At 32.1% G+C, this 128,292-nt stretch overlaps 18 protein-coding genes, 1 non-coding gene and 1 pseudogene across 44 annotated transcripts; 8 read left to right on the forward strand and 12 right to left on the reverse strand.

The window, feature by feature from the left end:
• Window positions 1-6,042: 6,042 nt before the first annotated feature.
• Window positions 6,043-12,757, forward strand: LOC114381923. 2 transcript variants are annotated; one of them, XM_028341150.1, is made up of 7 exons: window positions 6,043-6,483; window positions 6,948-7,254; window positions 7,370-7,475; window positions 7,709-7,829; window positions 7,979-8,713; window positions 9,420-11,289; window positions 11,943-12,757. In XM_028341150.1, exons 2-7 carry the CDS (start codon window positions 7,059-7,061, stop codon window positions 12,374-12,376), a joined length of 3,462 nt encoding a protein of 1,153 aa, XP_028196951.1. In that variant the 5' UTR covers window positions 6,043-6,483; window positions 6,948-7,058; the 3' UTR covers window positions 12,377-12,757. The 2 variants fall into 2 exon arrangements, with proteins under 2 accessions (XP_028196951.1, XP_028196952.1); XM_028341151.1 differs by having other exon boundaries at window positions 6,985-7,254.
• A 1,314-nt stretch (window positions 12,758-14,071) lies between these two features.
• LOC114381105 (uncharacterized membrane protein YuiD-like) lies at window positions 14,072-17,129 on the forward strand. Its single transcript, XM_028340287.1, has 5 exons — window positions 14,072-14,451; window positions 14,680-14,836; window positions 15,401-15,451; window positions 15,690-15,782; window positions 16,725-17,129. The coding sequence occupies exons 1-5, from the start codon at window positions 14,339-14,341 to the stop codon at window positions 16,794-16,796; spliced, it is 486 nt and encodes a 161-aa protein (XP_028196088.1). The 5' UTR covers window positions 14,072-14,338; the 3' UTR covers window positions 16,797-17,129.
• A 3,644-nt stretch (window positions 17,130-20,773) lies between these two features.
• Window positions 20,774-26,395, reverse strand: LOC114382473 (4-methyl-5-nitrocatechol 5-monooxygenase). Of its 6 annotated transcripts, none has more exons than XM_028341922.1 (12): window positions 26,258-26,395; window positions 25,455-25,708; window positions 24,750-24,832; window positions 24,535-24,670; window positions 23,851-24,338; window positions 23,705-23,752; window positions 23,310-23,484; window positions 22,645-22,757; window positions 22,454-22,550; window positions 22,101-22,320; window positions 21,712-21,859; window positions 20,774-21,444 (listed from the first exon to the last, which is right to left on the reverse strand). In XM_028341922.1, exons 2-12 carry the CDS (start codon window positions 25,654-25,656, stop codon window positions 21,022-21,024), a joined length of 2,133 nt encoding a protein of 710 aa, XP_028197723.1. In that variant the 5' UTR covers window positions 25,657-25,708; window positions 26,258-26,395; the 3' UTR covers window positions 20,774-21,021. The 6 variants fall into 6 exon arrangements, with proteins under 6 accessions (XP_028197723.1, XP_028197726.1, XP_028197725.1 ...); XM_028341925.1 differs by having other exon boundaries at window positions 26,216-26,378; XM_028341924.1 differs by lacking the exon at window positions 26,258-26,395 and adding an exon at window positions 26,087-26,230.
• Window positions 26,396-28,654: 2,259 nt separating this feature from the next.
• On the forward strand, window positions 28,655-36,885 carry LOC114381471 (cyclin-dependent kinase G-2-like). 10 transcript variants are annotated; one of them, XR_003660055.1, is made up of 11 exons: window positions 28,660-30,735; window positions 31,138-31,273; window positions 31,395-31,483; window positions 31,665-31,776; window positions 31,870-31,976; window positions 32,068-32,239; window positions 32,312-32,376; window positions 32,624-32,695; window positions 33,429-33,505; window positions 36,394-36,481; window positions 36,607-36,885. XR_003660055.1 is itself a non-coding variant. In XM_028340738.1 (6 exons), the coding sequence occupies exons 1-6, from the start codon at window positions 29,051-29,053 to the stop codon at window positions 32,165-32,167; spliced, it is 2,229 nt and encodes a 742-aa protein (XP_028196539.1). In that variant the 5' UTR covers window positions 28,660-29,050; the 3' UTR covers window positions 32,168-32,571. The 10 variants fall into 10 exon arrangements, 1 of the variants encoding a protein (XP_028196539.1); XR_003660049.1 differs by having other exon boundaries at window positions 32,068-32,376; XR_003660050.1 differs by lacking the exon at window positions 36,394-36,481 and having other exon boundaries at window positions 32,068-32,376.
• Window positions 36,812-39,957, reverse strand: LOC114381473. Its single transcript, XM_028340740.1, has 6 exons — window positions 39,225-39,957; window positions 39,075-39,130; window positions 38,278-38,709; window positions 37,779-38,082; window positions 37,316-37,380; window positions 36,812-37,234 (listed from the first exon to the last, which is right to left on the reverse strand). The coding sequence occupies exons 1-6, from the start codon at window positions 39,508-39,510 to the stop codon at window positions 36,899-36,901; spliced, it is 1,479 nt and encodes a 492-aa protein (XP_028196541.1). The 5' UTR covers window positions 39,511-39,957; the 3' UTR covers window positions 36,812-36,898.
• Window positions 39,958-40,157: 200 nt separating this feature from the next.
• Window positions 40,158-47,543, reverse strand: LOC114381470 (urease-like). 5 transcript variants are annotated; one of them, XM_028340736.1, is made up of 19 exons: window positions 47,525-47,543; window positions 47,031-47,164; window positions 46,772-46,845; window positions 46,563-46,608; window positions 46,091-46,196; window positions 45,271-45,500; window positions 44,720-44,830; window positions 44,399-44,562; window positions 43,937-44,315; window positions 43,740-43,848; window positions 43,323-43,462; window positions 43,036-43,173; window positions 42,863-42,954; window positions 42,228-42,357; window positions 41,992-42,150; window positions 41,570-41,734; window positions 41,075-41,209; window positions 40,871-40,942; window positions 40,158-40,576 (listed from the first exon to the last, which is right to left on the reverse strand). In XM_028340736.1, the coding sequence occupies exons 2-19, from the start codon at window positions 47,154-47,156 to the stop codon at window positions 40,355-40,357; spliced, it is 2,598 nt and encodes an 865-aa protein (XP_028196537.1). In that variant the 5' UTR covers window positions 47,157-47,164; window positions 47,525-47,543; the 3' UTR covers window positions 40,158-40,354. The 5 variants fall into 5 exon arrangements, with proteins under 5 accessions (XP_028196537.1, XP_028196538.1, XP_028196534.1 ...); XM_028340737.1 differs by lacking the exon at window positions 47,525-47,543 and adding an exon at window positions 47,280-47,479 and having other exon boundaries at window positions 45,271-45,416; XM_028340733.1 differs by lacking the exon at window positions 47,525-47,543 and adding an exon at window positions 47,280-47,479.
• Window positions 47,544-49,917: 2,374 nt separating this feature from the next.
• On the reverse strand, window positions 49,918-51,962 carry LOC114381779 (annotated as a pseudogene).
• A 2,057-nt stretch (window positions 51,963-54,019) lies between these two features.
• On the reverse strand, window positions 54,020-56,135 carry LOC114381501 (OTU domain-containing protein At3g57810-like). Of its 3 annotated transcripts, none has more exons than XM_028340773.1 (5): window positions 55,866-56,095; window positions 55,420-55,541; window positions 55,105-55,145; window positions 54,618-54,716; window positions 54,020-54,359 (listed from the first exon to the last, which is right to left on the reverse strand). In XM_028340773.1, the coding sequence occupies exons 1-5, from the start codon at window positions 55,909-55,911 to the stop codon at window positions 54,206-54,208; spliced, it is 462 nt and encodes a 153-aa protein (XP_028196574.1). In that variant the 5' UTR covers window positions 55,912-56,095; the 3' UTR covers window positions 54,020-54,205. The 3 variants fall into 3 exon arrangements, with proteins under 3 accessions (XP_028196574.1, XP_028196575.1, XP_028196576.1); XM_028340774.1 differs by having other exon boundaries at window positions 55,887-56,090; XM_028340775.1 differs by having other exon boundaries at window positions 54,219-54,334; window positions 55,866-56,135.
• Window positions 56,136-57,818: 1,683 nt separating this feature from the next.
• LOC114382297 (U-box domain-containing protein 45-like) lies at window positions 57,819-63,183 on the reverse strand. Its single transcript, XM_028341612.1, has 6 exons — window positions 62,908-63,183; window positions 61,893-61,986; window positions 61,301-61,486; window positions 61,022-61,129; window positions 59,513-60,672; window positions 57,819-58,912 (listed from the first exon to the last, which is right to left on the reverse strand). The coding sequence occupies exons 2-6, from the start codon at window positions 61,941-61,943 to the stop codon at window positions 58,123-58,125; spliced, it is 2,295 nt and encodes a 764-aa protein (XP_028197413.1). The 5' UTR covers window positions 61,944-61,986; window positions 62,908-63,183; the 3' UTR covers window positions 57,819-58,122.
• Window positions 63,184-73,527: 10,344 nt separating this feature from the next.
• LOC114381182 (protein kish-like) lies at window positions 73,528-76,973 on the forward strand. Of its 2 annotated transcripts, none has more exons than XM_028340375.1 (6): window positions 73,528-73,691; window positions 74,065-74,123; window positions 74,214-74,320; window positions 74,974-75,008; window positions 75,855-75,942; window positions 76,076-76,365. In XM_028340375.1, exons 2-5 carry the CDS (start codon window positions 74,121-74,123, stop codon window positions 75,920-75,922), a joined length of 213 nt encoding a protein of 70 aa, XP_028196176.1. In that variant the 5' UTR covers window positions 73,528-73,691; window positions 74,065-74,120; the 3' UTR covers window positions 75,923-75,942; window positions 76,076-76,365. The 2 variants fall into 2 exon arrangements, with proteins under 2 accessions (XP_028196176.1, XP_028196175.1); XM_028340374.1 differs by lacking the exon at window positions 76,076-76,365 and adding an exon at window positions 76,668-76,973 and having other exon boundaries at window positions 73,529-73,691.
• Window positions 76,974-77,779: 806 nt separating this feature from the next.
• LOC114381314 (nuclear pore complex protein NUP54-like) lies at window positions 77,780-81,487 on the reverse strand. The gene is made up of 9 exons (XM_028340534.1): window positions 81,049-81,487; window positions 80,885-80,938; window positions 80,549-80,608; window positions 80,339-80,449; window positions 79,109-79,174; window positions 78,917-79,003; window positions 78,559-78,660; window positions 78,329-78,478; window positions 77,780-78,171 (listed from the first exon to the last, which is right to left on the reverse strand). The coding sequence occupies exons 1-9, from the start codon at window positions 81,364-81,366 to the stop codon at window positions 78,070-78,072; spliced, it is 1,050 nt and encodes a 349-aa protein (XP_028196335.1). The 5' UTR covers window positions 81,367-81,487; the 3' UTR covers window positions 77,780-78,069.
• A 2,653-nt stretch (window positions 81,488-84,140) lies between these two features.
• LOC114382382 (F-box/kelch-repeat protein At1g67480-like) lies at window positions 84,141-87,362 on the reverse strand. Its single transcript, XM_028341760.1, has 4 exons — window positions 87,095-87,362; window positions 86,197-86,399; window positions 85,246-86,102; window positions 84,141-85,082 (listed from the first exon to the last, which is right to left on the reverse strand). The coding sequence occupies exons 3-4, from the start codon at window positions 85,773-85,775 to the stop codon at window positions 84,455-84,457; spliced, it is 1,158 nt and encodes a 385-aa protein (XP_028197561.1). The 5' UTR covers window positions 85,776-86,102; window positions 86,197-86,399; window positions 87,095-87,362; the 3' UTR covers window positions 84,141-84,454.
• A 4,396-nt stretch (window positions 87,363-91,758) lies between these two features.
• Window positions 91,759-94,990, forward strand: LOC114382196 (small ribosomal subunit biogenesis GTPase RsgA 1, mitochondrial-like). Of its 2 annotated transcripts, none has more exons than XM_028341456.1 (5): window positions 91,759-92,688; window positions 93,140-93,355; window positions 93,453-93,647; window positions 93,740-93,928; window positions 94,580-94,990. In XM_028341456.1, the coding sequence occupies exons 1-5, from the start codon at window positions 92,044-92,046 to the stop codon at window positions 94,631-94,633; spliced, it is 1,299 nt and encodes a 432-aa protein (XP_028197257.1). In that variant the 5' UTR covers window positions 91,759-92,043; the 3' UTR covers window positions 94,634-94,990. The 2 variants fall into 2 exon arrangements, with proteins under 2 accessions (XP_028197257.1, XP_028197256.1); XM_028341455.1 differs by having other exon boundaries at window positions 91,796-92,688; window positions 93,740-93,933.
• Window positions 94,991-96,517: 1,527 nt separating this feature from the next.
• On the reverse strand, window positions 96,518-98,151 carry LOC114382197 (probable signal peptidase complex subunit 1). Of its 2 annotated transcripts, none has more exons than XM_028341457.1 (2): window positions 98,034-98,151; window positions 96,518-96,994 (listed from the first exon to the last, which is right to left on the reverse strand). In XM_028341457.1, the coding sequence occupies exon 2, from the start codon at window positions 96,992-96,994 to the stop codon at window positions 96,713-96,715; it is 282 nt and encodes a 93-aa protein (XP_028197258.1). In that variant the 5' UTR covers window positions 98,034-98,151; the 3' UTR covers window positions 96,518-96,712. The 2 variants fall into 2 exon arrangements, with proteins under 2 accessions (XP_028197258.1, XP_028197259.1); XM_028341458.1 differs by lacking the exon at window positions 98,034-98,151 and adding an exon at window positions 97,860-97,880.
• Window positions 98,152-99,463: 1,312 nt separating this feature from the next.
• On the reverse strand, window positions 99,464-101,353 carry LOC114380867 (60S ribosomal protein L17). Its single transcript, XM_028339957.1, has 7 exons — window positions 101,237-101,353; window positions 101,096-101,132; window positions 100,902-100,942; window positions 100,159-100,389; window positions 99,962-100,064; window positions 99,809-99,876; window positions 99,464-99,722 (listed from the first exon to the last, which is right to left on the reverse strand). The coding sequence occupies exons 1-7, from the start codon at window positions 101,237-101,239 to the stop codon at window positions 99,660-99,662; spliced, it is 546 nt and encodes a 181-aa protein (XP_028195758.1). The 5' UTR covers window positions 101,240-101,353; the 3' UTR covers window positions 99,464-99,659.
• Window positions 100,611-100,744, reverse strand: LOC114382846. The gene has a single exon (XR_003660307.1). It is a non-coding gene; the product is annotated as a small nucleolar RNA snoR74 (small nucleolar RNA).
• Window positions 101,354-103,620: 2,267 nt separating the features above from the next.
• Window positions 103,621-108,411, forward strand: LOC114381490 (ELMO domain-containing protein B-like). 2 transcript variants are annotated; one of them, XM_028340758.1, is made up of 9 exons: window positions 103,621-103,807; window positions 105,360-105,478; window positions 106,273-106,341; window positions 106,590-106,705; window positions 106,804-106,858; window positions 107,190-107,310; window positions 107,516-107,563; window positions 107,703-107,797; window positions 107,992-108,411. In XM_028340758.1, exons 1-9 carry the CDS (start codon window positions 103,741-103,743, stop codon window positions 108,088-108,090), a joined length of 789 nt encoding a protein of 262 aa, XP_028196559.1. In that variant the 5' UTR covers window positions 103,621-103,740; the 3' UTR covers window positions 108,091-108,411. The 2 variants fall into 2 exon arrangements, with proteins under 2 accessions (XP_028196559.1, XP_028196561.1); XM_028340760.1 differs by having other exon boundaries at window positions 103,651-103,807; window positions 105,300-105,478; window positions 107,992-108,398.
• A 3,226-nt stretch (window positions 108,412-111,637) lies between these two features.
• On the forward strand, window positions 111,638-115,818 carry LOC114380978 (65-kDa microtubule-associated protein 8-like). The gene is made up of 11 exons (XM_028340137.1): window positions 111,638-111,984; window positions 112,070-112,273; window positions 112,649-112,900; window positions 113,001-113,213; window positions 113,412-113,567; window positions 113,641-113,800; window positions 113,898-114,049; window positions 114,147-114,234; window positions 114,328-114,401; window positions 114,952-115,026; window positions 115,189-115,818. Exons 1-11 carry the CDS (start codon window positions 111,901-111,903, stop codon window positions 115,513-115,515), a joined length of 1,785 nt encoding a protein of 594 aa, XP_028195938.1. The 5' UTR covers window positions 111,638-111,900; the 3' UTR covers window positions 115,516-115,818.
• Window positions 115,819-115,971: 153 nt separating this feature from the next.
• On the reverse strand, window positions 115,972-116,703 carry LOC114380980 (dr1-associated corepressor-like). Its single transcript, XM_028340138.1, has one exon. The coding sequence runs from the start codon at window positions 116,680-116,682 to the stop codon at window positions 116,170-116,172; it is 513 nt and encodes a 170-aa protein (XP_028195939.1). The 5' UTR covers window positions 116,683-116,703; the 3' UTR covers window positions 115,972-116,169.
• A 554-nt stretch (window positions 116,704-117,257) lies between these two features.
• LOC114381142 (mitochondrial import receptor subunit TOM20-like) lies at window positions 117,258-120,568 on the forward strand. The gene is made up of 6 exons (XM_028340324.1): window positions 117,258-117,436; window positions 117,932-118,010; window positions 118,133-118,302; window positions 118,397-118,444; window positions 119,366-119,449; window positions 120,285-120,568. Exons 1-6 carry the CDS (start codon window positions 117,338-117,340, stop codon window positions 120,408-120,410), a joined length of 606 nt encoding a protein of 201 aa, XP_028196125.1. The 5' UTR covers window positions 117,258-117,337; the 3' UTR covers window positions 120,411-120,568.
• Window positions 120,569-128,292: the final 7,724 nt, after the last annotated feature.

Raw genomic sequence — 128,292 nt, forward strand, 5'->3', positions numbered from 1 at the left:
CCGTCCCATATGTCATCACACCAGTCAATAACTCAAGTTAAATTTTCCTCCAATGGGTTAGTTATTAGAGGTGTTTATTCTTATTTTATAATAAAAATTATTCATAAAAAAGTCTTTTCATTATTTCTTTCTCTCTCATTCTCTCAAATAATATTCTACAAGAAATTTTTTCTTCTGCAAGCAACGGAACCAGCTTTAATGGAAAAATAAATGTAAAATACGGTTGCTTATATATAAGAAACACATGCAAAACTCTCGTTAAAGATGTCTTAGGAGGTTAGGATTGTGTGATGCTAGGTTTTTTATTTATTTTACACTTTAAGGAAATTATTCAATAGATCAGAAGCTTCCTAGATGTTTAAATGCATTTTCTTTCTTCTTTTCTTTTTTATGAAAAAAGCTAAATGCATTACACAATTTACGAATAAATGAAGAATGCATGAGAGAGAGAACGGGATTTTGTTTATCCAAGTCAAATGGCGTCGTTTACTCAGTAAAGTGTCAACTTCGAGTCTTCAACAAAAAATAAAACTCTAACAATTGTCCGTTTATTATTTTTACACGAGAAACACATTGTTAAATAATGTATTTTTTTTTACTGATGTTACAAATGCCTATGAAGAGAGGGAATGACGACAAATTGACAAATACAATTTTTTTGGAAGATCTATGAATATGTGCAATCCAGCGATAAAAGTCAATTTTACATCTATTAGCATTCGTGCATAAGCTAGCGAGCATATGCTATGTCAACATCGATGAGCATTTATCTCTTAAAATTCTTCTGACGTCGTTTTTTTGGTACCAAATATTTTCCACATACAACCACGAAGGTGCATGTATTAATTAGGTCGAATTGGGTACTCTTTAGTTTTTCTAAATCTATAATTTTGGTTTTGTATTTTTATTTTTAATTGTAATATTTGACTGTTTTAATTTTATAAATTTATAATTTTAATCATTTTAATAAATTATTAACTAATAATTATGATTATTAAAAATATTAAACTAATTATAAATTAAAAAATAATTATTAATTATTAAAAATATTTAATAAAAGACTGTTAATTCTAATTAGATGTTATTATCTGTGGAGGAGTCACGTGTGATAGAAAAGATAGAATAGATGTTTACGAAGAAAAGACATAATATTGTAAAAAAATTGAATTAATAACTTTTTTATTCAATTTTTTTTAATAATAAATGATTTTGATTAATTTAATAACTCAATTAATTAGAATTATTTATTAATAATAAGGAGCAGAATTACTAATTTATAAAATTGGGGACCAAATATTATAATTAAAATATAAGACAACCAAAATTATGAATGTGAGAATTTAGGAATTAAAATTGTAATTTAACCTATTATTTAAAAGATTTAATATTATTGAACTTGAGCAGTTGGTCTTAGCGTCTTGGCCAGGAAACACCGCGCAAAATAGTATCACGAAGGTTGAAACATATACTTGGTTTGATGTTCGTTACATCTAAAACATAGTTATGCATCTCCAAAGTGAGCTTACATATTTGTATTAATGTTAAATTTGAGAGGTGGGAACAAAATAGAGTATAAAAAATTGAAATTCAAATTAAAGAAAGAATACAAATATAGAATAAAATAATTTTTTATTTTAAAAAGTATTTTTACCTTTTTTATATTTTTTATTCAATAAAGGAAAAGAAAACATATCAGACCTAAAAAAAATACCATTAATTCATTGTCTCACGAGTATTTAGTTTTGTCATTGTATCGAGTCTCTAGTGAGATTTTAATCCTAAAATTATTGTTAAGAGGAGGTAATTTTAAAGTAACTTTTTTAATAAGGTGATAATTTTACACTACAATTTATTAAAAACTTACTTTTTAAATGAAAGTTCATAAATTTTAATCACTTCATTTTATAAAAATATTTTTTTAACTAAAAGTAATAATTTTACAAAATTGAGATAATTTACAATTAAATGTGTAAATATTCACTAAAAACATGCTAAAATAGTTACCCACGACTCAGAATGATTTTCAAGCTACTGTTATAGCTAAAACAGAAAAGGTGTGAAGTCTAAATCATTAATGATTAATCAATGCATATGGCATTGTCTCATGATAAAAGAATATTTACAAATTGCATTTTGATGGGTTTTGTCCCCTCGATTTTAAACTTTATTTTTTGTCCACGCATACCCTAATCTGTACCCATTTATATATAGTTTAGGCTAAATGTACCCTTATTTGCACTCATTTTTATATTATTTTTTTCCAAGTAAAAGCATCAAATCTTTACTATTCTTCTGTAATACAAAATTGTTATCATACTTTTTAAATGATGAATTATTAACATAAATTGAAATGCTATAGGTATTAAATGTCATTTTATGTTATTTGATAAACTAATTTATCAGTTAATTTTATTAAATGTTTTCAATTAAGATTATATTCGTTAAGACATTTTAATCAATTTTTAATTTTTTTTATTAACTAAAAATTTCATTTAACTATTGGCAAACAAATTTCTTTTAATATTTTTTAAAATGCTACTTCAAATAAATTTTTTAAAAATGCTAAATTTTAGTTTTTTATATTTTTTCTTTTTTATCTTTATCATATTATCAAATTTTATGATTACCATTTTTAAATAAATTGTTATTTGATCACTTTTATGTCATTTTACAATTTTCAGTTCTTTCAACGGTTAGTTTTAATAAATATTTGTAATTTAATAAATTAGTTTTTTAATTTTCAACTTCCAACTTCAAATATAACCTATAAATTTTTAATTTTCCAACTTCTAATTTTCAACTTATAAACTATCAAATTAGTTTAATAACTAAAAGGGAATTAAATTAATTAACTCATAAATTTTCAACTTTTCAACCTAAAAGGGAATTAACTTAATTAACTTTGTAATAATTTGATGACTATAATGTGGTCAATGGGCTCAAAGACTTGAAAAAAAAAGAGTTAACTTGAATATTCATTTGTACTTAAGAAAAATTGATTATTCATTTGTCTTGCGAATGACCAAATTTAAAATTATTTTGGATAATGTGTTTAGAATTAGAACCAACCATAGTATCATATTGATGAGAGAGCACTTGAATCATTAGCATGTAGCCTTTTAAGTTTCCTACATCATACCAACCAATTAAAGTGACATAATTCGATAATCTTCGCCTTAGGGACCTAGAGTGCATGACTAGCTATATATATTGGTTAATGATAACTCTGTTGTTATTTTAACTTTATCCCACGTTGTCCCACAAAATTATATCCACTCCTTATTCCTTTCCTCTCCAAATTTGTTATTTGTTGGCTTTCTGGTTTAGCACCCATTTAGGCACTATATAAAAATATTAGGATTTTGTTAGAAAGAATCTTTAACTCAAATTAAACTAATTAAGACATATCACTTTGTTTCTTTAAAAAACTCACTAAAATGATGCCACTGACCGTGATAGTTCAATGTTTGTTTGGTGGAGTTTTTTGTTTAGATTGGCGAATAAAAAACATTTGGCTCATTTATTAATTATTGTATTACATGTTTGCTACTTGGATCACTTCTTTCCGTGGCTGAAGATGGTTTTAGTTAAAAGTGAAAATTACTATTTTTTTACAGCAAGTGAAATTACTATTATTAGTATATTTTCACTACAATTTTTAATACATTTTCGTATAAATTTTAATATTTTTTATTAATTCGTTAACGTTAACAACGCAATATTTTCCCTTCCTTTTCAGATTTTGGGGTTTTGAACGTGCCAAAATCTGTCAATGTAACATTTATTGAATTTGGTGTGAAATTCAATAATTTGTCCCAGAACTTCATCGCAATCAATTCCAAATCTTATTGCTTGTGTGCTGCCATTATACAATGGGAGGGTCCAAATCTTGTTTACAAGTTGGAACGCGCCGCAGGCATTAATGCAACGTTTGACAACCATCACATACCATCTATGATTTCTACCCAAAAAAAAAATATACCAGTCTATGAAAGTACTTTTTTTTAAAAAAAAAAATCCAATTTATTCTGGCAATAAAAAATGAAGAAAACGAAAAGACATCTACCTCGATAATCAGTGGCAATACTGTAAAATTTAATAAAAAAAAGTACTTTATAAAAACTAATCATGGAAGAAAAGGAAGAGATATACTCAATGATGGTTTTGAAAATTGCTTGATAATCCTATCCGGCCAACTTTACATGCACTTTATCCAATTCTTCACTTTCAGACACTACTCTTAACCATACTTGTAACAAAAAACTTGTTACCCATTGTCAGCTAAGAAATAATGAAAGATCACGTAGAGCACCAATAAGTGTATGAAGAATACCTTTCATCTACTGTACTTAATGTTAATAATCTATCTACAAACGGAAATGAGATTCTTTCTGCACGTCACTGTTGAGTATTCACGGCAGAGCACAAAGCAACAAACAAAAGATGAAGATATTTTCGAAACAAACAATTAATGCATTTCTTACTTTAATTTCATACAATTCAGTAAAATTACCTTTTGTTCGGTTAAATTTTTTAGTGTTCTAAATTGCAATTTTTTTTTAAATTTAGATACATTGTTTGGATACAAAAAATATAAGCTTTCAAGTTTCAACGAAGTATTATTTCCGCGTAACATACAGACATATAAGTGCCTAACTTTTAATTGGAAAAAGAGTATATAAGTGCAGTAGATATAGCGTTAAATATATTGCGGCATTTAATTTGTTTCACAGATTGTTTTTATATTCCTGAAAATATGAGATTAGAAAAATTTATTTCTATGTTTATTGTAAGATAATATAAAATAATTATTACTAGATATATCACATTTTAAAAAAAAAAAAAAATCCAAAATTAACATTCTCACATTATATTCTCATGATTAATATTTCTAAGAATAAACAAATAAACTGTGAAATAATTTACTTATCGACTTCCGAGTTTAGTTTGTTTTAGCTTCCATTTCATATAACACGGTTCAAAATAAAATATAGAAAACATTTTTTTTTGTCATAAATATTATATTTTCATTGGCTATTATTCTATTTTGAGTCAAGACATAGTATGATAAATTCAGTAATATTATATTGCTACATTATGTCTTCATATTATTATTATAGTCTCTATTTTTTGTTTTACGTGTCCTCTTTTATAGTTGTAATATTGTTTTATTGTTATTACAACTAAGTTAATGAATGTTGGCTAAATAAAACTGGACTGAGTTGATATTCGATCCTTAATGTTTTTGTTGTTGTTTACAATAATGTATCTGTTACAGTTGTCAAATAATGTTTGGAATCTGTTACATATAATTAACAACCACGAAATAAACCTTCACGTATGAATATTTTTGTCCTAAGTTTTGCCACGGAAGATAACATCAAACGATGATATAATATTGACAATCATTTAAAATTAGAGATTAAATTTATATGGTCAGCATAACAAATTTTATATTGTTAATTAATAAAAAATATTATGTATAATTTTTAAGATAATTATTTAAAACTATATCTCATAATGATCCCACCAGATATATTAGCGTTAATAAACGTTTTATCCTTCATAACACATGTGGTATCTCATCACTTTTGCCCCTCAATAAGATCCACATGACTCATCCTCACCACGTTAATTACGTGATCCCAAACTGTCTAACGAACCCTTCTGCCAAAATCAAGATACTTAAATAAACTTGATGGATGAACAACTCTTAATCTCTAACTAGACCATGGGAGTCCTTACAAGTGCCTACCACAAGAGTTTATCGCATGTCATCATCGTGATTGTGTATCATCAAATGTCAATTCATTTTGTAATATTTTGTTGGAATTATAATTATTATAAAAGTTAACAAAAATTCAATTTTTTTATTATAGTTTTTCACATGTATCCTTAATTAAGGATTAGTTCCTATTGTTAATAAACTTAACATATGATAATTTGTGATCAGAAAAAAGGGTAAAAATAATATATTTTTATTAAATTCTTAAAACTATCTGACTTAATATGGGAAGTATCTTGATATGTTAAAGAGATTAAAGAAAACTAAAAAGAAAGGGAAAAAGGGTAGAGAAAGAACTTGGATGCTTGCTGTTGAGGGAAGCAGCAAAATCCAAGGACAACAAAGGTTTTGGGTATTATTCTTTCCACTCTATAATTGTGAGTGTTGTTTAATAGGCAGAGGAAAAGAATTTGAGAAGAGAGGGAGAGAGAGTAATAGAACAGAATTTATTTGTTTTTATTTTTTATTTTTTATTTTTACTTGATTGCGTTTTTGTAACCGTTGGATCACTCTAGTTTTCGATCTGTACTTTGGTCATTCGGACATAGCCATGAATGCTATAGATCCGAGTGTCTGATACAACATTCGTCGCATTGTAATTGGCATTTAAGCTCTGTTTTTATCTTCGAACTTGGGATCTTAAGCGAACTCTTCCACATTCCGCACTCTCTTTGAAGCAATTTTGACTTGGGAATTTGGTAAGTCAAGCCCAACTGCTACTACTACTCCTACTTTTTTTCCAGTGCTCAATTTTACTACTATCTTGCTTTCAATTTCAATGGAGGCTTGGTGGGTCCCATACTTGAATTTCGGGTGTCAATTAGGTTCCCTTTTAACTCTCAACCCCACAATTGGGATCTGTAACTGGCAAATGTTTTAGGGTTTCGGGGTCAATTTGGTTTTGGATATTTGCTGCACATATGAATTGAATGATGCTGAGGAGGCACTGCATTTTTAATGGTACAGTTGTTGCCACGAGTCACTTTTTTTTAATATGCCGAATTTGCATTTCATTCGTATTGACTCAGTGTGATGGCAATGTGTATTGGGTATTTGGGGAAGCTATTCAACAAATTTAATGAACCAAGAGAAGATAGCAAATGGGTGATAGAAGCTTTTTTTTTTGGCTGAAATTGATTGTTGGTGCTTAAATTTGTTGTAGTGTTGAGCTTAATTATGGGTTGCTCGTTGGGGTGTAGAAGGTTTTCTGTTTTGGCTTGTGTGGAGGAGAGCTTGGGGTGACACTTGTCTGAGATTGCATTTGATAGTGGAGATGCCGCCTTCCCCGGCATTGAGATACTCTCCTGGTAGAGAGCCAAGAGCTGATGGTCACAAGCGGGGGCGCAGTCTTGAAAGTGGATTGCTTTTCCGGGAGAAGGACGATGATCTTGCTTTGTTCAATGAAATGCAAATCAGAGAGAAAGATAGCTTTTTGCTTCAGTCGTCGGATGACTTGGAAGACTCATTCAGTAATTTTCTTGACTTGCATACTATCAAGAGAATGTTTCCATTTTTGGTTGCTGCATTTGGGTAATATTCATGCATTTTTTTTATTTACCTTTTGTCTGGGCTATTATTATACAGCTACAAAGTTGAGACATATTTCTGATGTCAACCTTGGAATCTCCATTCCTGGTCGAGGGGAATCCAGTGAGTTGCTTAATGATGGTGACAAGAATGATTACGACTGGTAGGTCATATTTCATATGTTTCAATTTTGCTCTGTTAAATTGCATTATGTGTGTCGTGTTCAGATTATACAATTCTGATTCTAACTGTGCAATTATCTTTATTTCATGTTGATAATGCATTAATGTGGTTGGATAATAATTCATGTTTCTTGATCACAAAGCTTGAGACTTGATGTGCATCAATTCATTTCTACTCGTCACTGATGCCATGTCTGTATCATTCATTTTAAAGGTTATTAACACCCCCAGACACACCACTATTTCCTTCGTTAGATGATGAGCCACCGCTGAGCAGTTTTGGAAGCAGAGGAAGGCCTCAGAGTAAACCCATTTCCATATCGAGATCTTCTACGGTGAGCTTTTGAATACATTTATACAGTTATGTTTATCTGTAGTTATATTTTTAGGAAAAAAATTCCTCTGAATTTCTTTTTCTTTCATCTCAAATAATGTTGTGCTTATACTTATCATTCATCATATGTTGGATGCCCTCCTGTTTCAGATGGATAAAAGTTACCAAAGCCGTAGGGGCAGTGCAAGTCCAAATCGTTTAAGTCCATCCCCTCGATCAGGAACTAACACATTGCAATCAAGGGGAAGGCCTTCGTCATTGCCAAATTCCAGCCCAACCCCAAGTGTGAGGTATGCCACTCCATCCAGAAGACCATCTCCACCTCCAAGTAAGTCCATGGCACCTGCTTCTAAGTCAACCTATACTCCCCGGAGGATGAGCACTGGCTCCAGTGGTTCTGTAGTCTCATCTGGAGTTAGGGGAAGTTCCCCAGTCAAGACAAATCGTGGAAACTCTGCGTCACCGAAGATAAGGGCATGGCAAACTAATATTCCCGGCTTCTCTTCTGAAGCTCCTCCCAATCTCCGTACTTCATTGGCTGATCGACCAGCATCCTATGTGAGGGGTTCATCTCCGGCATCCAGAAATAGTAGGGAGTCTACCTCCAAATTCAGTAGGCAATCAATGTCTCCAACTGCTTCTAGGAGTAGTAGTCATGATCGAGACCAATTTAGCTCACGCAGCAAAGGTTCCATTGCATCCTCTGGTGATGATGATCTAGAGTCTCTGCAATCAATCACAGTGGGTAGCTTGGACAGATTGAGTTCAAGAAGGGGTGGGTCATTTTCAACCAACAGAACTCCTGCCATTTCCAAGAAACCAGCCAGGATTGCGTCCCCAAGTTCTGCTCCTAAAAGGTCATTCGATTCGGCTATCCGGCAAATGGTATTTTTTTATCTAATCACTTAAAACAATTTCTTTGGTTTGCTGCCAATTTTTTGGCAGGCAACCATGCAGTGTGTTTAATTTTCATGCAATTGGAGAATTAGTTTCTTTTAAGGTAGTTTCCTGTGCCTCTGCCAACTCTCTCTCTCTCTATCCTTCTATCCTATGTACAAAAACACAGTCTCCTTTTTGCACACACCCCTTCTGATGTGTACCAGGTTACAAAATGGAAAGTTAACCAATATAACCATCCTTTTGAGCTGCCAATCTTCAAAATACCTACATTTTTATTTGCACTTTTTATGCTCGATTTCTGGTGCATGTCCTTTGTAAATTTATTTTTAAATTACATTTGATTCATTAGACAAATACTCCAAGCTAATGGCTTCTTATTAAGTTATCTTCGACTTTGTTTGTGGACCTGCATATGATATAACATGCTTGCACTAACATGGTCACTATAACTGGGTTTTTATGTGTGCTGACATGACACTTTGAAACCTCTGCTGATCTTTGTAGCAAAGAAGTCAAAGTTAGGTGAACATGTTAACAAGGAAAACTTGGTTTTCTAATTTTTATTGGGTCTACACCCGTGCAAATTTTCCAATTCCCTATTGCCACACTTACTTCTTGAACATCTTTTTAATAATAGTCAGATTTAATCAAAATACTCACTTTTGTTTGTTACCATTAATATGCTATGCAGGATAGAAAAATTCCTCAGAACATGTTCAGACCACTTTTATCTAGTGTTCCAAGTACAACCTTTTATGCTGGAAAAGCAAATTCTGCACATCGTTCCCTTGTATCTAGGAATTCATCTGTTACAACAAGCAGCAATGCGAGCTCTGATCAAGGTACAACTTTTGCACTGGATACTGAAGGGAGTGACCATAATCAAGATGATATGGCAAACGAAGTTGATAAGATATTATATCCTGATATACATGAAGAAATGTTTGCCTTTGATAAGATTGATGCATTAAATGCAAACATTAAGCAAGAGATGAATAGGGAATCAGTAGATATCTTGCAAAGTGAAACCAGAAATCCCAAGACTGTTTTTGGTCCGATTGAATCTGAGGATTCTATTTCCCACATTCGTATTGACACTAGAGTTAATGAAAGTTCAGAAATTTCACATGCCAAAGGTGACATTTCTGAAACTGGTAGTTTTGAAAATACAGCACTCTGTTCTCATTGTGGTTGTTGTTATGAGGTCACTAATCAACCTGAGAAGAATATTGGGCTTTGTCCAGAATGTAAGATCACATTGTTGAGAGTCATCATCCCTGAGACAACTTTGGCAGTATCTGAAAACTCTTCATTGATTACAACAAACATGCCAAAAGAAGAAAAATCATTACCTGAAACAAATCAACTAATGGTTGCATCTGAATTGCCTCAAGAGACTAATATGGGTAACTTGAGGTTTCCCCATGGTGAACAAAATGCTGAGGAAAATCAAACTTCTTGCCGTGAACTAAACCAGGATCACTCACAAAACAGTCCTCTTCCAAATTCATTGACGGATGGAGGTAGGCAGACATCTGGCAACCAGCTTGAGATGAACCAATCAGGAGTTGATTACAAGAAGCCTGATATTGAATTTGGGGATCAGCATCACCGCAGTGATCGCCCTAATTTGAACATGGACCCCATGGAAGGCACTGGCATTTCTGTATTGCTGAAAAGGTCTAGCAGCAATAAAGGACCTGTAGTTCAGGGCAGGACTTTTACTGCCACGACCATATCTTACGATGATCTGTCTCTTGCAAGAGACAGTGTAAGCAGTTTTAGAAGCTCAACTAGACCTGGTAGTTATTCTGCCTCATCATCAATTGATCTCAGCTCAAGTAGGCAAACAGAGTTTCGTGTGCAAAGGCAGTTGAGTGGAAGGAAATTGGATGTGGACTGTGGATATGACTCAAGGATCAAGCCTCCAAGCACTGCTTCATCTTTCTCTGGAGCTTCAATCCATTCTCGCCAAGAGTTAGGTCTTGCAACTCGAGAGACTTCTGGCAGTACAGAATGTGGCTCTGTAGAGGAGGTTCCCCGAGTTTTGCAAGAAATGCAAGCTTCGGAAAATACAGTGGCGGACGTAATTGATGCTTCTTCAACTGATTTAGTTGTGGAGGAAGATAAATTTGAACATGATGATAGTAGTAGAGTAAATAATGCTTGCAACTCAGAACTTTTGAGTCAGGCTGATGACAATTTAGTCACTTCATTTCAAAATCATGAGGATTGTATTTCACCTGAAAATGTTGATGATAATCCAAATAATGCCAGGGATGTCTCAGACACAGAAACTTCAGCTAAGGCTCCGGAATTATCCAGTCATGACAAACAAGATGTGCAGAATTCCAATGTTAATGAACTGGATGCTTTGGTTACAACTAACTGCTCCACAATTACTGAATCAGAAATAGAAGGGGAAAACAATTGTGAGAATAATATTGGCATGGCGAATGATGATCTGTCAAAGAGCATCCTTGATGACTTTCGGGAACCTTCCAATGATTGTCATGCTGTTTCTGTTTCAGAGGTCAATGTCTCCGAGTCCCATCGCATTGGTATGATATTTACTGTATTGATATTCAAATGAAAGATATTACATTTGAGGCGAGAATAATAGCCTCTCACTCTTCAGTTAGAGATGCACTTGTTTATGCATACATGGTACACCATACATTTTGAGCAATCTTATGAGATGTATCAATTTGTAGAATAACAGTCTAATCTCAGAAATCTGTGTCTTGAATGGATAGTTAGAATATTTTGGAAAACTTTATTCATTTTATGCAATGTAAAATCAGTGATATATGTTTACATTTTGTATTATGATGTTCATTCATGTGTGTCCTCGGCATGTTACATGCAATAATATTAACCTAGTTTCTAACTTCTTTGTTAAGAGTAAGACTTTCTGTTGTCTTTCATCTTACTTTTTTTAAAGAAGTATGCAATTGTAATTTACGGTCATTTTAGTGAGGATTCCACAAGCAATGATGATAGCCGAACTTATATTTTTATCGTTGTGGGGAACCTTAACTTATATGTAGTTCATGGAGCAAAGAATGCCTCTTCAGTTTTCTATTGCTAAATATTCTTCTTCTCTTTTTACATTGTCTTTTGTGCTTGCAACATATTTTATCTGCTAAACTTTCTTTGGAAAAAATATTAGTACATGGCCATTTTGTAACAGTTCTTTAATGCTTTATGCCAGAGGGATCAACAGTTACAGTTGAGTGTCAAGGTGCAGGCAACACTAGAAGCCTGACACTTGAAGAGGCAACCGATACAATCCTTTTTTGCAGCTCCATTGTCCATGATCTTGCATATAAGGCTGCAACAATAGCAACGGAAAAGGAATGCTCCAACCCATTTGAAGGTTCTGAACCAACTGTGACCTTGTTGGGCAAAGCCAATTCTGATAGAAAGGATAGTCGCAACCGACCTACCAGCAAGCGCACGTTGAAATCCCAGAAGACCAAGACCAAGCAGAGGAGGGTGGAAACTGATGTCAAAATCCCTTCTGGCAAGACTGAGAATGATGAAAATATTGATGAGTCTTTCACGCACAATGTTGGGCTTCCTAACAAGGTAGATAGTATGAAGCCCCCTAAGCTTGAATCAAAGTGCAATTGCATCATCATGTGAGAGAGCAATGTTCAAGTTGTACCTACAATTCCTGGCAGCATTTCTGCACTTCCCTTTGGCCCTACATGGGAGCCAAGTCAAGTGCTTGCGCATTTATGGTTCTAGGTTGAAGTCTGTTTGGGATAATAACCACTGCCAATTGGTTTGTGTTGGTTCTAATATATTTTGTAACAAATGCCACGTTGTGTTTGACATGATTGTAAAGTTATTTTTTTTTGTTGGTAGGCCATAAGTTAAGAGGCATTTTGGAGGACTGTGATGTGCCCCCTCCACTTGCTGCATTCTTGTTTGTTATTTTCCATCTCAATTAAGTGATCCATCAAAGCAAGTGTGAAGTAGAAAAGCATTCATATTCATTACATTGTTGCTAGTTAATACCTATTCCTTTTGACTTGAGTGAGTGAACAAACATCCACGTGCAGGCAGGTCAGTAAACACTGAACAATCTGTCCACCATAAGTAGATTGAAGATCCACTTGTTTATTTGTTTTTTTTCTCTCGCACCTCTCACTCCGATAACATTGTAGCATTGCCCCTAGACAATTTATCAAATGACTTATTTTGAGAATGAATGCTTTAAAAATGAACAAAGGGGAGAAAGAGGGTGTATCTCTATAAACATACCGTGAAATTATTAAATATATTGGATCAAATTCTTGAAGTGATTTTACAAAAAAAAAAAAAACTGATTATTTTTATACTTTCTGTATAATAATTTTTTTTCTTAAATATGTTTTTCATACTTGTGATATATTCTTTTTCAATTTATTATCTAATTTTTTTTATTGTACCATGTGGCATTTTAAATTTTTGCTTTTGGTATCTATTTTAGTCTTGATCTATTAAATGATTAAGTGATGATATGATAGATTAAATGAGTGACACACTTATTTTTTAAAACTTGTATGAAAAACATATTTAAATTTATTTTTTAATACAATAGTTCTATTTTTCAAAACTTTTTTATCATGTGACAATGAGTATAACACAAAAAAAATCCATAAAATATGTGGGCATCAGTAATAAATGCTCTAAGGTACGAGTGAAAACATTATTAAATAAAAAATTAGTGAATGTTCAAAAATCACAATAAAAAACATCAAATATATTATCCCATAAACACTTTCAAATTTCAATTTCTTAACCTATGTTTTAAGTATATTTGTTAACATTTTTCATATAATAATTTTATAGATAAAAAATCAATGTTATTTATGAGTCGTGCTTAATAGCAATAGTGTCATAATTAATAAATATTAAAATAATTTTTTATTAATATTTAATTATTTAAAAGAGTAATTACTTTCTTTTAAATGAGAAGTTTCTACCTTTGTTTCCTCAAACATGGCATTTGTTTGTCATTTTTTCACATTATATAACTTGAAGGTGGCTACTAGGTACCATCTAACATAGGGAGTGAAAAGGAAAACTTTCTTTTCCTCGAAACTATTTCGTCAATTTTTTAGATGGGATTTCGTGGCTTATAAGTTTTCTTTGCTAAGAAAGAACTTTTAATTGAACGAATTTTCAAATTCCAAAATTTTGGTCAAAACAGAATATTTTGTTCAACAGTTGCGTTGCGGAAAAGTACTAGCTAGAAAAATAGTAATAGAAAAGAAAAAAAAAAAAAAAGGCTTAAGTGCATATCATAAGAGAAAACGAGGGCATATTCTAAACGTAATTGAACAAGGGAAGCATATTCAGTTGAGAGAAACCTAAGCTAAGGTAAAACCGTTAGTGTAACAACTATTTCATTTTTTCAGAACTCAGAACAAAACAAAACAAACCCCCTTCGTGTTCCTACTTGCATTTGTAACATAATAACATTTCCCAGCGTTCTTGTTCTCACTTTGGCAAAAAAGAAAAGAAAGAGGGAAAGACATTCGAGAATCAATTAACACAATCCAAATATAATTAATTAATTAATTAATTATAAGATAAATAACACAGAGAAAGGAGGAGATGAGTGAGGCTGCAGCTACGACGACTTCGTCTTCCATGATGCGCAATTACCCTCTCATTTCCGCCATCGTTGCTTTCGCCATCGCACAATTCATCAAGTTTTTCACCGCCTGGTTCGTTCGTTTCTCTTTCTATTGAATGCGATAGTTTAGAAAAATTATTGAAGTTTTTGGTTTTTTTGGTAATGATTTAAGTTTTTGGTTTGGTTAATGGTATGTGAATCAATTGTGAATTTTTGTGGAAGAATTGAATTATATGACAGTGAATTGTAATTATTTGGCTAATGACATTTGATATGTACAGTGTTTAATTGACGGTTAATTATTATTATTATTACGTAGGTTTAAGGAAAAAAGATGGGATCCCAAGCAACTTGTTGGATCTGGTGGAATGCCTTCATCCCATTCGGCTACTGTCACTGCTCTTGCCGCGGCAATCGGGTTCCATGAAGGCTTTGGAGGACCTCTTTTTGCTACTGCTTTGGTTCTAGCTTGTATTGTATGTCTTTTTTTTTTTTTTTTTTATGTAGATTGCATCAAGGGCTTGACATTTTTGTTGTGACAAAGTGTGATATTAGAACTAACTACTAATATTTGCTGATAAAAAAACAAAGTGTGATGTTATGTTGGAGATTCTATCTCTTTTCTATTTTTCATGTCTGCACTTGTAGGAATGGACATGGATGTGTTGTGTTGTTTGCATGACTGATGTTTGGATTGATAGAAAATATGATGGAATGAAATGAAATGAGTAATAGGTTCTGTTGTTTGGGTTGTTTAAAATAGAATGGAAATGGGACTGATGGAAAACATTTCAATCCATGCGTTTCAATAGTTACGAGTTGGATCCTGTTTTTGTTCCACCATAAAATATCCAAACAATAGAATGGTAGCTTTATTTCATTCCTTTTCACTCATCCATAGATATCCGAACATAGTTGCTGTTAAGAAAGGGTTTTATGTCCTAAAAACAACTAGGTTATACAATGTGAAACTAATTGTTAATGACTAGCTTATGGGTTATATGGTTGGGCGAGTTTCTGATATGGGACATTGCTGGCAGGTGATGTATGATGCTACTGGTGTAAGATTGCAAGCAGGACGCCAAGCAGAGGTTTGTTGCCTTGTTCTATTAGTTTTTTTTTTTTCCACCTGGAACACTGTTTGTCTTTTCTTTACTTGTGCTCATATTATGCCCTATGCAATTCTTTCATGCCAAACATGAGGCTTCAAATGCCACGGAAGCTTTTCTGTTTGCCTATGATTGCAACAAAAGGCATCTTTTTATTTTTTGTTTTGGTTGATTTCAATTTGTTTCTTTTTACTAAGTTTAAATGACTGGATTTTCCCAGCTTTTGAATCAAATTGTATACGAACTTCCTGCTGAACATCCTCTGGCTGAAAGCAGACCACTCCGGGAACTTCTTGGGCATACTCCTCCTCAGGTTCTCCATTTTGTATTTGATTGCTTCCTAGTATTACTTGATGCATCGTAGTCAGAGGAATTTAGAGTCAAATACTTATTTGCATGATTACACTTGATAGAATGACACTATTCTCTGGAAACCTATAAAAATATAAACACAAGGGATTTTGATGTATACTATGATGACTGTTTATACTAAAATATAATTAATGAACGCCATGCTATTTACTCAATGTATAACTGCTACTGCTCGAGAAAATTAGGACTGGTTGTCTTATTATTGTCTTTTATCAACATTTAAGTCTATGTTTTATCATGTTAAATTATGCTTTCTTTTAAATGTTAATGGCCGAGGTTTTCCTTGGGTTATATACACTGTTTCAGTACTATCAGGATTTTATCGTACTCAAAATATCTGATATGGTAGTACTAAGTGAATGGTGAATATCTCCAGAGTTAATAATGTGCCAAAATGATAGTTTCAAGTCATTAACAAGGTTATAGTAGCATTTTTGTTGCTACACATTTTGGACATGCGGAGATATAAGGTTGGTCTAGTGGTGAAGGGAGAAAGAAAGGGGGGAGAGGTCGCAGGTTCGAATCCCCTGTTAACAAAAACTAACTATACTAACAGCTAACATTTGTCAATAAAAAATAAACATTTTGGACATGCTCTGCTACACTTTTGGTTTGAATTATTTTCACTTCCTCTTATTTCTTTGTGTCTCACTTTCTCTTTATCTCTCTGAATATTAGATAGAACAATTTACAAAATCCTTAAAAGATGAGACAAGTAGGTTAAATTTGTTATATATTTTATAATTTCTTTTGGAAATAAAAAAGGAAGGTGTAGATGGTTTCCATAATCTGAAGGTGTAAATTGAGTTTGATCTTCATTGTATTTGGCACCTGTTTTACAATTGGTGGCTTTCTTTTTTAATATTCTCAGTACTCACTGCAGGTCGTTGCTGGTGGCATACTTGGACTTATAACTGCAGGTATTGGCTATCTAATAACCATGGCTAGTAGTTGAAATTGAGGATTCCTAGTTGGCATCCCCAGAGGAACCTTGTATAGAAATCAAAAACACCAGTCTCTGTTGGTGGCATACTTGTTCCCTAATTAGAGAAAGTCTGATATGTGCTCCTTCCTTCAGATCTCAGACCGCATTCACTTAACCTTATCATGTCAACTATGGCGATGAAAAATAGAATTGTATTTATTACACTTTGATGGAAAGAAAGTAGTAGTATTTATTTGACTTTCAGGATCATTTATTAGCCAGAGTACTTGCCTCTTCGCTTGTTTGGTTTTATTAATTTTGGAATGGATTTATTTATAGGCATTACTTGAAGTCATTTTCTTATCCTGGTTATATCACTTATATGCAACTCTAGTGATATCACAGATACTGCTTCTATTTTTCCCCCTCAATCAAAAGTAATTTTATTGGTTATGAATATTTCTTTCAACCACAACGCTAGTTATATCCAATTTGATTTATTAATGTTGTTTGTCTGTTAGAAATGATTTTCAGGACTGTCACCAGAATAGAGCGCAAGATTATTTATGATTTAATTTAACCATTGAAGTCTGTAACTCCATTGTGTTAACAATAAAAAAAGCGAATACTAATTGGTAAGTGAATAAGTTGAGTGAGTTAAAAATGATCAAAACTTGCTTTAGGAAAGATTGTTTAGCTCTGGTATTTAATCATCATCTGACAGACATGATACACTAGATGGAATTGAAATCAATTATTACATCAAAAACAAAATATTTTCTCTGAAAACAAAAAAAAAATTAATGATATTTTATTTGACACGCCCTAAGGAATACATTTATGCATAAAAAAATAAAGATATTAATTAATGATGTAATTAAGGTTGATTGACATGCGTTTTTAATATCAATTAGGCAATAATCAATACAGATCCCTTTAATAATGATATCAATATTTTCTCTGAATACAAAAAATATATTAGTATTTTACGTGATTTGTGTGAATTTTTGAGCGGGATTTATATGCAAAAAAGACGGAAAGATTTCTGTGTAGAACTTTTTCACTTTAATAAGAGATTTGACTACTTTCTACTTTATTCAATTTTTTTCTCAATTTTTGGTTCATCTTTTTCTATTAATGTGAAAAGCCTCGTACTACGCAATGTTGGTTAATGAAATGACTTCTCCCTAATTTAATTTGGAAATCAATCATCGGTGTGCGTTATAGATGGATAATTAATTTGATTACATAAGAGAACTAAATTTATGAGTAAAAACTAACAATATTAATTAGTAATGCAGTTAAGGGTTGATTTACATGCGTTTGCAATATCAATTTTGACAATAATCAATACCGACCGCTTTAATAATAATATCAATATTTTCTCTGAATACCAAAAAAATCAATATTTTACGTTAATTTTTGAGCGGGATTTGTATGCAAAATAGGCTGTAAGTTTTTTCCGCAAAACTTCTTCGCTTTAATAATAAGAGATTTTTACTTTTTTGCATTCATTTTTTTTCAATTTTTTCTATTAACATAAAAAGCCTCTGACTACGCAATATTGGTTAACGAAACGACTCCTCGCTAATTTAATTCAGAAATCATTCCGCGTGTGTTACAAATGATAGTTAATTTGATTATAAATGGAAAAAAAGTTATGCATAAAAGAATAATGATATTAATTAATGATGCAATTAAGGGCTGATTGACATGCATTTTTAATATGAATTAGACAATAATTAATACAGGCCACTTTAATAATAATACCAATGTTTTACGTGATTTACGTAAATTTTTTAGTGATATTTACATGAAAAAAGGCAGAAAAATTTCTCTGCAGAACTTCTTTGCTTTAATAATAAGAGATTTCTACTTTTTGCTTTCATTTTTTTTCAATTTTTAATATTAACGTGAAAAGTACTACGCAATATTGGTTAACGAAACAACTCCTGCCTAATCTAATCAGGAAAACATTTCATTGCTTTACAGACGGATAATTTTTTTTAAGGAAATTACAAATGGATAATTAATTTATGCATAAAAATAACAGTATTAATGAATGATGCAAGTAAGGGTCGATTGACATACGTTTTTAATATCAATTAGACAATAATCAATATTAATCGCTTTCATAATATCAATATTTTATGTGATTTACGTTAATTTTTAAGCGGGATTTACACGTAAAAAAGTAAAAAAATAATTATATGTAGAACTTTGCTTTAATAATAAGGGATGAGAGATTTCTACTTTTTGCATTCACATTTTTTTTTCAATTTTTAGTTCAATTTTTTTCTATTAACGTGAAAGTCTCAGACTACCTATGCAATGTTGGTTTACAAAATTTAATTCAGAAATCATTCCGCGTGTGTTACATATGGATAGTTAATTTGATGATAAAGGAAACAAAATTTATGCATAAAAAATAACGGTATTAAATAATAATGCAATTATTGACTGATTGACACGTGTTTTTAATATCAATTACACGCTAACTAATACATATGGCTTTAATAATAATATTAATGTTTTACGTGATTTACGTGAATTTTTAAGTGGGATTGTATGCAAAAAGTAAAAAAAAATCTTTGCATAACTTTTTCGCTTTAATAATAAGAGATAAAAGATTTATACTTTTTGCATTCTAATTTTTGTTACTTTATTAACTTCAGCATTTTTATAAATAATTTATTTAGTGCAATAAAACAAATTTATACAGGACAATAACTCAATTGTTATTTCATGGACCAAAATTTGCATTAGTCAAAATTAATAAGGGATGCATATAAATATGTGATAATTTTTTAAAAAAATTAGAACGTCTATTTAAACTGTTTCTACATTATTTGTTTATTACCACACAATTTATGCATTTGATAGAATTTTGATAGACGTCCCAAAAAATTGACTATTAATTTGACCTAAAAATGAAATGCTCATTTGTTAAATTGTAAATTGAAAAAGTTGTTGACTTTTCTTATACATAATACTTTAAATAGAGATAAATTGTTTTTTCTTTCAAATCCACCCGAGATTAACATCCATATCCACTTAAATAATTAAAATAATTTCAAACTAATACTCCTATATTTTAGTTTGAATTAACTAACATAATTATGAATATTTTTTTAATAAAAAGGTAAGATTATTTTATATTAAAGATAAGATAAAAATAACAAAGCAAATAATCATTGACACAAAGAATATCAAATAGTTAATTGTGCAATACATTTACACTGATAATGAATGTTGATTAAACTTATTTTTTAAAGAAACTAATAATTATAAAATTTAATATAAAACATTTTTTAAAATACACAATTTTTCGAAATAAAATTATATAATATTGTGTCAATATAAAATTATTTAAATTTATATTAATATTCATATATATATATATATATATATATATTGATATACATATTTAGTTATTTACTGACAAATATTCTTGTAAAATTAAAAAAATTAAAATGTCACAATAATATAATATTATAAATTATAATTATAAATTTAATACCCGTACAATGATTATTACACTAGTAATAATATTTAATCATCACGTGACATACATGATACACTAGATGGAATCGGAATCAATTACATCAAAAACAAAATATTGAACAATTTTCGGTCCAAATTCGGAATGGCACGGTAATTTGTAGTATCTTGCTTAGTCCTTGTAGCAAAAACCACTATGGTAGCATAGAAAAATCATGAGCAATGGTTCAACACCCAATAAAAATCCCATAAATACACCGTATCCTGTGCAAGAATATAATTTTTAAAGAGAGGAGGCATTTGAAAATTTGGTCTAAATAGTACAAAGAACCTTCAGAAAATTTTAAGATTGATTTGATAATTAAAAAAAAAATCATGGGTTCCATTTTATTTCACTAACAATTAAAACAACTATCATTTGTCAATAAAAAAAAATATTTAAATCAGGACAGCTCGGTGAGGCTACTACCATTGAAGGTCAAAGAAACTGAGCATGGCCAGATGTGTGCGTCTAACCCTCGGAAGCAGAGAGATTGTTTTAATTGTTGGAACCTGTGACCATAAAAAGTTGAACTACTTTTAAAAGAAAAGGAAAAGTATTCTTGAAAGAATCAATGCAAAATATTCTGTGTATTTGTATGACAGTGCACTCCCAGTATAGCAGAAAAAAACCCTCTGCATTTCTCCTCTAGGATCCCCATCATTGTCCTAAACTTGCACGCCAGGAAATATTCTTGAAAGAATCAATACAAAATCATCCGTGTATTTGTTTATTTGAACCGTGTACTCCCAGTATAGCAGAAAAAACCCTCTGCATTTCCACTCTAGGATCCCCAGCAAGTCCTGAACTTGTACGCCAGGCAATATGTTCATCGGGTCTAACTAAAATAGCCCCTCTGTTCGTCATGTTACACATATCCCACCAATTTGAAGTTGATGACCAAACTTCAACAACATCTAGGTAATTCTTCCAAGGTGATAATGCTGCTTTACTTCCTTTCTCAAGTCCTTCAACAGAATCAGTAGACCAAAAAATACAAACTTTGAGAAAAATTTCTTGTTCCTCAGCCACCTTGAATGCTTCACGAGCTAGATGATAAGATTCCTCCACAGGTGCTATGATGAGAATGAACTCAACTTTATCTCCCGACACAAGATCAAGTGTAGAAACAGTCTCCTACAAAACATTCCTTACACTTTAACAACATATGAAGAAACTTGATGTTTCAAATCAGTAAAAATCCACAAGCTAAACCTGAAGAACTATAAAATGAAACCAGCAGTTCCAAATTTCAAGGGAGGAAGAAAACAATTTTTATTTAACTTGCAAGGTAGTCATTTTTAAATTAAAATAAAAGTAAATAAGACCCACTAGAAGGAAGACAAAAAAACTCTTTAATCATTTAGTTTAACATGCATAATATATATAAACAGCATCACAAACCTCACTTAACGGGTTTACTCTCACAAATATATGAGGCAGTCTTGATCCTGGTTGTGCTGAAGGGGTGTAGTCCCTCCGACGCCCTGTTAGTACTTCTGGAGGACTTTCAACATCTTTACTCTCTGGCATAAGTGCTCCTTGTAGGTACCTAAGTTCAATAGCTGAGTTAGATAGGCACCCCCAAAGTGCTCGTGCATCATATTTTCTATCTATCAAAATGATAAACGAAATGGCATATGATTATAAATAATTCTATTCATAAATTTGGCCAAACTAATATATAAAAAAAAATTGTAACCGAAGAAACAGCTAAAGCTAAAGGAATATGAGGATGGTGATATATAGATCAACAATATAAAACGTGGGAAATGAATTATTCACAATGATACCTAAAACCAAGATCTTCAGCAGGGAACTGAAGTTGAAGGCTTTTTCCTTCTTCAAATATATGTCTTAGCTTAGCCAACCTTGAGGATCCAAGAGGGTTACTTTCATTTAGGACAAATTCTGAAACCTGTGCACGACCTATACCAAAAATTCCATCCAAAGCTACCTTCTGCAAACCAGATGGTAAGATGGAACCAATCCCATCAACAATAAATTGATGTACTGCAATTAAACGAGGCAAAGCAGTTAAGTTTTAGTTAATTAGCAATGAAAGGGTTGTACATCATTGTTTGTAATACCAGCTTGACAATGAAGAAAACAATAGAAAATCATTAAATATGCTAATTTTGTGCACCTATGTTTGCAACAGTTGGATCAAGACCAAGTGCAGCAGGAACAGACATGGCAGCTTTATAGTTTTCTAGACTTAATCTTGTATTGAATAAAGCAATCTGACAATAATAGACAGCAATAAATGTCAACCAGTTTATCTAACATCAATATAAATATACATTAAAAAAATGTAACAGGAGATAAAAGCACTACCGGTTTACGTTCAATTTCGTAGGTATTTAGCATTGAAGTTGGGGCAATACCCTTAATCACAGAAGCAATTTTCCAGGCAAGATTATGCGCGTCCTGAATGCCAGTATTCATTCCTGCCATATCGTATCAATATTTATGTCAAATTGCTTCATTTAAACTATATCAACAAAAATTAGTGAGTTTGAACCTAAAGCTGTCACTCTGAGGAGGATTGTACCTAATCATCACCCCCAGTGCGGACTTGTGTGTACCCAAAAATAGAACAGTACATCAGTCTTGACTCTAAGATCTAAAACCACATTTATGCTAGTGTACTTTTATTGTTTATAGAACAGGCCATTGTGTATAGAACTACTGTGCCATAGATTTTTGAAACAAACGATATAATAAAATACTCACATACTGACTTTAAACAAGTACTTATCATTTAGCTAATTCATCCAAAATACATGGATATGTCTAAGCTCCTAGTTGAAGCACCAATACGACACTGTAAACAATGGCCTCCATTTAACACTAGCATTCACTTGTGATGCTAGATATTTCCAGCATGTTCATTGTTCAACATCTTAATTAATTGCGAGATAAAAAGTAATATAATACATTATTTTTCACTTAAACCAGTAGACATCTACTATTTGCAAAATAAAGATAGAGCAGCTAACCAAATCCACCAGCAGGAGGAAATCGATGAGCAGCATCACCAGCAAGTAATATTCGGTTGCCACTACATATAAACCTCTCAGCAACTTCAGCATGCATAACCCATGGCTTTATATCAATTACATCTACATCTCCAAACTCCCGACCAACAAGTTTGCTGATTAATTTCTCACATGCCTACTACAAATCAAATATTACATAAAAGTATTATGCTCAATCACATCAACAGGAATGAATAATATCATGCATGTTAGATTACTTTATATGCATAGTACAATATATTGTTGCCCTCTTACAAACTCTAAATTTTAACATCCACAAAGATATTTTATCCATTATATCATGACAAATTTTACTTAAAAAAGGGTATAAACCATCTGTTATGAATGAATGATACCTTTGGATTGAAATCCTCAATTGTTTGCTGAGGTGGATAAAAGGGTATCTGCAATAATAATAATTTGAATATTATATTTGATTCACAATAAATCAGTTTAAAACAATATGTTGACATTTTTACATTTACTATGAAGTATATCATACCTGCAATACAAATTCCCCTTGCCTGAGATCATGAGCAACAAGGACCCCAATAGCTTCAGCATTGAAGATAAAAAAAAGCATACCAGGATTCTCCTTAAGCAAAAACTGTCCAAGGTCTTTGCTAAAGAAATGGACACTAACAAGTTTTTGCAAGTCCTTTTCACCTCTCATTTCTATTCCTACAAGCTTTCTTACAGTACTTCCTGCACCATCTGTACCAATAAGGATGTTACAGTGAATGTTCTGTTCTACACGCTTCCCTTTAATGATAGAAGATGCAGTTACTGTTACAAAGTCATTGCTGGCATCAATGGAAACACACTCATGGCCCATCATTATTTTTTTCTCACAAGACTGTTCATTTCCTTCCAAACTTTCAGGCGCACATATTTGGAAGCCTAGGTTTTCAAGTCGCTTGAGTAGTAACATAGTTAGCTTGTACTGCGAGAAGTGTGCAACAGAGACCGGGCTGACAAAATGCTCAAGATCTGATAACAAGTACAAGATATATGAATATTCTAAAACTCAATATTGTCCAAAACGAACAATATCATGCAGTCTATGTGTTGATATACTGCATATTTTGAAGGCTATGTATAAATATTGTCAAAACTACACTTGAAATAGAAATCTTCCTATTGCTATCAGACTGGAAATTGGCTCTCATGAACTACAGAATAGCACCTTGAGGTTGTATGTGATCAACCGATCCAAGAATTGAACCAGAGAGGGAAGTACAATATATAAATTTCCTCCATAAATCTACTGGTGGTTGAGACCTTTGGATCTCTTCAACAAGGCCATCAATTTTGCGGAATATCTAAAATGGCATCACTGATCAAAATAAATCACGATGCTTTTTTGGAAATAAGATAATTTATCAAAAGAATGTTTTTAACCTCCATGGATCGATTGTTGATGAAGTGTGCTTGTGGATGTTTTGAAAATGCCTTGTTTCTCTCCAAAACTGTGCAATTAATACCTATAATAGAGCAAAAGAATACATATATCGTGGGCAATACTCAACAGAAATAAAAGCGCAGGAGTAATTTGATGCTATAAGAAGAAAAAATTACAAAGTGGGGCACATCATTAAGCACATTTTTAATAAATCTATAAAAGTAATATGACCTGCACATCAAAAAGATTAAAAGAAACTCAAATAAGACATTATTTGTTCAAACAATTTCTTATGCCAAATATATAAACAACAACAACAACAACACCAACAAAGAGAAGAAGTTACTTTCCATAACCAAGTTATAAACTGAAAACATTATTCATATTACCAGTGTTGTAGCATTCTCAGATAAGCTACAACAAATTAACAAAGGAAACTCCACAGCTCATTTTAGAACTTTGCATTATCTTAAGACAGACAAAAGAAATTACTGTCATTCCAAACTGAAACCATGACTTTTCTTATCATATTTGTTGCACCAGACATGCATGACAAGGAAACTTCATAGCCAATGCTACTTGGAAATACATGAATATGAACAAAAATTCCAAACAAAAACTTCAATATCAGATCTACCACTATGGAATCCAAAACAAGCAGTTGGTATTAATTAATAGGAATTCTTTAACCTTTTAGAGTCTACCTAATTTTGTGAGAAGAATAGAAAGAACAAGACCCACAGGTCCTGCGCCAATGATCAGAACTGGATGCACCACATCATTACCATTAAGAACTCCATCCTTTGAGAAGCCTCTGCTTTGCATATGCTGAAGTGCATATGCTCTATTTCGAGTTTTGTCCTTGAAGGGGAAACTATACCTTCTTATAAACCTTAGAAACCCCATGACACTAAAATTTAAAAGCCAAGAACAAGAAGACTGGAGGCTAAAGAGTGATCTGTAAAAAAAGAGCAAACCAATCATGAACACGCAAAAGCCAAAAACTCCACAACCATCACAAGCTATCATAATTATATTCAGCACAATGATGATAAAGGAAACAATTCATGCCATTATTTAATTCATGCTATAACCCTCCCAGAGGGTGCTTGCAACAAGCAAAGGTCACGGAATTTAAAAAATAAAATAAAAATAAAACAGTTGAGCCCGAAATATGGCCACGGTTTCCAATAAAACATTCTCAACACAGTACTCAGATTTTCTATGAGTCAGACATTATATCAAACATGTTATGGGCAGCTATAGTGCCAACCAAGTAATATAACCAAGCGCACAACCAAATCCACGGTATGACTAAACACTCCCACTCTCGCACCACGTGTTTGCCTCTTCAATTTTCACTTGGGATGACGAGTGATTAGTGTCCTCTGAAATGTATCAGCAGTCGTTGATTATAAAAAAAAAACGTGGAGTGCAAGGGTGCAACGTGTTCCCGTGTTATAACCTTTGAGGATGGCACTGTGTGGCTGTTGTGACATTTACCAACCTGGAACTGATTTTAACTCCAGCACGCAACAGAGCTCAATACCATCATGGTTTTGTGCCCATTCCAAATCCAGCACGCACCGATCATCAGTTCATCCAACCTGCCATCAGCTTAATCTAAGCCGTTTTAAAAGTTTTATTTAAGAATATATAAATTTCTCTATTTTCAAAACATACATTAAATATATAAGAGTAAAATATGTTTTTATTCCATTTACTTTTTTGTTTAATTTTGTTTCTTGTCTATGAACTTTCGTATATTTTTTTTATGGTGCACTTTAATTCCTAAATTTTATTAAAAATAATTATCGGTTATATTTTATTTTATCTTTTATCTTTTGATCAAATTTAGAGTCACTTTTTCTTAATAAATCGAAGTGTTAATGTCAAAAAACTCACAACTTAGAGTTAAAAATAATGTAGAAATTGGAGAGTAAGTCTATCTATCTATGGACTAAAAACACAATTTATTTTATAAATTTCAACAATTAAATTACATAATAAAAGTTTTGGAGTAAAAATAAGATTCAAATGAAAATATATGAACTAAAAACATATTTCATTCCAAATAAATGTTTTATTTACTTTTACATGCAAGGCTTCCTATAGGATGTAATCCAAGCCTAATCACTAATCCAATTTTAGTGATTTCTTTTTAATTTTATGGCTAATGTCTAATAAGCTATCCTCTTAATAAAATATGCTATATTATGATTTTTTTATTGACAAAAAATATGATTATTTCATTTCATAAATGATAATTGAATGAACATGGAAGGAAATACAATTATAATCATAAGAGTCAACATGATATATTGATGTTCTTGTTAGCTTATGAGCCACAAGATTAAAATTACCTTGCCTCTTAACTTATTCTAAAGCTGTTAATAATTGAAAGATATTGCTTACAATTTGCTAGAATGAAATTGAAATTTGAGAAACTAGTCATACCCGAGTCAAAATGATTTTTTACAATTTGTTTCAAAAACCATGTTGCTAAGTCACATTTGGAGAACCCAATTGGGAGACTTTTCTAAAGAATAAAAACCTCCGCTATGGCTGGAAGAGGGATGCCATGGGAGAAGATGGTGAGGGTTGTTGTATGGTGCAGGCACCCTAGTTGTCCTAGAGACACTAATGTCAAATGAAAGTTATTTCTTGAAAATTGTTGCATCAAAGTTAAGTTGAAATAATTTCCTTTCAATTTTCTTAAATGCAATAATCTTTAAGGACCAATTTTCATTTGATATCATTATATGTCTATGTGACAAAAAGAGTGTCTTGATCACAGTCAAGATCGATCCAATGAGACTTCAAACAAATTTAAAGAGAAAATTTATATTTTAAAAGAGTTTGATTAAAGCTATTTCCTTTCAATCTCATCGAGACTCATTATAAAGTATTGCATGGCTAAGTTGATTGCAGTGGTTGGATGCGGTTCAATGTTTTCCCATATTTGTTGGTTACGACTCTTTCAAATACTCCATAACATGATAATCATTTTGTTGTTTTGTGCAGATTGCAAATGAGACTCTTGAAATCAAAGATCAATTCTTGAAAGTCTTATGCATATTACGTATGAGACTCTATAATGTGTTACATATTCACACCTTACCAAAATTCTTTAACTTTGTCACAAACAATGAAAGTGTAACATTCATTCTCCATGTGATTTAGAACAGTAACAACATTCACGAGGATAATGAACTCCCTTCTAAATAAGCCTTTATCTTATAGACAAATATTCTACTCTTCAAGAAAAAATGTTTTATTTTTTATGATTCATCGAACTTTCGTATCTTCATTCATGCTATATTATGATTTGATGTTGTACTATCATTATTTTTTTTTTAATTTATACTTTCAAAATTATAGTTAAGTCAAATAATTAATATATGAGTGATACAAAATTCACTTTCTTTTATAAGCAACTTCAATGAAGTGCATTTGCATTTGCATTTGCACAAATAATATTTTTAAATTTTTTGCATCATAATATAATTTATTTATTATAATTTTAAAAAGCAATTTTTTTTATAAATTTTAATTACATAAAATAAATTTATTTTTTAATGTATTCACTTATTATAAATTTTAATTACATAAAATAAATATATTTTTTAATGTACTCACTTGTTATAAATTTTAATTATATAAAATAAATATATTAAACCTTTAAATTACACATACTAAATATTAATTTAAATATCTTTTGTTAGTTATTAAAATTTATAGGAAATTACAAAATTTTATCACAACTCATACTTATAATTTTATTATTTTTAATTATTAATAAATACACAAAATGTTTGGATTACTCCTTCTTGGATCGATTATTCTGTCTCGGCGTCTCCTTTTGCCTATCACCGGTGACGGTGGGTCATATTGATCTTACATATATATATATATATATATATATATATATACATCGTTCCTTATTCATTCTCTGCTTCACCATCGACACTTCTCGCTCAGCCTCAACCATAACAAACAATTTCACGATTTCTCTTTCTCTCCCCTTCTTAAATTTCTAGGTTTCGATTCTCTTCCTGCATTTGCATCCCAACTTTAGATGTACAGTAGCGCAATAACAGAATCTCCGTTCATCATTTTCTGGCTTCCTTTTATAGCTTGAGCTGGAATTGCCATCCGATCTGACTTCGTTTCGCAGGGTTTGTTCTTGATTATTTGACAATTTTGTTCTTCGATTAAGAAATTTGGTAGAATTCGTTGTTTGTTTTGTTGCTATAGGGGATTAGGGCTTTTTGTAGAATTTAGGGTTACAAGTATATCTATGGCGGCTAGTAGACATGGAGGTTATCGTGACAACGAGTTTAGGGACCGTGAGTCCAATTTTGATGTTTCAAGGCGGGGTTTCAATAATAATTCTAAACAAGAGTATGATAAGATTACGAATGGTGGCCGCGATGTTGTGAGGGTTGGGAGCAAGGATGCAAGAGATAGGCTTAGTCTGAAACAAAAAGATATTAGGGACAGGGAAGCTCCAAATGGTAGTTACCGGTCATCTTCGAGTAAGAGCGACTCTGGCAGTAGTGGCGGGTGTAGTAGTGGGCTTGGTCCCAGAAGATGTGAGTTTTCTGTTAAGACTATGGATAGAGAGCCTGGTGAGCTTTCTAGTGAAAGTGGGTCTGATGATGATGGTATTGAATCAGGATCACAGGAAAAATACTGTGAGGTTGCAACAGGTGAAGGAAACCGTGCACGATCTCCACTAGAGAGGAAAAGAAAATTTTCTCCAATAGTATGGAATCAGGATGACAGCGAAGTCAATAATTTATCAAAACTTAGGGTTGTCACAGCAGTGACTACTCTGCCTCCACTTCCAATAGTCCGTCTGTCACCTAATGTTCCCGATAGAGGAGTTGAAACTCATCCTGTCAAAAACACAGAAGCTGAGATTCTTGAGTTACCAACTGTAACTAACCCTCCTTTGCTGTCTGAGTCTCCTGTAGGTTTGCATTCATTGTTGCCAGAGCAGAGATGGGGTAATGAGCAGGAAGCCAAGCAACCTGAAGGTGAAGATTTTATTCCAACTCATAATATATCATCTTCAAGATGGGCATCTGGTGATAACTCTCCTGGTGATGAAGGTGAAATCAATGATGACAAGGAAATCCTTAAGAGGAGGAAGCTATCTCCTGAGCTGGGTATGAGAGTAAGAAACAAGATGTTGAGACTAGAGGAATCTAACATAGAAGATTTTGTAGAAGCTAGAGCCAAATCATCTGAATCTGAAGAAAGAAGTAGCCGTGGGAGATCATCCAGTGGAGATTATCATCCTGGTAATTTGTCAGGGAAGGATGATTATATGGAGATTGATGGTCAAGGTAGCAGAAGTGAAACTAGTGGTTATCATTCGGATACAGATTTGGAAGATGATTGCAGAGAAACTTCTGAACCTCCGGTTCCACCACAAAGAGTTGTCAACATGCTTCAGGGTTGTAGAAGTGTTGATGAGTTTGAGAGACTGAACAAGATAGATGAAGGAACATATGGTGTTGTATTTAGGGCAAAAGATAAGAAGACTGGTGAAATTGTGGCATTGAAAAAGGTGAAGATGGAGAAGGAAAAAGAAGGTTTTCCATTGACTTCTCTCAGGGAAATAAACATTCTTCTTTCCTTTCACCACCCATCCATAGTTGATGTTAAAGAAGTTGTGGTAGGGAGTAACCTTGATAGTATTTTCATGGTTATGGAATACATGGAACATGATCTTAAAGGACTAATGGAGGGAATGAAGCAGCCCTTTAGCCAGAGTGAAGTAAAATGCTTAATGCTCCAGCTTTTAGAAGGTGTGAAGTATCTTCATGACAACTGGGTGCTTCATAGGGATTTGAAGACTTCTAACCTGCTTCTGAATAATAGGGGCGAGTTAAAAATTTGTGATTTTGGATTGGCTCGTCAGTATGGGAGCCCATTGAAACCATATACCCACCTTGTGGTTACTCTTTGGTACAGGTGAGTCATTTGGTTAGACATGCCATTTTTTTCTGTTTATTCATGTCACTGGTTAATTTGTATGATATTCCTCATTATACATCAATTTTGTTGTTGTGAATTTTAAAACTATGTTGTCATGCGGTCTTCCATTTCTGTAGAACCTAATCTTTATTTGAGAATATTCTGCAAGAATTTTTTTATGCAGTATAATTATCTTGTCTTTTGACAGTTAATATTTATATATTTTTGCATTCTTTTTCTAAACATTCACTCAGGAGGCTGTCATTTCATTGTGATGCTGCTTTTATTAGTGGCATTTGACTTTATTTTACTTTGTATTTTAGTTAGAATGTCTCAGACACCATTCCCTTGCAATGGAAGAGATCATTTAGTTAGTAATGGTTATCTATTTGTTTTCAGGGCTCCTGAACTTCTTCTGGGGACAAAACAATATTCAACAGCCATTGACATGTGGTCTCTGGGTTGTATAATGGCTGAGCTATTGTCCAAGGAACCTCTATTTAATGGGAAGACTGAATTTGAACAACTTGACAAGGTATGCATTAACGCCATTTTAGACTTGTAGTGGATAAGTTCTTGCTCTCACTTTGGTCTTTCATCATTTTGTGCCTCTTCAAGTGGCGTAGGTCTATTAACATTTATTAATTTACTTGCAGATTTTCAGAATTCTTGGCACACCAAATGAAACAATTTGGCCTGGGTTCTCAGAATTACCCCAAGTCAAGGTCAATTTTGTCAAGAATAAGTAAGTATTTATGATTTCCTTTATTTAAGAATTTTACTGTTTAGTTCCCCTGTTCTTATTTTTTATCACTGTTTTCCCAGGCTTCCAACTCTGGGTGGTTCTGGCTGGCTATCTGGCCTCTCTTGGTTACTTCTTCACAACTTTTTCTAGTTTATATTAATTACCAGAATGTTCCTTTCAGGTGTAATCTCCTGCGTAAAAAATTTCCTGCAACATCATTCACTGGATCACCAGTTCTTTCTGATTCTGGATTTGATTTGTTGAACAAGCTTCTAACTTATGACCCTGAAAAGGTAAACAATACATACCACTTGACTTAATTTAGTAAATAGTAATTTGTTTCAGTGTTTCATAAGAATATGATCAGTTATCATTAATATACACAGCGGATCACAGCTGAAGAAGCTCTAAACCATGAGTGGTTTCGTGAAGTTCCCCTTCCGAAGTCTAAAGAATTTATGCCTACATTCCCTGCTCAACATGCTCAAGACAGGTGACCAAATAAGATTTTGCCTATGGTAAATTTTTTTTTAATTTTACTTGTTCATTTGACTCATATATATGCTCTATAATTATGTAAATAGGCGAATGAGGAGAATATTAAAGAGTCCAGATCCATTAGCTGAGCAGCATTGGAAGGAGATGCAGCAGGGTGAATCAGGGACTGGTGGTATTTTTGGTTAAGAATGGTGCAATTTAATTTTTTGTTCACAATAATCATTCTAACATGCTCTGCTGAATGGTTGCACACTTGAGGTGAGAGTAAGCGCTGGATGGATGTTGCTAATTTTGATTGTTAGACAATCACTTTTGTGGTTTTTTTATCAGGCGCTTCTTGTTGGTTTGTGTCGAGATATGTATTCTTTACTTCCTTGGAGCCAGATCTATTTCAGGTTAACCTCTTTATGCTTTATCATTATATTGAAATGCACATGGGGCGCAGCTTGCGCATAAAGTCTGGCATATTTGCCTTCTGAAAATAGGAATAGTCAGTATCTGCTGAAAGTTGTATGTGTAACATTTGCATTTTGACTGTGTAATCAATTTAAACTGGTTTTGAGTATTAAAGCAACATGGATTTTCTCATAGCTACAAGTTCTTTTGATTTTTTAATGTTCATATTGTGTTTGCAAGAGACAGTTGTCACGTGAAGTGGAAGAGTGCATTCTGTCCATTTAGTTGAAGAAAATGACAGTAACTTTTAATTCCAAGGTAATGCATTCCTTTGATATCTTAGATATTAAGGAATGATGCTTATGTTTGTCAGTCTGAGAGATGATGTCTATAAGCCAGTGTCAGTCTGTAGCATGGTCTGATGTTTAACATGTATGTGCTTTCCACTTGGCCAAATTCTTGGTGTGTGAAGTACAGTTGACTATTGCTTCAAGGAACCTCTTTTTTTTGGATGCAAAATTAATTGTTTAACTGTAATTTATTTATTTGCAGTAATTAGTGTATGTTGAAGTTCTTACATTTAAATCTAACTGGAATTTAATGATTTTGGAAGAATGCCATGGATTCTTGTGGTTAAAAATTAGCACCATTCAAGAGGGTTAGTCCTTGAGTGCAGGTTTCTTTGTTCATAAGTTGACTTTTGGTTGGAGCTTTAAATTGTGACCAGTGAAGCATCAATACATATGGGAATGGGAATTTTTTTTTTCTTTATGCCTAATGTTCTGAAATTTTTTCAATCTTTCGTAGATTTTTGTAATTGAAACAATTTTTGCACCTTTATTTTGTTATTCCTTTCTCATGAAAAGAAATGCGCAATTTCAGCATGTTAATCTCTAAGTGTATTGTGGTACTGAAGAGTATTAACTAATACTGAAATGCAAATTAAATATAAAAAAAACTAAACTTATCATATCTATGCATCATGTAAGGGTTAAAGTTTTCACAAGTCCAAGAATTCTTTTATGACATTGATGTGCAAATGTCACTGCAGTATCAAAGCTAGCAGGTTGAGGATGTTACCTGTATACCTGGAATATATGGAACTTTGTTCCATCAGGCTCTCTAGAGGTACCATGCAAACCTTGGTTTGTTATAACCTATAATTATATTATATTATATTATACGTATTATACATTTCTGACGTTCTTTTTAGGATCATAAAGATTTTTTTTTCTGTGCATGTTCCTAGTAATCCCTTGTGTAGTTTATTCATATTTTCTAGAATAATATTGAAGGGATATTGATGGATTTGCAGTTTAGTGCTGGCTTAAATGTGTAGTTAAATTGATGTTCAATTGTATGATGATTGAGTGGTAACTCTTAGAAAAAGCATCTTCATTTAAAGGGATTATCCAGGATGTTGTTTATGAAGTTTTGCCTGAGCTAATTGGGAGAGAATTGATCTCAGTCTGGATTTTAAATGTAATAGTTTGGTAGCTTGGGCAATGTACATGTTGATTGATTATTAAACTGAGTAAATAATAAAAGATAAAAATATTAAAAAATATGATTTATATGTTAGTATTAGCATACAAAGTTTTTATTTTCAGTGATCAAATTAATCACACACTGGAAGTTATATTAATTATTTCACCTTTTAATAACTTTTTTATTGGATAATGTTATCTCAAATACAGTAAGATTAAAAGGTTTAATCATATAGATTATATTTATAAAAATTATATTAATCTAAAGTTGTTTGATATTTCAATTTTAATAAAATTTGATATAACCGGCCAAAATAATTATATAATTTTAATTTAACAGTAGAATTGGTGTAGTAGTTAATATAATTTATAATGGTGTAATTTGGTACCGCCTGTTTGATTATGTGTATATAATTGTTTTGCTGTTAAAAATATTTATCTTTACTATTTAAAACTAATATACTTAGCTATGTGAATGTGATTTATATATAATTGAGCTGTGTAAAATTTGACTTCATGTTTTAAACATAAATCTTAAAATTAGATTAGATTCCTCTAAAATGCAGCTTGCACTTTAGAGGATAAAATGTGGCCCATGTTATTTTCACCCTCCTTTTTTTGTAAGTTCACACAACATTTTTTTTGTTTTTGTTTTTACAAAAATACTATGTTTCGTATTATAGATGGACACTTCCGGTGTAAATGAACTACACGGAGTAAATAACTTTCCGTTATCTTTGTTTTTGAAATACTAGTTTTTTTTAGTATTAAAAATTAGTTATGATATAAATTATTACTATTTAATTAAGTTTAAATTAATTATGATGTAATTTATCTTTTTTCCGTTGTGGTCAAAAACCGGTTTCTTTCTGTAGGTTCAGTTTGCTTGTTTGTTTGTTTTTTTTTGAACCGGTCTTTGCACACTCAATTGCTTTCCGTTGTGTAGTTCATTGACACGGTGTGTCAATCTATATGCCTATAATGTATAGGCTTAATTATATTTTTTATCATCAATTTTTTGATTTTGATAAATTTTATCCCAACAAATTAATTTAGTGTATTTTATTCTTTAACTTTTCTCGTTTTATTTCTAACATAATTGTATTTTTTATTTTTTTTTGCAAATTTTACATTCAATTTTTTTATTTTTTGATAAATTTTATCACAATTTTTGTGTCAAATTAAAAAGTTGAAGATAAAATTTGTTGAAAATTAAAAAGTCAAGTAAAAAAATACAATTAAGCCTAATATATAATGGATTCAGAACATGATGCAACTCCGGTGGGATGTTAAGCTTGCTCCAGGGAGGTAAACAGTATCCGATAGCTTGCCTCTCATGGTCATGGGTGTCTTTAGGAGTGTTGTGGTTCCATACGACCTAATTTTACTAAACACCTCTCTTGGTATGATTTTGTGGGTGTAGTTACTCCACCCGGGACCAGATCGTAAGGCTTTTAGCCCCGTTACAGCTAATATACATATAATGGATTCCGTTGTGTTAATTTTGTGCGCGCAAATCATATTCTTTAGCTTACAAAAGATTTTTTGTGAGGTAGAGATTATCGAAATTCTTTTATTTATTGGGTTTTTGTCAACAAGCTTAAGAAAACTGAGTCAGTGCAACAACTTCGAAAAAAATCTGTTACTTTGTAGGTTTACAAACTTGTTGAAGAGTCAAATGCTGTGAATTTTTTTTATTAGATTGGATTAGTGCTATGCTGCCATAAGTAGGATTTCAGTCATAATTTTGCTATGGGTTTGTACATTGCTTGTAAACAAAAATGGTGGTGGATGGTTCAATTAACAAATTGGCATATCAGAGAGTATGGGCGTATCGCAATGCTACCAAATACTACTACGGCGTCATATTAACTTGATACTGGTTTGTCCTTTGCTTCGGTACCATACAATCACATTTTTCCGTGTGTAGATCCTCCACAGTAACACCATACAATTTTTACAGCAAAATCACCGCAAACAAGCCGCAAAATGAACTTATTCAGTGATTGATAAACAAAATCACGAGTTTTCATGCTAGTAAAATGTAAATCCATTTTTTTATGCTTAATCTTACTTATGATCCATTAAGTTTTAGTTTAGTTTCGTTTTGATAAAATAAATTTAAATTTTTTATTTTAATCCTTTATGTTTTCAAAAAATATATTATTTTGATTATTTTTTCAATTTTCCATTTAAAACATTAGTCTTTTGTTAACATTTAAATTTCAAATAATTAATTTGACATTTAAATTTTAAAATGTTTTACAAGTTTAAAACCATTATTATCTTTATTTTATTTTAAAAATTATAAAACACTCTAATCCATAACCTTTCTCGTTCCCCAGAACACCAACAGCCACCAATACACGTGGAATGTTGGGGGCATTCTTTTTAAGCTTTAATTTTATTTAAGTGTGCTACTACCCACCTTTTAATGGCTGAAATAATGAGGTAGCACCATAACTTTGAACTGCTACAGTTAAAAAATATCTGTCTGCGATCACTGCTAATAAATAATGTTAATTTTAGGGGTAGGAAAACATCAAATCCTGCACCTCTGAAGGTGGTGAGGTGATCATCGTAAAACTTTTAAATCCCCTGCTATGAAGTGAGGGCGGTTAGTATATTTATTCTGATATTTTATCTTAAAAATAAAATGAGATATTATTAGCTTTGGTTTATTGCAAGTTGCAACATTGATCTTTTTTATTCTTCATATCATAACTTTAATCTCAACCGCAGTTATGATTACGATGCCATAATGGAATTGGAATTGAAAATTTTGCTACAGCCTAAGGGACATGTAATTGGTGGTGTAATACATGGCACAAGTGCTGATGGTGGTGGCGCACCGTGTAGGTCCAGTGGTGCAGAATGAAGAGATTTGCAAATGGGTAATGAACCAAAATGTACAATCCTACAAGAGAAATCGCAACTTGAACCACAATGATGTAAACAAAATAAACGAGAATCTTTATAATTTGGACAGTGATGATGCAAGTCTTAAATATTGTTGTCACATCTACAGTGTGCTCTAGTGTAAGACTAGAGGCTGTTCTCTTGCATGATGGATCTTCATATACTTATTGTTCATGACTCGTGTCTTAAGAAACTGCCATGGCTTGTACCCAATTTGGTAGTAACTTGGTAACGAAGAAGAACTGTAGAATTTGTGGGCCCTTTCAATCAATTTATTGGGTAAAACTTCCTGTATTCCTACAGTTCCCATTGCATTATGGAAAGTCCATTTCGGAATGGATTTTCTATGATGTAATGGAAAGTGTAAGAAACAATAATGGAAATGCAGGAAGCAACAGCTCAATTTATCGTAGTAACCTGGAAGGCCCAAAGGCCCTTGATTGGTGTTGACCTGCAAATTTTATCAATAAAGTATTGTCTTACTAAGAACAAAAGTAACCAGAGTCAATTCAAAGAAAAATATTGTGCTCACTAGAGACCGATCAACTGTCCATCCAAATATACTGATTCCTCCAGCATTTGTCTGCAGATACATCACTGCACATTCAAAGGCTTGTATAAGCAGGGGATTCATGTTTATCTAAAACATGCTTATAGTCTACATTCAATAGTTTCAATTAGGATAAAAAGAAAAAGTTTAATCATTATGCATTGACATAAAATAGTCTTTGTTTGTCCCATAAAATTGGCAAGCTTATAATTTAGCAAGTAACATAAAAGTAGTTTTCAATCATGCCAAAAAAAACATTTATCATTGTAAATCTCTGCATGGTCAATGAATAAAAAAAGAGAATAAAATTAATGTATGAGCTGCAATAAAAAAATTAAATGAATCAATGCTTCTTCTAAGCATGTCTTTCCATCACTAATTAATAATCACAAGAGCTTGAGATGAAAATTTCAACAGCATGAAGACTGAAGGTTGTATTACGTACCAAAGGCTTGTCTCTTGTGATGTGAGGACATATAAGAAGCTAACTGGGTATTTGAAGGCACAACAATGTAATCTGATGAGTCTAGATCACTTTCTGAGTAATCCAAAAATATTGAGTTTAAATGTTTTGCAGCTTCCAAGCTCCCTGTACTAGCACAATATCTCAGTTTAGATGGATCAGAAGTGCATGTTACAAGCGCATGCCACCTGCTTGCAAGGGAAACAATGCCCTGTGCTCTAAGTGAAATCTTTGTTGCTGCATGCAGAACAATAATAATCCCAACCACCTTAACAAGTGTGAAAACCTGAAAGAATGAAGAACAAAGATACATAAGTTGATACTTTAAAAAAAGTAGAAAACAACAATGAAAAGCTCACCATGGACTGAAACATTTTGATTTTTGAATGCAAAACAACTCGACCAAAAGAAAAGTAATCAAGTCCTTCAATTTAAAAACATAAAGTCATAAACCGTATTGAACACAGAGAACTGAACTTACAGCAAAATCTCCACCACTTATGAAAGTCAGTGCTCCACCAAATCCAGAGACCGGTAATAGAGTCACAAATTGGCTAGCTGTGACCACCAAGAACTGTAGAAGAAGGTAAATTCTGAACCTATGGCTTATCTTGGACAGTTGGAATCGCAACCGAATGTGCTCCTCCATAAAAACCAAGGCATCATATTCCCTTTGCAAGAGTTTCCTATAATCATCAAAGTGAACGAGTTGCAAACTGCAGACCAAGTGAAATAGAACACAGGCTGATAAAGAGATTGCACTCACATAAGTCCATGATACTATCAGAGCCAACAAAACAGCAATGGAGGGCCAAAGGGACCCGTGTTCTACGAAGGCAAGGTGAGTGATTTCTCGGGCTGTCTTCAAAAGGAAACATGACAAAACCCACAGAATGATTAACCGTATAGATCCCTAAGAACAAAACAAGAATTTTAGCAGTCTTCCAATGATGCTGAATCCCCCAACAAAACTATAAATTAGAACCCTCAACAACCTTAAACAAGGTTACATTACCAAAATAAGCACATCTGTTCACACCACCAAAACCCAAATAATCCAGAAATTATTACATGGTCCAAGACCAACAACACGTGTATATGATTCCGACTAATTTCTATGCAACTCAATCAAATTTCTTAATGTATCATGTGGAGATTGCTTAGGACCATAATAGTCTCAGACCATGTAATAATTTTTCTGCATGATTGAAGTTTATCAAACTCAAATTTGAAAGCAAAAAACATCAAAATTTGATTCTAACTTATCACGGCCCTCACCGAAATCATGGTGAAAGCATGGCATGTGAGCAGCGTGATGGTCAACCAAGAGGAACCTGTTGAGGCCATATTTTTGAAGATTGTGAGAGAGGCAAATCAAGGACACGGCAGCTAGACAAGTCTGAAATGCAACAATGCCAATTTCAAAACCTTTTATCTGATTTTTGTCGGTGTCATACACCTGAAGAGCCAGGAGTGGCGCAACCACACCAACCACCGCAAACGTTGTCCAAGACACAGTGAAGCTCAACAATGAAGACTGGTTGAAGCTAAGTAGCGTGAGAAGCACTTCTAAACTTGCAAGGACATCATCAAGAGGTGTTTGTGTTTCATAATCGTTGTTGTTTTCTTGTGGTTGGTGTTGGTGGCTTTGGTTTGAGTTTGAATTTAGGAAGGGAGTGTGAGTAGGAAGAGGTTGCTCTGTTTGTATGGACATGATTTTCTTTATGAAATCTAAGGACGGACCCAAAAAACGGCATCCTGTGAAGATTTCCAATTTTCAAAGGAAAGTTGAACACCATCAAACTGTTTTGACTTTTGGCATGGAAGAAAGTGGAACACCATCAAACTGTTTTGACTTTTGGCATGGAAGAAAGTGGAACAGTGAAGCAAAGCATTTTACATTTGCCCGCAACCAGGCATGCCCTTTTACATTGAAGTTCGAGAAATTAAGGAATAAGGAACAATTTTCTTCGCAAGTGAGGAACTAATAAATAACATGTTTTGATTTTGAGTAAGTTGGATCATTTGCTAAATTCATGCCATTGGCCGGCCAACATATTGAAGTTCGAGAAATTAAGGAATAAGGAACAATTTTCTTCGCAAGTGAGGAACTAATAAATAACATGTTTTGATTTTGAGTAAGTTGGATCATTTGCTAAATTCATGCCATTGGCCGGCCAACATGTCGATAATAGAAGGTTTTGAGTTTGTAGGGACACACTAATTTGTTGTGAAGTCAGATACAAATTATAAAAAATATAAGTCCTTTTCGCCCGACACAAAATAAAACTAAAAATAGTAATCTGATCTTATCTGATATAACCTGACAAGTACACTTGCCCAGTGCAAATGGCTAATGGGTACTCACAAACCTTGAACATAAATTATTTATAAAATAGTAAAATATAGTCTAGTCGTAGGATGCAATCAGGCAACCAAATATGGGAGCAGGAAAGAAATTATTAATTTTGGCTATCCAAAAATGTGATGATAATGTGCATGCTTGCTTATTGTTTTTTGCCAATAATAAAATTGTCTATTGAACACATAGCTGGAGCTTAAAAGAGGAAGTAATTTCGGGAAAGAGGAACAGTCTTGGCTGCGGTGCAGGTGAGAACCTCTCCATCTGCTGTAACTGTGTATGTTTCTGGGTCCACAGTGATTTGTGGAAGAGTGTCATTCAGTTTCATGTCTCGTTTGGTGAGCTTCCTCACATTCTTCACAGCTTCCACCCTCTTGTTAAGTCCATATGAAGCTTTCACCCCTTCGTCCAAAGCTGCCTGCTTGTGACAGACCAACAATGTGATGTGAATATATGCAAATTTTGAAGAGAAACAAACATGAATAGTAGGAGAAATGATTAGATGGTTTGGGATCATCACATGTTTATGGTCCTGGTCAATCTCTACATGAAATGTAGCCAAGTTTTTCAATCTACAAGAAAGAATTAATAAAACTCGACTATGTGTCATGTTGAGGTTAGACAGGACCATAGTAATCTTGGACCATGTAATAATTTCTGCACAAGGGCTATTCAAGTGCGTGTCTGTGAAAGAGATGGATTGGAGCCATGCCTTGCTCACAAAAGCAATGGAGTGTGAACTACCAGCCTTGCCAAATGCTCCGAACATAGGCCTCATAATCACCTACAAGATTGAGTTTCCTAGTTTAGTTGAAGCATTTCTATTTAGATGGATAAAAGTTATTGAAAGTGTGATTTAAAAAAGTTTGGCACCAGTTGGCACTGGATCATATCCCAATGCATATGAAAACATTACCGGTTCAGGTGTTGGGATGCTTGCATTTGGGTCACCCATGTTAGCATATGCAACCTCACCACCTTTGATCACCATTTCTGGTTTTGCTCCAAAAAATGACGGCTTCCATAATACAAGATCAGCCAACTTACCCGCCTGCAAAACTAGGTCTAAATGAGGGGGTCAAGATGATACTAATATTAGAAGGATCAGCTGCCAATTTGATATGTAAATTGAGGTTAATGATTATGGGGAGGAAAAGAGGAGTGTAGTATTTAGATGCACAACAATACAGAATTATACAGGTGGCTCAATCTCAATTCCAGAAAGTTGAAGTTCACTGGTATTTGGATGACCTAGTGTATGCTTTTAAAGCTTTTTTCTCTGCATCTTTAATCATAGGTAACTGAGTACTGATGGCATTTTTTCACAAGAAATATGAACTCATGTATCTGTTTTTTGCCTTGGACAATTCATATTTAAATTGTTAAAACCCTAGACATTCAAACATTATACCTCAACTGAACCAACATATTGCGACAAACCATTCGCTATAGCTGGATTTATGGTATACTTTGCAACATAACGCTTGATCCGAAAGTTGTCATTGTCTTCACCAGGCTGCAGTGGTCCTCTTTGTGACTTCATCTTATCAGCAGTTTGCCAGGTTCTGCTTATCACCTAATGAAGAAATTATTCAACAATATAATCCCAAGGATTCTGAAAATAATCTCGATTTTCATGGATATACTACAAAAAAAAAAAATGAACGTGAAAAGACAACTATGAAAATTCTGTGTCACATCAACAATAGTAAGACACAAGTGTATTATTGTTGCACAGGCATTGGCACTTAGCACACTAATTCAATTTTTTCATAATAAATACGAGCACAATTAAGTCTAATACAGATGGGCTGGCTTGGGTTAAGGAAGGACCTCTCCAATTCGACCCATAGCCTGTGAATCAGATGATATAATGCTAATTGCCCCCTTGTCATGTAAAATATCTTCAGCAGCAATTGTTTCAGCTCTTATTCTTGATTCAGCAAAAGCTACATCTTCTGGAATATTCTTATTAAGATGATGGCAGACCATCTGTACATCATACGAGCGCAAATTAAGAGCCAAATAGCACAAGCTGTACACTATTACTTTTGTGATTTGTTGCATACCAACATGTCGAGATGCTCATCTATGGTATTATGTGTATAAGGACGTGTGGGATTTGTTGATGAGGGTAGGACATTCTTCTCACCACATACTTTTATGATATCTGGAGCATGGCCACCACCAGCTCCTTCACTGCCCAAGAAAATAATAAAGTTTAGTCAAGAATAAGCCAACTTAGACCGGAAAACAGATATTATAGTTCAAAGAAAGAATGGTAGAGCTTTCAGGGGAAGAGAAAGATCATAGTCTATTTGAATCGATATCTTTCAAATGCTTGCATAAATATAATAAGCCATGCCCTCCTTGAACCCCCCCATAGGGCCAGAAAGAAGAGCTGAGGATTAAAAAAGGACAGAGAACAATATGCAAAAGAATAAGACATGTATAGAGGTGAGCGAATTAATATGAGAAAACCATAGGTTTAACCTGTCACCTAATAAAGGATGGAAACCAATATTCTACCAGGTAATTTTAGATTAACTCCTTTTCTCTGATAAATGATAATACCTATATATAATGAATTTTACAAATAAAATTAAAATGGATATTTTTCCTAAACAACTGTTACAACAGTAGTTAACAAATAACAACCATGCTATGCCGGTGCTTTATAAAAAATTTCAAAGTTAAACAATACCTGTGGTAAGTATGAATAGTTCTTCCTTTAAATGCAGCAATTGTATGTTCAACAAATCCAGATTCGTTTAAGGTGTCAGTATGTATGTTAACCTGTTATAATACAAGTTCACAACAAAAATTAACAAAAGTAACAAAAAGGTAAATAAGTGGAAATATTGAAGAAAGTTGTGCCTGGATATCATATTGGTCTGCAACTGTCAAACAACTGTCTATTGCAGCCGGTGTAGTTCCCCAGTCCTCATGCAGCTTCAGTCCCATAGCTCCAGCCCTGATTATTTCATGCAGTTCATCAGGTTTGGCACTATTCCCCTGAAGCAATAAATGGAGGATTTAATTGACTTTAAACCTTCGTCGAGGTTTTCTAGAGGTTCGGCACTTAACACGAGGAAAACAAACTAGAAAAAAAACTACACAAAACAAGCATTATATGTGAACAAAACAAAAGAAAGAAAACAGACTTTTCCAGTGAAACCAAAGTTTAAAGGCATGTCATCTGTTGATTGTAGCATCAATTTCATCTGATTTGGTGCTGGTGTACAAGTTGTAGCACGTGTTCCATCAGCTGGTCCTGTTCCTCCTCCCACTAATGTTGTGATACCTATATACAATACAGAAAAGGACTGAATAAAATCCAATGAGTAGTTTGGATCAAGAAGGATGCTAGAGAAATAAGTAATGATAAATCTGGTTTTCAATGCATAAAATATAGCATAAGCACAAGTGCACAACCAAATTATCTCAAAGACTCAAACAACTCCCAAAAGTTCCATCAACATACCAGTCATGAATCCAGCACACTGGAGCATGCATTAAATATTTTAATATACATGTAATGCACACTCTTAGTAGAAATTGATTCAAGTTATGAAACTTACCACTTGTTACGGCATCATATACTAATTGAGGACATATAAAATGCACATGACAATCTATAGCCCCAGCTGTCACAATCAAGCCCTCTCCAGCAATAACTTCGGTATTAGCCTAGATATGGATGATGTATGTAAAGTTGTATCAGGATAATGAGGTAGGAATTCAACTCATTGCCTCTAATATCTAGAAGGGAACTTACCCCAATTATCATATTAGGAAATACATCATTCATAATGTCTGGATTTCCTGCTTTTCCTGTTGAGATGATCAGTCCATCTTTAATACCGATATCTGCTTTGATAATTCCAGTATAATCAATGATCACAGCATTTGTTATAACAGTATCCAAGGAGCCCTCAGGTGGATGGCCACTTGATTGACCCATTCCGTCTCTTATGACTTTCCCACCTCCAAAAACACATTCATCACCATAGACAGCAAAATCTTTTTCAATTTCAGCAAACAAGTCAGTATCACCAAGACGGATTTTGTCACCAGTTGTAGGGCCATACTTGTGAGCATATTCCTCTCGAGAAATTACTGTAGTTAATGAATAGTCTTCTCCAGTAACACCTTCCCTGAGAAATTCATATTTGTGGTGAGAAATCTTCTCAGACATGGAAAAGTTATATAACAATCACTTCAATAACAAATCTTAAACCTAGCATTTTCCTCTTCCACATGTCCAAATCCCCTTGTGACCACAGCTTTCATGGCTGCTCTGCAATTAGAATCATTAACTGGACCATCGGCAATGTTATTACCTCCTCTGATGACTTTGTTACCTCCAATGCTTACAAGCACAACGCTTTTACATTCCCCTGGCTATCAAGATTAAATATTTTTCAATTAATAATTTGCGATCTAATAAATGAATTAGTTCAACTACTGAACATGATTAGCCTGATCACATGATAGAGACAAAGAATAAAAAATAATTATAATGCAAAAACTCAATAACAACAACAAAGTAGAATTCCACCTCAAAGCGTGTGGCATTCCCAGCAGCTATATTGAGGCGCATGCCATATGCTTTCCTTCGATCAAAGGTTAAATAAGGATTTACTTCAATAAAATGATAGTGGCTGCCAACCTGAAAATTTTCAAAAGTATTAAAAATGATTGCTATAGTTAACTTATTTTTTTATGTTGGGAAAGGAAACAGCTAGTCGATTAGCTGGAATATTTGAAACACTAAATTTACAATATGTTAATATTTGACAAGATACACATACTCAAATTCAAATCTTCAGAGCAACCTTCAAAACCATATAAATCCTCCAATAATTGATCAGATAACAAATTCACACAAACCAGTAGCTATTGAGTACACTCATTGACATCACTTTGTTATTTCATGTGTGCACAGCTTATCATACTGAATTCAGAAATGATGGCACTTCATGTAAATAGAACATAATGTAAGCATTTTTATATCGAAAAATGAATTTATAATTTTAAAGAAAAACAAAAAATGATGCACAAATTTTATTTAAAATGCTAAGGTGCTTGGTGCAACAAACAGGCAAACACCTGAATTGGTCTGTCTCCCTTGTTGACAACTCTGAGAATTATTGCATTCCTTCTGGGGTTAAGAATCAGATTTTCACTTCTACATATGATTTCACCTGGAGTTCTATGATCTTCTTCGTTCTCTGTAAACTTGTCAAGTGAAGGTACTGTAGACCCAGTTTCCACCCATAAGAGAGAGATACTAATAATGTGAGTAGGGGCTTCAATTTGCAGTTTGTGTTTCTGCAAATCTACTTCAACAAAAAATTTAAAACTACACCGTAGAAGATTGAAAAATTTCACTCTCAACGTTATTTTACTACTGCTAGATATATTGGATATACATGAGCCAGAAAATTAATTTATCTCTATGTTATCCCAGAGTCCTACATGAAAAAAAAAAGAAAATATACACTAATAATGCTTTATTTTCAAGAAAGGATAAATACAAATGTAACATACATATAAAATGAAAGATATAGTTTGTATTTTGTAAGTCGTGTCTTAAAGTCAAACTAATGAGCAAAGACACAATAATTTTAGTATTCATGTAGATGGAAGCACTTAGTAGAGATGTATAATAAGGTCTTATTTGAGTAAACTTGTTTGTAAGCACTTTCAAGAGAAGAAAATAAGAAGGTAACTAAGCTTCCTCCATAAGTTACACTCTGACTTAAATAGAAACTCTCATCTAACTTCTCCAAAAGTTAAAAGTTGATGTGCATAAGTTGATTTAAAAACTTAATTTATTTTACCTTCTTATTTTCTTACCCTTCAAGTGCTTATGTGACAGAGTCTAAATCATCTACTTTCGACAACAAAGTAGAGGGTAGAGACATACCTGGAAGAAAAGAACCAAATAATGCTAGTTCAAGGTTTCCATTCTCGCAAGCAAATAGGTCATGAATGGTGACTAACTTAGTACCATCTCGAAAGGTGGCTTCAACCTACATACAATTTTCCTTAAAAAAATTATGTGACATGTGGCAAATTCTTTCTTTCTGAGGATGGAGAAGACAAGTGAGTTCTAGGATAATTTACAATAAAAAATGAGCTACATCCTTTTGAAGTTTTAAGAGCCATAATAAAGAGGTTAAAAGAGGCTACAAAAAATATTTTTTTGAAAATATATTAATTTCAATCATAGTCTCAAAAAGAAAGATTTATTTTTAAATTATTCTTGGCACAGAACATTGGAGACCTCCAGTAGTAACAAATTGACTGAGCTGACTTCATGCAATACGCACAAAGCCATTTGGGAGAGTGCTTTGTATAATATAATTATAACTACATTGCCATAATGATACATGTACCTGAACACTTTCAACAAGATGAGGAACAGCTGGAAGAACTTGTTTCCTGTTAAAATTTGAAGATAAATTTATATCTATTATAAACTAAAAAAAAACGGTTCGTTCCTCTTTTCTAGGGCAGAATCATATCAAATTAAAGAGAGAAAAAACAAATAATCAATTAAAGAGCATAGAGCAACAGAACCAGACAATGAAAATTGACACAATACCTTCCCAGAAGTTCTCTCCCAATGCACATTAGCTGTGCAACAGTCTTTTCACCATCACGAACAAATTCCAAAATCTATGCAACAGAATAAATAATAACATACATACAAATTAAATTAATTTCCACAAAGGATTAAAACTTGGGTTCTGTATGCAATTGCCATTGGACTACTTAACAGATAACCGATATTATAATAAGGAAAAGAAAGAAGAAGAAAAACAAAGTTTGGAAATTTATAACAGAAAGGAACAAAAACAAACCTGTGTTGCTATGAGAGCCACAGTTTCAACATAATTGAGCCTTAAACCACGAGCAAGGCGTTTCTGTGCAAGGTAGCCTGCATTATGCAGGTCTAGTTTCTCGATCTCCCTTGGACTCAGTTTCATTTTTCAGCCTAAGGAACAGAAGAAAAGAGCAAAAATTACCGATTTATGGATGCGTAAAATAACATCATAAACTTGAAGAAACATGTTGAAGGAGAAAAGCAGCACAAAATTTATGGTTGTTACAGCAGAGAATTCAGAAATTCAGATTGAAAGCCTAAGCTTAGGAATACGGCGCACTTGGAAGTTTAGACAATTGATTATCATATTCATAGTACAGTCAGTGTGATTAACAAAATTTTCTTTGTTTGTCAAGGAAGGAGAATAGTATAGTATTTGCCATGTTTTCTCCAAGTGCAACATGACCTCAACGCTAATAATTTAAGCAATAACTACATCATAAAAGACAAATTTTTGTGCTAAGAGACAACCTGGCAACTGTTTTTTTAGCGTATTGATGTATTAAAAATTGGAGCAGCGAGTAAACAACTGACTCGCGTAGCAGTAAACTAGCAGTATTTAATTGGTGGGTTATACACAAGGAGGGATCTGTTTGGTGGAGTCAGTCTAGGGACGTGTATACCTACAAATTATAATTATAAATTTTTCTATAAGGGTGTTCATGAATGAATTGATTGGTTTGTGTTTAGGGTAAAATCAAATCTAAATCAATCTAATTTAACTGGGTGGGTTTTAGTTTAGATTTAAAATGTTGATTTTCTCTATTTCAACGGAACTAATTCAATTAAGATCTAAGTTAATCTAAAAGTACTTACCAAAATCTATTTTTTTTATCTAACCAAAGATACAATAGATTTTTTTATTGGAGACTCAACTAATTATTTCCAACCTGGATAACAATGGATAGAGTCTGAATAAGATCTTATATTACTTGTCGTCTTTCTTTTTATCCGTTTCAAAAAATATACTCGATTTCATATATGTTGGTGATAATAATCTTAATTCTCATTCTTGTACTAACTAGATACTCCTATATCTGCACTTTACTAATATATAAGTTCAATAATAATAAATTAATTAAAACAATTATTGTAATTACATTAAAAACTCATTCTTAAATAATTTAAATATAACATTAAAAACATACATGCATAATATTAAAAACAAATAAACATAATTGGTTTGTCCAAACTCAAATCATAAATAAATCAAATTACAAAGATAATTATTTAATATAATAATTATTAAAGTTAATATTCTAATTACTTAATAAAAACTCTAATAAGTATTTTAGTATTTTTCATTATCTAATAATGTTAGAGATTAGAGACTTAGAGGATTAGTCATAAAAAATTAATTATTTTTCACGGTAAAATTTATATATATATATATATATATATATATATATATATATATATATTTTACTGTTTTGTAACATATATTAATTATATATATGATATGTGTGGGGTGGATTGGTATTATAATACTGGTGCCCACATCCATTTCCGCATAAATTTGTGGGAATATACATGTCTTGTATCCATCCCCAATATTACAAGTAATTTCCCTGTTTCACTTGAGTATATTTTTGCAGATCCCCATAGCTCCAAGTTCACTTTGTCATCTCTAATCTCCATCATATTGACCCATTTTAGGGTAAAGTAACAATTGTAACTCTTTGCTCAAATCAGATATTGAACCTCATATCTTGGTTAAGGAACCCACCTGTCAAATCACTTGTGTTAACAACTTAAAACCTAAAATTATTAACCTAAAGTTAAGAAATAATTGATCAAATTATTAGATTGGTTTGGATTGAAAAAAGATAGATATGATAACAGACCCAATTATAATTGGATTGGTTTGAAATTGAAGTGAAAAACTCAATTAACCTCATATTAATTTGATTTGTTTGAATAAATGAATTCATTGAATTGGATTAATTAAATGAACATCCTTAAGAAATTATTTTTAGTTATTTTATTGGATACATAATAATTTTGGTCTTTGAATACATAAATTGTGACCAATACCATTAAGTTGCATGACATGACCTAATTATTATATTTTTTACATATTCATGGACTAAATAAAAAAATTATTTTAAAAATTAAATCATCACTAATTTACACATTAAAGGATTAAAGGATCAAATTAAAATAATTATTTGTCCTTATTTTATTATTGGTGTGGACTTTTCATTTATCAATAACTAATATTGGTTAAAGAATTCATCCATCTTTCATAAGATCTCTCATTTTAATTTTTCTTCTTCTTAATTTACAAGGTTTGAACCTCATATCATATTTAAGAGATTTGAATCCAATTTCACTTGATACATTTTCTCTAAAATTTTGTTTATCATTTATCATTTCTTCTTAAAAAAATAAACATAAAGTTGATAAGATATAGATTAAATATAAAATATAAAAAAAATATTAATGTAAATAATTAATTTAATGTTTTGATGGATGTGATGTAAATACTAATAATATTTTTTTATTCATAAAAATTCAACTTAATCAAAGAGTTTATAATAAATTACTCCTCCGGCTATGCCCTTTTATTAAGATTATACGTAAAATATTACGCATGGTTCAAGAAATTAACAAAATTCAATTTTAAATAGCAGTCCACTTTTTTGCACAATGGCAATAGTTTGAATCACTTACACACGATTATAATATAGCACTAAACTATTGGCTTGTTTTTTTTTTTTTTTCTGAATAAGCTACTCGCTTGGTTATATATAATAGATAATAGATTTGGTTTCAATCACTCAGTTTTTTTTTATTGAGTTTAATTTTTATAAATTTAAAATTTTGAAAAAATTATTTATCATTCTTCATTAATAACATGACATACGTCTAGTCAAAACTAATACATCTAAAAAACTGAAATTGATTATTTACGTTAAAAACATACGTCTAGTCAAAACCAAGAGTGCATGTACTTCTACAACTACTTAACAACCTTCTCTATGTGTTTTTTCTAGCCATGGCTCCATCAAACTTTATCAGCTCTTCGACCAAAAATGGCTTCTCTAGTTACTAATCTAATCACCCTTACCCACAATTCAGCCATTTGAACCCCACCTTCACACACAAAATGTACCTGTTTATTTTTTGTAGTGACCACATGGAACATTCCTGGCTCATCAACATCAAACTTCCTCCTTCGATTCCATCGAAATTTCGCACTAGGTCCAACCTCAGCTTCTTTACAAATCACGTTTCTCTTACTAGATTTCCCCCAACGTAACATTCCAGCAGCTCCAACCATCTCTAGTAACTTACCATGAGGTGAACCTTTACCACACTTTGTATGTTTTTTAACACGACCACCACACAAGACTAGTCTTCGAGCTACCTCATCCAATATCACACGTTCTGCATCATTTCCTGCACCATTTTCTCTTGCAAGTAAAAGTGCTGTCTCATGTCTCTCATTCTGAATATCACATTTAGCACCATATGAGATCAAAAGCTCACACATTTCGCCGTGGCATCCTCTTGCTGCTAACATCAAAGGGGTATGTCCTTGACCATCAAAAGCATTGACATCATACCCTTCTTTTAGTAGTTTTTTGTGAGCAATGATCATGTCCCTACAGCAAGCTGCACGATGGAGAGGATTCACCTCAATTGAAACATTCCCTCCCTTTTTAAGTGCATATTCAAGCATCACCTTGTGGAACACTTCACCATTTTGGCTCACATCTATGAGGTTAAGTGCTGTCAAACCTTACTTGTTTTTAAGATTAGTCACATCGGCCTCAGCAAAAAGAAGCAACTTGAAAGCCTCCACATTGCCCCCTACAGCAGCTATCATAGCAGCTGAAAATCCATTTGCATTTTGCTCATCTAGATCAATGTTCTTACTTTCAATGAGTTTATTCAAACCCTCTATATCATTTGCACGAGTTACGAATAACAAAGCCGAAAATCTAGAGGCATTGCTTGATTTAACAACCTTCCCAGCTCTGATTACATCCGAAATTGCTTTCTGGAAGACTTTAGTCCACTGAACACAGTTTGCAATTGAAATTGCACAGTGACCAGATGAATTTACCATACCCAAATCAGCACCTGCTGATACTAGTACTCCAAGGCACTTCTCGTGTAGTACCTTGCACAGATCATCAATGCTGTATCTCCAGATTTTGTTTGGGAGTCCTAGTTACAACCACCATTGATCAGGCACTGAAGAATGTTACACGATCCAAGCCGTGCAGCCATGTGAATAGGGTGTTCATTGGTTTCTTCTGTAGTTTAATTTGCACTACCACTTCTGCATCAGCACCATTGTTTAGAAGTATAGTTACGGCCTTTTCATTGTGACAAATGATGGCATGGTGTAAGAGACTCCTTCCAATGTGCAGGATATTAGGTGAGAGATGACAGAGTAGCATGTGCAATAATTTTAATTCTTACAGGAAAAAAATTATGAATAACATGTTGTTAGCTGAGTAAAAATAGCTTAGATTAGAATTTTTAAAGAGAAAAAAAGTTATAAACTAACAATATAATTTTTTTTACATATAATTCATTATTCATTATGTAGAATAAATTTATTAATTTTTAAAATAACTTAAACCATGATTTATAATTAGAGATCATATAAAATTATTTTATATCATTATAGACATTAAACTTTTTTTAAAATAATGTCTTGAATTTAAATGTTGATAATCGAGACAAAAATTTTCATTAAAGATAGTTATTTAACAAAGATTAATCATTGATAATTAACCATTGTTTTGAAAAATATTATTTTAAAAAAATATTAATTATTTTCCTTTTCAAAAATCATCTTTAATACACACCCACACTTACGTGTGAGACTATTTGTTTTATAAGTCTCCTTCAGTCTTCCATATTCACTCTTATTTGAATATTTTATTTTCATTGGTCAACTTCACTTTCTTAACATGCATATTTGAAATATTTTTTTATATTTTTAATATCAATCGAATGATTTAAAAAATTATAATTGAATATTAAAAGTCAATTTCAAATATATACTCCTGACATAATTTCTTATCTTTAGTTTGAATTTGAATTTTTTTCAATAAAAAAATATCAATCATTTAAAACTATCATAGATCACAACATAAATTATTTTTATCTTCAAAAATATTTATTTAGAAATATTTATTTATTGTAAATTATAAATTTCAATTATGAAAAACAAATATTTATTTTTGTTAAATATACAAACTAAAATATTAAATATTTGTTAGTATCGTGCTTAAAGTTTAAATACTTCGCAATTGTATTCCTACTTTTTTTTGTGTGTGAAAGAACTGTATTATCCATTCCCTTGAGTACATTCACTTATATTTTTTACATACGGATTAAGAAAATAATTAATTTTTAATTTTTATGAAAATTTCTTAATTTCCTATTTTCCCCTGTATTTCTCATTATTAATTTATCTACGAATACTTATTAATTAATTGTGTGGGTTAGAATTGAAAAATATTTAAAATAAAACGAAAAGTTACGAAAAATATTTGAAAGAAACGGGAAGAATCTTATTAAAAGAATAATTATCTCCTATTTAAAGAATAATTGTCTCCATTTCTTTAAAAAAGAAAAAAACAAATGGAGAGAATTATTCTTTTAATAAGATTAGTTAAAGTTAATTCACAATTATATTTAGGTAAATTTTCTTAAGACGTACGTATTGTATCAAATGATCGATAATTATTATTTTAATAAAAATATAAATAATTTAAATTAAAGAAAATAATAATTAAGGTTAATTATTAGATGGATAGAAATTATATTTTACCATATAAAAGAACAATTGATCAGCTGATAATGTAATAGTTATGTAACTTTAGGTAGGACTAACTATTTTATTTTATTTTCCAAGTAACTTTAGGACATATTAAGATGGCCTAAGAACAAGAGAGAAAGAAAACATATGTGAGAGGAGACAAGAAAGGTGGATGTCACCATTGTAGATATTTCCAATGCAAGCACTTTCCCCGCACTCAAATATACTCCTTTAACCATTAGCTGGATTTGGCCTGCATTTGATTTGGTTTAATTTCCCCCACAAAGCCAACAATTAATACATATATAAGGAAATGAAATTATAATACCTGCTTAAGCCTTGACAATGTCTCTCTTTCTTTCTTGACTACATTCATTCTGATAATTGATCCAGAAGGCTAACAAAATTTAGCTAGTGACACTTCATCGTCATTGTATGGTTGATTTCTTTTGGCTATATATGTCTGTGATTCTTTATAAGTGAATAATGCCAGTTTAATTATTTTTAGTAACCTAAATAGTAAGGCTATTTGACTAAAAAAAAATAATCCTTTTTTTATGTACATTTTTTTTTCTTCCCTAAAAGTTACTTTCAAATTAAAATTAAAAAACTATTTTTCATTTTAGTTTAAAAGTTCATTTTAAAATAATTGCCCGCTAACCCAATGCTTAATTAAGAGGGTCTCACTAAATTTCACTTTAATGGTATAAAATTTTATTGAGTATGCTCGGTAGTATACACATATTCATCAATTTAGTGTATGATTGATTCCACAACAAATGAGACATAAAATAAATTTTAAAAGAAATATTTTATTTTAAATGAAAATATTATGTATCAGATCTTTTTGTTAACATGTGAAACCTTTTTAAAATAAATGTATCTTTTTTTATATAAAAATTAACAAAAACATATTTTTTTCTTATAAATCTAAAACTTGATCGAGTCTTAGTTATTTTATCTTTGGATGAATCATAATTTAGTGCTCTTGATTGAAAATGCTCAAAGATATTAATGAATTCAAGTAAACATTCATCTTTGAACTAGGTATTCTCTTGGTCTATGACTATAAATATTAATTAGCTTATTCACGTTCTAAGATATGTACTTTGAACTAACTTGAATATTATATATAGCTACAAATTAAGTAAAATAAAATATGTTTTAAGAAATAAAAGGAGGAGCAGTCGCACCAAGTTTGAATTATCATATACGCATCTAATTGAAGCACTAATGTCATTGGCTAGTTCAAGGACTCAATCAGATCAATCATATATGTGCACAATATTGTCAAGCTCTACAGTTATTGCAAAGAGCATCAACAACACTATTCAAGATAGTTAATTAGGACTGCATACATATAATAACTAGTGGAAGGAACTCTTCAATAATGCATCGTAGTGGCCATAACCATGATAGATCACTCGAATAGGGTTATCCTTCCCATACTCCTGACCGTATTCTGCAATAACTTTAAGGTTACTCGAACTCTTATCCTGCATGAGCACCGTTATAGGCATCCTAGAACCATAAGATATATCGTACGTCATTAGAAATAACATTTACATTTAATATATTTTGTCACGCTATCTATGATTATGCATGGAATCATTTTGAGAAAATAATTAATTATTTGGAACGAACAAATTATACTTATGCCTCTTAAAAGAAATCAATTAACTAATACACAAGTGCCGGCCATCTTAATTAACTTTAGGCAAATCATATATGCATGCAAACTGAAAAGTTTTGCAAATGAAAATAATATATACACTTAACTGTAAGACATGTGAGGACATGAGAAGTTCAGGTTCTCCTCCCCATATGTGAGGCTTTCGCATCTGTACTGTATAGGTATCAAAGTCACCTTCTAGAAACCTGTGCGTTATGAACTAAATACTATTAATGTTTCAGGTTTCAACTTCAAAATGCACTACTACAAGTGAAGACATATATATAATGAGAATATGTCAGCATGATCAGGGATTTAATCTCCAAGTTTGCGTGTAGGGAAGAAAAACATATATTAAGAGAGATTAGTCGCTTAATTAAATAAATTTTAGTATTTTGAGAGATTAATCCTTATCTCACGGTTAGATACCCTAGGTTCATAAAAAATATGTAGGGGATTTTCCTTCAAAAAAATTTAAATAAACCGGCCAACTGGGATCTTTATGACTTTTAGATGAGGAGATTAATACAGATGATACAAATCACATGTTATAAATTTGTAATCAAAACTACCTCCTTCTTCTAGATAACTTACCACTCAGTGTCTACCCTCCTCTTGATGAATTCATCCACAACCTGCAAAATAAGATTTAATGTTTTCCCACAATTCGGGTTCAAATAATGGATCAAAATTATGAAATAACCTACTTAACAAAAGGATCTATGTTCACATAATTTGAGATGGAAATTAATTAGTATGATCTATTTGCACAAATGTTGCTGATGGTCCACCATATAGTAACATCACACTAAATTCTTTGAACAATAAGTATGCCAAACTAGAATTCATTAATTACATGGGAGATCCTTGCTGATAATATATATATATAGATGGGGAAGAAAAGAGTACCTTGGCTCTGAGTTCATCTGCGAGTTCTTTTTGCCTGCTAAGACTTGGAGATGGTTCCCCTGATCTTAGACATGCACCATAAACCACAGATCTAAACAAACATCTACCGTCTCCTGGAATACCTGCAACAAAGAAACAGTTTTAACTTTGAAGTAACACATGATGAGAAAATTTAGCTACAAGGAATTATAACAATTTTTCTACTGAACAGCGCGATTGCAACATGCAATGATATAGGTGCATACTTGTTCAAGTTGAGGTAACTCCTTTCAATTTAAAATTGGAGTCCCAAGCATGCAGTTACTATATACTAAAACAATTACAAGTAACAACCACCAACTTATTAAATATCAAGTCTAATTTAAACATCACTTTTGTAAGAAAACTAATACAGTCAGTATTGAAATTCAGAAGTCATTAATTTTATTGGAATCAGCAAAACCTACGAATTATTGGAAGGTTGTTACCGAGCGATTTTTCTGGCTGTGGCATCACTTGAACCGCAAGCTAAAGCCAAACCAGGTACACTGCTGCATAAATTAAGCAAAAGAATAATTAACAGTATATTGCTCTTGTCTTTTGAGCTTGGAGCTTGGACTTGTTAGGCACTTCCTCCATCCTTTTCATCTGTTCTTTTGGTTGATTTCTGGCATAAAATTCAGCACTAGACAACCGAATCTGATACTTTTTTTTTCAACTTTTTCTTTCTACCCTCTCATTCTGCCAATTAATAAATTCTTTCATAAATCAATGGTAATTAAGTGTTTTTCTTTCAAAAAAAAAAGTCTGATTTTTTTTGTCTGTTTTGGCTGAGATCTCTTTGTGGCCGTAAAGTATTGACATTAGTGTTATTCAATATTCATGATGGCGTATGTTTAGTTTAGAATCGTCCAAAATCATGTAAAAATATATAGTTAACGTAATTTTAAGTAAATATTCATGTACTGTCTAAGTTGAAGAATTGATTCTCATTTTATAATTAATTTTGAGGTGAAATAACCTTAAATATCGTTTGTGTTGGATAAAAAAAATATATATTGATTTTACTACTAATTTGTTTTTTAGAATAAAAACTTCAAAACATGATTCACTTCAAAATTAATTTCATTAAAAAATGTTCACTCACTCTATAATTAGTTTGAGCTGTTGCTTATTAGATAGATCATAGATGCATTTTGTGAGTTGACAGTTTGATCGAGTGTGTGAAACTTGTTCAGAATCAAGCAGTGATTTCAAGATTGGGTAATGGTGGGTGGCTCTCACTAAAGATTGTCGAATAATACACCAACTGTGCAACATGAGATGTTGATGAAGATGCATGTCGCATTTTGAAAAACACGTAATGATAGAACCTTCAACCAAATTGGTTGGACCCCGCAACCGCAATAAATTGTGGACAAAGTTCTTCAACAGTGTGAATATTGGAATGCTATTGTTCTCTCCTGATAAGGAATCGGTTCTTTGGCCTTCACCTTTGTTCCTTGTCTTTTGTGAAGTTGTTGTATTTTCTTTAAAATTATCAAAATTTAACACCCTTTGTTCCTTACACTTTTCATATCCGGGCAATTTGTAGCTTATTCGAGGAATAGGTTAACTGTAAAATGTTGCACTAATAGCGTCACAAATATGCCACGCAGTATTTTCTTTTTCCAAGTGAATTTTCCGAAACAGCAGTGAACTTTAGCTGATGTTTTTTTATCGTTTAAAGTCTATGTCCGTGTCCGGAAATGTTGATTTTAACCGCACAGCATTATTATTGGTTGGGAATTAATTGATGTTTCAAATAGTACTAAATAACAGAGTGTTTGTCAAAAAATACTAAATAACAGATATATATTTGATCATATTTCTCGGCTAGTAAATTATAGACAATACCATCGCCCAGCCTATATGTTGAAATCCTTGACAAATTGACACCATTAGTACACATTGTTCGTTTCCGCTGATAATGATGCTAAACAGCTCTGTGATATAACCAAGTCAAGCCATTACGTTAACTAGTTTGCTCTTGCGCTATCAAATGCTACTTATACGTGCCATATTATTTTGATCTTAACCCTTTAGTTAATCAGAAGATAAGGATAATGACTAATCTGAAATTCAAATTAAGAATTAAATAAAACTTAATCAATAATTATTTTTACTAAAAAATCAAACTGGGATGTCTCATATTAAAAAAGAAAAGAAAGTATGGGCAAAACTACCTATACACCATCACTTATCATATTAAGGTACTAATATGCATTTTTCCGAAACAATAAAAGTTACTTATAAATACAGTTTCTCACAATAAACATTTCAGTTGTGTTAGGCTTTCTGTCTCCAAACAAAAAAATAAAATTCTTTTGGTAGTTAGAAAATTAAAATCAGCTGGCACACTAACAACATGCAACAGAATCTAGCAAAGATACTGGTTATTTCACCGAGGAAACTTCCTAAACCCTAAGACAGAATTCACCGAGGGAAATCTAACACTTTAAGCTCGTAGAAATGCAAACACCCCTCCCCCCACCCAAAAAAAAAACATTTATGAGAGATTGGTATACGAAGGGGGAAGGGACAGGTAATCAACATCCATAAATTACACATGACTGTACATCTCTTCTTTGGGAACCAAAAAGTAAGCAGCACCCGTGAAAACGGGTGAGAGGGTGAAAAGCAGGGCCAGAAAAATTAAGAATCAAACAGAAATTTACATGAAACTTAACACTGGTAAACAGAATAGCTCTTGCTTTTCCAGAGAAAGCTGAAAGCTTTCCCCACCTTTCTTCTAGATATTGATTTAGATAGCAGTTTGGTTTCAGGAGGAGGCATAGACAAATCACTACTTTCGGATTCACGTTGATCAGTCTTAACAGGTGAATGGTCTTGTTGTCGCTGCTCTCGGAAGACCATCAAGAGCTTCTGAGCCTTCTCTCTTCCTCTCGAGGTCCCATTCACCGATATTGACACCAATGCAGGTATAACCCCTTCTTGCAGGACCATCTCACAACATTCCTCACTCCTGTTACACAAAATTAGGAGACAAGAAGCAGCTTGCTCCTGCTCTATGGGCTCACCAGTGTCTAGAGTGGAAGCCAAGGCACTTATAAGTCCAGGAGCCAACATCAATTTCTCTCTTCCCACATGAGAAACCGCCAAATTTATCAAAACAGCTATGCATTTTTCTGTCCACATGCAATCACCCTGGCCTACAAGAAGGGATTGTAGGCTACAAATGATGCCAGATGAAAGGAGGTTTGGAATATTGGAGGGCACAGTAGAAAGGTTATAGAGTGCATGGAGGGAATCTATCTTGCACTGCACTTCTGTCTTGTCTTGAAGAATCTGGATTAGGAACTGGACAGCCTGACTTGTGCCAATCACATGCTTGGCTTCATCGAGGCAAGAAAGATTCAGATACAGGGCAACTGCACAACCATAGGAACTAGTTTTTGAAATCATTTCCTCCAACAACGACAAGATTCCTGTTGCTATCATAATTTCCTTATTTCTGTTGAAAAAAGAAAAAGGGATCAAGCTTGGGTTAACGATGATTTGCAGAAGAAATGAAAAACAAAGACAAAAGGTAGTCATTGAGCCAATTCAGAAAGAGTTAATGGAACATCAATTCTATTATTTCTTCAACAAACTTCATTGCAACATACTAACTAAAGGGTGTAATTCAACAAGGACAGTATCAATTTTCAACATCCACTTGTGCACTATGCATGTCTTCTGTGTTTTTCTACTACGAGCAATTTTCTTTTGGGAATACATCATACAAGATGCTTCAACAAACCAGAGAAAATGATTCTGTAATTCATTTTCCAAATAAAGTTTAAAAGGATTTGCTGGACCAATGCCACTATATTTTTTCCAAAATACAGGAGGCCAACCAAAAACGACAGCAGCTGATATATGGGTAAGGCTCTTTCAGAGCTAGAGGATGAGTAGAAGTTAATCATTGTGAGACTGAAGATACTTTTAACCACAAGATAACAAAGTGACTATGGCATTGGATAAATGAAAGGTGTCAATTTTCAAATAACAATAACTATTATAATTTTGTAATCATATGAAAATCAGTTTTACATTACAATTTAATACACACCTATTGTTATTCACAGCCAAGTTGAACAGAGCCATAGCTCCATTTTCAAGAGCCATCACATTCGCTTCAAGCACAGCTGATTGCAGAAACTGCATAAGTGCTTCAACAAATCCATTGGTGCCCATAAAAATCCTGGCTTCCTCATCATCCCGCAGCAACAGCCTCAACTGTTCAACCACTCTACACTTCCTCTTCCAATTGTTTCCTTCTGTCAAGACTTTAAGAAAACTAAGATACCGTTCATTATCTTCCTCTTGTGCAGAAAAACTTTCAGTTGCATTTCCCCCTGTTTGCTCTGAGATACCACTCTCTTCTACAGGAACAACTTTGACACCCTTCAACTTGCAAGAGCTGACACTGTTTACGGATCTTGAATTTGTGGATTCAGTGTCTGATAATGCCAACCTCCAGTAGTTAAAATCAAGAGATTCAGGAGGGCCTTCAGGAATAGGAACTCCATTCTGTTCACACCAACTAGCCACAAGACCCTTAACACAGTAATTAGGAGTCAAACAAAGATGTGAAAGTTTCTGTTGAGTCTTTGGGCAGGTGTTGTGCCCATCTCTGAACCATTTCTCTATACAAATCCTTTCATATGTTTGCCCAGAAGCAATTATAACAGGATCACTCATAAGTTGCAGAGATATTGGGCACCTTAACTCTTCTGGCGGAAGGAGCATCTGCCCTGATTTCCTATTATTTGGCTTAAAATTAAAGGAACTAAGTTTTGAAAGCTGTCTGTCAAAGGCATGACAATGACCACCGGGAATGCCATCCTCAAGAGATCTCTGAACAGTGGGAGAACAAGGTTGAGAACCCTGAGAATCATTATCATCAGAGAACTCACTTCTAAATAACTTGGAATATTTCCTCATAAGGTGTAAAAGAAAAGCAATAATTGATTCTTTCCGCTTGTCTTCCTCAGCACGAGCCCTTTCTATGAGTTTTTTTAGAGCTCTTCTTTCTGTAAGAGCTGTTCTTGAAGAAGTGATTCCAAGTCTAGTAGCAGCCAGATGAAAACATTCAAGTTCATTACTATCATTAGAGTCACTAAACTTTCTTCCCTGCTGAAGCAATGCAATTAAATCATCCCCAACTTGCTTCTCTGATGGGTCAAGTGCAAATACCGTACTTGCAAGTTCTTTCACAATTTCCTCAATCTGAACAGATGCCGTTTAAAAAAAATCAAATTATGAACAAATTAAGTATTGACAATGATGACATAAAAAAAGTATCACTGTGCATGAGCATTTACATAAAAGTGTCAAAGTGCTAAGAAAGCTGAATTCAAAATATTGCAAATAACATGGCTATGAATTATTATGTAAAGAATACATGAAACTTATAAAATAGGCTCTCCCTTGCTAGATATTCAAAAAGCAATTAGCAAGACTGAGTAAAAGTGTTTAAATAATAGAGCAGGAATGTAGGATCATGAACCTAGAATCAAATGGGGGGAAATCAAACTTGAAAAAAGTGGTGTACATCCATATTGTTGAAATTCCGCACCTGACAACCAATAGATTGAGGAACAATATCTTCCACCCGTTTAAGACTGTCCTCGAGAGCACATTTAGCCTTCTCAAATTTTAGCAGAACAGAATCCCCAGTTATAGCCTGCGTTATAAGTGAAGTTATATGTAAGATACTCTACAAAATGTATTACAGTCAAATAACCTTATGAAGCAACATAAAATAAAATGTAATAAGTGTTAAAGTAAATTAAATCCACCTCTCCAGGCAACCAAATCAGAGAATAAAAATAAAGTTGTACAATAATAATCGTACCAAGTAAAGTTTACTACACTCTGAGCAGTGCTGAAGAACATTCTTTGCCTTTTCTAAGGCTACATGCAATGAACATAATGCCTGAATTCCAGATTTGCTCCTAGGCCTAGCAGCTTCTAAAGAAGGAAATAATGACAATATCTTGCAATATATTGCAAAAAGACACTTGCACATTTCTCCATGTAACTGCTTAAAAAAAAGATATATATTGGTTAGATGATAGATTACATCCACAGAATTAACTAAAAAAAAAAAAAAACTTGCAACAGAATGTGAAACAATGGCCATAAAAAGTGGCGAGAAGAAGAATACAAAATATTTACTCTTTTTTTATAGTTTGGCCACCAATTAAAAAAAATCTTAAACAAAAACAGTGACAAGTCACATACATAAAAGAAAATCTTTCAAATGTGCTACAAACAGTGCTTAGACCACAAAAAAAAAAAAAGACTAATATAAATGCAATTTGTCTCCTTAGTTATACCTTAGCCAAAATATTCTGAGTATTTTTTTTACACGGTACTGACTTACTACATAAAAGCATTAGAATTTCAAAACAGCTCTCGCAATAATTAAAGATGTATCATCATACCTTGGCATCGCTTGCTGCAAAAAAACTTTCTTCAGCCTCAACAACATCCATTATTCACATTCAGTCTGTATTCTTAGGTGCTAACTAACCTCAACTGTATAAAGTATTAAGCAGGATCAAAAAGAAGAAAGAAATAAAGTTAGTAAAGTAGGGTGAAAATGAATGCTACAGCCAGTTTATAGAATGTATAAAAAAAAATCAGCCTAAACCGCTGCAACCAACTAACGAAACATTCCACTACGAAAGTAGGTAGCAAGTTGAACATATTAGTCAGTTTAATATTATAACAGTTAGAGGGACTACTTCAATCTTGTTTCATATGCAAACCATATAATTTGACGCTATCTTTCTTATAAACAATTTTTTTATAAAAAAAAAAATGGTTTATACGAATAAGCATTTTATTTATGCAATGAGCACAATCCGGAAAAAAAAAAAAAAGTAACCAAAATAAAGTCAAATCAGTGAGGAATTAGATTTGCTAAACCCTTAAATTTTAAACAAGCAAAAAACTATCACTTTCTGTTTTCAGCAATTTCTCTCCATCCAAATAGACCACAAGAATTTGTCCAAATGACATCCACAAAAACAATGTACTACCAACAACAAAAAATTTCATAATAGACTGAACAACCAAAGATTAATACAAAATTGGAAAAAGTAACCAAATCAATTTGGACATTCTACCATTGAAAGGAGAAACGTTGATTGAAAAACGAATTCAGAACGTGCAAATTTAACCCAAGAGAACGTCAATTTAACAGCTTCATAATTCCCCCCCCAAAAAAAACACAAAACAAGATTGCGAGCTAAGATGAAGATCTTCACTCAAATTGACAAACACCGAGGCATCATGTCACCTTGGGCAATATAAATCGAAAAATACATCAATCATTTTTAACTTAATCTGGTCTAAGAAAAGAAAGTAAGAAATATGATTCAAAATGCGAAGCGAAACATTGAAGTTGAGAAGAAGAATATGAAATGAGGGACTATTAGGGTTTGGAAGACGCACCAGGAGAAGAGGAGAGAAGAAATGCAATGAAATGAATCATGTGATTTATGGCCAATAAAAACGCCGCTTCGTGAAAAAAAAATGATGGTTGGGAAGAAGATCTGTAAGGTTTGGTTGAGAGAGACAGGTATTGAGGTCCGAACCGAAGAGCGAATTGCAGGGAGGAAGCGCACGAGGACAGAGGGGACAAAGGGAAAGAAAGAGCAATGCCAAATTGCAATGTGAGAGAGATAGCTGTGCTGTGCTTTGCCGTGTTCGGGAGCGGTAACAAATCATGGAAATTTTCATTTTTAAAATGTCTTTAGTCAATTATTACTTACCATAAGATACTGATAATTATTATTTAGATAATGGAGTATTTCGTATTTGAGTTTTGATAGTGGAAAATATATAATTCAAAGGTTTAAATATTTTTATATCCGATATTTAATATTTCTTCTATTCATATAATTTTTTTCTTTTTTAGTCTTAGTAAGTTCTAATTATTTTTTATTTTGTTTTTATAATACTTTAAATAGTGTTTATAATGAAAAAAAATCAAATAATCATAATTTATAATGACTAAAAATAAAAAAATTACAATGAAAAGAAAAAAAAAACATTGAATTACAAAAATTAATGATGTATTTAAATGAGAAAAATTTTAGTTTTTTATTTTTTTTATTTTTATTCTTAATATATTTATCAAATTTATTAATTACTTTTTAAAAATAAATTATGATTTTATTATTTTTATATTATTTTATATTTTTTAACATATAGTTTTATCAAATATTTAAAACTTAATAAATTAATTTTTTAATTTTCCGTTATCAGCTTTCAACTATCAATTAATTTTTTTATTTATAATTAATTTTTTATTAGTTTTGTCTAACATAATATTTATTAGTTGACAATCTATAAATATTTTTGGAAAAAATCAATTTTTTTAGCATGTCTGGTCTCTCTCATAGTTTCTAGATCTAATTCACTTTTTTAAAAATAAAAAATAAAAATAATTTTTTTTCTGAAAATTAATTATCAAAAAAGTGTATACATATTTTATATCAATAACATAAGTGATTAAAAACATTGTTAGGAAATTAAAATAACATGGGGACAAATTTTGGCTTCTAAGAATGCAATTAATGTTGTTTATCTCTCCCTCCCGCTTCACCGGCCGACATTTGCCGACCTCCTTGTTTGTCGCGTAGCAAACCTGTCATATGTCACAATAGTTGCCCGGTGACAAAATTGTCCCTTTCATTGCTTTTATCTTTTGAAAAAAAACCAAAATCTTCAGGATCTATCCGACAACTACTTTTTTAAGATGTTGAGTACACTCATAATGGATAGAAAAATATCTACTCATGGTTAATTGTAATCTTGTTTAACTGGGACTAATGTTAACACATTCATAAATCGTCCATGCTTTGCAATCCAACGTGCTAGGGTGGGCAAAATTTGTCTACACCGTCACATGGAAACTTGTGGATTCAATTAAAAAAATGAGCAGATTCATGTGCTGGTTGTATTAAAACTCACGTACAATTTTTGGGTTTTTGATTAAGCCATTTCTTATGAGCTGTTATACGATTTATTTATCAAGTATTGTCGTGGTGAAGTAATGTTCTTGACAAGTCTAGTTAAGTTTCTCATAGTGTTTAAAATGTTCGAGATCCTATCCATTGATTAAATTTAACTATAATTAATGTTTAGATATTAATAAAACATTTATATTTTTAATGGATTTAAAAAATTTAAACACCATCATTATATCATCATATAAAGTTCCACATAAAATAATTGAAGATATTTATTTAAAACAATTCAACACACTCAAATAATTTTTTTTTTATAAATTATAATTATCTTTTAAACACTACTAAAAAAGTCATGATTTACATCGTTGATTCTAAGACAGTTCTAAAGAATCATCTTAAAATGATGGACAATGTCATTTTTATAATAAAGTCAAACACAATGATGACGTTTGTCTATCTTTGATCTGTGTACGGGATGACAAAGTCGTAATAAACTACTTACCACAAAACTATATTAAATTTTTTATTATATAGTTCATAATAAACTACTTTTTCTTAAGACATATCTAAGATAAAAAAAATTAAAATATGACTTAGTATTAGTCATGATAAGTACAACCATAGAATAAATAAACTAAATTTTTAAAAAGATTCAATTTTTTCTTATTACTGGTCAACCAATTGTTTTTTTCATATATGAAGTTTTCTGAATTTTTTATGTTTGCAGCTTTTCATATTTGAAATTTTCTTTACAAGTTTCATTTTCTTACAAATATTTTTCTTGTCTTTTGCGTTCATTGTTGAAGCTCTTAAGATATCAATATGCCTATGTCATCTACGATAAAATGGCAAAATTTTCAAGTGATCGGTACAAACATGTTTGGCCCAGCTCGCAACACTTACTTGTTAGTGATAGTCACAATGGTTTACTTGCCTTAGAACATTTTTTGTGAAAATACTTTATTTTGATGTGTTTCACTCTACTTTATATACAAAATTGCAATGCTTTATTTAGGCTTAATGAATTGGCCTCAATAAAAACAAATGAGATTTTAAAAAAATAAACTTCTTAAGATAGTTCTACAGATAACTGCTTTAAAAAGTATTATATTCTAAGACGGTCGTAACACGAGACTGTCTTAAAATTTTAAGACAATCTTGAGGTACGACCGTCTTAAAATATACTACATTATATTATAGGACGGTCTCCGTAATACGATCGTCTTGGTACATTCTAAGATGATTTGTGTCTCCGTAACACAACTATCTTAGAATGTATTACATTATGAGACAGTCTTGGTGTTTGGACCGTCTTAGAATATATAATACAGTCTAAGACAGTTGTCACGAACCATCGTCGTAAACTCATTAATTTTTTACGACATGCGTTATAACGACGTCGCGTAATCGACGTAATATGTTAAAAATAACTTATATAGATAATGTTTTTTTAGTAGTGAAAAAGCCAACTTTGTTAATGTTATCATAATAGCAAGACAATATTAATGTAACGCAACCTAATCAATTAACAATAATAAACTAACAGTAGTTCTAATTTTTAGAAAATTTAACGATTTGTTAGTGTTCCTGTCTAGTCAGTCTTGGATCACTGTAAATACTAACTAGATAGTGGTGTTACGTTACTTTGATTATTGCACATTTGCAAAACACACACATATATATAATATGTGATATTGTTATTTTTATTATTATTATTATTTCATTAGAAGAATCAGAACTCTATTTTTCTTTTTTTACTATCAAGAAAACTGTTTAAAAAACTGCATGACTCTTTAATATCATCATTGGTGTAACTGCAAACTAAGTTATGAAATCATGCCACCGAGAGAGTTTGGGTATACACGAGTGCAAAAAATTGTCAAACTAATGCTGTAAAGTTAATTAGTTAGTTGCATTTTACATCATCTGTACGTGATGTATTCCTAGGATAGTTATATTATATACTAATAATTTTTAATTTAACTTATCTTGAAAAATCACTGTTTATTTCTTTAAAATTGTTGAAAGACATTTTAAAAACAGATAGTAATTATTATTATTCAACACATAATCAATTATAATTATTTTGTCAATCGTAACACTCATATACGATTTAAATATAATTGTCTCTCATAAAAAAATGTAATTTAAAAAAATATATTTTTTCAAATTTAGGTGTAATCAAACATACATTAATGCTTTTAAAATAATAATTGATAAAATTAATTGTTTAGTGACTTAACTCTTCAATATCTGGGCAATGAAAGTTTGTGTGATTGACTTTTTATTATTATTGACAACTACATATGATCGACTCCAAAATCAGTTAGTACATATTTTTCAATTTAAATACAAATCTTAGATAAAATAATATCTGCACCAACTATACAATAAACTTTTTCAAACTAATTTGTGGGGATATTAGCGGAGTTGAAAGAGGAAAGATTTGGCTCAAACAGTGAAGTGAATATTTTTAATGGCAGCGAATGTGTCCACATAGGAGTACGAAAGATTTGTCTTTATATATTTTGAAATGTGGGTACAAAACCAGACCACATTATTGTGCTTTAAACCACAAATATCAGCCACGAATCATAGTCCCACCAATCCTTAATTTTAGGGATGATGCGTTTGTGTTGCGTCTTTCCCTTCATCAACGGTCAAGGTGAAACTTCCAAATGATCCTCCCTTGCTAATTAACTCATCACGTTAACTTCACCTTGTCCATAAAATTATGAATAGGTTTAACTTTACTTTTACTTCTTTTAATTGACATTTTAATTATTTTAGTAAATTTGCTTTTCCACGTGCATTCTATGTTAGAGACGCTGTTTGAACATTAAATATAAACGTACATTTTAGTAAAAATTCAAGTTTTTATTTATCACATAGTGAGAAACTAACATTTACTCAGCCAAACTCGTTAGTTGAGTAAATTTAATTTTATTATCAATTCTTTTTACTCAAAATTTTTAAACAATTGATTTAATCTTAATATTTATAATGGAATTAGCACATGAAAATTATTTTAATAGTTTAAAATTTAGAGATTCATTATAAAAATAAAATTTTAAGTTTTATAAAATATGAGGTTAAGTTTTAAAGAGAAAAAAATTTCAAGTTTAATGTTTTAGCAATTTAGCGAGCTAAATAAGAAAATTGTTTAAAATAATTTAGTCAATTTAATTTATAAATATTTTATGTAAAAGTAAAATTTTAAATCTTAAATATAAAAAATTAAAGAGTTTATGTTACATAAATAATATTATCTCTTCCCATATCTTTTAATATTTTAGCTTTCTATTTTTTTCCTTATTTAATCCATTATTAGTGGTGTAAGTATTAAAAATCAAGATATTAAATAAGGTTATTTTAATTTAAATATAAAAAAAATTAGTTTCATTAAATATTTGTTAAGCAATAACCTTAAATATTACTTAATATATTGAACGTTTAATAAATAATTGTGCCAACAAGATTCTAACCAATTAGCACTAATGTAACACTGAACGTGATAACGCTTGAAATTGATGTTAATGTAGAAAGTTTAATATTTTGTTAGTTTTAGTCTTTATATTTAATATATCACAGATAACATTTTTTTTTCATTCCTTTATTAATATTATCAATTATCAAAGTACTTTTTTTACTTAAATTATCAAAGTACTTGTTAGCATGACTCAAAATAGTTAGGCCTGGCAAACTTTGCTTAAATTGTTGATCATGTTTATTCAGCAAAAAAAGAAAGTTGTTCAAGTTTTAAACAATAGGAATTTAAATGTATGAGATCAATAATTTTTTATAAAAATCATACATTTTTAAATAAAAAAAACAATCTAATAAGCATCAAAGATAATTAATTTCAACTATAGATCAAGGAAAACAAATACTCCTAATCCACTGTACTACTATAACTCAGAGAAAATTATGAAAATGGTCCCCATTATGGGAAAGCTATCATCGCAATCATTCATTTTTAAACATGCACATCATTAATTATGTGAAAGTGGTCCTCATGACATGGAATTTAAGCAGGTCTCACGTTGACTAGGTTAATTTGGAACGAGTTGGAATTAATTGCTTCGACTAACTTTATCATTTTAGTGTGTCGTTTCAACCATCGTGTTTGGACCCGGAATCCGTGCCTCAGGACATGGATATAGACAACGCCTTTGTTATTACTAAATTTCGAAACAAATTTGAAATAAACTTTATTTTATAAAATAGTTTTTGGTATAAAAAAAACCTTAATAAAGTGATTAAGTACAAAGTAATTATGTGCGAGTTTGTTTAAACTTAAAACAAACAACTTTAAAATAAGTTTTATATATATAAATATTTTTTTAAGAAACAAGTATGATTTGTTTCTTAAAATAAATAAAAAATTATTTTTTTCAAAAAGAAATAATTTAAACCAACACACTAAACAAACAGAAAGTTCCTTATTTAATTAAAATAACCATTTATTTTAACTAATAAACTTAAACAAATGATCTTATAACAGGTCTTTGTCAATGTTATATGTTATTGATAGGTAAAAAGATTGGTGTCATTATATTTCATAACTAATTCAAAGGTAAAACAATTAAGACATAAGTTTCAAACTCAATAATAAAAATATATTTTCTTATACTTTTTATAAAGAAAAAATGTGACATTTATTAGAAAAAGTCACATTTATTGATAAAAAAACTCTAATATATAATTTTCTTATTTAAAGTAAAATTTATTTTAGGTCTATTTTTTGGTGGATCCGTCCTCACCTAGTTTGATTTCTTTCCTCTGCCTAGCTGTTGCTCATCAGTATTTATAGGGAAAAAAATATAAACTAAAGACCTCTATAAGATATTGTTGAGGACAAGTTGGAAGATGTTCGAATCACTTTTAACTTTTGAGATGAACAATACAGGTGTATATTACGTCAAAGCAAAATACATTATAAAAAAAGTCAGAAATAAATCAATTAAAAGTTATATGATGATTAATAATTAATAAAGGCGAAAACCATGAAACTTGTCCATCAATAGCAGAAGCTAAATGTGATACTTAACTACTCAAGACATAAGCTAAAAAAAAATCTCAATGCTTAACCGTCATATAAGAGAGAAGTTGAAATCATCAAAGTGGTAAACAAGTACAAGCTTAACTATTAAGCAGAAGGTAGAACTCAAGACTTAACAACTTAACAAAAATATATCTGCTTAACCATCTAAGAAATGTAGAAGCTAAAATCAAGCCAATTGAGGCTAATTAAACAACAAAATCAATTTGCATAGGAACATCAATAAAGCTTGACTTGCTCACTTGACAACCGTAAACTCGTTCAATCTAGTCTCTCCTCTGTGCAAAAGTCTCAAAAGAGCTTGTTATTCTATGCGGAGAATTAATTTCAGAACCTAAAATACGACTATGGAGAATCTATGAACCAAAATTGGATAATCATCGTTGAATGTAAAATTCTAACCCATCATTATAAAAATGTTGTGAGTCTGCGAAGCGGAAATTAAACAATTCAATTGAAAAATTATTAGACAATGAATTATTTAAGATTGTGAGGAATTTTAAAAGTAGATGAATGATAAATGATGAATAACAAATGTGTATACGAAATGAGTAATTATCTTTATTAATAGTTATTGATTAAAAAAATTTAATCCTTCATGCATAATTATTGTCGTTTTAAATTATTTTTTTTATATTTTTGTTGTTTAGTTTTCATGAGCTTTTAAATTATCCTAATTTCTTGAACATGGTTTTAACTATGACTGATTGAATATTCACTTTATTTATCCTAAGGAAAAATAAATAAATAAAACGAACAACATGGCCTACTTACTTTAGTAGATTGGAGTTAATGAAAGACCATGGATTGCATGTGATTACCTCATTTCGCATAGGTAGTAGTAACCACGTTCTTCGCTTGAACACTACTACCAAAGGTCCAAAGTTAATACTTTAGTTAATAAATAATGGTAACTATTAATAAAGCAGATGGTTTGCCCGAGAGGTTAAGAGGAAAGACTTAAGCTTCCCATGGATTCCGAACCCCATAGCCAGCAGGAGCATTTTTCATTCTGCACTAGCTAAGCACGTTGTTTACATGATTAAGAAAGTTTTGATATTTAAAATTTTGCTTTTTGCTTCATTTGGTATAATTTTTAGAGTTTCCTTTTTAAGTGAATAATACATGTACTGTTTTTGTTTGAGTTTTTGTGGGATAAGTATTTTTTTTCCAACCCCATCCTTGATTTCATAACATTCAAATTCTTTTTCTTTAACAATCCAAAAAAAAAAAAACCAAGTCCAAGCCCAAGTTCATTTTTCAAGGACCTTGAGGGCAATGTCCAAGCAATGTGTAGGCAATAATAGAATGGGTCTTTAAGAGGCCTAAATAAGTGGCTTATGTATTAAATATATTAGATATTATCCTATAATGTTATTTAGTTTTGTTTTATATTCTCTAAAATATTAGAGGTTGACATATGTATGGTTGTCATTTATTAGGTTTCTTATTTAATGCATGGTTTGTAATATATTGAGCCTGACTGAAAATTAATAAATGTTTGTTATATTCTCTTTAGCTTTTATTTGTAGCTAAGCTTTAATGATATTTTTTTAGAAGTAGTGATAATTTAGCATTCAACACTCTATCAATAGCATCCCTATCTAACAATGCAACGCAAACAGACTTTAAATCCAGTAAACAAAAACTAAAGCAAAACATACAAGTATTTGGGGGGCATAAACCTGACTCAAGAGCAAATGAAAAGAAACTCTAGAAACAAAATTTAAATATGATATTAGTCCTATAATATATATGTTCTACGATTTTAGCCTTCTCGATTTTTTTCTTATGATTTTAATTTTTAAAAAATTCTGTTTTACAGTTTTAGTATGTAAGCAGAACAGACAAGTATTTGGGACATAAACCTGACTCAAGAACAAATGAAAAGAAACTCTAGAAACAAAACTTAAATATGATATTAGTCCATTAATATATTTGTTCCGTGATTTTATTTTTCTTGATTTTTTTTCTTATAATTTTAATTTTTATAAAATTCTATTGTACAGTTTTAGTAGGTATTACTAGATGATGGCTAGCGTGTGTAAGCTTAACACGTAATGCATTATGCGAGAGTTTTGTACACCGTTGGATATTTCTGTAAAATTGGGTGCAGTGGTTATAAAGCACCGAATTACATTTTTTTTTTTATAAAAAAATGATAAACTTGTATATTGTTACTAAATTGTAGTGTTATCAGCTTTTCATTCTCTCATTCTAATCCGACCTCAATTAATATCTAAATTATTTTTTATTCAACATCACTTTATTCAACATCATATAAATTGAGAAAAAAATTCATAAATTTAAATTATTTTCTATATGAGTTCATGATTCTCATAAGTATAAATCTTTCTAATGTTTAATCATCTCAATTCTCATCGTCATTATCACTCGTTAACATTTTCCTTATTACTTTTTTCATTGCAAAAGTAAAACACATAAAATTGCTCAAATTACAGATTAATTAAACTAATTTTTTTATTTTATATTTCATGTAAATCAACTCATCATCATGTCAATAGTATTGTGATTACATTAAAATAGCAATCATTGTTCACAACAAATTTCATCCATGTTCCCCTTGACGGAAAAAAGGTACAAACCGAGACCCAAAAATGGGGGAAAACACCGTTAAATTGGAAAAAACATTTCTTCTCATGCGGAAAAAACAAACTGTTTATTGTAAAAAAATAAAATCACTTCTTGGACGATTTAGGTGTTGTGCCAAAATCAAAGACGGTGTATGACGATGGTGTGTCGCACAACACAAATAAAACCAAAATCAAGATGGAAACACAGACTCACTCTAAACATGAATTTGGGTTAGGTTTCACGAGAGAGAAAATAAATAATTGAACGCGTGTAATTTAATAGTTGTACACGTGGCTTGTCAATTTTAAAAAAAGCATGTAACCCAGTGTTTTACGACCATACTACACTCTAATCATCTCTGTCGTCACCTAATTTTATTGAAATATCCATATGCAAAACTCTCGCATGGTGCGTTATATGTTAAGCTTATGCTCACTAGCCAACGTCTATATTACTATACACTAGTGACGTCACAATTGAAAACCATCTATTTGAGGTTGGGTGTGATATTTTTTAAATTATAAGAACTAAAACGAATAATCTGTAAGAAGATTTAATATATATATATATATATATAAAAGAAGTAAAATAATATTATTAATCTTTATATTCAATAGATATGATTCAGTTGATAATATATATTGAATTTGTAAATGCAAACATGAGTTTTATTTTTCTAAAAATATATTTTAAGGGAAGGGTGATGAACTTTAAATCTAGACTAAGATTTAATTTGATATTTAATGAACTCAAAAGATGAAAACTTATGAGATATCTTGAAGTCCTGAGAGTCAAAGATGATAGTTATTAAAAAATAAACTTAATGTCACCTTTTTAATTTTGTTTTAATACATTAAATTTTAATAGTGGTTCATCTGCGGTGAGGAGATCTCAACAGTGGTTCTTCACCTCGCATAAAACCCGAACGACATGGTCAGAGCTGAGGGCATTCCCCATTTACAAGAACCACACTCCTGCAACAATTTTCATATCTAAAATTTTCATTTTATCAAATGAGTTGCGTAGATTTGGCAGTTTAGCTTTGTGCAACCACACTCATTCTCCATCCTGTTTCCATAGGGTTTTTTTTGTTTTATGGTCACACAAATCTACTTGTGTTTGACTATGGTGGTTGTGAGGTTGAAGATGAGTTGTGGTGGTTATGGTGGATGTGGTTGGAAGAAAATTAGTAGTATCAAAATAAAAATAATAACAATTTAACTGTAATTATGTTAAATTAATTATTTTAAAATTAAAAATATTAAGGGAGTTAAATACTTAAAAAATAAATAGTAAAACAATGCATTTTCAAGACATAAAGAATTAAAACCAAATGTACTAAAACTCACATTGAGCCTAAAAAATACCGGTAACAATTAAAATTGTAAAATAAAAATTTATAAAACCCAAAATTATAAGAATTTTTTTAGGGTGTAAACTTAAAACATAAACAAGTACGAAGGGAAGGAATGAAGTAAAGAACATAACTAAACACTAGCAGGACCAAAAGGGTATTCTTCCGACGAAGAAACACGATCGTATCGTATCACCGGAAATTCTGACTCTCACAGATTTCTGGGAGCGACAATTGCAACTCCGATTCGGTAATTGATTTATGTTCTCCGTTTCGCTATAACTCTGCTTTTTATTACAATATCTACGCTACTTCATATTTTTCATTAATAAACTCAGTATATGCAGATCCATCTTCAATTCGGCTTTTCTCTATTGTTTCCTAAATTCACAATCTCATAACCCTTTAGCCATTAAGGATCTACTCTTTTTTTTTTTCAATTATTATTTTTAGGGTTTGCTTTTTTTACTTTCCTAAGAAAGAGACTTATAATTGAACTTAATTGAGATCGTGTAATCGCTATTTTTAAGTTTCTGTTTGCTTGTGCGTGCCACTGTTTAGTTACTTGCATTATTGCATCATGTTTTGGGTCATAGTGTGATTTCTTATGGCATGTTCTGTAGACTTGAAGAGAGGGAGGAAGGTGAAGAAGATTGGCAAATTATAAGAATACGTTGAGATGGTGAGGAAACTGGAAATTTGGGATCGTTTTGGTGTAATCCATTGAGTGTTCAATTCATTGCATTTGACATCCGTTTTTGCTTTGTTTCAGTCAGCGCTTTTCAATTTCCATTCATTTCTAACCGTGATACTTCTGGGAATATGTGCCTGCACTTATTTCAAGATGCAGTTTCCGGCTATCCTTGACCAGAAAACTGGGTATATATGCCTTCATCTCTTGCCATGTGTAAATACGTTATAGACTGTAATAGTTACATAGTTTATGCTTATGTTAACAATGTTTCATTCAAGTAGTGTAGCTGTGTAGGTCTTATTAGTTATTATCAATGTTGCTTATGATGCAATGCTGCCAGTACAGAACCATACCATAGCATGCAATACTCTCTTATGCATGTTAGGATAGAGGAGAATAAAGGGGGAGGGAAGGGAAGGAAAAGCTTACTTTGAATCTCTCTCTTGTTTGAGAGTTTATGAAATGAGTGAAGAAAACGGGGGTGTTAATATCATGTCACCACTCAAAAATATCCCTTTACTAATTTTTATGAACTTTACAAAGTTTCCCACTTTCCCCTCAAATTAATTTTAAACATCCAAACATAGGGAAGGAAAATCACTATTCAACACCACCCTCCATTCTTATTCCTTGCCTTTCATTTTTTCTTTTCAAGTGTTTGATAACATGTACATTTGAATTTTACTTGTTCAAAATTCTCTGTATCATAAGGTTTTACCCTAGTTACATTCTTTTTTTAACCATTGTATATTTTGCATTAGTGTTTTCATTCTCTATAACAGATTTTTAGAACTTGCTGAGTAGACTTGATGACATGACATATATGCTTTCCTGACAGGTTTCGTGGTTTCTTCTGGAAGGCAGCAAGAATAGGTAGATGTCTCCTATTTGGTTTGCTGCTGCATTAGTTGATTATTACTTTGCATTTATTTTTACATGCACTTATTTTCTTTATTTATTTAAGCTTTGGAAAAGAGGTGGAAAGGAGTGTGGAAGGAGTCCTAAAATGAGTACATGTGCTTTTTTGCTTTCCCCCTTGTGATTTCTGCCTTAATGACTTCAGATTTGTCAAGTTTAAAATATATTGAATGATTAACTTAGACCAAAGAACATAATTGTGTTTATGACTTACATCATGAGTGATGCAAATATAAAGAGTTTGGGTTATGTACTTATGATTATATCCTTGTTTTACTTATGTACCAAATCATGATTACATCCTTTTCTGTAGGTGTGCTTCATAGTGACATGTTATATTTTTAAATCCTTTAGTAATTATGGAACATTCTTTCAGAATGCTACATTATGTTGGTACTTATGTGTCATTTTCATAAATCTTTTACTTATTATGAAACATTAGCTTCAAAATGCTACATTATGGTAGCATTTATAATGTTGTTTGTGACATTAGTTACTTGACTTCTAGCTTTGCCATGTAATTCTTGAATTTGTTGCCTAACATTTTGTGCTGCACCAGGCACCAACATGTTGGGATATGTTGTGGAATAGATTTTCATTGTTTGATTCTTTTTGCTAACAAAACAATAAAAGAAAAGGCTACAAAAGTGAGAACAAAAATATATTTTGAACTCAGTTGCCCATTCATGATATAATTAATGGGTGTCTTTACTCTTTTTGTTATCCACTTGTAAATCTTTTTTTGTTTGGATGATTGCCCCATTTGTTCACCCGACTATGCTTGTGTGGTTGCCAAAACAGGTGAACGCTTAAGCCCATGGGTAGCAGCAGGTTGCTTTATGATGGGTGTTTCAATAATCTTCTTCTAAGCTTTGTTTTACACTCAATAGTAAGTTTTCTCTTTGCTTTTTGTTTTTGGGCAAATATCATACTATTCAGGAAACTAATGTTGCGGAAAAAGTATGCCTAATAAGTATTTTTTTGCTGTAAAATGTTAACAAAAGTTTCTAAACCATCTATAGGCATGGCACCTTCTTTGAGTTCTTTCAATGGAGATCTGATGGTTGATGGTGCTGCCCTTTCATGGACCATCTAGTGATTATATTCTTTCTTCTGTACAAATGTTTAGAAGTGAAACCAGTAGTAATTGTAACCATGATTTGGCAACTGACAAATATCAAATATGATTTGTTCTATGAAATATTGCACCATAAACTTGTTAGAAGAATTTGAAACTGGATCAGCTATGTGGAACATTTTTGGTCAAAGTACGTATAATATTACGAACATATGCTGATTTGATACTTGTAGATATCTTTTGATTACCTCTGATTTCCTTTATGATTTGCTTTTCCCTTATTTTTCCTTCGACAACGTGGATAGCTTTTCAAGAACATCCTTTTATATTGTAGTCTTCTTTTGCCAAAACTCCTGTCATGGTTTTTTTTCCTTCCTCCATACCTTAAGACGCCCCACTCTTTATCAGTTCAGTGTTGTTGATCTTGACTGTATTACATACTGTTCATTTTTTATTCATCAATTTTGCCTCCTTCTGTTATAAGTTCAACGTGGTAATTGTCGACACTAACAATTTAGAAATTTGATGCTTTGCAGGGGCGTCCGTTCTATATGCTCTACCGCAGTTTGATATGCAAAATTCAGATTTCTAAATTCAAATTATTTGCCGATCTACAAAATGAGAGCTTGTACTTGTGATTTCATTGGAGTCCTTGAAACTCATTTTTTCACCCGAGTTAATTATCTTTTTTTCGTTGTTGAAACGAAGTGGAGTTTTTGCCATTAATCCCCTAGTTTACTACATGGAATTCGAATTGCTAGCTTATGGTGGGGGGATCTCTCTATCTCTGATATCGATAACATAAAAGCCTACAATTTATTAATATGATGAATAGTTAATCTCTTCAGGTCCAGAAATATCTGAAATAAAGACGCATAATTTTGTTAATTCTTGGGAAAGAAATAGAGTGGGAAAAAAAAAAAGATAAGATGGAAATACAACTTTTTGCATTTTGAGGAGCAATGAGGAGAAAAATCATTTTTTGTGGGATTCACCAGAAAATACTTTCCTTTCAAACTGAAATGAAATGAGAGAAATGTGGTTTTTTTCTTTTGTTTTCAATTTTAATTTTTTATAATACAATTTTAAAAAAATAATTTTATGCCAAGAAAAAATAACAAGTTAAAAAAAAACAATTTTCAATAAAAAAAAATGTTTCTTCCCATTTTTTACTTCTCTAAATAAACAAAAATTTACTTTTTACTTGGATTCCGATCCATCTAACTAATGTATATTTTTATTTTACTTTATAATTTAAATGTCCTTATAAAATTGACTAGTTTTGATTTTTGTTCCTACAAAGTTTTTTCTTTATTTTTTATCTTTAAAATTTTAAATTACTGTTTTTGATCCTTATGAGTCAGTTTTAGTTTATCTTTTTAGTTCTGATTCTTATAACAAGTGTCACGTGGATGAGTGAATGATTACTTGGCCTCTTATGACATTTAACTAATTTTACATAATAGTACCATTTGGGAATGAAAATCAAAGAAAACTTTTTTAGAGACTAAAATTAAAATTCATTTATTTTATGAAGACTAAAAACATATTTAATTCTTTATTATTCTTAACCCAAATAAAGCATTAGAGGATTAAAACTAGAAGTTCAAGAATACTTTAATCAAATAGAATATAAAGGCTTTGGAGCACCTAAAAACACCTTTTAATGGCAAATTTTGATTTCGTTTTCATCACTGTAGAAACAAAGTTCGCAAATTAGCAATGACTAATCAATTTGTATAACGTTTTCTCGAAGTTGATGATGGGAAGTTCCAGTCCGCAGCGGAAAGAGCACATTGTATGTGGATGTGCTGGTTACATTAGTTTCCACTAGTTACCAAATCATGATGGGTTAAAAAATATACTATAAATAAAATGTGAATATAACCCAAGAAGCCTAAAGATTTTCTAGAGTGAGTTCAAATTAAATTCCCATTTTCAGTTCTTCGTGTCCTCGGTCATCATAATCTCCATATCCCGTATATCTCGCTTCAGAACATTGCCTAGTCTTGCAATGGCCTCCAGCTGCTGCTGTAAAACCTGCTCGCACAAATTGGGGCATCGTTATTCGTTACATGGAATTCTTTGGATGCATTATCTTTACACACAATATTTTTTTAAAACCAAAAAGCAAAAACGCAAATCATGAATCAAGATGTTAAATAGTAAATCACTCAAATTGGTTCTTCCATCTTACCTCTTGTAGATCACCAAGACTCTGTTCATGAATTTTGGTTGACCCTGGAAGATAAACGGAGCTACCAAATCCATTGCTATTAGCTTTAACACGAGATACAATTAGTAGATTTTGTACTCTTCTAGACAGTTCCGCTCCAGATCCTTTCAGCTGAAAAGATATTTTTCCATATAAGTTCCATCTCAGCAACAAAGCAAGAGGCAGAAGACGGTGTTGGACAAAATGTCTACCTTTCTAGTTATTGTGGCTAATTTCTCAGCAAGTTCAGCTTCCCCTTTTGTTAAGGGTATACGACAGCCTTTTTCCTCCAATGCCTCCACTATTCTCATTACCTTGAATCACATGAGAAAACGTAACTTTCAGAATAAAAAATTCCAAAGCCTTGACAAATCATTGATGTGACTTTCAGAATCAAAATGCTACTAGGGACATCTAATTGGGATAGAGGAGGGGAACACTAGCAAAAAGAGAAATGTAAAAACATTACATCAACTGCTTATTATAGTAGCTAATTTTGGGCTGAAGAATTGATTCATTCTACAATCAAGAAAACAGTCTAATTCTCAAACACATAATAGTTGCCCCTACTCTTAAAAGATGTTGCTGGAGAATTTGTTCTTTTTGTTTCAGTCTTTGAATCCGAGGAAGAGTATCAGCTTGAAAATGTCTTTGGAGCTGCAAAAAGTATCAAGCAATTAGAAAGACAAGTCAGCAATGCACAATAGAAAAATCAGTACCACATTAACATTGCTCTTGGTCGAGCAAAGGGAAGAGCAATACCATTTTAACATTGCTTTGGGTTATACGCAATCTCTCCGCATCAGAAACGATGACTTCATCTTGTATCTGCATGACAATGAGAGCAAAAATGTGTCCTCAAGGCTTGAATTATATCTAATCCTCAGATTTCAACAATTTCTATACCAGAATTTGGTAGATTCTCCCTTTTTGCATTAAATATTTGCCGGTGGATACATCTCTAAAAATTCAATACTCAAAGCATCACTACAGTCATTCTGGCATTTCAATATCTACCTAGTAATGAGTTATAAATTCATTCAGACACATGACAATCAATTCAAAAGATAGGCTTCAACGACAATTGATCTAAATTTACTACTATAGTGTTGAAGCAGATATGTTCCTAAAAGCACCTAGCTCATCTTAGCATATACAAATAATGTCTAAAATGTTCCTAAAAGCGTGTCTATTAATCCTTCTTATCATTGCCCATCATAAATTTCTTTTAGCACGGCTTCAAACATTTTGATTGAGAAACATTATTTTCTTTGTCAAAATCTTTACATAAAAAACTTTGTCCTCTGCTAATCTTGTAAACAACTTTTACATGTAAAACGAAATTCACTTGTCAGGCATCAATGCGGATGATGTTCGGTGTATCAGCGAGTTTTATGTTGGCCGGCATCAATGCTGATGATGTGCACCAAATTTTGAAATTGATGACCATTTATATAAGATATCTAGAAACTGAACTACAGAAATGAGCCAAAAAGCCCCAGATGAGCATTGATTTTCTTCAAAATATCATATATTTAAGTTACTAGTACTATTCTAGTAGTTAACCCATCAAAATCTATACATCTCTATCATGTACAATCACTAGAAATTTATGTTTTGTTTGGATATCTAATGACAAGTGAAATGGAACCAAACAATGTAAAATGAAATAAAATTATCATATTACTGTTTGGGTATTTTGTGATGGAATTGAATAAAGTTATCATTTCATTGTTTGAGAAGTGTACAGAATGGTAAGAAGATTAGGAAACAATAAGTTAACTTCATCCCACACAGCCAAATTGGAAGGAATAAAAATAGAGGTATTGAATGAAATTGACTGGAATAGCTTCTATCATATTCAATTCCTTTCTATCATAATTTAAATAACTCAAACAATGGCAACTAATGTCATTTTATTCCATTCTCCTGGAATATACATTAATGATTAATCCCTTTCTATCAATTCAAACATAACTTAATAAAGTTTACCTTAAGGCGTTGTGAAAGATCCTTAAAACCCTGAACAAGCTGTGGCCACAGGCGTTCTCTATCAGGACTTTCCATACCCTGAAGCTTCCCTATTGCCTCTGCCCACATGATCTAGCAACATAAACTATTCCCATAATTAGCCAGTGCTGGAAAAAAAAAAAAGGAAAACAATCTCCCAACTAGAGCGTACGGGATAAAATACAAACTTACATCTGATACACCAGCAGGCTTCACTCTAAACTGCGGTTCTGTTACACTGAACAACAAATGCTGAACAACAAAGAAACAACAATGTGGGGAAAACGTGAAAACCAAAAGTGCAATTCTAACATTTGCCACATGGCATCAGACAAAAAAAGTTAATGTAGACTTAGGCATGAACCCTAATTTCAAAATTACGAAAGAATGTGCATAGCATGAAATCCAAACCTAAATATATATTAACTCTGCTCATTGCACAAATGTGGTAAACACAACTTCATAATCAAGAGCCACAGAGGAGACATTTTCGTAAAAAAAATTTAATGAAGAGAATGAGGAGGATACCTTAAAGGCGTACTTGGGGTTCCCAGGATCATCCTTATATGCATCAACAATAGTCTTGTTGAAGAACATAGACAACACACAAAATTAATCAGTGAAAAATTAAAAAGCAAAATTCGATTTAAAAAAATTGAAGAGTGATGTAAGGAAAATAAAAAATAAAAAACCTGAACATCGCGATCGGCGAGGGAGAAAGGAACAGGTGCAACGTTAGCCATCTGAGTGGTTAATTGAGCATTTGGGAAGGGCGAGGATTGCGGTGCTGCGAATGCGAGTGAATTCTGAAAGCCGAAAGCAGAAGAAGTTTGTTGTTGTTGTTGCTGTTGAAACAGAGGTGTTTGTTGTTGCTGCTGTTGTTGTGGTTGTGGTTGTTGAGAAGAGAAGGGTGTGGAAAAGAGGGAAGAACCGAAGGCAGGGGTAGAAGAAGGGGTACCGAATGCAGGGGTGCCGAAGGGAGAAGAAGAAGGTTGAGCGGAGCCAAACATGGCGTTCGGGTTCTCTGCTCCCTCCACTACCAACTCTCAAGTTCAAAGTAAAAGGCGCGCTCGATGCACAGAAGGTGTTCGACGAAATATGGAGTACATCATAAAAATATGCTTCTTTACACAATAGGTTAGCATAACATGTATAATTAAAATATAAAATTAAGAAAATATTAAACTATAATTAAAATATGTTTTACAACTTGTATTTTAAGATGAATAATATTATATAAATATAATATCATATTCATTAAGTCAATAAGCTTAATTGTTCATGCATAATTATATAAAAAAACACAAGACACTAAACTAAGTTAACTTGAAATACAACCCAAACTCATCCTCAAATATACATTATGTTCAATTTTTAGAACTCATTTATATTAAAAATAACTTTGAATTTGATTGAGTTAAAATTATGAGATTCATCCCAATTTGATAGAATCCTCTAACGGATAGCAAGATTCATATTGTTTTGGATGCGAATTCATAAAATTCTATAAACGAACCTTCAAGAACTCTTGAACAAAAAAAATAGAGAAGGGAGAAGATGATCAAGAAGACGCTACATTCAACGAATGAATTGTAAGACTAATTTAAGGATATGTCACGTAATATTTAAAAGTCCTTGATAAGAATTACTTCGCTTTAATTCAAGAGTTCAAAGAGGAGTAATCTCACTTCCACACTAAACAAAGTGTTTAATCTAAATTTTATTCTAAGTTATCAAAAATCAGTGTTTATAAAAAGATCTTTTTATACTTATAAATCTACCTAAAGTGACTAAACACCTCTCAAGTCACAAATAAAGAGAAGAGGTTTAAAAATAAAAAAAAAATATATACAAAATCATAACTCAACATACAATCTATCACCACCTAATCATGATGGAGGTCATGACTTGGTCGTGGTGCTTTCTATTAAAGGGGTGAAATTATTAGTGATGAAAAAATGAATTAGTAATTTTTTTATGTTGCTAAAGTAATGAGATTCAATTTCTTTCTCAATTTGGCTCCTATTGGTGAACCTTAGTTCTACCTCCTTCATCTTGACCTTTCCTTCTAAATGTTTACTAATTCTATTGGTTTTAACTTTTAATTATCATTATGGTCGACCTTAAAAAAAAACTACTATTATGGTCTATTTCTTTAATGTATTCAAGGAACCTTCAAGCTTTCCAAATTATTCCCGTGGACGTTCAAGTTTTTTCTTGGCTCCCCTCTTAGCTCTCTGTCACTAATCTCTTGAACATATTTTGATTCTTATTATTCAATTTATAGCTTTATATTTTCAAGTTTAATGCTTTACAACAATATAACCTTTTTGTTTTGATTTATTTCCCTTCTCTGTAATATGTTTCTATTTATTGTGTGAAATTATTTTAATTTTTGTTCTAATATTTAACATTTGGAGTTTCTTGTTGGCATTATTTTGCATTTTTTAACCCTTTATAATTTGTGTGATGATGTGAATGACTTTAAAGGATGAGTTTCACAAAAGAAAAACAAATACTCTTTCTTTCTGACCTTTCAACCAATTTATACCTCTGTGTCCCTGGAGAGCGACTTTTGATAAAATCTTTTACAAAAATAATTTAACTTTACCTATTATGTTCTTTTATCTTTTCTTCAAAGGTATTTTTTCATTATATCTAGTCCAAAAAGTTTTATCTTTATTTTTTTTCTTTAAAACATGTTTCTCTCTTTTCTTTCAAAAATATATATATTTTTCTTAATATTTGACATTCGAAGTTTATTTGCATTTTACACGTTTACATTTACAGTTATTGAGATTTGAGATGATGAAAAAAACATGGCCTAGTATGCTACAAAATTATCTTGACATTTCACACATGCCCTTATAAATTAATTGCAGTCCAAAATTAGTGGGTTATTTTTTATTTTTTTTTTGCATTTCACTTATCCATCAAATGATTATTAATCATATATTATCAGTAAGAAATGTATTTTTTTCTTAAAACTTATCACCTCTTTACGAAATTGATAACAGCTCCAGTGATATTATTGAAACAATTTAAAATGTAGGGGGAAGAGGGGATGACTGGCATATAAATAGAAAGCCAAGACAAATACAGAATTTGTGCTTTTACCCTTTTTCTGAAATGATTGGGATGTCTTGCTTAAGCATCAATCAGTCAAGTGTTGTTTATGTAAGATTTGGATGGAAAGGAGATGAAAAATGCTTCTTCTTTTTTTTACATTATTCCCGGACTTCCCCATAGATATAAAGAAAGAAAAGGGGAAATAATGTAGTTCTGTGAGTTCCATAACTTTTTTTTATTCCTTACACTTTCGTATGAATTGATTTTATTAGACAAAAATATTATTTAATATTTATATTAAATCACATACATTTCAAGATTTTTATTAGATAAAATAGTACAAAGAAGACCACCACGTGCACCTTAAATTCTCCGTTGAAACTGCGTTCTTCCTTTATTTGTTTTTTAATCTTATGCTTTTATTTTAATCTCTCAAGACACCAAGCACTAAGCATAATTAATTTTAACGATCCATTTGAATCATATGGTTGAAATTCATTCGTCTGTCGGTCTCATATCTGATATCTCTATCTCACCCAATATGCTCAACTTGTTTCGGTCTCAGTCATAAAGTTCGACAGCCTACCCACGTGCACCTACCTCTAAATATTGGATTAAAAATTCTAAAGTTATCGCTTTATTATACCAAAAAGTCCAAAAGAAGAGAACAATAAACAATTAACTCACCCACCACAGTTTGAAATAGGCCATGAAATCGTAACCAAAGATATAATATTTTATTCCAAAATGGGTCGATCCGTTGAGAGAGGACTAATTGGATGTTGAATAAAAAGCTTCATATACCTCTAGTTAAACAAAAAAAAAAAAAAAATAGTACTACTCAAAGTTGATAATTACAAGACCAAGGGAATTAATCCCTCAAAGTCCTGAGACACAAAGGGCATGCATGATAACACTAGGAGCCAAGTAACTAACAGCCACAAACAAGCAAAAACATAGTTAAAATCAGATAATAGTATAATGTGAGGAACACTCACACTCACTGCTGTCTTCAGACAAGACAAGGTTTCATGCCTTGATTGTTACACAACATAAGCACAAACCAGATGGCCTTATGTCACAAGTCTGCCACTCTGACCCCAGAGATGCATTTGGATCATACAACAATGTCTGAAAAGCAGTTTCAGCTTCCAGAGGGAATAGCAACAACTTACCATCTAGTATCCCAAATCGAAAACCAATACTTGAGCTTCCTGTCAATGGAACTGGTACCATTTTCCATGAATTGTCCTCTGGACTGAATATAGCTAGCTTCCGTTGGTTCTTCCACTCTATGCAGAACAACTTCTTTCCTAATACTGCATGAGCAGTGACCATAACACAACCATTCTTAATCTCACACCAGCTATGTCTCTCGGGGTTATATATATCAACAAACTTGGAGTTTCCAATAGTAAAGCTTGACCTTCCACCCATCACATAGAGCTTACCCTCAAATCCACAAGCAAAACAACCCCATCTTGGGCGGCGAAGGCTCTCTATCAGTGCCCACTTGTCGGTATCTGGATCATACACCTCAGCACTGGAGAGACTGTCACCATTCACCCCATAGCCTCCCACAGCATAAACCAAACCATTGACTTCAGCACAAGCGAAGTCATAACGAGACACATTCATGTCTGACAATCTGCTCCAGCTGCAATTGCAACAGAGAATGGAGCAAGTCAAAAGCAAACTAAAAGACAGACATATAAAATGAGAGAAATTCATAAGTGTAACGACGTAACAGATAATAGGTCCATCTTTAACAAAATTACAAAGATGAATTTATCATATGTAACAAAATCCCAAATTAATACCTGTTGAGGCAAGAATCATATTGGTAAACCTCTGCTGAGGCAAAGGCAGTTCCTTCAATAACTGAATAACCAGCCATGACAAGAAGCTTTCCATTAAGAACCACCACTTGGAACCCAGCCTTTCCTGGACCAGGCATTGGTGGAAGCGATCGGCATTTATGACCAAGACAATCCATAACCTCCCAATAACTTTCCTTTCCTTCACAGTCCGTTGTTAAGAAATACAGCCATTCCTCAAGCATCCCAGCCAATTTTCGCACAGTAGCAAATTCTTTGCTTTGAATAAACGACCTCCATATCTTACAAACACCACCCATAGCAGGGAAGTTGGAACGAGGCACGAGTGCAAGACAATACTCAGCCACATCATCAGGCAGCCCAGGTAGAATGGGGCTATAATCTTTATTCAGTGCCTCAGGGAATAAACAATGATTGTTTTGTGAAAGAGTTGATTTATCTTGATTGATCAAATTGGTGAAACACATATTTGGCTGGATAAATCTCTTCTTTCCAACAGTAAAACCAGGCATTTTTTAAACCAACAATTATGAGGATGTAGAGAACTTTATTTGAGATCTATCAACCAAATAATGTGAAAATGTGTTACTGAGAAGCATATAACTAAAGAAATTCATAAAATCCTTCACCAATCGGGATTCTACAAGACCAAGGCATGAACGATGTTGCAGAACGAATCACTTGAGCAGTATGAGCAGATGATTTTCTATGCTTTGTCCAGTCTGATTCAAATTCCATAACAGTTGTTCTGCTCCCACAGTGATTCTTCTTGCTTGTTTTCTGCAAACTGTTTCTTAAACTGCCTAAGTTGTATCCTCCCTCACACGTTGCCCAGATACCTATACATTATGGCAAAGAGTTATGATATTAGGAACTTATGTACAAAAATTAATCAATGTTGAATTGTTAATCAACAAAATTATAAAGGCATACCAGAGTAGGCCATAGACGTTGCCAAGACTTAGCCACCTGTAACTTCCATTTTCTTCAAGGATATTTAAGTTATACCAATTTAAAGGGAGAGAAAAAGTTCAATCTGCAGGGTTAAAAATGTAAATCTCAGTTCTTTCTAATGCAAACCTAACTTGCACCAGAATGCATAGTGGATATTATAGCCCTTGATCTAAAAATCCAACCTGAGGATAAAGAAATAACAAAGATAATCTTCCAATGTTTATTTTCTTCTAGAAATCTGATCATCTCAACATAAAAAAAGAAAGGATTGAGAAAAAAAATTGCCTCTATTGAACCAAATATGAAGTTACAATTAATATCCATTCAAAACGATGAAAAACAAGAAAATGATAAAATTTATCAGTCTATTACACCTATTAATTGTTCTAAGAAGAATAAGAGGAGTCAAATATCCTCTGCAAAAAAAAAAAATCCAGAAGCAAAAATAACCACCAGATCTAGAATTAATCAAATAAAATTCAGATTGTTTGAAAAGAAATACAGCAAGAGAGAATTTGTTAGGGGAAACTTTAGAATCTGTTTGGAACCGTAAGCCTTTATTATATGGAAAATCAAATTGATTTATAAAATGAAACTTCACCACACTCCAGCGCCTAATAAATTAAACAAGTGCATAGAAATATGGTGGATCATGACAAACTCACGGCCTTTTTTTTCATTTCAGAGAAACACAACAACAGATATAAATAGCATACAAGTACAACAAACAGCACCGCTTAAGAGCTGAAAAGTTTCAGCAAAGAGACTGAGTCTGAATGAGTACAAGTATTAAGGAACAGATTCAAATGTTGGTAGATCCCTAATAGAGAAATAGAAACAACAACAATAAAAGAGAACAGAAGAAAGAGGAACTTACAGAAAGAAGATGCAGATGCAGATTCAGAAGAAGAGAAGTTGTGAAGCGTGTGGAGAAGAGAATGGATAGAAGAAGAAGAAGAAGAAGAAGAAGAAGAAGAAGAAGAAGGTGTTTGGAAGAAGCAAAGGATATTTATAATTGTAGGATTAGGACCAAAACTGTAGGAGAGAAAGACGCTCGCATAATGTTGCGACCAAGTCAGAACCAGAAAATGGTAATACGAAACCAAAGCTCAGTTTGTGCTCCGAAGATAGAGGAAAATATTTAGTTTTAAATTGTGGAAATAATAACCTCGTGCATGTTAGTGTCATAATAATTGATTAATTGACCTGATAAATGTTTTGTTGACAAATTTGGCATTCTTTTATGGTCAATCTGGTTTTGGTCGGAGGAGGGATTATTTAAGGGGGGAAGTGGTTGGGTTGGGTTTAGCTGACCTGTTGCCCTGTTGGTCCCTTGTCTTTATCTTTTGAGAATTTATACAACAAAAAAACTTTTTGAGAAATTACACTTCTTTTTTTTGTAATACAAGGAAAAGATAAGTAGGAAAAAATAAAATGGGGAATGCAATGAAGTGAGAGAAAAGATTATTATAAATAATATCCTCTCCCTCCTAAAACATGTGTTGTCTTACATTGTTTTACACAAATTAAGAAGAATTAATGAAGAAATATAAAAAAATAATAATTTTACAAAAATAATCTTATTAAATAGATGAAAGATAATAGTACTAATATTAATCACATAAAAAATTAAAATGAAACTTATTAGAAGTATTAGTAAAAAAAACAAATTAATATTACATTCAAAAGTTAACATAATATTTATTTCAAGACATTTTTCTAAATGCTATACTTATTTTAAGTTGAAAGGAGTATACTATTATCTTGTCATTTTGGTGATGTTGGAGATTTTGATATTGAAACTGCTTATTTATTTTTGAAATTTGATTTATCTAAAAATCATATAGTTTTGAATGTACTTTAGATGTGGGTTATAGGGATGAAAAAAAATCCATAATATGGATATGTGTGAATAAATGGATAAATGATCAATATTTTAAATGGGTATATGTTATTCATGAGTATAAATATTTTTTTATCAGCTGGTTAATGGATAGGGAATGAGTATCATAATACTCATATTTGTGAATATCCATCAGCCATGAAATTATAAAAATATTATATATATATATATATTCAATTTATTTGAACTTTTTGTTTTTCTTTGAATTTATGTTTTGAGATTGTAATTTTATTTGTACTTTAGATTTATGTTCAAGAGATACTTATTTTATGTTTTATGTTATAATAACGTTTCTTTTTTTTCTTATTTTTTAATTCACTAGTTTTCAAACAAATATCCAACAAATAATGGGCACTTTATTAAACGGGCGGATAATGGGTATAGCCTCTATCACATTCATACAAAATCAGCATCAAAATATTTTTTATATTAACAAGAAAATTAAAAAAATCAGATATAAAAGATTCTTTTTATAATAAAATATTAAAATCAAAACATATAATAGAGAAACGTAATATAATTTTATTATTTTCTTAATATTTTGTAAAAAAGTCAAATGTAAAAATAAATACATTTTAATAAAAATTATTAGACGATTAGTAAAAAAAGCATAATAAAAAAAAGATTCTTGCAATATCAATAGTTTAATATGAAAGATTCCCATTTAAAGTTTCGACCGATAGGGGACGACTGTTTGGGCCTTTGGCTAATATATTTAATTTGGATAAAAGAAGTACAAATAATGCAAACGAACCAGACAAAGAAACATAAGAAATCAGACTTGAACGTGCAGTTATGCATTCGAGATGGATTTGAATCAACGGGTGCTTTTACAACATTACACACTCACAAAAAAACAGTCTTAACGTATAAAAAAAGGCTTGCATATTGTAAATTTAGCTTTAAGAATTGTGGGATGCAACTGTAAGATGTGCAATTATTTTTTACAAGAAAACACAAAATCTTATGTGTTTTAGTTAAAGAGTAAAAAAAATCATAAAAAAATTACTTTTAAGAATATATTGAAAATTATAGTAAAGCATAATTTAAATGTTTGTGTATTCCACCAGCCCCTACGAAAGTCATTGCATTTACATGGAAGATGATTCTCAACAAGATTCAAACAAAACAGAGCCTATGCAAGAAAAACATACGTTCGAATAATATGGACAATTTGTGCACGTTTTGTAATCAAGTGGATGAAAACACAACACACCTTTTGTTCTCTTGCAGGTATCATATGAGGTATAGATCCTTTCTTACTCTTGGGCCAGATCTCAACAGGCACTATACTATACCACAGCATGTTGGAACAATTAATGGGAGCAATGACGAAAAAACGTGGTGGGGGGTGTGGCTAGCTACGATGTGATTGATCATTATGACTGCAAAGGAAATTTGTGACCTTCAACAATGAACAAGTAAATTAGAGCATGTGGTTAACACAATTAAATTCAGCTCCTGGTCATGGTTAAAGGTAAAGTTAAAGGGTTTTCGGTTCCATTGCATGATTGGTCTTTAGAATTGAAATTGTGTTCAATTATCAAACTTTCAAATTAGTTTTTAAACTCTTACAAGTTTAAGTTTATGATTCTAGACAAAGAAAATAAGTTAATGATATCAATTTTTTTTAGTAAACTTTAAACTTGTGTAAACTCACACACAAACTGTTGAGCTGAGAAACAAATAAGCAACTTTAACATCAAATGTAATTTTTCAGAGTGAGAATGTTTATTAGGACTCAAATGATTTAAAGAAATTAATTCTTTTTTATATGCTTTTACTTTAAGAACTCATGTTTTTATGAATTTATATACGATTTAATTTGTTATTTATGTAGTTTGATCTTATTTAGCACTAATATACTATTATATTTTATTATTGTGATTTACTATTTTCTTTATTATAAAATTGAAATGTTGTATGCATATTTTTTATTAATAAATTATTTTAATATTATTTTTTAAATTAGATAAATTTTTATAAGTTTACGACTCAATAAGTCTATGAAAGTTAAAGTTTCACGAGTTTATATTGACCCTTGGATTTGACAATCATGACTGTTCACTATAGCTAAAATCACATTAGTATGGTAAGATTACACATTCAATGGGAGGATTAGGCAAAATGCAGGTATACAGTATTTGCACAAGGGAAATAGTATGCAGAATAGATATTTTATTTTGCTCGGCAATAAGAGAATATATATTAATCAGCACAAGATGTGCAAAGACTACAAACATAGCATATACACCCAACAAGCTCTCTAAACAGAGAGTTTACAATATCCTCCTAAATCTTGGCCAATACCAAGTCCATGCACGATATAAATTTTGCAACAAGTAAGCACAAAAAAATTCGAATCTTTGCCTATGCAGACCATGATTGGACGCATAAGAGAAGATACAAATGTATCAACAAAGCAATATTTCCTTGTTGTATGCCTTCACTTATGCCATAATTGCTCTGGGTCAGGTTAAACTCCATCAAAAAATAACTTTGTTTCTAAGTAACCATATGTTCCAAATAAATGCGCTCCATCCTGCATGCCACCATGAATTGGCATTGGTGCTGGTGCCCTAGTTCCCCTTGAATTTTGCCAAACTTGGTGTCGTGCATCTTGTGGCAGTGCTGAAGTGATGCCAAAAAGGCTATATCACCTCTTCCAAATCAAGTGTGTAAAATTGAAGAATAAGTGCTCTACATCTTCCATGGATTGATGACAAAACACATGATAAAAAAGGCACTTGTAAGTTGTACCCCAACTTTATCTTGGTTTGGCTGATAAAAAAAATAGTAAAGTATGTTAATTATGTTTTTGGTTTAATTGGAAATTTTAACATTTATTTTTTATTATTTTATAAATTTTATCACCTAAATTTTTTAATTTTTATGTATTTTATCACCGTTAAAGAAAGAAGGATAATTTTGATTTTTGACATTTGTTGTAATTATAATTTTTATATTAATTATAATCATAACTAATGTAAAAAGTTATTTTTTTATATAGATTATAACTACAATAACAATATATAAAAATTTAAAAAATAGATTTTTTTTATCTTTTGTTATCAACGTGATAGTAAAATACATAAAAATAAAAAACTTAAATGATAAAATTTATAAAATATTGAAAGTTGAATGATAAAATTTATAAAAATAAAATTTGAGCCCTAAAATTCATAAAATAATAGAAGTTTAATGGTAAAATTTACTATTAAACCTATTTTTTTTAATAAAACTTTAATTTTTTTCTTTAATTAACGCTTTTTAACATTTCCATTTAAGATAGAGGTGATGGAAATTAGAAAAGAAGTTCAATAAGTTAGTTGGGAAATAATAATAATAATAATAATGATAATAATATGATCAATATCAAAAAATTAAGTGTTGGATGGAAACTAAAATAAGTGTAGTAGTTATAGAGTTTATTCATCTATTCTCCGGAGTAGTTTTCATCATAATTTTCTCTATATATCTATACTTCTACTTTTAAACTTTTTTTCTTTTCATTTTATTTTCAATTAAACAAAAACTGTACATCATCATCTACATTTCCCCCCTCTGTTTTCTATTCTGTCGTACAACCACACCATTGTTTTTTCACGTAACGATTTACTGTAAACAAATCAAAGCATCATTTAAAAAATAAGTTATAAATATGGTTATATTCCTTATCTTTGAATAGAGACGAAGTTCATTTTAATTTTCATCCGGATTTCTTAGCTTAATCGCTGTTAGCTGATAAATATTAGAGTTAGAGGTTTCTTGTTAGACGGGGCTTTGCCCTTGCTACTATTATTCATTCATAAAAAATAGTAAAATAAAAGAGGATAATGTAGCCCACCACCCAACGCCGTTTAAGCGGCAAAGCGTCGTTGATAGCAAGAAGAGGCCAGAGTCGTTTTAAATCCAATTTTTCCATGTCGTTCGCATCATCATTCTCGATGCTCCGCCACCGCGCGGTGGCGGCATACGCGCCCACTCTCCTCCTCCGCCGCTTCCGCTGTCTCCCAACGATCGCCGCCAGACACCAACAACAACAACAAAACCCTAACAAACAAGCTGCTGCCCCGAGCCGCAACCTCCTGAAGGCGAAACAAACACTGAAAGAGTATTCCTGTCTTGCCCCTGTCCTCTCCCTCGAAGACAGCCCTCCTCTGACGGAATCCCAGGCCATCGGCGTGGTGGCGGCGTCGCAGGCCAACTTCATGCGCGTCATCGTCCCCGAAAATGACGAACCTTCTGGAAGCTTCCGCGGGGTGGAGATTCTCTGCGTGGTGAGGGCGCTGCTGAAGAAGATTAAGCGGAGGGTGATGGTCGGGGACAAGGTTCTTGTGGGGTCCATCGATTGGGTTGACCGCAGGGGCATGATCGAGAATGTCTTCCAGCGAACCTCCGAGATTCTCGACCCTCCCGTTGCTAACGTCGACCAACTTCTCGTGCTTTTCTCGCTCGAACACCCCAAGCCTGAACCCTTCACCCTCACGCGCTTTCTTGTCGAAGCTGAATCCACCGGAATCCCTCTCATGCTCGCACTCAACAAGACGGAGCTTGTGGATAATGAGGTGAGTCAGCTTCACGCATTCTCGGCATTCTCATTGTTTCTTACTTATGCAGTCTTAGTTATTATTATATTAATTAGAGCTCTGTTTGGATAGAATCAATTTCTCCACAAGTAATAGATAAGTCAATTGAATTGAGCTTTTTTTATAAGCTATATACTCAATTTATACACTTATAATTAGTTCAGATTAATTTATATACTTCAGGTTTTAGAGAATTTAGGTGAGAAATCTTTTATAAAAGTTAGATGTGCAAATTGATTTTAGCTTTTTGGAGATGCTCATTTCATTTTATCTTCCCATCTTTTTTTTGCAAGAGTTTATGGAAAACTTTATCTAATTAGTGTAATGTGTCTGGTGGTATGTTTAGCTGTGTTGTGAAATTTGCGATCTAGCTGGGATTATTTTCTGGTGTGAAGAAATTTATTGCTTTTGGCTTTTGTTTCTTGTGTAGATCATTAGTTCATGGAAGGCTAGGTTGCGCAGCTGGGGGTATGAGCCGGTTTTTTGCAGTGTTGAATCTGGACATGGACTTGATCTTCTTGGTTACAAGTTGAGGGATCAAACGACAGTGATTGTGGGGCCTAGTGGAGTTGGGAAGTCTAGTTTGATCAATGCCCTTAGAAGCAATCCTTCCGATGCTGCGGAAGGGGATAATTGGTTTGAGCCTGTGGGTTTTGTTGTTGTGTTTGGGTGTTTTTTGATGTCTTATACAGTGTGTATTAGAGTTTGATATTTGTTACTTGTGGATGGGTGTTGCTTTACAGATTTTGGGAAGCAAGTGGCTTGAGGATCAGCGAGTTGGGGAGGTTTCGACCAGAAGTGGTAGAGGGAAGCATACTACTCGTCATGTCTCTCTACTTCCATTGTCTGAAGGGGGTTTTCTTGCTGATACTCCTGGATTTAACCAGCCTAGTTTATTGAAAGTGACAAAGCAGTCTCTTGCACAGACTTTTCCTGAAGTTAGTAATTCTTATGATGTATTTGAATAAATTCAGGGTTAACATGATTTTTCCTGTTTTGATTTATGTTATATTATTTTCCCCCTGTTCAGATCAGGAAAATGCTTAGTGCCAATGAGACTGAGAAATGTTCATTTAACAATTGCTTGCATCTGGGTGAACCTGGGTGCATTGTGAAGGGAGATTGGGAAAGATATTCCTACTATTTTCAACTTCTTGATGAAATCAGAATCAGGGAGGAGTTCCAGCTCAGGACATTTGGAACTAAAAGAGAAGGGGATGTAAGGTATGATATGAGCAATGCGTCTTTGTTGATTGAAAACCAATGCTTCTCAGTTAATTGAAAAGTATGATGCTTTGATCAAAGAGTTCAATTCTGGGATTTTTATTCATTAATAAAATCAATATTCCGAGCAGTTTTTGTTATTACAAGGGTTTTACATATTTAATGGCTGATTCTTATTCTTTACATGTTAATACATAGATATAAACATGAATCTCACAGCACAATGCTAATTTATTTATGATAATTACCATGGTATTTACATTTTAGCCCATGAAAGAAAGTACTAAATTGCTTAAAATGTCCTCAACATGGAATATGGTTTATCTATTGGCTTTCTTTGTCCGTCAATCTTTGCATGCCCTTGTTAACATTGTGGGGGAAACAAAAAGTTTGTGAAAGTATCAGTAGAAGTATTTTTCCTGGAATATGCAGTAATGCAAAAGATCTTTTACCAGATTATCTGTGTATTGTTGCAAGTTGAACTTCCTACAACATAGTGCATGTCAGACTATCCGAAAATTGTTGCGATGTTTCTGACAGTGACAACCACCGTAATAATGCTGCTACTTACACAATATTATGATGAAACACAATTCTATTGTCTTTTTTATCTTGGGAAATTATTGAATCAGTTACCACATTGCAGGTTGAAAATGGGAGACATGGGTGTTCAGCAAGCAGAACCACGCTTGGAACCTAAGAAGCATAGGAGACAATCTCGGAAAAGCATTAACCAGTCAATTTTAGATGAATTGGATGATGATGACGACGACAATTTGCTTGATGAGGAGAATGATCCTATTTTAAGGGCGCTATTTCGTTAATCCCCAAAGTGTGCTCAGTGTAAATAGTTCATTTCTGCGCGCCTTCACTTGTATCTCTGAGTCAGCTGAGTTCCTATTACTGAAGTTCATTTATGTTTTGTTTGACCTAAGTCTCTGTCAGGTAGTCTCAATCGTGTATAGTTTGTACAAATTTCACTGATGGACACACTTTTGAATTCTGATGACTGAAAGGTTAATCCATACTTATTGCCTACAAAATTATTGAAGTGACATCCCAAAGTCTAAACACTCGTTAATATTTACATTTTTGTAAAAAAAAAAATAAAAAAAAAATATATATATATATAAGGTGGGCCAACAAACTATTTTGTTTTGTCCCACCGTTGGTCCATCCAGTTGATGGGTTAGATAGGACGGATCAATGCAGGAGTGTTACTAGGTGCACCCAGCATTTAATTAAAATATCAAAATTGTCCCTATACTTTTTTCGCATTTGTGATGGTGTGTGTGAGGGTGATCCGTAAATCGTACGGATCAAGTTGATCCATAAGATTGATACGGATCAACTTGATTTGTAAGTCTTTTACAGAACAATACGGATCAACATGATCCGTAAAAGTCTTATGGATCAAGTTGATCCGTAAAAAGCTTACGGATCATGTTCATTCGTATTGTTTCGTAAAAGGCTTACAGATCAAGTTGATCCGTAAGGTTTCTACGAATCAAGTTGATTCGTAAGCCTTTTACGGATCAACTTAAATGGCTTACGGATCAAGGATATTTTCGTCATTTTACCTTAAGTGCTGGGTACACCAGCAATAATGCTGGGTGCACCTAGCAACACCCTCAATCCAGGTTGAATGAACTAGCCCGCCCCACCACTTTTGGATGGTTTGTATACTCAAGACTCAGGCTATAATGTTCTCGGGTTTGTTTCACTACAGTAAACTAACAAGTGTTGTGGGTTCATGTATTTGTCAGGTTTGTGAAGGATTAGCCGAAACTTACATTTGAAACTGTTTGTGGTTCATGAATTAAGGGAGCTTTAGTGCTTACTTATGCTCTCAACCAGGAACTGTAGCTTAGAGTGTGCACATGTTTAGCTCCATCAGAGAAACAAGCTTTCCTTTGTTTTTGTTTTTTTTTTTTTAAAGTAAACGATTCTTCCATTCCGTGAACAAATACCCAGATTTGTGGCCTTAAATTTGTGAATTATTATAGACAAGGAACTCTAATGTCATTAGCTAATGAGAAACTGTCATGTTGCAATAGGAAGACATACGCTTCAGTTTAGTAATAATCACTATTCTTCCACGTGTAATACATGTTTGATGTGTGCTTTGTACTTATGAGATGAGAAAAATAGTATCAGTATCACATTCTTTGAAATATATTCAGTGTTACAGCTAAAACACTTCCAGTAGACAGAAACGCGATGAATAGATTACCAACAAGCAGCTCGAGAAGCACAAGTACCACAACTACAACCCAACAAGTTAAGAACACAAGCCATTTGCATCACATTTCGATGCTCAGCAAGAATTATTAACCACCAAAATCGAAGCAACAAAAAGAAAATTACAATTTCCAGATAAAGAGTGTATCTATAAAAGAAAAGAGTAATGTTGGTTTCACAATCCGACCATACTTTGAATAGTGTATGAAATCATTGGCTACTCTGCCATGAGAATGATTAATCTAACACACTAACCCGACCAACAGTGAGATATACAAGAAAAGAGTAATGTTGGTTTCACAATCCATGTGGGGGTGCAAGAAGGGTGGAAGAAAGTGAGATATAAAAAAAAATGGATGTAAAAAAATCAAAACTCAAAGCGAACAGATATAACCTTTGCAGTCCAAAGAAGTAAAGTACATTGTAATATCCAATGAAGGGGAAAGGGAGGGAAGAAGAGTAAGATATACAAAATTCTGCCAAAGCATGAAATTTTTTAACTCAAGAAAATACTAGCACTAAGATATGTCAAAGAAGCCTACTTCTTAACCGACTTCTTCTTTGAGCTTACATTCGGAGATGGTTGAGGCTTTGGATGCTTCTCTAACTCACTTGGATCCAACCACTTGAGAGGATGGTGGTTGAAGAAGGGCCAATTAGGGACAGTCACCAATGTGGTGAGAACCACACCACCAGCATATATGAGGATCATCATTTGGAAAGAAGCCATAAGATATCCTGTTGCAAATGCAATCACAGCAAATGCAACAATTATTAGCTGCATTAGCTGCTCTGTTATCTTTTGCCCTTGCCAGTCCATCTAATGAAGCAAAAACATAAGGAAAAATACTCAGAAACCTTATAAATCCAAATAACAACAATGGAAAGAAAAAAAAAAACTACTTTAGATCTACAGCATGCTACTGCTACAAGATGCACAACATACTGGTAGTCATATGATTATACCAGAAAACACAATCTACATAAACTATGCAGATTACAATAATGAAATCATCCAAGGGTATCTTTCTCGGTAATAAAACAAGAATCTCTTCTGTCTTTATTTGAAATATTTTATATTCTATTCATTAACTGCCAGACAAAACATGAAACAGAATCATCCAAACATCAAGTAAAGTTCATTCTTCAGAGCCCTTGACAAACATCAAGCCTAATAATCAATCACAATCACGATGGAGGTTGAGACCGGACTAGGACTATGAAAATTAAAATAGATATACTGCCAAAGTCAAATACATCAGAATGTGGAATTGCATAGAAGTAATGTATGTTCTATACTTATTATAAAGCCACAAAGAACCAAAACATTTTGAACAGCAGCTGCATGCCACAAAGGTCTCAACAAATCTAGGACTAGATGTCACTTTTACGGTTCAAAATTGAAAAAGGGGAAAGAAAAACTCTAATCTCTGTACTCTGTAGTTGAAATTGAAAAAGGGTTGCTCAGAGATCGATGAGACTTTCGCTAAGGTTCACTTCACCAAATCCTCTAAAAATACAACTGTAATTGGCAATAACTGTGTCCCTAACACAAAAACACTAATCGTAAAAGCAAAGCCTAAACGAAATTCCAATAAAAAAATTGATATAGTTAAACAAAGACATAAGATAAATAATGCAGAAACAAGACATTTCTTATAGTGTTTTGAAATGGGGTTTCCTACAATAGGGTAACCCGAATAAGAAGAGATTCAGGAAATGAAAAAATCGCAGCCAAACGAAAGAGTGGTTATCGATTTTGGCGACAAAAACAGTTTTCTTATGGCAGTCAAGCACAACAGTGAATGATAAATAAAACAATAAAAGAAAGAAAGAAAGAAGAGTCTTAGTCATCATACCTTTGGTTTTTGGAAGATGATGGAATGCAGAATAAGAGTTGAAGGAAAACCAACTCTACTCGGTCAAAGATTTGACCAGCGACCGCGAGCGAGGCATCTTATGGTTACGGCAAATGGAGTTTTAGCACATATATTTGGGAAAGCTATTTTTCTTAAAATAGATTTAAGCTTTTTTTAAATATTACTTTTTAATTACTAAATTATTTATTGAAAATTATTGATGAGGTACATTTGTAACGTTAACTATTAGAGTTTAATAGATATTAATGCACACGGTTTTATGTTGTCAATTTAATATGACTTTTAATTAAATGATAAAGAAAAACAATTTTTCATTATGGGTACATTTATTATTATTTATCCTAACTATTACTACTTTCTTGTGATTTTTTTATATTTATTTTTATTTTGAAAATAGTATTAGAAAATATAAAATATAAAATATTTATATTAATAATGAACAAAGCTTAACTCATTAACCAATGTTTGCAAAATTGTTCAAAATATTATAGTAGTTTTTGACACTTATAGAACAATTATGCAGATATCAATCAGTTCTTAACTTTCACTAATCTATTAGGCTGACATTACTAGGGTGTTTGATTTAGAGGATTAAAAATACATTGAATTAAATGTAAGAGGTGTAGGTCTTAACAAAAAAAATCATCTTCAAAAACAAACACGACCTTAGTGTTCATATTTATTTCGGCACGTGTACTTTTCCATTATCGTATATACCAACTTCGCATAATTGTATTTATATGTAATGTGTAATGAATTAGTTAAGGTTAGCTCAATAATTTATGAAGTTTATTTTCGTCGGGAGACATTTTCTAACAATCCCCAACTTCACCAAGTTTGCTCACATAATATATCCAAACGAATTCATACGTTTGGAGTCATTGTAATGAATTAGTTAAGGTTAACTCAATAATTTATGAAGTTTATTTTTGTTGGGAGACATTTGTTAACAATTCCCAACTTCACCATGTTTGCTCACATAATGCATCCAAACGAATTCATACGTTGAGTCATTGTAATTAATAATTGATGCTAGATTTTGAACAACTTTTTCCGTAAGTTATAAAATTTAAGTATTCAAGTGAATTTAACTTGATAATTAAACGTACACCGAACAGGTCCCGAGTTCAACCATTAACCATAGTATTCTACCAGAATTTAGAACGATCAAAACTTAGCCAATTGAACGACGATGATGATCCATCAGTTGATTCGACATTTTGAAAACATGAAAAATGCCGTCAAAGATATAGTATTACGGGTTGCGTTATGTAGCCCAATTGCTCTCCAATGTCCAGAAGCACGCATCTTCTCAACTACGCCCTTTCATTTTTCTCACTCGCAAAATCAAAAATAACAAGAGTCTACTTCCGTAAATGCCCAGCAGCAGGGATCCACCCACACAGTAATTGAAACTAAAATCAATCATCCAATTGCCATAATAAAAATTCCCAAGTAACTCAATTAACTTGAAACATAGTATACGAAACAAAAGGTGCTGTTCAAGCTTCAAAAGCAGCTCATAACAAATATAAAGGAAAATGATCGACAAAACTGACATAATCTAGGAATGTAGGTCATCCGATAACTAGCTTCAAGGGCAATTTAAGATGAAGCACCACTTCGAAGAGCACCCTTCTTCTTGCTTGTTGCCAATTGGGTCTCAGCCTACAAGAACAATAATAGATAAGAATTTGATGCAAAAGAAAAGAGGAAGTATATATACTGTTAACAGAGAGATGGTCAATCATTACCTCTTTCTTCACAGGCTCTTCCTTCTCAGACAATATCAGCTCAATGTGGCATGGAGATGACATGTAAGCTGCAAAAAAAAAAAGGACTCTCTCAACAAAAGCATGTAATAGTAGTCCATTAAGTCGACAATATCAACAAAATCAGTAACATACGGTTGATTCTTCCATGAGCTCTGTAGGTACGACGCCTTTGCTTCTGTGCTTGATTAACCTGGACATGGGAAATGTACAGAGCATCGACATCCAAACCTTTTACCTGTGTTAAAGCAATCAAAAGTTTTATTACTTAGAAAGTTGACTTAAAATAATCATATGAAAAATCAAATCAAATACATATACAGGACACATACCTCAGCATTACTCTCGGCGTTCTTCAGCAAATCTAGGATGAACTTAGCTGATTTGACGGGCCAGCGTCCTTGACCATTGGAGTGTCTGCTCTTAGCCTGGGCTGTCCTCCCAACACCACCACAGAAGCGTCGGAAAGGGATGGCCTGTTTGTGGGCCAAAACATCCTCCAGGTATCTTTTAGCTTTAACCAGGGGCAACTTCCTGATGGCAAAGGCAGTCTCCCTAGTGTTCTGTGAAGTGGACAGACAAACAAATTATTTGAAAGCTCATCACTGACCAATAACCATCCTTATGAAACTTAAATCAACATAAGTGGAAAACATATTAACCTACAAACAATGGTGGCTATACCCCAAATGGATTAGAATAAAAGCAATGCATATTTTTTTAACACGAAATCGAGTTAACCGAGTTAACCAAGTTAACCATCATTAATAGCATATGCGGAAAAGCGTGTTCCATCATTTACTGAACATTCAGTCACATCAAAAGAGAACAGAGGTTCACCCAATAACAATGGAAATTATATCCCTGAAGTTTACGAGAGGCAAGTCCACACAATCAAAAACAAACCCCTGCTTTTTTCATCAGGTTTCCCAAATTATGGACATACAATCATAATGCAAAAATGCATACAAAAATAACATTACATTCAATTCTAAAAATTAGGGTTAGGCATATGACATATAATGGTCTAGTACATCATAACCCGAGATCATCAAATGGTAACAAATCTAAGTACCTTGAAATGCACTCTGAGGTCAGCGCCTCTGGCCTTGCAGGCTGCAATAACGTGACACAATCGGCGTATTAGTTTAAATTAACCTAAAATCAACACTTAAAAAACAAAACGATACATAAATAACCACTGTGCAAAAACACAGAAATCGTATATATTAAGGTTTATTCAAATTATGAGAGCGAAAGAGGACTTACACTTGGTGGGATTGTCGGGTTCTCTGGAGTACTTCACCTGAGAAAAGAAAAAAGAGAAAACGAAACAGCGTTATTATGAGATCTAAAAAGCGAATTTCAGAGGAAAAAGCTGAGAATCATTGTTTGGTGCCGGTTACTTACCATGGCTGCGGCGTCTTCTTCTTCCGCAAGGTTGAAGCAGAGCAACGGCTGAAGGAGGAAGAAAAACTAGGGCACAAATAGCGCTGATTTGCTTTATATATAATGGGTACCCGTCCTCTATGAGGTTTGGTAGAAGATGCATCGATTATGGGCTTCAAATAGATCCGGCCCAACTAAACTATGATTTAGTTTTTGGGCTGATACTATTCTAGGTCCAGGTCTGTATCAACTACATCTCCATTTAAGTAACTTTTTTAAGTTACATTTTATAGTTTTTACATAATTTTATGTGGTCTCTTTAATGTTATATCATTTTTAAAAAACTCATACAATTTCATTTCAATGGTAAAAAATCTGAAGAAATTTTAAGAAACTCACTTTTATATTTTTTTAAGTTTCACTTAATTTTGACTAAAGTAAACTAATTAATTCAATAAATGGTATTATTTATGATTAGTAATATTTTGATTATTCTCAAATAGTAACAAGTGTATCTTAAACATTTTCATTTATTTTTTCATAAAAAAATTACTTTATTTTTTTTGTCAATAAAACCATAAATAATATTTCCCCCCATATAGAACCCTTAGACCCATTTTTTACCCCAAATTTGGCCCTCTCAATTTTTCAATGAATCTTCATTCTCATCTCCCTCAATCTCAAATTTCTTCTATGTTTATCATGTTTTGCATTTGGAGTTTGAAACTTGGAGTGGTGCGACAACAAACATATAGGGATAAAAATGTGGTGCATATTGCACAACACGAAAGCGAAGTGCGACGACAAAGAGAAACAAACAAGTGCAAGGGTGATTTGAATTGGAGAATGTTCTTCTATGTTGTTATTGTTGGATGATGATTCTTTTGTGTTGATGTTCTTCTTCTTCAATTTTGTTATTTTCCCTCTTTTTGGGGTTGTTGGTACTTTTTGGTGTAAAAAAATAATTTTTTATTGCTAAGGAATGATTCCTTACATAAGGAGCGAATCTTACAAACTCTCTCCATTATGTAAATTTATTTCAATAAAGAAGAAACTCCAAGATATCATTTATTTTCGTAAGAAATCCTTCAGAAAATTCCATTGGAGATGCTCTAAGTAAAGACTTAACATTTTATATTGGAAAATATTTAAAAATAACAGTTAAAAATCTATGGGAATATTTACTTAAAAAGGTCTATGGAAATTAATCAAATTAGAGTGTAGTGTTCTTTATACTTACTTTATTTAAAAATTAAAAACACTTACAAATATACTTAAAATCATCTATCAATAAGATTTTAAGATATGCAAAATCAAAGCCATATTCTTATGAGATATGACTCAAATCCTTAACAACTAAACCAATATATGTTGACATGAATAATAATTTTCTATTATCGTATCTCAATTTTTTTTTACGACAGTAAAGAATTATTTATTTCTCTTAATATCATCATAAATATCCTCTAGAGCAAAATAACAAAAAATAATGTCTAAATAATAAAAATAAAACTCAAAATTGCAATCTAATTAATTGTTTAAATTTTGAATACAAAAGCATAGAAATTAATAAGGAGACATTTGTTTCAAATTATCAAGCAAGAATGTATGCTTGGAAATATCACATTCTCATGTTTGTTATAAGTTTTATAAAAATATTTCTAGGAATACTTGACTCCGAGCATATCAAATACAGATATTTATGTTGCTTCTTATTCATATGCTAAGAGGTGAGTATAGTGATTCTCACGAAGATAAAAAATATTTTATACAGTAACTATGCATCCCTACTTATTTCTTCACATTTTTTATTTTATTTTTTAATTTAAATTTTTTAAATTCTTTTCTTTCTAAAATTCCTAATGACAACCAAACATGTTTCATGAGAATAATATTCACATACTAATAACTATTGACATGAATGATATTGACTTATATTTTTTAATCAAGCAGTCTAAAATTTTAAGTTTTGATTAACCATTCGTATGAAATACGTTATATTAAGTGATGAATGCTCACTTTACATGATCTTATCAAGACCTTTAATTTAGTCACAACATTAGTCCTTAAAATTCAAAAATCGTTATTTTACTCTTGGTTTGGTTGTGTTTAGGCTTCAAATAGATGGAAAAATGAGATTTTTTAATTTTTTTTTTTGTGAATCTCATATCTTTATGACTTTAATTTAATTCAAATATTTACCAAGTGTTATGTCCAATTGAGGTTAATTAATGCCACAATTTCAGTCAAATAATTTATTTAGGTTTCAAAGTTCAACCCAGTGAGTTGGACAGAAGAGACAAACAACTACTAATGTCTAACTTGGTAAAAGGAGAGGCAGAAGAGACAAACAACGTGGAGTTTGGAAACGACAGAGTAATCTAAATACAAAAACACTTTTGTTGTTACTTCTTAGAATAGGTACTAGAGAGAGTACCACATTCACCATCCACCATCCAATTGTATTTAGCAGATCCCAGAAACCAAACCAAAAGGATTAGATTAGATTGCGATTCAGCGCTATTATGGGCCTCGTTAGGAACAATGCCACCTTCGTTCCCATTTGCGCTTCCTCAACTTCTCACGCCTCAGGTTCATTTATTTTGAATTTTCACATAATTTCATTCTTCTCTTTTCGTGCTCCGTTTCGTTGCATTAGTTGTATAACTTTAGAACAAAACTTACATACATTTTCATAACTGTTATCATATTCTTGTGTAATTGTCATTACTGGAGTATTCATGTCTGTTCATTCAATATCAACACACCCCGACCTTGTGTACCTCACTACCATTACACCCCGTGTAAGCACACGAATGGAGTGAAACTCAAATAGTGATTATGAAACAACACAAAAAAATAAGGAATTGTATCTAAATTTTGTGGACAATTTTATTTTTTGAATAGGTTTATATTTTTTTTTTTCTCTACTGAAATTACAAACGCTGCGATCTGTTTAAGCTATTTCTTACAGTTCCCCGCCCCTTATTATCGATATAATTTACGAGCCATGTATTGAAGATAACATCGGGTTTTGAGATAAAAGAATAATAATTCTATAATGTTTCCTAAATTTGAAGAATCCAATGTTACCAAACCGAAAAAGAAAATCAATTTCAGTGCCGAATTCGGTGTTTTTGAAGCGGACGGTTTGTTTGTTTCGTCAAGTCAAGAACCAGTGCGAGAGGTGAGGGTCCACCTAGGACGAGAGAGCATGTGTGAAATTAGTCAAACCAAACCAAACTACATAGGAATTAGGATTGTGTAATGGAGTTGTTAGTTGTTCCAGTGAGTGAAGTCTGATGTAACAAACAAGATCATGGGAATGGTAGTGGGGAAGGGAAGTTACCAAAACCAGGAAGAAATAAACTAACAAAAACACCAAAGGCCGAAGACAAGCAAGCAAAAAAAAAAAAGATCAGTTATTTTATTAGTCACATGGAGAGGATAATAATAATAATAATAATAATAATAATAATAATAATAATAATAATAATAATAATAATAATAACAAATTAATTAAGAAACTAAAAAAATATTTTTATTAAAATATAAAATTATGTTGTTTATTGTTTTTTTTCTCTTCTGTTATGATTTACTTAATAAATATTTTTTAATTATTTAATGAATGTCTTAAAAAACTGGTTAATCAGATTCTAATAATAATAATATGTAATGTAATGAATCCTCGTCTGCCCATGTTGTCGCATGGGGCCCTATCGGCTCAACATCACAGCTCACGGTTTGTCTAAGTCATTTTGCTTTTATGTTTGTCGGGGCAAAAGACGACAATAGACACTGTTCAAATTACCACTCTTCTTCCTCTTCTCCTCCTTCACCATACGCAAACTCTTTGATTATGTCCCCTACAAAGTGATACGGTTCGGTTCCACCCAAAACACAACATTTCTGCCTTATTGATTAGTGCATTTGATTTGGTCATGTGCTGCCACTACTACCTCAATCAACTTGTAAAAGAATAAAAGATAAGATAACATTAACTTCTTTTTCTAGTTGCTTTCTTCAACCAAGTGACGACTACTACTACTACTACTACTACTTACTGGCTTTGTGTTGAGAAAAGGTTGAAATAAAAGAAGAAAAAAGGGTTGAATGGGGAAGTCTCCTGATTGGTTGTATACAGATCATGCAACAACGTGTGGCTCCCCCGCATCAGCATGGATTGGTAAAGGACTCACCTGTGTTTGCTTCAAGCGTAAGGGAAACTGTCAACGAATCTGCATTAGTTTGACCCCTTTACAGGTTAGTTAGTCATTTACAAACTGTCAACGAATCTGCATTAGTTTGACACCACACATTGCTGTTTTACTTGATTCACTAGTTGTAGTTTTCTACTTAAATAAATTGTTGTATTACTTTTAATCTCATTAATATCTGGACATGTTCTGTTTTGGTTTATCTAGCCGGGGGTACTATTGGATTTACTTGAACCTGTTTTGCTGCTTTGTCATACTCTGGACAAGCTTGAATGCCAGCTTCTTGCTTTCTAGTGTTTTCATTGTGCTTATGTAACTGTTCATTTAAAATAGAAACCCTCTTCAAAAGTTACAATTAAAGTTATAAAAGTTGGGTTTTTTTTACCAATTTGTGTCTCTCTGTCAGTTCAAGAAGTTGAGCCATTTGTATATTGTCCTTTTTCTCACTCTTTTCAAAACCTGCTATTTACAAATGCAGAACTTTTTCAATGACCTGTGAAAATATATTTCAAGATAGTTTTTGAGAATAACTGAAAAGCTTTTGAAAACTAACTATTGATAGTTTTCGAAGGTAATTGAAAAATGTGACTATAACTAGAGTTTCATGTTGGAAATGTTGTTTTGTTTTCTGGGAATAATTGCAGAAACAATAATTGAAAATGCATTCATAATTTGTTTCCAAACTGTCTGGTGCTCTGCATCATAAATGGTTTAATAGTTTTTTTTCCTCAATTTTTTTCTTGCCATGAATTTGATGAGGACATAGAGCAGTGAGGAAAACATGAAAAAAAGGAAAAGTAAATGAATTCATTGAGCAGCAACTTTGTAAAAATTTTGTAGGAGGAAAGACTGAGAAGACTAAAGCGCCGGATGAAAGTTTACTTTGATGCTTCCAAGCTTGAACACCAGGTACAAATTCTGTAACTTTTGGTTTCAACATATATCTTAGTTTATTATTTTCCTTTGCATTGTGATTGTAGTAAGCAACATTTGCTGAGGGATTTGCAGCAATCCTATTCTCAGTTAAATTTTTTACACCATCAAATTGACATATAAAATTGGATGGCAAAGCCAAATTTAGCAGAATTTTATTTATTCACATCTGTTTATTAGCCTTCTTTTGCAAGCTACTCATTTAGAAATTCTTTCAAGAACAGGAAGCGTTGAGAGCTCTGTGGTCTGCTTCGTTTCCTGATCAGGAGCTCCAAAGCTTGATTTCTGATCAATGGAAAGAAATGGGATGGCAGGGTAGAGATCCATCTACTGATTTCAGGTTAATTTGCCTTGTCAACCCCTTTCTTAGTTTTTGTGCTGTTTTTCCTTCTTGACATGTCATTTTTCATTTCTTCTGGACCAAATTTTTTTGAACAGAGGAGCTGGTTTCATTTCATTGGAAAACCTACTATTCTTTGCGAAGACATTCTCAGTAAGATTCTGAACTAGCTACTATCTTTCGGTGGCACCATTTCTATCTTTGACTCCCAAAATAAAAATATTTGGATCTGCTTCTTGACTTCAAGTAAAAACTAAGAAGGTCTAGTGGTGAAGGGTAAAGGGAAGGGAGGAGAGGTCGTAGGTTCGAATCCCTCCACTAACAAAACAATATTACCCGCTAACATTTGTCGATAAAAAAAGTCATTGATTTTTCTAAAAATAATGTGACATTTTATAGATGTAAGAAATAAGTGTTTTTGCCCCAACTTCTGCTTACAAATAATTTATTTGCTTTTGTTTTGATGTTCATCTACTTGTTGCAGACTTCTTTTCAGCGGCTACTGAAGAAACAAGGAGGAAAAGGAGCTGTTTGGGAGTATCCCTTTGCTGTTGCTGGCGTTAACATCACATTTATGATTATGCAAATGCTGGACCTTGATGCCAGTACGTCATGAAATTTCTTTTGCACCAAAACATAGTTGTTGACTTATTTTAGTAACACATTCTCATATTTAATTAGACATAAAATCTTGTGGCCTAAGTCTCTAAGGAAAACTCAAATCACATAACATTCTAATCTTAAAAGGGGATAGAATTTGTCATTAATTACAACAATATTTCTATCGTCGGGCTGTTTCTTCACTTGCAGCCAAACCCAGGACTTTTGTAAGAGCAGTTTTTCTACAGATGCTTTCAGGTTAGAATCAGTATCTGTTTTCTTCACAATTTATACACAAATATTTTTGGGATGTTATCTTTTATGACATTTACCCGAGAGTTCATTCAAAGGTGGTGATTTCTTAATTACTATTCCTCTTTCTGATACATTTTTACAGAAAATGAATGGGCATTTGACTTGCTTTACTGCGTGGCATTCGTGGTTATGGACAAACTGTGGCTGGAGAGAAATGCTACTTACATGGAATTTAATGTAAGCATCCGTTGCGTACTTGTTGGGTATAGTTCATGAATAAAATGTCACATTTTAGTATGATACTTTTTTTTATTAACAAATGTTAATTGTTAGAATGTTAGTTTTGTCAAGAAAGGAGATCGAATCCCTGACTTTTTTTCTTTTTTCCTTCTCCCTTACTCATTCAACCCATCTTGTATATCCTGTTACAGGATGTCTTGAAATCCACGCGAGTTCAGCTAGAGAAAGAGTTGTTGATGGATGATGTTCTACGGATTGAAGACATGCCTTCTTACAGTCTTCTTTGTTGACAAGTGGCCAAAACCCTCACTTCCACCGAAGCATAGTTTGTGTAATGTGTACATCCTCGCTCACTTGCTTATTGAATCCGTAGGTTTAATCTATGACCATTAACTAGGTCTAGCATATCTTTTTAATTTATCATCCTCTTCATTCCTTACATGATATGATAGCTCTAACTTAAAATGAACTCGACTCCTTGACTAATGACTAGTGCTAAAGAAATTTCCACATTGCCGGGTGGATTTGTATCTTTACATTGCTTCCACGAGATTCTCATTTGGAAGTTTTGACTAATTAGTGATTGGATTCACATCTATTAATTGAATCAATTATTACGAGTTCATAGTCTGGTAAAGCTGCAATTTCAGAGTTTTGTACATTGCGGCTAACTCTTTCACGAGCTCCTCCAAATCATTTATAATTTCAAGTGAAGAAAAACATGCTAATCTATACCATTTACGTGGACATACAAAAGTATCCCAGATAATCATAGAACTTAACTTTCATTTATTGTCTGTTTAGAGATTTTTAAATTGATAACTAATTAAAAATCATCTAAGAAATGGATTTTAAAGTAATTATTATAAAACTAAATGATCTATATGAGACAATTTATGTTTGGATAATTGTATAAGATTATACTGTAAAATTGTTGATTTAATTTTGTTATAAAATGGATGATGAGATAGAAGGTAGGCTTGTTCAAGCCGTTTGAACGTTCCAATTACGAGAGATCAATTGCCGAAATCTGTGCGATATACTTATTTTTACAAAATAATAGTTCATTCTGTAAAAAAAAAAGTTAATTTTTTATCTTTTTTAAAACCAAATTCTTTTCCATAAAAAAAACCCAACTCTTATTTTTAAATTTGATGACACCTACTATGTATATTTGATCAGGGGTATTTTGGAATTGTTGTTTATCCATATTCCATATCTTCAAAGACAACGGCTTTCCACTGAATTCCACCCTGTTTATTGACGGGTCTTTAGCACAGTTTCTCGTCAACAAGCTATTAGCTATAGCATCTCTTTCCAATAATTTGTGTCTCCCAAGTTCCTGAGTGATATTTGCTTTGACCCTAATTATAAAAGGTATTTTCTGTGAGTTTTTCTTTTAATTCTGCACACATATAGTATCTTCTCGTATCAAGGTTAGTTTACTAATGGACTGAGCCACACACACATTATCTCATAATTTTGTGGACCCGGACTATAAGCCCTAATAGTATTAATTTTTTGAACTAAGCTAAGCAAACCAACATTCACATTCACATTCAACCCGTGTTCAAAATTTTATTTGATAAAGGAGATCAAGGTAATTAATTTACTAGAATATGCTGCTGTTGATTTTGCCCTGCAAACAAGCTAAAATGAAGCATGCTATTTGAATTGGCAACAATGCATGTGCTCCGCAAACTGGCTTGTTACTATTTGCCACCTTAGCATTCAGCAATAAGCCAATAAGGAAGGGAATGAGGCGTTAATGATTGCTGTGTTCCCATGCTTGAGGAAGTGGAACCAAAGTGTCGCGTAAAATTCAGCTTAGCTAGCTATCACCACCAGTTAATGGGAGATTTCAGTTGTTATAATTTACCAACAACTTAGCAGTGTACTTTTGATAATGTTATGAAATGTAAATATTTTATAAACGTACCCATTCCACCAATCCGGCAATTTATAACCATCATTTAAATTAAAATTAAAAACCAAAGTTATAGAAATTGATGGTTTTTGGATACCGTGTGTTGTGATGCTAAACCATTTCCTTTTTACTTGTTTTTAATGTTAAACCAAGGACCATATGAAATTGGCTTGTCCTTATAAAAATATATCAGGTGGTCCCCGGTATACGTACAATTTGTTTCCCTTGAGCCTAATTTGTTTAACTGAGACATTTGTATACAAAGTCCTGAGTAGGGTTCATTTTCTTTTACCTTCTTTAGTAGTAGGGATTTTGTTTTTAGTAGTAGGAATTTTGTTTTTTATCAGTAAAAATTGAACACAGAAAAATTTACAATACTCAAATGTTTTACTCAAGTAATTAAATTAGATCTCTTAATTAATAGTACGAATTAAACATCACTTACAAAGGAAATATCCTTAGTAATAAAAACTCTTTAGACACCATTCCAATGATAAGGCATATCTTAAATTCTTGTATTGCCTAATACCCGAAAAAACTCGGCAATTGGAATATTTAGTAAATCGTATTTGTTTATAATAATAATAATAAAATTCCCAAAAAAGCTCTACGACAATTTTTTTGCAATGCAGAGTACATGCAAAGAATTGTCCAGATTTATACTAAAGACAGGTCCATGTGTGATGTGTATAACACATGTATACGCACAGCCGTCGCATGCAAGAATTTATCTAGAACTATAATTGCTTCTTTCTTCTCCTATTGGATTGCTTAAATGACATCATGATTTGTACTAATTTGTTTCTTTATTAGCTCATCAATGTGTTAAAGGAAACTCTTGTCTTCCTTAAACCTTATTTTTGGGTAAAGACAGAATTGATCTCCGGTATTCTTCGTGAAATGTTGTCACTTTAGAATGATTGAGAAGGAAAAAAAAATTCATTAGTCTGCGCAGTTTAGCATAATAATATTTCCAATAAAAAAAACGTGACTGAAGTTCGGTGCTTCTATGTTTTACAATTTATCTTGTGTTGTATAACATCAATTACTCAATAATTTTGGAGTTCTTAGTATGTCGGACTTATTGACTGGGAAGAAATGTGTCAGTAGTATATTCTTTAATATACTATTTTTATACATTTTTAATTATTAATTAAAATTTATTAAAAAATAAAAAATCATAAAAAAAGACTCACTAATAATAATAATAAGTCACAAAAATTTATAATTTTGAATAAATTTCACCTAACAATAAAGTGTATGTTTTTAAAAAATATATTAGTGTATCGTTAGTTTGTCACAAATTGACAATTTTCCTCTCGCTTCCTCAACATTTTTCTCCTTTAATTCGATTAAATACAACTCCAAGGATGATGATTCGAAGGGGTGTATTGTAAAATTCATGAATACAATATTCTCATTTAATGTTTTCATCTTTATGCCGCCTTTCGTCCTTGACAAGACACAGCTCAGCTTTACTTCGTTGCAGGAATATTAAGGTAGAACGTTTTATTCGAAGTTCTTATAAGAACTCCAAAATTAATTTTGCTGCTCTTGTCTTTGCACCTAAATAATGAACCGTTTTTTTTTCTTTAAAAAAAAGCTCGCAATACACGTGATAATGATGGCGTACTAAATTCGATCTCACTTCTGGGAACTTACAAGGAAAATAATCAACTTCAACATCCATTACAAAAAGCAAAAAATAATTATTTCATACTTATCTATCCCAATCAAGATCAGCATCATATATTTATGAAAGATAACGTAGGAATCAAGTTTATAAAATAAAAAAGTGCTATACTTGACGAAGCCTGGTGCAAAACACATATCACATCTGACATCACTAAATAAGGAAGTCTATCAATTTTAGGTTCTAAAGACAGAGACATATGTAATACAATTTAAAAAATAAAAGAGGGGGGAGAAAAAAGGTAAAGTCTGAAGGATCAAATGACTAGCTCATTCTTGAACCCAACGCTTACATTACCCACCTCTGCCATCCTTGTCTTTTAAGCAAAAACTAATACCAAATGCAAATACTATCCCCACTGACCAAATCTTCTTTCTCATCATTCATGAATTTTGCTTCTTCATTCAGTTTTTCACCCAGGAAGTTCTCGCCTCAGTAGTCTCTAAGTTCGATCTATACTGAAGGGTACGTTCAAATCAAATGGGTTCATTCCAGACACCCATTGGAATGAGAAGTTCAACATTGCTAGAGACTTCATGTGGATTCCTGTTGCAGGAACTGCAGGCAAGAGGCTTATTTATTTCATACTTTATGTATGTCTTTTGATAACATTTCATTTTTTCTTATCTTCATTCCTTAATGAATTTAGATAATATGGGATGAAGTTGGAGAAGATAAGTTTGAAAGGGAGAAAGTTCTGTTAGATTTGGAGCAAGAGTGCCTTGAGGTTTACAGAAGAAAAGTTGACAGAGCAAATATATCTAGAGCTCATCTGCATCAGGAATTGGCCGAGGCTGAGGCTGAATTTACCCACCTTCTTTTGTCCCTTGGTGAACGATCTCTACCAGTCCGGGTACTTATTCCTTTTAGTCATCTCCAGTCAGTAGTTAATCGATCAGAATTAAGAACAATGATAAGCAAATAAAATCCTATTTCATATATCAAATCTAAACATGTGCTAATTATTAGTGCCAATTATCAATTATTGATTGTATAACATTTATGCTTTCAATTACATCTCATTGTTCGAATTTGACACAATCTTCAACTATGAGATAATTGTAAAAAAAATATTAGAAAACAGATCAGTTTGCTGAGCCAAGATTTAGCAAGCAATACAACTTTACAAGAGAATCTTCTTAAATGTGACTTCAATGATAAAATTTATGCTTCAACAACATCATGAATCAGTGTAGACTCTAGACTGATGACACTATTAACTGAACAGCCAGAGAAAAGGGCAGGTTCACTAAAAGAGCAGCTAGATTCAATCACTCCAGCACTTCGGGAAATGCGTCTGAGGAAAGAAGAGAGGTTAAACCAATTCCGAACTGTGCAAGGTCAAATTCAAAAAATTTCTGCTGAAATTGCAGGTAACTCAGACAATGAACCCTCATCCATTGTTGTAAATGAGAATGATCTTTCACTAAAAAGGCTTGAGGAGTATCAGAATGAGTTGCAGAGACTTCACAATGAGAAGGTACCTAGAAGCCGTTTATGTTTTTTACCCCATCATTTAGGGGTTAGTATTCTTCAAACTCGTAACATTTTCATATTATTTCTTGTGATTTCATTTGTAGAATGAAAGACTCCAGCAAGTGGAGAAATACATAGACATAATACACAGCTTGTCCACGATCTTGGGAAAGGATTCTTCGGCAATCATCATGGAAGTTCATCCAAGCTTAAATGATTTGTGTGGAATAACAAAAAATATAAGCGACACAATCTTAGATAAACTCAATATCACGGTGGAGTCCCTTTTTGAAGAAAAGCAAAATCGGCTGGAAAAGGTAATATTGTTTTTTTGGTACAAAATTTTAAAAATTTCATTATAAAACTTCTGATATATTATGGGAGTACTAACCTGTTGGGAGGCTATTGAAAAATAAATGCATCAGGAAGCTTCAACTTCAAGTATTGAGTATTTTTCCCTTCACTTGTATGCTTTCCATTTTACAAATGTGCCATATTCTTGATATATTTTGCAGCTTCACCATTTAGGCAAAGCACTGTCTAATCTATGGAATCTTATGGACACACCATACAGTGAGCGACAATCTTTTTCCCATGTAATCAATTTGTTGTCGCTCTCATCTGCAGAAGTAACAGATCCGGGAAGTCTTACTCTGGAAATAGTCCAGCAGGTAGATATTTAACTTAATGATCCACAAATTATCAGAAACTCAAATATTTAAAAAATCTAAAACTTTTTACAAGACTGAAGCTGAAGTAAAGAGACTGGATCAACTAAAAGCAAGCAAGATGAAGGAGCTATTCCAGAAGAAACAGGAGGAACTGGAGTTGATATGCAAGAAATCACATGTGGAGATTCCTTCAAGGGAAGAGATGAATAATATAATTAACCTCATAAACTCAGGTGAATCTAACTAATGTGTGCATATTCAATTTCAAAAAATGTATATGTTTATTTAATTTAAAAAAGCAGCCTAGAAATTGACTTACATCTACAACAGGGGAGATTGATCATTCTGATCTCCTCCTGAGCATGGATGAACAGATATCTAGAGCAAAAGAAGAGGCTTCTAGCAGGAAGGCTATCATGGAGAAAGTGGAGAAGTGGATGTTAGCATGTGATGAGGAGCGCTGGCTAGAAGAATATAGCAGGGTTAGAATTTTCATTTGAATTAATCTTCATAAATAGGTTTAAAGGGAGATTGTTTCTATTGTATTGTATGTTTCACAATTCAAGTGTGTTATATCAGGATGAGAATCGATACTCAGTCAGTAGAGGAGCTCACAAAAACTTGAGACGTGCTGAACGTGCCCGTATAATGGTCAGCAGAATGCCAGGTACACACACATACATATATGATGAAAACAGATAATTTGGACCAATTGGCAGCAAACACACACGTGCTCACAAACAATGGTTGCTATTTCCAGCTCTGGTAGATTTGCTAATAAAAATGACTAGGAGTTGGGAAGAAGAAAGAAATAAAGTTTTCTTGTATGATCAGGTAATTCATCTTACACTCTACAAAACTTGGAATCCAGTATAACTGATATAGTAGAAAGTACATGCTTATAAAGTGTGCAAGATATTAGAGAGAGCCCAAATAATTCTTAAAAGGGAATAAGTGAGATTTCAAAAAGTGATGTAGCCAAAGTTAAATCGCTCAACTACTACGCAATAAACATTTTGGTGTAGTATGCATAGAAGCAATAATGAAACTCTAGTTTCCTCTATTATAAAACATGCCACATTGCAAACTCAGTTAATCAAGTAATGCCATAAACCATCCATAGATAATTTTTCAAGAAATACAGTAACACAGTTACACACCCACACCTTGGCACCTCATAAGATAATAAAAACATTAAGAATTCTAGAGGCAAATCGTGTTATACACTTCTAGACTTCTATCATTGTTTAAATGGTTTCAGAATTTTTACAGTGTCACAATTTCGTTTCTCACGAGTCATGACCCATTTCTTAATTCATCTTTAATAGTATGGTACTGTGGTTCGTTAAGTTATTAACAGCAAGCAAAAATGATATCTACGTAGGTACCTCTAATGGCCATATTGGAAGAATATAACATCCTAAGACGAGAAAGGGAGGAGGATACAAAAAGACAGCAGGTGAGTATTTCGTAGTACATTGACAGACAGCTTCATACATCAGTTTGAAGCAAACATTAAATTCTTGTTCACATTCCGTTGTTTGTGAAAAGATTCTTGTTATTTGAATTGCTATACTCTAAAAACCTTATTCTTAACTCCTTTCTTATGTTTGGTTTTCAGCCGTGGGAGAAAAAGAGGATTCAAAGCCAAGTAGTTGAGCGAGATAATACTTATGTGTCAAGACCCGGCACCAGCAGCCGGCGTCTTCCAAGTAGAAGCATGAATGGAGCTCTAGACAGTTCTGCGGTCCTGAACAGAAGACTTTCTATGGGAATACAACAGCTGGGATCCAACAGCATAAATTCGGGAAATCACGGCTTGTCCTTCATTAAGGATGGAAGGAATGCCCTAAGAAAAAAGATTTATGGCGAACCCACCTTCACTTCTCCTACAAGAGATGGGGCATCTTCTGCGGTGTCAACACATTCTATATTGTTTTCCCCTTAAATTTTTTATCAGAAACATAGATTTTGACTGAAACTGCTTCAGAAAGCTTGCTTTCCAAGATTTCCAAGAAAACTGTTGTGCAATTGCAAAAGAATAAGCATGGAGCTTTTTATGTACTTATGTTCCTAATCTTAAGTTGCCCAAACGGACGAGCTCATACTTGATGTCAACTGCAACCAGATTAAATTCTTGATTCATTGTTTTAATTGCAATTTTGCATCATGTATCCCTGTTTCTGTGCCAGGATTACATGATGCATTTCTTGATCGACATGTACTAAAATCACAAACCTAATCTCACAAATTTGAATGATTATAGCTGTGTTTGAATTCAACTTGCATCACATTGGACACAAATTCACTGTGAGACAAAGATTCCAGTTCAACGCGTATTGGAAAGTAGAATTGGACCAAAACAAACAGTAACAAACACCGTATAATCTTTGCCAACTTCAAATGAGCAAACCAAAGCAAAGTTACTATATCAATAACCAAACGATAAAAATAAATATATAGAGCACCCGGGGAATATGGACCATAATAGAATATGCTAATAACTAATTAGAATCCAATTTTTTGCTAATGCATTGTTAGATGTTATCTCAGATTCAGATCAGATACAAAATCACAAATGCAGTGTATAAACAAACAAAACCTAAGACTCATCTACAGGTACCGGTGATTGGGCTTGGTCTTGGTCTGGATTTTCAGGCGATTGAGCTTGAGCTGGATTTTCAGGTGGTTGGCCTGGGGCTTGGGCTGTGTTTTCAGGTTCTGGTTTCCGGAAGAATTGATCGATGCAGCGAGTACCACGGGGAGCAGGATCCAATTTGGGCCGACCCGCAGGCTGAGTGGGCTTATCGGGCTTGGCGGCCTGAGACGGCGGCGGAAGCTCATCGAGGAGAAAATCCCTGGTTGGCTGGTGCCTCTTCACCGCCACTCTTATGTGTTCGAGATTCACGGTCTTCCGTTTCTTCTCAATTGCAACCTGAGCCGATTTTTCAGCCAGAAATTGGAGGAATAATTCGGTGGAGCGCGACACCAGGAACAACGCTTCTGAGCTCACTCTCTTCACGTCTTTGTCCAGCGCCATAATCTTCTTCACTCGACCCTTCGGGAATTCCAGTTGGATCGATACTCCGTTTTCTTCTTCGTCAGCCATAACCATTACAAATGTTCCTTTTCAGAGTTTCCAATTTTATGATTAGGGAAGGTTTTCAAATTGGCGGGAACGACAAAAAGGCCAGGGGCATTATAGTCTTATTAAGCCAACCCTTCCCGCCATTCATTCATTAAATAAAAAGGATAAATAATTAAATTTATGGTAAACGTGTGAACACTCATTAATTGGTTCTGAAAAGTTTAAATTTAATTTTTAAATGTGACAAAATATGATAAATTAATTTTATTAATAATTTAATGACAAATTAATGGTTAATTTTGTAAGTTAATATTAAATTAATTTTCAAAAATATAATTTATCATTAAATTAATATTTAAATAATATAAGTTAATGATAAAATAATCAGACAAATTTAGTAAAATATATTTATTACTTTTTTTCATATCCATATATTAAATTTATATTTTTGATATAAGTTATGATCATAGCATCACATTTTCATATAAGGATTTGATTATTTACCTAAAATAAAACGTGAAGTGGGCCGTATTGGGCTTTTTCAAATTTCAGCCCAGGCCCAAGAGGCCAAGTCTTTCTCGTGTTTTGTTTAGTTTAGTGGAGCGGTTTGCGTCTGCGGGAGGTGCAGTTGCTGCAGAGTGAGGCGTTCGATTAACGTTTGGCGATCACAGAAGAGAAGGGAATGGAGTTTTCTCAAGATGATTTTGATCGGTTACTGTTATTCGAACACACGCGAAAGACTGCTGAAGCAAACTACGCAGAGAATCCTCAAGACGCTGATGTACGTATCGTTCTTCATTATACCCTAATTAACCTTTCTTCATTCTATGACTTACTTTGCTCACACCGCACGTGTTTTGTTTCCGAATTTGTGAGGTTTCTGTTGGAAGTTATGTATGTGATGTATAATTCTTGCCAATATTGTTTTTCTGTTATCAGTCTTTGTCACATTACAACATTTAAAATTGGAAGGACAAAACTTAGATACAACGCAATTATCATCGAATTGGAGTTTTATCGGGTATTGCGCATAACAAAGGTTTGCGATACAGGATTATGCGGATTACCGAGGTGAAACTCTAATTCTTGTTGGAAAACAACACAACCAGCATCTAAGAGACTGTATCTAAGTTTTCTCTAAATTTGAAACGCGGTTTATTGGAGTTATAAGTTTTGTAACCTTGTAGTTTAGAAAATGGCTTAGATTCGTTTTCCTTGTAGAAGTTGGTAAAACATAAGTATGATTGAATGTGTATATGTATATATATCCATGCAGAATCTGACCAGGTGGGGGGGAGCTTTGATCGAGTTGTCGTCATTCCAAGCTCCTAGGGATGCCAAGGCGATGATTGATGGTATATCACGTTAAACTTGAGCAAAATTTAAAAAGTGAATTTCTGTTTTCAAGAAGGTAAGGGCGAGTTACTGTGTGTGATTGATTGTTTTGGGTTTTGGTGGGAACAAACCAACTAAACAGATGCCCTTTCGAAGCTGGAGGAGTCTTTGCTGATCAATCCAACTAAGCATGACACTCTTTGGTGCTTGGGAAATGCAAACACGTCTTATGCTTTTCTAATCCCTGATATAACTGAGGCAAAGGGTTATTTTGACAAGGCACTTGAGTATTTCCAGAAAGCTGCGGAGGAGGTAATGTGTTTGCTCTGTTCGTTCCTCTTCGTGTATTATTACAACCATGCTTATAAATCTACACGTTACTTAGTGGTGGATTCTGAAATTGTAGGATCCCGAGAATGACCTCTATAGAAAGTCCTTGCAAGTTGCCGTGAAGGTAATGGAATTGCTATGACCATTGTATCAATATTATTTGTGCACTTGATTTTATTCTAATGTTCAAAGTTTTGCTGAAAAAAGATCAAAATGGCTAAAACTGCGTTGTCTACTCTGGTTTTAGCTGAAAAATATTAGTGTTTTCATGGTTGATGGGAACACAACTTGCTGAGATATGTTAGTGTAAACTTGTTCACTATCCGTGTGTCAGTGATTCTTCTGTTCACTACAGGATCTATCTATGAGGTTTTAATGTTTTATATTGACTGATTTATATGCTGTTTAAGATTCTGTAACTATTATTGATGACTAAAACAAGATATATTATTTTGCATTTTGCTCTATAAATCTCAACGCCTGCTATACCATATATATCAGGTTTTTTTACAGTTAATGTGTTAAACAAATATTTAATGTTTTTAACTTTATTAATAGTTTTTACAATTAAGTTTTGGGTAACCATTTTAAAATGGGGATATCTTAGGGTTGCAATGTGATAATGTTTTCATCATTCCTTGGGGGTAATTAAACTTCTAAACCTAATCTCTATTTTCAAAGGCTAATTTTCAAAATATATATAAAATAATCTGATTATTTTCCTAAAAGAAAATTTGATTTCAAATCCCATTTATTTTTAACAAATTTTTAGTTACTTATTGTCATGATGCCCTCCAAGTACATAAAGACTTGTGTTTTCTTGTGGATGGTTGTGATTCCACATTTCACAACCTTTATGCTCATGCTTGGTAAATAAGTCTTACTAGTAAAGCAACTTTAGTATTCTTTGATTTCTTTCCATATGCATTCAGGGCAACTGCTTTCTAGATTCCTTATTTTTTATGGTAACCTTATATATAAGTATAACTCGTTCACCATTGTATCCTCTCCACTTTGATGAGTTGCTGTTAACCATGTTTCGTAGGCCCCAGAACTACACATGGAGATCCATAAAAATGGGCTTGGTCTGATGAGTAATGCGGGATCCTCTGCTACTTCAAAAGAAAAGGTTGTATTTATTGAAATTTCATTGCATTTAATTAAATTTTAGTCGCGTTCTTACAAATACTAAATGATGACTATAAATCAACTTCAACCTGCTATGTCAAGTTAACGGAAGTGGCTGCTTGTTCTTGATTATTTTAAAATGCCCAAAGCTGCATGAAGTTCTTATTCTGTGGATATAGCCTTGTTTAGGGTCATCATGCCTCAAATTTTGTGGGTACAAAGCTTCTCATGTTAGCATGTCATTAGAAATTGCATCTTCAACAAATTTTTCATGGTTAGTGTGAACTATGAAGTAATGCAAACAACACACCACCGTGTATATTAAAAGAGTCTTTCTTGCCTTTTCATTTGGAATACCATTTGACACATTTTTTGAGTTGTGTTGGAGTTAATTCATGTTCATGTCTTGGGATTCTGCTAATATTTTACCTTGGGATACACTACCTTGCCTATGACATTTCTATCTGCAAAGCTTGTTTGTATTTTGTGTTAATTGTAGATTGATGTCAGTTTAAATAGATTTAGTAATTTATTTGCATTTGTTTCTCTGCTTGTTTTCCATATATTGTTTGATGACTGCAGGTGTCTATCAAAGTACTGCCACACTATTGTTTTCCATGTATTCTGTCCTCTATTCTAGCTTGCCATATTTTTGGACGTTGAAAAATGATGAAAGTAGCCTTATGGGATTAAATTGTTTGAAAAGTTTACTGGTGATTATTTTGTATCAGATTATATGCATTCAATAATCTATAGTGAAGAATATTATTTTTTTATATTTGATGCATGTCTACTTTAGTCTATAGAATAATTTGTCATTGCTTGGCTCATTTCAGGAATCTAAAAAGCAGAAGAGCAATGACTTTAAGTATGACATATTTGGATGGATTATTCTTGCAGTGGGTATAGTAGCATGGGTGGGAATGGCCAAATCTAACATTCCCCCGCCACCTCCAAGATAAACATATTATTGATGAGTTATTCACTTTAGATTGGAAGTTGTGAACTAGGTATTGCATTTGTGGTTTTTACATACTGAGTTTATTTATCATTTACACTTTTCTTTAACATAAAAAAAAAATGGTTTTTAAGAATTTGCGTTTTTGTTATGTCTTGTTAACCTCCTCTTGTTATGAGCCAAGCTTAAGGCCTTAGTGGACGAAGGATATGAACTAGTAAGGTCATGTTTTGATAAACTTTTTCATACGTGTTTAACAAGAAGAAAATTAGAAGAAAAAAGTTATAAGTTAAAATTAGTTTATATATTCTGTAAAAAAAAGCTTATACATAATTAAAAAAAGTAACTTTTGAAGAAGCTAATATGAGATAGCTTTTACAAATTAGATTGTGCATGAATGGTATAACTAAGAAAGTGAGGAGAGCAGGAACCTCACTCTTCAATCTCTCAAATTTATAATGTAATAGTATTGATAAAATATTCATTTAAAAATAAGTATTGATAAAATATGAATAAGTAAAATTTGGGATTGAAATGTCAGATTTTAAAATTTATGCACGAAACCCATGACTAATAACAAGGCTACTATTATTTCATAATTTTCAAGCAAACTTCAGTTAATAATATGTTAGAAAAATGTCGAGATAATCATATAGATACAGTTCAATACGTGAATTCAGTTTGTATAACCTTTTTTAGTCGAAAGAGACAAGTTCATTCAATCCGACAGCATAAGCGATTCCAACTAGATTAATACCGCAAACATTACCCAACAAAACAACTGGCCAAGAATATATTAATAAAAAAGGATCAGAAAAACAAAACAAACATGGGGGCATAAACCTGACCCATGGGAGATCAAACTATCCAAATTTATAATTTGGTAAGCCATATTTGTTTCCTATTAAAACCAAAAGCTATACAAGGCGGAAAAGAGCTCCACCAAGAAAATTCAGTTGTTAGATCACGCCTGAGAGGCAAGCATGTCTCCAAAGGCGTTGCCTTTGTCAGAAAATGTGCCCTACCACAAAATGCATGCACTTAGTTAAGTTTATATAGTTACTCAGCCTATTCCTCTACTTCTAAGGCACAAGTTCCATGTTTTTTAGTATAACTTGATCTAAGCAAATATATAAGTATTTAATATTTGAATTTGATATCATTGATTAACTTAAAATAATCAGAATGTGATTCTGTGACTTTCTCCTCTTTTGAGTCATAGATTAATATGGTCTAAATTTTGTCACTTGTTTTAAAAAGTATTCTTCATTTAATTATTAATTTAGTATGTATATTTTTTATACTTTAAAACTATATGAAAAAAATACTACTAAGCGTGTAGATTAATTAGTGTAGAGTCATTTTGGTTTATCTATTGGTCTTGAATATTGTTTAGATTGTTATAAAATTTCTTACAATTCTTAAATAGTTAGAAATTTTTTGCCGATTTTTTTTTTTTGTACACATCACCGGTACCTTTCATTGGAAGCAATGTTGCTTGAGTCGTGTAATAGTTAATCTACAATCTTAATAATATTTTGTATAGTTTAAAAGTATAAAAAATGTAAAACTAAATTATTAATTAAGTTAGAAAATATCTTTTAAAATAAGTGGCAAAATCTAGACCATCAAATTAATCTAATTGTCTAAAATGAGACTTCCCCTCCCACAAAGTCACTTAATCTAGACTCAAAACAATTTTATGTTAGTTGATTTATGTGGTTGATGATAAAAATATGAGTATGTTCCAATACTTGGGTTACATTAATTTATACAAATTGTAATTTAACCATTATCGAAATAAATATCAGATTGCGCATTTATAATTTGACCCTTATCAAATTAGATATCAGAATGCGTACTCATAAATCCAAAGAACCTGACCTAGAACAACTTGCCCAATCCATTGATTTGGCTCAACTTAGTTAAACACATTTAACAAAGTGTTTTCCAACCCTAACTTAACTTAATTAATTAGCCCACATTTATTTTTGGTTAAACTTAACCCAACTGAATCCATAATTACCTCTAGAAAAATTTATCTTCCTGGTTGTATTGGGAGAAACTTATCAATTCCTTAAAGTTTTCCACTTCCAGAACCACATAGATAAAATCTTGATAACAATATAAAACCATACGTGACACGTCTCAAGCTTTTGATTCGTAATCAAAATTCAAATGGGTTCATGGTCGTATTTTTGGTGTACATAAACAACAAACAATACATCTATTCATGGTTGCAGGCTAGGTCCACCACTTTCATTTAATGGTAAGAATAATTTGAGGTGTTAAATGTGCATTGGTCACCATGCCATTACTCATCAGGGAAAGTAATCCGATTGGGTCATATAGAATGGCCACTAACATACACATTTTTAATTGGAGTGCGTACGTGTCTAACGTATGCCCTTATGATATGTAACGTTAAAATATCAAAAGTTGGCCTAAAGAAAAATCCACTTTAATTTTTCTTCTAAGCGTTTCTTCCGAATAGTTAGTGAGTAAGCAATATTTCCTTTTTCCTCTTCGGACTACTGCAAAGACAACCTGCTTTATTTGCTTTTGTACTTGTTAATAATATATTTTCTCTGGTTGATTCCTAAGGATTTGGATTTGCGTTAATGGTCCTTCCTTGAGCCTGGGGTTTAATAATCAATAATCAATAATCATAATCACCTCATGCATAAACCACTTGTTCGGTGCTTTCGTCCAATTATCACTTCACTGCACAAATGATGTATTGTTAGTGGGGCTTCTAATATTTTTTGTATCTATATATGCTATCTAAAAGAGAAAGGGATCTTCAATACAACGATAACAAGAATGACTAGATTCATAGGTGTGGGTGGAGCCACGCGTTCTTACACATTTATAAATGGAGAGGGCTCCATCAGGAAATTTAATTAAATGACTTTAATTGGTTGTTTTGTTATTTTTCTAGTTGAAAGAAGGTAAAAGTTATTTGCTTCATTTTTAAATTATTTGATTTTATTATTTATATTTTTAATTATTCAAATTTATGTCATCTGATAAGGTGTATTAGACTCTTAAAAGACTTAGTTCTAATTAATAAATACACAAGCTCAGTTATATATATATATATATATATATATATATATATATATATATATATATATTATGAGAAATGATCAACTTATAAGAAAAGAAAACAAATAGAGTATCGAGTGTAATTAAAAAAAAAATAGTCTTAGTCTAAGTTGATTTTCCTATATTTCAATTGACATAAATTAGCATGCTACACCAAAAGTTTAAGACAAAAAATCATCCCCTCATTTATTGATTTTTTTTAATTATTAAAACTACTTACAATTATGGATTTATAGTCTAGCAAGTGCTAAAGGAAGAAAAAAAATATTAAGATACATAAAATTATGTTGTTTATGACTTTTTTTAAGATTTCTTATAATTTATATAATAAATATTTTATCTTTTTAATTTTTTAATCAATGGCCTAAAGATATCGATTAGCAATACCCTTATAGTTTTAATTGGCTTTAGTCAATTAAATAAATTACCATTTTGCACAACTAATAAAACATTATTCGTTGATGAAAATAGTATAAATATAAATGCTTAAAAAATAGAAAATATACTTTTTTATATAAAAATAAGACCTCACAAACCATAAATAAATTACCATTTTGCACAACTAATAAAACATTATTCGTTGATCAAAATAGTATAAATATAAATGCTTAAAAATAGAAAATATACTTTTTTATATAAAAATAAGACCTCACAAACCATAAATAAATTACCATTTTGCACAACTAATAAAACATTATTCGTTGATCAAAATAGTATAAATATAAATGCTTAAAAATAGAAAATATACTTTTTTATATAAAAATAAGACCTCACAAACCATAAATAAATTACCATTTTGCACAACTAATAAAACATTATTCGTTGATCAAAATAGTATAAATATAAATGCTTAAAAAATAGACAATATACTTTTTTATATAAAAATAAGACCTCACAAACCATAAAAAACTAACCTTTGATAAACCTTAGTCTAAAAAAGATTATTAGCTCCTCGTTAGAGCCGTAAAAATACAGTTGTAAAAGAGAAAGAAAAAAACTAAAAGAGAAAAAGAGAGATTTTTAACCTAACCATACGAAGAGTTATCGAAGTGATAAAAGTCTTTCTCCAATGTTTTTAAACATTTTATTTATATTTTTTAACAATAATCGCATTAAAGTTAAAACTTATAAGTTAATGCATATTACTCAAATCTCTCTAGGCAAACTATGATGGTTCACTTTTTTTGTAATTAAGGTTTAAAAATGTTTAATTACTATTTTAATCCCTAAATTTGAGGATATACCTTTTTTAGTCCTTAAATTTTTTTTAAAAAAATTTAATCCCTAAATTTTGACAAATTTTTTTGTCTCTGATATAATAAATTGACATTTTATGAGAGATTTTAACACTTTGTGACTGGTTTTTTTTTTAATGCTTTGTAATAGTTTTAAAATACAAATTCAAGCGGTAAAAAATAAAAATTAATTTATGACAGTTAAAAACTGTCACAAAATATCAATTTATTACGTTAGAGATTAAAAAGAACAATTTATCAATTATTTTAACACTTTTTAAGTTTAGGGACTAAAAAAACCACACACTCAAACTTAAGATACTAAAAAGTATTTAAGCCTTATCTTTGAAAGTTGTTAAAACTAGTTTGACAAGAAAATGGATTGATTTTGAAAATTAAGTCATAATACTAATTTATTCTGAATTTGCATTTTAAACCGTCACAAGGTACTAAAAATCAACGTAAAATGTCAATTTATTATGTTAGAGACTGGAAAAATAATTTGTCAAAATTTAGGAACTAAAAAAATATTTTTAAATTTCATGAACTAAAAAAACGCACTCCTTAAATTCAGGGACAATAATTAAACCATTTAAAAACTGAGCCTAATACATAATAAAATAAATAAGATTGAAAGCTTCCTAACTAAAGCTTAAAGGTTCAATAATAATAATAAAAATTAAAGTTATGTTCAACAAAATATTTTAGTTAACTTTTTACTTTTTTTTTGTACTGGTGGAAAAATTCATTTGATTGTCTCAATAAACAAGTTTTTTTATTAGCTAGAAAACTCATTTGATTGTTTAATAAATAATTTTTTTTAGTAATTTCTTAATAGTTTTTAGTATTTTTTTAAATGCTAATTGAACTAGCTTTTTTTTTAAAATGTTAACTTCTAAATTTTAATTTTTTATATTTTTTTTATTTTTATCCTCAATATATTTATTTATTTTCTTATTATCTTTTTAAAATTAAACATGATTTTATTATATTTTATTATTTTATACTTTTCATTTACTTCAAGAGTTAATTTTTTTGAACATTTATAATTTAATAAGCTAATCTTTTAGTTATGAGTTAATTTTTTAACTTTTAGTGAACTTTTAAATTAATTTTGTGAAACATAACCTAAAACTTAAAGGTAAAATAAAATATACTAAGCTAGTCTTTTAATGCTCCACTAATATTGCATATTTTACAACATGATCTTTGCTTCTTTGATTCCTACCTTTAATTAATTAAATTTCATTTCATCCCAAGTTAATATTCTCTTTTCATACATAGAAAAGAAAAGAAAAACAATAATGTGAAAAAAGATATAAAAAAATATATGTAATTTTTTAAAAAATAATCTAAAATATCCTAAAATTATGTAATTTTAATTCTCAAGTTCCCATGCCAATTAAATTAATAAAAAAGTACATTAATTATATGCAGCAAACTCAATTCTAAAAGGTAAAAAATGTAAAAATGCCCAATGCCTATTTTTTCACTAGTAACAATAAAATAAATAGGGGAATACGTTAAAATTCTTTATGAAAAATATATATCTACAGTCATTCCTCCAATTAAACCTCAAAATAAAATAAAATATACTATGAGCTGACTGCGGCATTGTCTGTCAATATGCTCCAAAAGTCTCCATAACTGAAGAATTAACAGTGTTATTCCCCCAGGCCGGGTTGCTAGGGTACCCACTAGCCTTGGAAAATTTATTGTATGGATATGGAATCAAGGATAATATGCAACCATGAACCTACCTGGCAAATGATCAATGACCATCTATGAACGATTTCATTTGAGATATTGACATATATAGGAGACCACTACCTGATAACTAGCTAAAAAGTGTTATTCATATTAAAAAATTATCATTGTTTTTTTTGGCTGGCGAATTCAAATTGTTCGACGAGAGAAAAGTTGCTCAATTCCAGGATAAAGACATACGCCATTGGTTTAACAAAAAAACTCTTGACATATTATAACCAATAAATTAATTTTCACTAATAAACAGGACTTTGAATTCAAGCTAGGCAAGTTTATAGGAAGTTGAACAAATTTTAGTTAGCACATACCAAAAAAAACTTAGTCTTCACCACCTATTATAAGCTTAAAAAGAATTACTAGTTTTAATTAAAAATCTTTATAATCATGTATGTATCCCGAGGTTCAATTATCATCCCCGTTCTTTTAAACAATTTTTTTTAATTATATATAAATTATGTGTAAGCTTGCATAGTGTATATTTTTTACTGTCCCTGTTTTTTAATATATTAATAAAAAAAATGTATATTATTTTACCTTAAGATGCATGAAGTGCATATATAAAAATCAATTTTGAAACAGCAGCACACTGTTGTAATTAAACTTTGATAGTTACATCTTGACAAAGTGGACGACTAGATTTTTTTTTCATTCCAAGCGTGATGAAGTTGAGGATATGCATGTATCTGCTGATTGCTCACACTGCATTATTAAAAGCGCCAGACACTGGTTAGATTCTGAGATAAATAGTTTCTTAATTTAAGCGTTCGTGATTTCGTGGTTGTGTATGTAATGCATTATTTTTTATAAAGGTGTTTATAATGCATTATTCAGAGCTGAAAATATGACTATATATATATATAAATTAATTATTTCCAGTATATGGCAATGAAAATAATGCCATGTCATGGCATATCATTGTAAAGCATGGTTTTTTTATGAAGTAATTAAAGAAAAACATGCAATTAAAGTATATATGCCATACAGCTTGTGCTAAAAAAGAATCTTCGGATATATCAAGGATATAGATATAGATATAAATATATATATATATATATATATATATATATATATATATATATATATATATATATATATATATATATATATCTGGACACTGTTGATAAACGTTAATTTTATTTCACCATGTCTATCACTCCACGGTATTTTTTTTTTTTAACAAACGAGTGGGCACACTGGTACAGGGTACAACTGTCTAGGTAAAGCTCACCTTGACTAAGATCATAATTAATAATGCCTATATTTGTTGAACACAGAAGAATAATCTAGAGTCCTTGACTGATGAAGTAGCTAAATGACACATACTCCATTATGTGTTATTGTGTTAGTGTTATACTAATATAATTTATACATATATGATATGATATTTATAAATAAATAAAGTGGCACAGGAAATCCTACCCATGTTGTTTCTGGGTTCTGGTTCATATTACGCCTGCTATATGCTATAGGCAAGTGGAAACTTTATGCAATCAACCATATCAGGGATTGATCGACCTCGAAGAAAAGCGTTACACTATCAATCATTCTTTTTATACAAATTGATCTTGTGAAGAATATCACACATATATACCAAATCTCGTGTAAAATTCGAATCAATATATATGTTAAAAAAGAGAGTAGATAATGCGACTTCGTACTAATTTTTGTGACATGAGAGTCTCAGTATGAAAGCATTCAACATTTTATATTTGCTCATTCTCTGCCTCTAAAGCAACTAGCAGAGGCAGCAGAGAGACTGTATGACTTATGCTCATT

This window comes from Glycine soja, chromosome 13 (genome assembly GCF_004193775.1).
Source record: "Glycine soja cultivar W05 chromosome 13, ASM419377v2, whole genome shotgun sequence".
Taxonomy (NCBI): Eukaryota; Viridiplantae; Streptophyta; class Magnoliopsida; order Fabales; family Fabaceae; genus Glycine; species Glycine soja.

Bases quoted from the DNA above. Each gene is read 5' to 3' on its own strand.
- LOC114381923 (XM_028341150.1), top strand. From the start codon at position 7,059: ATGCCGCCTTCCCCGGCATTGAGATACTCTCCTGGTAGAGAGCCAAGA. The intron at 7,255-7,369 runs GTAATTTTCTTG...ATTATTATACAG, and splicing joins TGACTTGGAAGACTCATTCA to CTACAAAGTTGAGACATATT. The intron at 7,476-7,708 runs GTAGGTCATATT...TTCATTTTAAAG, and splicing joins GACAAGAATGATTACGACTG to GTTATTAACACCCCCAGACA.
- LOC114381105 (XM_028340287.1), top strand. From the start codon at position 14,339: ATGAGTGAGGCTGCAGCTACGACGACTTCGTCTTCCATGATGCGCAAT. The intron at 14,452-14,679 runs GTTCGTTCGTTT...ATTATTACGTAG, and splicing joins ATCAAGTTTTTCACCGCCTG to GTTTAAGGAAAAAAGATGGG. The intron at 14,837-15,400 runs GTATGTCTTTTT...CATTGCTGGCAG, and splicing joins CTTTGGTTCTAGCTTGTATT to GTGATGTATGATGCTACTGG.
- LOC114382473 (XM_028341920.1), bottom strand. From the start codon at position 25,779: ATGATAGCTTGTGATGGTTGTGGAGTTTTTGGCTTTTGCGTGTTCATG. The intron at 23,753-23,850 runs GTATGATATACT...TTATTATTGCAG, and splicing joins AAGGGGAATTTGTATTGCAG to ATACCCTTTTATCCACCTCA. The intron at 22,758-23,309 runs GTTAGCTGCTCT...ACGATATGGCAG, and splicing joins TCCTCCTGCTGGTGGATTTG to GAATGAATACTGGCATTCAG.
- LOC114381471 (XM_028340738.1), top strand. From the start codon at position 29,051: ATGGCGGCTAGTAGACATGGAGGTTATCGTGACAACGAGTTTAGGGAC. The intron at 30,736-31,137 runs GTGAGTCATTTG...ATTTGTTTTCAG, and splicing joins GTGGTTACTCTTTGGTACAG to GGCTCCTGAACTTCTTCTGG. The intron at 31,484-31,664 runs GTAAGTATTTAT...TGTTCCTTTCAG, and splicing joins GTCAATTTTGTCAAGAATAA to GTGTAATCTCCTGCGTAAAA.
- LOC114381473 (XM_028340740.1), bottom strand. From the start codon at position 39,510: ATGTCCATACAAACAGAGCAACCTCTTCCTACTCACACTCCCTTCCTA. The intron at 38,710-39,074 runs GTGAGGGCCGTG...TTTTGTTCTTAG, and splicing joins ATGCTTTCACCATGATTTCG to GGATCTATACGGTTAATCAT. The intron at 37,235-37,315 runs GTGAGCACAATA...TAAAATTTGCAG, and splicing joins GGACAGTTGATCGGTCTCTA to GTCAACACCAATCAAGGGCC.
- LOC114381470 (XM_028340736.1), bottom strand. From the start codon at position 47,156: ATGAAACTGAGTCCAAGGGAGATCGAGAAACTAGACCTGCATAATGCA. The intron at 46,609-46,771 runs GTATTGTGTCAA...AAATTTTAACAG, and splicing joins GGGAGAGAACTTCTGGGAAG to GAAACAAGTTCTTCCAGCTG. The intron at 44,316-44,398 runs GTTTAAGATTTG...TGAATTTCTCAG, and splicing joins GTGGAAGAGGAAAATGCTAG to GGAAGGTGTTACTGGAGAAG.
- LOC114381501 (XM_028340773.1), bottom strand. From the start codon at position 55,911: ATGCCACAGCCAGAAAAATCGCTCGGTAACAACCTTCCAATAATTC. The intron at 55,146-55,419 runs GTACTCTTTTCT...CTTATTTTGCAG, and splicing joins CAGATGAACTCAGAGCCAAG to GTTGTGGATGAATTCATCAA. The intron at 54,360-54,617 runs GTTAAGTGTATA...TTATGGTTCTAG, and splicing joins ATGTCCTCACATGTCTTACA to GATGCCTATAACGGTGCTCA.
- LOC114382297 (XM_028341612.1), bottom strand. From the start codon at position 61,943: ATGGATGTTGTTGAGGCTGAAGAAAGTTTTTTTGCAGCAAGCGATGCC. The intron at 61,487-61,892 runs GTATGATGATAC...TTTTTTAAGCAG, and splicing joins TTGCAGCAAGCGATGCCAAG to TTACATGGAGAAATGTGCAA. The intron at 60,673-61,021 runs GTGCGGAATTTC...GCATCTGTTCAG, and splicing joins CTCAATCTATTGGTTGTCAG to ATTGAGGAAATTGTGAAAGA.
- LOC114381182 (XM_028340375.1), top strand. The intron at 74,321-74,973 runs GTATATATGCCT...CTTTCCTGACAG, and splicing joins ATCCTTGACCAGAAAACTGG to GTTTCGTGGTTTCTTCTGGA. The intron at 75,009-75,854 runs GTAGATGTCTCC...TTGCCAAAACAG, and splicing joins CTGGAAGGCAGCAAGAATAG to GTGAACGCTTAAGCCCATGG.
- LOC114381314 (XM_028340534.1), bottom strand. From the start codon at position 81,366: ATGTTTGGCTCCGCTCAACCTTCTTCTTCTCCCTTCGGCACCCCTGCA. The intron at 80,939-81,048 runs GTTTTTTATTTT...TTCTTCAACAAG, and splicing joins TCGCCGATCGCGATGTTCAG to ACTATTGTTGATGCATATAA. The intron at 80,609-80,884 runs GTATCCTCCTCA...TTTGTTGTTCAG, and splicing joins ACCCCAAGTACGCCTTTAAG to CATTTGTTGTTCAGTGTAAC.
- LOC114382382 (XM_028341760.1), bottom strand. From the start codon at position 85,775: ATGCCTGGTTTTACTGTTGGAAAGAAGAGATTTATCCAGCCAAATATG. The intron at 85,083-85,245 runs GTATTAATTTGG...TTGCAATTGCAG, and splicing joins TATGATTCTTGCCTCAACAG to CTGGAGCAGATTGTCAGACA.
- LOC114382196 (XM_028341455.1), top strand. From the start codon at position 92,044: ATGTCGTTCGCATCATCATTCTCGATGCTCCGCCACCGCGCGGTGGCG. The intron at 92,689-93,139 runs GTGAGTCAGCTT...TTTCTTGTGTAG, and splicing joins CGGAGCTTGTGGATAATGAG to ATCATTAGTTCATGGAAGGC. The intron at 93,648-93,739 runs GTTAGTAATTCT...CCCCCTGTTCAG, and splicing joins TTGCACAGACTTTTCCTGAA to ATCAGGAAAATGCTTAGTGC.
- LOC114382197 (XM_028341457.1), bottom strand. From the start codon at position 96,994: ATGGACTGGCAAGGGCAAAAGATAACAGAGCAGCTAATGCAGCTAATA.
- LOC114380867 (XM_028339957.1), bottom strand. The intron at 100,943-101,095 runs GTAAGTCCTCTT...ACGTTATTGCAG, and splicing joins ACCCGACAATCCCACCAAGT to CCTGCAAGGCCAGAGGCGCT. The intron at 99,723-99,808 runs GTAATGATTGAC...TTGTTCTTGTAG, and splicing joins AAGAGCCTGTGAAGAAAGAG to GCTGAGACCCAATTGGCAAC.
- LOC114381490 (XM_028340758.1), top strand. From the start codon at position 103,741: ATGGGCCTCGTTAGGAACAATGCCACCTTCGTTCCCATTTGCGCTTCC. The intron at 103,808-105,359 runs GTTCATTTATTT...GGTTGTATACAG, and splicing joins CTCAACTTCTCACGCCTCAG to ATCATGCAACAACGTGTGGC. The intron at 105,479-106,272 runs GTTAGTTAGTCA...AAAATTTTGTAG, and splicing joins TTAGTTTGACCCCTTTACAG to GAGGAAAGACTGAGAAGACT.
- LOC114380978 (XM_028340137.1), top strand. From the start codon at position 111,901: ATGGGTTCATTCCAGACACCCATTGGAATGAGAAGTTCAACATTGCTA. The intron at 111,985-112,069 runs GCAAGAGGCTTA...TAATGAATTTAG, and splicing joins TCCTGTTGCAGGAACTGCAG to ATAATATGGGATGAAGTTGG. The intron at 114,235-114,327 runs GTACACACACAT...TGCTATTTCCAG, and splicing joins AATGGTCAGCAGAATGCCAG to CTCTGGTAGATTTGCTAATA.
- LOC114380980 (XM_028340138.1), bottom strand. From the start codon at position 116,682: ATGGTTATGGCTGACGAAGAAGAAAACGGAGTATCGATCCAACTGGAA.
- LOC114381142 (XM_028340324.1), top strand. From the start codon at position 117,338: ATGGAGTTTTCTCAAGATGATTTTGATCGGTTACTGTTATTCGAACAC. The intron at 117,437-117,931 runs GTACGTATCGTT...ATATCCATGCAG, and splicing joins AGAATCCTCAAGACGCTGAT to AATCTGACCAGGTGGGGGGG. The intron at 118,445-119,365 runs GTAATGGAATTG...CATGTTTCGTAG, and splicing joins CCTTGCAAGTTGCCGTGAAG to GCCCCAGAACTACACATGGA.